At 37.4% G+C, this 144,179-nt stretch overlaps 1 protein-coding gene and 1 pseudogene across 6 annotated transcripts; both read right to left on the bottom strand.

Annotated features, from left to right (window-relative positions):
* Positions 1-9,374: 9,374 nt before the first annotated feature.
* Positions 9,375-19,254, bottom strand: LOC142834946 (serine/threonine-protein kinase DCLK2-like; annotated as a pseudogene).
* Positions 19,255-23,517: 4,263 nt separating this feature from the next.
* Positions 23,518-121,340, bottom strand: Tmem196 (transmembrane protein 196). Of its 6 annotated transcripts, XM_075947834.1 has the most exons (6): positions 120,507-121,338; positions 33,358-33,414; positions 29,975-30,229; positions 28,766-28,839; positions 26,488-26,564; positions 23,518-25,987 (listed from the first exon to the last, which is right to left on the bottom strand). In XM_075947834.1, the coding sequence occupies exons 1-5, from the start codon at positions 120,669-120,671 to the stop codon at positions 26,522-26,524; spliced, it is 594 nt and encodes a 197-aa protein (XP_075803949.1). In that variant the 5' UTR covers positions 120,672-121,338; the 3' UTR covers positions 23,518-25,987; positions 26,488-26,521. The 6 variants fall into 6 exon arrangements, with proteins under 6 accessions (XP_075803949.1, XP_075803948.1, XP_075803950.1 ...); XM_075947833.1 differs by having other exon boundaries at positions 23,518-26,564; positions 120,507-121,337; XM_075947835.1 differs by having other exon boundaries at positions 23,518-26,564; positions 120,525-121,332.
* Positions 121,341-144,179: the final 22,839 nt, after the last annotated feature.

Here is a 144,179-nt window from a genome sequence, read left to right on the forward strand (position 1 = left end):
CATTGTCCTCTCTTATGCCCCTCTTACCAAATACTTTTTCTCATCTTTTTATTTAATTACTTATTTAATGTATATAAGTATTTTGTTTATGTTTACGTCTGTGTGTCACATGCTTGCCACATTCTTGCAGAGGCCAGAAGAAGGTGTCAGATCCCCTGGGACTTCAGTTAGACAGTTGTTAGCCACCATTTGGGTACTGGGAATAGATCCCAGATTCTCTGGAAGAGCTACCAGTGCTCTTAACTGCCGGGCTATCTCTCTAGTCCTCATGTCTTTTTCATGTGTGCATACTTTATCACATTTAATTAGAGTCTCTTACATGAACATAGGTAGGGATCTATTACTTGAACTAGGTCAGCTTACCAGCACTACAGAGCTATGGAATATGACTTCCCTCCTCTATCAGCCATTAGCTGCCTATAACTCCTCAGGGTGGTGTGGGGTTTCATGAGCCTCTCTCCTCCTTTCATCAAGGAATGTTAATAGGCCCAGTCTTCTGCAGGTTTTGTTCAAGTAACCCCCACTGCTGTGATTTCCTAAGTGCGGCAGCCTGGTGATGTACAGAAAAGAGAATTTCCCAGCATTCCTTACCATTCTCTGGCTCTTAGATTCTATCTCTGCAATGTTTCTGCCTTTAGAGAAAGGAAATCTAGTCTCTCTTAAAGCTGCAGCATATTAAAATGCTGGCCCCATGATCCAGTACCAGATCCCATCACCAACCCACATAAAAAGGACAATGTACATGAAATCTCCATACCCTTTATCACTGGAGTCCACCATATCCACACACCTGAGAAACTTTGGTAGCTCCTTTTGTCCCCTAGAACTAAATATCACTGAATCATACCATTGTGGCTGGAGAGAGCAGAAAGTTAGAACCATTCTCATCATGTATTGCAAAAGATAATCAACATCACCATAGTTCTACTACCTTTTAGACTATTTGAAACATTTACAAGACAAACTTGAAAGTAAAATACAATATTCAGAAATTCTAGAAACCACAACATCGGGTTTCGAATCTGAAATCCCACTGCACACCAAAATAAAGCCCGTATGGGTACACTAGACAATGATATTACAAGCATAATATCCTACAATACAAGAGCTGAAGAATCTCCCTCTTCCCAGGAAATCCATACACTGGGAGGCTCAGAGTACAAGGAACGCTGACCAGGTCTCTACACAGACCAACAGAACCATAGACTAGCTCATGGTTCAACGACCCCAGAAGAAATGGCAGCTCAACAGACCTTGTCTAAACACCCTGCACTCACCATAGCATAGTTTGTGGTCTTCCTTACAAGTCAATACAAGGGAAGCAGTAAAGATTCATGAAAAGAACAACCTATCCTATAAGTTAGCCCACACTATTATTCCTGCTTGCTAAGCCTTCCCAGAGTCCCTCACTGGCTAACACCACCCTGCTGGGCCTCAAAATTAATTTCCTAGTTCCACACTACTAATCTCAGCAACTGTTGAAGTATGAAAGTTCTCAACCACTGTCCTGTCTCTCCCTTTCTGTACTGTGCATCTACCAGCTTGAAGCTTTGTCTATGCACTCAATTCCTGCACAGATCCCTCTTTATCTACAATCAAACACGAAAAGTCAGAGAGACTGGAAGTCACTCTAGCTGGTTTATTTTTCCTTCTCATAGACCAGTCAAAGCCGAGTCCTAAAGGCTACCCAGCACTGGGCAGCAGACGCAGGATTAGGTGTTTAAAGAAATACTCAATTAGATAGCATGAGGAAACAATATTACAAGCTCACAGACTCCCATGCCAGAATAGCAGAGCCTTCCCCACACTCAACAAAGATCAGAGGCCAATGGCCAATACCCAGGTCACCACAAAGAACAACAGAACCTGTCTGGCTCATGGTTCATCCTTGTCCAAGCAGATCTGAAAGCTCAGCCAACCTGCTCTTCCTGTTCTGGGGGCAGTGGCTCCTACATTCACCATAGCATTGCTTGTGGTCATCCTTATATCTCCTTAGAGTGAAACAAGAGAATCCTGAAATGTTGCATTAACTCTTTTAAATCCTGAATTAATCTCCACTTTCCCGATTTCTTTTTAATAACAAAAATTGGAGAGTTCCATGGAGAATTAGATGGTGAAATATGTCCATTATCCAGCTGTTCCTGCACTAACCATTGGGCAGCTTGCAATTTTTCTTGTGTTAGAGGCCATTGACTCACCTATACAGGGTCATCATTTTTCCATATTATCGGGTCTGCATGGAGTGCAGGTATTTCAGTGACCTCTCCTAAAAATATCCTAATCCTGCTTTAGAAGGTCTACTGTCTCACATGACAGGATCAATCTTTCCCTTATTATCTTTTCCTAGACTTTGATTAGGTAATAATCCTTGTTGAAACATCTGATTAGTAACAGCCGTGCTGAGAGACTATATACTCCCATTCTGGACATGATATCTCTGCCCCATAAGTTCACAGGTAAATGGGGAATAATATATGGCTTAAAGGTTCCTTCATGTCCTTCCTCATCTTCCCGATGCAGTTCATTGCTACTTTGTTCAGGATTTCTAGTCTGACCAATTCCTTGTAACTGTGTAATAGTCTGTTTTTGGCCACTTAGAAGGCCACTGACTGGCAGTCATGATGGAAGTATTGCGCCAGTATCCAGGAGGCCAGAAAATCTTTTTCCATTTATAAACAAAGTGAGTTCTGGTCTCTGAGGACCTATGGTCTGTACCCAAAATGCATCAGATGAACCAAATTCATCTTCTCCTCTCTTTTCTTTTTAAGATCTCAACAGAAAACCAACAATATTTAACCTCATAAAAGAAAAATTTTTAGAATTAACATTTAAATACATTGGCACAATTCTAACATAATCTCAGTGGCATACACATTGAGATAAACAATAAGATCTCTTGAACTGAGAAGCTTCTGTATAGCAACGGACATAATCAACAAGATATAATAGCCTATAACAGAAAAATATCCTCACCAATCACTAATCCATTTCAAAAATATACAAAGAACTCTGGAAAATAGTCACCAAAAGAACAATTAATCCATTAAAAATATGCAACAGACCTAAGCTGAAAACTCTCAATAGATGAACTTAAAATGACTGAAAACATTCAAAAATTGCTCAAATATAATATCCTTAACCATTGGAGAAATGCAAATCAAAACAACTCTGAGACTCCATCTTATCTATGTAATATGACCAAGATCAAAAACTCACAACTTATGTTTAAGAGAAACTCCTCCACTGCTGTTGAATTCTCAGAAAATTAGGCAACAAACTATTTTAAAACTCAGCTATCTCTTCTGGGCATATATACAAAAGATGCTCAACTATACAAGGACACATGCTTAACCATGTTTATAGCAGAATTACTTTATCATACACAGAATCTGAAAACAACTCAAATGTATCTCCTCTATATATATAATAAACTAGATAGTCATAAGTATCATAAATATTTTTGAGTAACTCTAATCACACAAATTGAAAAACTTGTATAACAAGAACTTTAAATCTCTGAAGGAAGAAATTTAAGCCATCAGAAAATTGAAAAATTTCCTATTCTCTTGTAAAGATAGCACCAATCATAGCAAAATTGACAATGTTATTGAAAGCAATCTACAGATCTAATGCAAATGCCCATTAAACTTGTAACAAAATTCTTCACAGACTTTGAAAAAACAATCCTTAACCTTGTGAGAAAAGACAAAAACTCAGGCTAGCCTGAACCATCTTAAAATCCTGTACAATCAAGGAACTTCTGAATGCATCACAATCTCTGACTTTAAACTTTACTAGAGGCACAGTACTGAAATCAATCCACCTTGGATACGAATTCACTTGCCTACAAACAGCAGACTTTTGACAAAAAGGCAAAATTGTGAAATGAAAAAGCATTTTAACCTGCTTATCTCAGAGGCTACTTTAATTTAAATCTGGCTTTTTTCTTTCAGTTGAAGCTGCCCTGCACAGCAGGGGGTAGAACACGGGCTCTCTTTGTCTGTTAGACTGCCTTCCTGAGCTCTGGCAGGCAGATTTTTAACTATTTTTTTTATTTTAACTTGTAAATCATAAAATTAGGAGAATTTCTGAATCCTCTCCTCTGTTTTATAGACTGTGTGAGGTTAATTTTGCTCTCTAAACTTACTTTTGCTTCTCCTTGCCTTTTACTTACAGGTGGGTTAGATTAACTGGCTACACTAAGCACGTGGCACCTCAATCTCTGCAGCAACTTGGTGATTCTTAGGCCAAAAGTCATTTTTCCTTCACCTTTTCTACCCATTTAGCAAGCAATAAAAGTTACAATTCTGGGTCTATCATGCTTGCAGATTCTCAATAACTCTGCCATTGTTCTGCTCCACTTTAACTTAGTTACCAAAATATATAACTGAATAATTTTTCCTTATCCCACATCTAACTTATTTACAAATTTTTACTCCCGATTTAAATTTTGTCCCGCTTTTCTACATTTCTTTCTCTATTTTACATCTCTAGTTCTGAGCACACACTACTCACACATTCACCGATTTCTTCTCTCGTGAGTTTCTCAAGTCTGGTCACATCTTCCTTGCTTTTTGGGGAGCGCCGATTAGCCTCATGTTCTCCTCCATCCATTCTCCGGTTTCTCTTGGGGTTCAGCAGACAACATTTACCGTCTCTCTCATGTTGTCTCTTCTCTGGGGTCATGGAGTTCGGCGTTCAGCACCGTATTCCTTTTTCTTACTTCTTCCTCCGGCATTCGTCTCAGGGTTCAGTGGTCAGCTCCAGTTGTCTTTAATATTGGGGTTCAGTGTTCAGCCCCATGTTGTTGGGCGCCAATTATGTCAGGGCCTGAGAGGATCCAACATAAATTCTCTGATTCCCTAACCCGGCTGGAATGAAGTCGTGAGGAAAAGAACCGACACAGCTTACACCATCATCACGAAAAAGGCCAGATATCCCCCGTTTATTGTCCAAACATTTTATATACCCACACCAAATTGAGCAGGGAGGGGGGAAAACACATTATGCCATCACCTAGGCAACCAGGTGCCTGGGGTCAAGTCACAGCCGTCAGGTAGGCCCTGAATTAGCATCTCTATAAGACACCTTCCAAATTACAAAAGAAAGGAAGCACCAAACATCTGAACTCTTAAGTCATCAGCTTCAGTCAAACATTTCTTCTCAGGTAATCCACATTTTAACAAAAGAAGCTAGGAGCAGGCATCCTGGCTTTTGTTTAGGGCAGAGACAGGTGTTCACAGAGCTACGTGATCAGCTCCGACCGGGCTAATGGCTTTTGTGCCATATAGTAATATGGGCCCACACTGAAAGAAGCTGTAAACTTCCTACTACTGGGGCTCATTATTGCCACCCAGAGTCCATCAATAGCTAGGACCACCTAGCTGGGATTCAAGACAATAGCAGTTACCACAATTCCATAATGGTAGTTAGTGTTACCTCTTCAGAGGAAGGTGGGATAAGAACTGGAGGTAGAAATCAACTATACAATTTCGGGAAGAAGAAAAACAACTCTCATGGCTCTTTATTGGCTCCCTATTTGCTCACAATCTACTTCCCACTGGTGTTCTTGATTGTTAGGCTTGCCCAGAATCCCTCAATAGCTAGAATTGCCCAGCTGAGCCTCAAGACAGTAGCAGTTCCCCAACTAGATGAGCAGAAATCAAATGACTAAGCCAGCACAGCCCTTCCCAGCTCTGCCATTCCACCCTAGGGGAACACAGGGTTCTAGTCTGGAATATTGGCATTTTAGTAGAAAATCTTCCAGCCTCTCAGAGCACTTCCTGTTCTTTTCCAAAATATGGTGTTACTTATATGTCTTCCATTACAGAGTCACTGACCAGTGTAATAAACCCTTTCCCTTATAGCTCAGATATTCTGAAGCCAAACCTAGGTCACATGCAAACAGCAAACCTTGATAAAGCAAAATTCATGATTTTTCTCATTTCTGGAAAGTTTAGAGGCAAGAAAGTGGTGACATAAATGATGTAATTAAAATCCACAAAAATTAATCTAAATAGGTGAAACAGGTTTATGGTCATGTGCTTCAAAGTATAGTGATTTATATTAGAGGACATCAAGGATTAGTAGCACATTTTATCTCTGGCTGTACATCTTAAATATGTAAAATAACAGTTCTTTTAGGCAGGGAAACAACATTTCATCCAGTTCTATTTTTGTAATAAGAATAGTGCAACTACTGAAATTTGGTTTTATAAATTTGGTTCTTTATTCTGATTCTTGATTCCTTAATCTGTGGATGCAAGAAATGGTCAGTCAGAACATTTAGCAATCATCTAAAATTGAGTGACTCACTACCTATTTCTTATGTGAGCTATGGTCTAAGAGGGAAAGCTTTCATGCTCCTTCTTGCCAAGACCTTTCTGTGCTGGGACTATACATGATTTACAGTTTGTAAGGGAATACAATTCTTACATGAGTCCCTCTGGAGATAAGGTGGCCAAATAACTCTGATTTGATTTTATTTATTTATTTATTTATTTATTTATTTATTTATTTATTTATTGTGCATACAATATTCTGTCTGTGTGTATGCCTACAGGCCAGAAGAGGGCACCAGACCCCATTACAGATGGTTGTGAGCCACCATTTGGTTGCTGAAAATTGAACTCAAGACCTTTAGAAGAGCAGGCAATGCTCTTAACCGCTGAACCATCTCTTCAGCCCCATAACTCTGATTTTCTACAAGATCCTACTCTATACACTGAGTTGCAAGACAGCCAGAGATTCATAATTAGACTATTACTTAAGATAAAAAAATAGAAAAGAAAAAAGAACAAATTATTAAGAAAAGTAATAAACATGATTATTTTTGGTGACACTAATTTGGAACGGTGATGAAAATATAAGGTGATTAATTTATCCTTGGGGTCCTAACAAGTTTAGATAGATGACAAGGGATATACAAAACTAAGTTAATATAACTAAGTCATATAATGAAAGCATTTCGATGTCTGAAACCCTCCTGTCTCTCCTGTAAGGTGGTCAGATAAGGAGTAAATGTTTAAGTAAACATGGTCTCACCTGAAGGATTCAGTCTTTTTCCACAGTGAAATTCCCAGGGAAACTCAAATTACATAGTGTCTATTAGTTCAGTAGTTGTTAGCCAAAGGGAGAAATTTAAATGTATCTTAGAATATCCTTATTCTTGCCAGGCAGACAAGTACTGGGGATTGATGGGATGGAGACTAAAGAGCTTTACATTCCTGTGGAGACTGCAAAAGGGGGGCTGTAGGATACTGTCACTGATAGTTACACGAGGAGCCAAAAAAGTAAATAACGGAAGACCTGGAGGAGGCTGAACCACCATAGTAGAATGGATACAGGGCACAGATGGTGCCAACCCACTTAAATGCACCCTATGCACTGCTCTTTGGCATTTGATCCTAGGGCTTTGCAAACAATTCTTTCAACCACAGCTCCATGTAAGTATCTGATTAACTTAGCCTTACAGTTACTTCAGTTCAAGTCTCAGGATCTCCACACAACCTGGATGTCATCTGGTCACCATCATTCAAAACTCCTAAATAGGGATTTTGTAGTCATCAGGGAAGCACAATATGATTCCATTCAGATAAAGTCAGACTACATGCCTGCAAGTTCCTTTTCTCTCCTTCAGAGGAAGTAAAACCTCAACCTGGGGTCCATCTGACATGCGAGCTTATGGGTTCCAATAGATGTCTATTAACCATATTGGAGACAAACTCATTATTTTGACTTTGGTTAAATGGTCAACCATCTTTTAAAGTATTTTATTGTCAGTTTCCATCCTGATTATTTTTGTACTTTACCCCCATTTTATGGAGTTTTTGTGCCCCTAACCATAACCTCCAAAAGTAGCTTGCTGTCATAAACAGAGAACCAAGAGGTGAGTGACCAGCCACCAGTTAAGAAACACACTTTCGAGGCCTTTCATTGTGAGGCAAAAACCTGGACCTTTAACCTGACTGCTTCAATTTCTCTAGCCAGTCAAAAGGAGAGATTCCATTTAAGGTTTGCAGCTAAAGCTGAGTCAGGAAGCTTCTCTTTTTTTTTCAAATATTTATTTATTTATTATGTATACAATATTCTGTCTGTGTATATGCCTGCAGGCCAGAAGAGGGCACCAGACCCCATTACAGATGGTAGTGAGCCACCATGTGGTTGCTAGCAATTGAACTCAGGACCTTTGGAAGAGCAGGCAATGCTCTTAACCTCTGAGCCATCTGTCCAGCCCCAGGAAGCCTCTCTTAAATGAGAGCACTTGCGTCTAGCAAGCAGAGCCTACCTGAGAAAGTGCTGCTATCAGCTGTGCTTAACTCTATTCTTCTCTATCTAGAATAACTTCCCAAGCTCTCTAAGGCTTTAAAGTGGATTTGGTCAGCCCCACATTGGCACATCATTCTGTTGACTGAGGTTTGTGTCCTACCAGGTCCCACATCTACTTAGTTCTAAGTAAACACATACAGACCTACATTAATTATAAACTGATTGGCCTAGTAGTTCAGGATTCTTATTAACTCTTATAACTTATATTAGCCCATAAGACTTGTCTGTGTTAGCCATGTGGCTTGGTACCTTTCTTGACAAGGCAATCACATCTTGCTTGCTGTGTCTGGCTTTCTCTGTGTCTAGATGAAGACTGCAGACTGAAACTTCCCTCTTCTCAGAATTCTTGTTGTTTCACCTCTACTTCCTGCCTGGTTGCCCCGCCTATACTTCCTGCCTGGTTACTGGTCAAACAGCATTTATTTAAAATACAAGTGACAGGGTACAGACCATTGTCCCATGGCACAAACCACTAAACACTAATTGATAATTATTTCTGGATAACTTCCTGTTTAGCACATGATACCACTCAATTTATCCTTTTCCTTGGAAATTGACATCTTTCCTTCTAAAAAATGAGGAGTACAAGGATTCTAAGATGCTGGAAAAATGGGAGGCCCTTACATCTTTCTTGCTAAGGGCTAATTCACACATATAGTCCTCGTGTAAATCTTCAAGGACCAATTCCAGGAGACCACAACATTCTGTTGCTGATATAACTGCAGCAGCACGAGAAGCTGGACATGCTCTACACCTCTAATCCTGCACACAAGGAGCTGGACATGCTGCATGCCCCTAATCCTGCACATAAAGAGCTGGACATGCTACATGCCCCTAATCCTGCACATAAAGAGCTGGACATGCTGCATGCCTCTAATCCTAGCACTTGGGAAGACAGTGGAGCCCAAGCTCAAGCTTGGCCTGTTCTATACGGCAAGTTCCAGATCGTATAGGACATCAGCAAACACCAGCAAAGATAGTCAACATGTAAACTCAAAGAAGGCAAGATGGTGAGCTGTGGGAAGCACCACCTACCTGCTTTCCATTCAGGGTACACAGCCTCTTGACCACGCCTGAATCAAGTTTAATGGCTTATTGAGAAGGATCCGCATGGCCTTCCTCGGCTTCACTCCACTTTGACTCACAGTCACTAACTTGGGTTTGATGAAGACCTTGCTTTCTTTCACTTTGCTCTTCACAGAGGCTATGACCAAGGCTCAGGTTGTACCTCCCTGGGTGTGCACAGACCAGTTTGGATTAACATTTTTGGTGTAATCAACTTTACGAAATGGTTCATTGGAGGCGCACATGTAACTCTCTCCTAAAAAGCAAATAACAATTTTATTAGAACAATATCAGATCTCTGAGCATTGGCCATAGTAAGCCTGGATGCATTATGTCTAAACAATGGCTTCTGGAAACCTGTAACTCCTAAACTTGTGGTCACAGAAAGGGAGTGCAGTATAATACCCCTTTCCTTTAACATCCCCCCACCTCCCTTTCTTCCAAAGTACCTAGGTTGGTTTTCAGAAAATTACACGTATAATGTGAAAAGCACTAGGCCCAGAAATGAAGAGTGAGACCTGGGTTTTATTTTACCCAAATGTCTCGCCTTTGATAAGTCATTACTCCACACTTTGATTCTCAGGATCATTAGCTGCAGAATTAAATAAATCAAGTAACTAAATTACAAAGTACTTCATGATTCCAAATGCAAACTAATTTATTCTTCATAAAAGCTCATCCTAGCAAGCCATGGTGATATGGTAGAATCCTGTAATCCTAGCTACTCTGAAGGCTAAAGTGGAAAGATCTGAGTTCAAGGCCAGCTTGAACTCAGCCTGAACTGTTACTACAAAGGGAGAGGGATTGTACTGGGTATGGTAGCTCAAGCTTGCAGTTCTAGGAGCAGAGGTTAAGGTAGAAAGATTGGCACCAAGTTTAAGGATACTCTAGGCTATGCAAGGAGTTTAAGGCCCATCTAGGCTACACAGTGAGACCCTGTCTCAGAAATAAACATAAATAGTTCATTCTTGTTGAAATAATTGAAAAAATATATTCATAAAAATTAAAATCCTTCTAATTTTATTCAAACAGCAATCACTACATCCTTACATGGTGGACTTATCATATTCAGTTGTAGTATCATCCATTCAACTACTGAAGCACTGTGAAGTGAAAGGCTTGGCTCCTCAAGGCAGCATACTGCTGGCACTGTTTTCTCTAGAGGAATATAAATTAAAAATAAAACTAAAACTTCAAGTGGACAACTTTTTCTATATCTTCTTAAATGGGAGCAGATATTAAGCTAAAATGATACAGTCATTTCTCACAATGCTTAATCAGGCTTTTGTTTAATTAAGAAGGGCACAGAGGCTATACTGCTTGCCTATCATTTATCGATATCTACATTTTTTACATTCCAAAATTTCTAAAATTCCTACTGAAAAGATGGTACTTTTCCAAGAAATATATAACTTAATCAATTATTTTGGTACTGACTTTTTGACACAGAAGGTTACATGCTAAGGTTTTCTCTGAGATATAATCACAAAGAACACATTATTTCATATACTTAGTACAAATAGATTCACTCTTGATATAGTAATTATATCAGATGAGTCATAAATGTTTTAACCAAAATAATGAAAAAGAAAGCCTGAGGATAAGCTAATAATGTCAATATTGACTATTATCAAAATGTTCTCCAGGACCTGATTAGTAGAGAACCTCAGAGATGCCCAAAGGCTCCTGCACAAGTGACAGATCAGGGATGTGGAAAGGAATTCTGAGGACATGCCATGTCTTCTGTGTAGACAAATTGTTAGGGTTCTGCCTGGGAGATGCAGGGAACCAATCCTAAACTATAATACCACTTCTACAGCAGCACCCTGAAGTCTTCCCCAACCATCACCACCCAATTTGTCATCCCCATAGAACCATTTGATAGTATGGTCATAAGAAAATTGTACAGAATTTCAAAAAGTTATAAAATTAATAAAATAAAATAAAATTAATAAAGCCATGCAATGCACATGTATGTATTAGTGAGAAAAATATGATGCTGCTATCATTGAATTTTACAGAAAAAATACAAGTCATATCAAAAAAATTCTTGCCATTTTTATTTTTAATGAAAACTTAATGAATGTTCTGACTCAAAATGTGTAATAGAAGACTATATAAAAATAACCTTAGCAAGAGAAGATAGTAGTTTCTTAGGACAGGGATACATTAAGTCAGTGGTAAAGTCTTCTTAAAGCTAAAAAAAAAAGGTAAAAAGAAAGTGAGCAGATTTTCTATGTCCATCTCCTTTGATCAACCAGACCTTGCACAGCTGACAAACCACCCAGGACACACGCTTTTCAAATCACATTTTAATTTCCTTCTCTGCATGGGCTTGGAAGAACAGAAACAAGCAGAAGAGTAAGCCCTTCCTGTGATTGTGCAGTTAGAGGTGGTTAACTCCATCCCTGTCTCCCCTTTCCCTTCATAATGTTCCTACTAGAAACATGTAGACCACTTCTATAATTTGGAAAGTTCTGAGTCAAGGTGTCCACAGAATAGAGCTTCACACTTCCATGGTGTGCATGTGCACATACAGTTTTCTGCACACTGAGCTTACAAGCTATTGGTTTCTCATCGTTCTCTAGTTAGTTAAGAAGTTATATATATAAATATATATATATATATATAAATTAGGTGATCTTGTTCCTTCAGCAGATCCAAGCCTCACCCTGGTCCAGCTGAAACAGTCACTGGTAGACAGGTTATGAAAGCATACGTAAGGTTTTTACTTTCCCTAGTTGCTTTGAAAACAAACCCTGGTTATAATCTAAGACAAAGCCCAACTTTCCTAATGCTGTGACCCTTTAATATAGTTCCTCATGCTGTGTTGACTCCCAACCATAAAATTATTTTCATTGCTACTTCATAACTGATTTTGCTAGTGTTATGAGTCATAGGTAAATTATTGTGTTTTCCAGTGGTCTTAGACACTTAGACAACCCCTGCAAAAGAGTTGTCCAACTTCCAAAGGAATCACAACCCACTAGTTGAGAACTGCTGACCTAGACACTTCTTCCAACACCTTTGCCTTTCTAAAAATCTGTTCTTCCTGGGGCCCTCAGTTGCTTATGGGGTGAGTGTGAATATCTCCTCCTCCTCCTAAAATAGAAGCTTTGAAGTTTTCCAATATTGAGAGTGATGCTAGCTGTGGGAGAGCTACATATGATTTACCAAGTAGGAAATTCATACACCAGCAGTATTAGACTACTTGTGTGTAAGTCAATATCATTCTCACATTTGATATAATTTAATTACTTAGGTCACTAACTAATTTATAAATAATCCTGACATTCAAGTCAAATTCTGTGACATGAAATCTGAAGCCCATGGTTTTACTTCATTCTTGTAGAAGGAGCAAGCAGACAACCTTATGAGGAAAACAAAACCTAATCAGCCTGAAACACAGGCTCTTCACTTCTGGAGAAAATGACGGACATATTGATAGACATGCATTCATCACACTTAAACAAGGGAATGCAGAAGAAAACATGGAAAGGCACTTAATGCTTAATACTGGTAAATCTTAGGAATTTCAATGCTTTCCTAATTTACAAATCTAAGGAAAATTTTCTAAAAAAGAATGCAACCGAGGAAAACTACATTCAGTTATATGTGCTCTTAGTGAAGCCTAACGTGGGTGAGTTTCTGAGTGCATTGTAGTCAAAAGTGCTCATTTCCATCAGAAGATGAGTACCCCACATAGCTGCAAAAAAAATACAGAGTAGGAAAAAGTAAGACTGTTTTATTAGTGTACTATGTCAAACGATTTAATTGGGTTTTCTAACCAAACTGTGCACTGGCTGAAGTAAAAATTATGGGAATCATCAAGGTAACACAAAATCCCCTGCTCCAGCTGGGGTACTATGTACACTGTACCCCTGTGTCAGGCCCAAGGAGCTTCCCTGTCACTTCCATCTGCGGTGGACACAAAATAAGGTGGGTGACCTCTATGACCACATTTTCAACACATCTGAAAGCTAAGCACAGTTCTCTCCTGAAGATACATCCAACTGTTGAGTTTATGATGCTTTCCACCAGGAAAAGTGCAGAGAAGCTACTGTGGACGCAGATATGAAGAAAGGAATGTCTATATATTTAGGTTTCCACATATAGATATAGGAGTGGGAGCATGATTAATAAAAACTCAGAGACAGGTATTAGGGTTCAACCTGAAGACCAGAAAAGCAAAGCAGTCAGTCACTGGCTCTGACCTTAACCCCAGTCCGAAAATGGTGATTCTGCCTCCAGGAAGTCTCAGAATGAGACTGTGACTGAGAGCTGTCTCCTCCCATTTTATAATCATCTCTAATTCTGGGATTAAGGGCATGCACCACTACTGTTTGGTTTCTATGGTAAACTAGTGTGGCTACTGGGATTAAAGGTGTATGCCATTGTAACTACTGGGATTTAAGGTGTATGTCATTGTAACTACTGGGATTAAAGTATGTGTAATTTGCTGCATAGTCAGTAAGACTGGTCAGTGTGGCTGTTTTACTTTTCCAAGCTTCAAGCAAGCTTTATTTTTAAAAATACAAAGAAAATGACACTACAGAAGTTTGTCTTAAGACCTAAGAAATTAGCTAAATGTGAAAACAGAAATTCTACTAATGAGACCAAAAATAGTTCTCATGCACTAGTGTAAACTAACAGATCTATGGCCTGCCTTCTGTTCCCCACATCTGGTCAAGGGTAAGATATCCTTAGAGTTCACAATAGGAATTTTAATTTTGTGTTGGTTTTTATGATAAAATGTATGCATCACCCCATTGTGAAATACATCTAAATAACTACTTTTAAATGAAGCACAGCCACACAAACTCCTGCCCAAAGCTCTAACTCTTTAGGTGCAAGGTATGTAACTTGGACAGGAATTAGTTGGGAAAATAAGATAATACCTAATTTAAAGATATGCTCCCAGCAAGTTATGGGCAGAGAATATACACTTAGGAATAGAAGTCAGTTAGCTATATAGCTGCCTCAGTGCATGGCATTCTGAAGGGCATTGCATCAGTTCTGCACACCAACATAGCATTAAGCACTGAAGGGAACCGTGAATAGCAGTTAAGTTAGCACAAACAGTACCTGCAGCTTTATCCTGCTAACTTACATTTTCTCAGGTCGTGAAGGTTGGCCAGTTCTTTCACAACCATGTGCTTGGATGGCATTGCAGTATGGAACCTTTGCATATCATCTTTATATTTATAAATATCTTTAAATTGCAATGCAGTTAGCAATCTCTATCATTTGTATGCTAGATTTTTATGTAGATTGTTTTACCACTATTGGTGGTGGTGCACTAGAGCAGTGGATCTCCACCTTCTTAAAGCTGTGATGCTTTAATGTAGTTCCTCACGCTGTGGTGACCCCAAACCATATTTCACTGTGTACTGTTATTTTGTTTGTGTTTTAACAAACAAAGCTTGTCTGAAGATCATAGTGCAAAGCTAAACCACTTGAACCCAGGGAGTGGGGGCTCACACCTTTAATCCCAGCACTAGGGAGGTAGATAGGACTAGACAGGACTATAAAGAGGGAGGAGTCAAGAGCACTGCAGTCTGAAGATTTAGTGGAGACAGATACAGTCTGGAGATGCAGTCTGAGGACAAGATTGCCCCTCGGTTTGTGCACTGGTAGAAGTAAAAACTCTCTAGTGGCTGGCACTCTGCTTCTCTGATCTTCAGCATTAACACCCAGTATCTGACTCTCACTTTTTATTATTAATAAGAATTAGAATTCATGCTACATCATTGCTACTTCATAACTGCAATTTTGCTACTGTTATGAATTGTAAAGAAAATATCTGATATGTGTGATATTTGATATGTGTCCCCTGTGAAAGGGTCATTCAGCCCCAGGAGGTAATGACCCATGGGCTTAGAACCACGAGCTGGAATCTTGTAAAGCAGCCCTCTACCACTGAGCTACACCCACCTGCTGCACTTATTCTTATTTTCTTTCTTTCTTTCTTTTTTTTTTTTTTTTTTTTGCCTGTCCTGGAATTTGCTCTGTAGACCATGTTGGCCTCAAACTCACAGAGATCCACCTGCCTCTGCCTCCCAAGTGCTTGGATTAAAGGCATGCACTACCACTACCAGGCTTCTATTCTTATTTCCAGGGGCACAAACATTCAGGTTTTGTAATCTCAGGGGATTATGAGGAACAACTTCTACTGTTCCACACAGTAGTATAATGACTACAGTTAACAAAAATTTAGTGAAATGTTTCCAAGTCAGTAGCAGAGAGGATTTTGAAAGTTCCTAGCACAAACAAAAAAAAAATTGAGGTGATAGATACACCAGTTACCGTGACATGATCATTAACACTGTGTACATGCATTGAGATAGCTCACAATACCCCATAGCTATAACTCCTATGTAGCAAATAAAATCAAATATAGCCAAGAGTGGTCATATACATCTCAAACCCAGCATTTGGGAGGCAGAAGAAGGTGTATCTTAGCTCCAGGTCAGCCAGAACTACAACAATGAGACTCTTGTCCAAATAAATAAACTGCAACTCTAAGGCTAGTGGAAGGGTTTCAAACTGAAAGACGGTTGACATCTGCAAACAAACTGGGGCACAATGAGTGTAGCATCACATTAACAGGCTCATCCAAGCAGTGGTTCCCCAGCCTCTGGGGTCCTTCAATTCTCCTCTCCTGCATCCTTAATCTTCCATGGATCTAACAGCACAGTTTAGCCCTAAGTTTAGGCAAGCAACACCGACTGTGACTTAGATTCAGCACTCACACAAGTAACAAAAGTTCAGAAAACAAGTGTTCGTCCAAAAATGAAAGACAGACAGACAGGCCTTCCAAGAATGAGAAGACTTGAGGGAAATGGGTCATACCTGAAGGACAGATAAACAATAAGCAGGGAAGGCCTGAGATGTAACTCTGATGTCAAAGTGCCTGGGCACCTGGAAGAGGAGAAGGGAGTTAGGGGCTGGGGGAAGGAAGAGGAGGAAAGGGGGAAGAAGGAGAAAGAGGAGGAGGAGGAAGACATAGCCTTATGAATCTCCACATGGTCTATTCAGAGTCAAAAAAAATAAAGTAGGCAAGGCATGGTGGTGTATGCCATTAATCCCAGCACTTGGAGGTAGCGGTGGGTGTCAGACATAATTTTGCTGGAAGATTCTTAAGACCACGACTCAAGTATTTCTAGGAGCCAGGCTACTAAGTATTTAAATGCACTATAAGATTCATGTGTAACTTCCCAGCTACTGACTTTGATCACTAAACTAAGGAGACACATATCCACTGGGCCACTTTTCAGGTTCTTTCACTCACGCGGGCTTAATGAACATGCATAGAGCCAGCAATACATTTTGGTGACTTTCTTCAGGTGAGGCAAAATACTGTCAAGAGCTGAAGATGATGAGCAAGGAAATGAGGGAGGAGACTATCGCTGACTGAGAAACAATTTTATCATTATTTCAAAATTAATCTTAAATTTGTAAAAGATATTCTAAGAAAGAGCTCAATGAACTAAATTGCTCTAAATGTATATTCTGATATGCATATTCCAATAGCAGACCATGGAGACAGCTCCTTCAGTCAAGTGGCTTTAGCACAAGCATTAGGATGTGCTGGCTGGTCTTACATCAAAGTTGACACACAAACTAGAAAAGATGGAACCTCCACAATATTCAGCTTTAGGACATTTTCTCAATTAACTATTGATGGGGGAGGATCCAGTCCATTGTGAGTGGTGCCATCCCTGAGTTGCTGGTCCTGGGTTCTATAAGAAAGCAGGCTGAGCAAGCCATGATGAGCAAGCTATTAAGCAGCACCCTTCATGGCCCCTGCATTGGCTTTTGCCTCCAGGTTCCTTAGTGTGTTTGCTTAAAATGTTAATAAGTGTTACCCTGTAAGCAAAAGCACGTAAACTGATCTTACCAAACCAGTATCTTCCCATTCCTTTTTCAAAATGGTATACACACTTACAGAACAAATGTAATTTTAAACACAAAAGAAATTTCTTCATGATTTACTTTCAGTAAATGCTATGTCATTTTATATACCTATAAACAGGTGATATAACTTATGTTAGGCAAAAGGGGATGACAAGTGGGAAAAAGTGCTAAAAGCCCTCATCTGGACATTCCGAATGGACCTTCAGAGATAATCCAAGCTCAGCGGACACAACCCGATTTTCCCACACTTACTGTTGGGAGAGAGAGTCCTACAAGAGTTTCCAAGAATAAACGGATTTACAGGAACCCACACAGCCCACTCGGCAATACTAATCCAGAAAGCTGAATAAACCAGTTAGCTGGTTTAGGAACCACACTGAAGGAAAACTGTCCTACACTAGACCAGTTTGATTCTCCAGAGACTTTCAAGGTCAAGGGTAGGAGAAAAAAACTGGGCTATGCACATTTCTTTTGTCATCTGAGCTCAAGGGGACAGGCTAGGAAGGAGCATTGAATCAAAATCTCTAGTCTTAATTGAAGACAATTTTAGTTTTGTTTTAATCACCTCCTAAAGTATGTTTGCTAGCATGGAAGAGGCAAAGAAAATGAAACATTGTTTAACAGCTGACTCCCATGAAGTAGAGTGGTTTGACAGCATGGCCAACACTGTACTCACTGAGGTAAGTTACATCAGAAAGCACCCTGGTTCAGTGAGATAAACCTGAACATTTGAGCACATGATTTTAAATGAAACCTGAAACTTTATATGTGTCTTCGCATGTTTGCATATGTGCAGGCACACATGTGGGGATATGCATGTACATGACTGTGTGCATGCACGTGGTAGGCTGGGGTTGATGCTGGGACTTGTCCTCAATCACTCTTTCACCTTAAGTAAGGTAGGGGTGTCTCTCCATTAACCCCAGAGCTTACGCCCAAGTCACACCCCAACCATGCACATCATAATATCTAAGGGGTGGGTGGGCCAGCCACCTATACTTTTAAAAGTGGCCAGTATGGTCCAAGATGAAGCCAAGGTTGATACCTGCTATGCTGGATCGCCCCTCTTGATTTTGAGTGACTACTGCCGTAAGTGAAATCAGAAAAGCCAACCTGGAGCAAGTCAGAACCACAGCCATGCACAGAAGGTACAGTGGGATCCCAAACACAGGGACAGCACAGGTGCTGCACTGAGCTCCACCAAGGGTTACCCTGCGCCTCACTGAAGGACCATGCTTTCAAACAGCTTGCCCTTCCAGCAAAAATAAGTTGGTTAATTTTAAAGGTACCATTGTCTGTATTTGTCTCTACTCATTAGAATTTTCTTAAAAAAAAAAAAAGGCAAATCTCTTGAGAAGGACAGAGAATGTGTGCACCCGGGCCCAACACAAACTACAGAGGAGCTCTAATCCCCCTGGCTGCCTAGAAAGCACCTGCTCCACGCTAGGCAGGGAAGTGCCCAGCCCACAGTCACTGCACTGCCTAGCCTTGCCTGCAACTGCAGAGCCTTGCCCACCCCCTCCTACCTTCCAGCAGCTCGTCCAAGCTGGTGATCCTCCAACTGCCGTCTAAGGTGTAGATTGTGCGGACGCCCTAAGGCAGGTTCACATTGTCAGACAACAAGCGGGTCAGCTCTATGAGGAACACATCAAAGGAATGGAAGCTGTCGTTGGAGATGGCAAAGACCAGGCCTTTGAAGTAGCGGTCCCCATTCCGGTAGAAGCATGCCTTCTTGGCCTTTTTCTAGCTTAAGGCCTGCAGGGTACGCGTGAGGTAGAAGCTGCAATGAGCACTGTGCTCCGGGCTGGGGCTGAGCCCATTACCCTTGGGGCCAGAGATGCTGCTGCCCCCTGAGGAGCTGGGAGCCTCTCCCCAAGACCCCGGCCGCGGCCTTTTGTCAAGTTCTTCAAAATGGTCCAGCTCAATGCTCCTGGTGCTGGCCATCGCAGCTGCTCAGAGATAGCTCTCCACAAATAAATAAATTGCCGGGCAGTGGTGGCGCACGCCTTTAATCCCAGCACTCAGGAGGCAGAGGCAGGTGGATCTCTGTGAGTTCGAGGCCAGCCTGGTCTACAAAGGGAGTTCCAGGACAGGCTCCAAAGCTACCGAGAAACCTTGTCTCGAAAAACAAACAAACAACAAAAAAAAAGATTACCTCACAAATAAATAAATTAACGAAGGAACGTCCCCACCGCCCCAGTCGCAGCGCGCCGTGATCTGGGCGCTCCGGCCTTAAAGCATTGGGACACCTGGCTCGAGCACGCGGGCCGTGGTTGCAGGTGGGCCCGCTAAGGCAGCTAAAGGCGGCAGCGGCTTGTAGATGCCCATCTCATTGTCCCGCGCACCCTCTCCGTCACCGCCGCCAGCTGGGAAACCCCACGCCCCCTAAGAGCCTCCTTCGCCAGGCCACGCCTCACATATAGCGCCCGAGGCCTGCCCTGGTTCGCCTCCAGCCTGAGCTCGCTCTCCGGCGAGCTGAGGAAGGAAGCGGAGGGGGTGGGGTGGAGGGCGAGTGTGGGAGAGGCGCCTCGGGGCTGTGTCACGGCCTGGGGTCCCGGGTTCCTCAAGCAGTGCTGGGCCCCAGAGGGAAGATCGCAGCCGCCTCCCACGGGCACAGGCTATTCGCTCTCGCGGTTGCCTGGCAGGACACCTTCTGTCCCTCTTGGGATACCACAAACCACAGGGAGAGGGAGGTGGTGAGGAAGAGGGCAGCTCACGAGGAGCGGCTCCAGCGTTCTTGGAGGCCCCGCAGGCCAGGCTGCAGGAGCTGCAGGAGCTGCGCGCTCCCGGGCGTGGCCGCGTGCTCCGCAGCTGCGGGGACTAGCGTAACCAGACTACCCAAAAAACTACAAAGGAAGGAGGCTCAAGGGCAGCAAGCACCATCCTTAACCCGCCTCTCTGAGGGGAACCGAGGCCAACCTAGGGCAGAAATACAAAATCATAGCACTAGGTTTAGACGTGATGTTTATTTTTTTATAAACGACCCATGCATTGTTTTATTTAGAGATCCTTTGGGGGGGGGATCATTCACACTTTCTATAAAGATTCGCTAACGCGCTAGTTCCAGTAACTTTGAATGAATAAACGACTAGAAGTTATTGGTTTGGGGAAGGTCGATTTAATCAACTATTTGTTGAAAGCTTGCCATTTGACAGGCATTAATCAGTCCCATCATTGGGGATGTTCACGCAGAGAATAGAACCCCTGGGCTCTTCCCCATGTGTTCAATCTGAACTCACAGAAATGGACTGACAAACATCTACCATGCAGAAATCTTTTCTTTAGCGGTGTGTGGTTCACAATAAAAGTGTATTTAGTTATTTCACTTTGGCGTTGAAGCTCAAAGACATTTGGCACTAATCTGACATATGAAATTAATGATTCAGCACCTGGTTCTTCAGTGGTGATGGGGAAACTGTCCTTTAAGGTAGGATGTCAAAAGAGCTGGAGTCCTGGAACCACGTGAAACAGGAATGGGTGGGAACACAATCTTCAGTACCATCGAAGCAAATCACTTTTCATAAGGGATTTAATGAATATAATACAGATCAAGACCTCGCTGGCCACAACTTGAGAGCTCATGGAGGTAGAAGGAAAAATTGTTCCAGGGCATCCAAGATGACTCAGTAGGTAAGGGTACTTGCTGCCAAGTCTGATCGCCTGGGTACGATGGCCAGAACCCACATGGTGGAAGGAAAGCATATATTCCTGCAAATTATCCTCTGCCCTCTGCATGCATGCCATGGCATACAGTGCAGTAAATAAATGTAAAAACTTTTGAGAGAAAAATTGTTCCTGCATTCCAGTTCTAACGCAAACAAACTGGGGGCAGGTAGGCTTTAAAAGAGGCAACGACTAATTAATCTGGATTGCTTTATGACTTAAAATTTATAGAACCATAACAGATTTTCCTCTTTCACAAAATTGTAGAATTTCTACAGTAAGATGTTTAAAACTAGCATTTCCCTTGTTGGGATTTTCCCCTTCTCAGAAACACAGTCTGACGTGCTAATTGTTCACCTGCTGTAGACAGTCTGGCAATTAGGTCACTTTCTGAAAGCTGTCACATTGACCTTATCTCGCTCTTGGTTGTGAATTTTCTCTATACTGCTTTGTAACTCCCCTGAGTCTAGCATTTACTTGAATAAAAAAATTGAGGGAAATATTTCAAATACATTTCCGTTTCTCAGTTACAGGTAATTCAAGAAATTAAATCTCAAAATATTCCCTCTCTCACATTAGATATGACTCCTTTCTGTTCTTAGTACATAATTTATAATCACAGACTATCTAGTGAGTACAAAAATTTCACTGACAATATGCAACAAGAATTTTCTAGAAACTTGTAGAAATATCTTGGCACAAAGCAAAGAACTATCATTTGTTCTCCACACTTCCCTTTTGGGCCACCCAGGCTAACAATGTAATTTAGAACAGTCTTTGGCACCCTACTCATTCTTATTCTCCTCAAGGCCACATTGCCCAGGAAAGAGTAATGCAAATGTTCATGTGGTATAATCTGTTACCATAACCTCGAGATAGTTTTAATCATTTCAACAACCCATTGGAAAACAAATTTCTAGCAGAGATATATACATATTAAATGTGTAGCACTTTCATGGCAAAGAGGAGTGGAAAATTACCTCTATAAATGTTTTTTAGTCATCCAGTCTGATTGGTTTCCTCTGTGTAACTGACAACTTTCAATTTATGGATTTGGACTAATTGATTTTTTTGGCTGTCATGTACTTTGAGTCACAAATATTACACATGTTTCCGGAAAGATTACTTAGAGAATTATAGAGTGGAACAATGTTAAGTTCTGAAATTTTATTTGGAAACAGCATTATAACCAAATGGAGCTTAACATATTTTCCCTAAGTTTTTGAAACATATTTGCTACATAATCTTTGGAATATACGGTTTAAACTCTCTCATTTTTTGGTTAAGTTGAAGACTCAAGTGGAAAGCAGAGTAGTATTATTTTCACTTGCCCAAGCACAAAAAATGCAGTACTAATCAGTGGCTCATGCCACTATAGCCACAAACTTCTCCAGGAAGAGGAACTTCATGACAGCTCATTTTTGCATGACAAACATTAAATATTATGGAGTTAGCATAATATTTTTGCAAGCCAATATTTAAAAATAAAAAAAAAGAACCAAAAATTCTCTAAATCAAGTTCTGAGCTTTACTGTGGGCAGGTCCACCACATTCATTTGATTTTACTACTTTTTCGATATAAGAATTATTTTAATGCAATATTTTCTTAATTATACATAGTTATTCTTATTACCACTCTCTCCCCTCCTCCTGGACTACCTTCCCCCCATCTACTCCTCAGAAAGTGTAAGACTTCCCATGGGAAGTCAATGAAGTCAGGCACATAACTTTGAGGCAGGATTAAGATTCTCCCAGCTTTCACTAGTTCTGATCAGTCTATGGATGTATTTGATTCATATAGATTTTTTTATTGACTGTGAAATAACCTACAGAAGGACAGGAAGACATTCAAGTTCTAAGCCTTAATACTTTAGAATGGTGAGTTTGTAACTTAACCAAGTCAGTTCTGCATTTGTGGACACCATTAAAATTGGTGGCACCAAATCATGTTCAAGGGTTTTCTACCTGGTTCTAAACTGGGTAATATTACCACAACTAGAAAAACATAAATACTTGTTAGGAGACTCTTTTTTATTAGAATAATTGATTAAATTTTTATGGCATTTAGAGCACATGAAATGAAGAATAACTGACTTGAAATATATAGAAAAATGTTTGGGAAATGGGTCATTGCCACTGCAACCACTGATAAAAACTGATTTGAGAAATTTAAGTAGGACATCAGAATTCTCTTAAATATCACTTAATTTGTGAAATATGTAATCTCATCTTGCCTACATATCTTTATGCCCCTACTGATTTACACTTTATTTTCCCCTGGATCTCAGGGATATTACTTTATTATAATCATTTTCTTCTTTTTATATCTTCAATCTATTCAACCTGTGTGCATTAGGACATTTTCTCATTTTTTTCTATGTCAAATAATCACCTTCTTGAATTCCATTATTGTCTGGTTCTGACCCCCTTCTTCCTCATTCTCAGGAGCCTTTCTCTCCACCAGTGTCAGAATAGTAGTTTCTTTACATATTTGTTGAAATAGACCATCTTGAACTATAAAAAGAACAATGCTCATAGGCTCTGTAGTTTCAAAGCATATAGCTTTATTATGTAAACATCAGGAGTCATCATACAACATTCCACTTCAAAACACTTGTGTGTATATTGCACACATATAAACATATGAATATTTTTTAATTTTTAATAAATGACAACTTTTTCTTTTTGTATGTAAAGCATACTCCAAATCAGTTTTACATATATTTTTAATTTAGTATAACATTATGTTTCCTCAAGGGTATGTACTAAAACTATTATGTAGGCATTAATGTTTTTGATTCCTTGTTAGTTTTTGGTCAAAATTAAAACTTTAATTACTTACATAATGTGTTAATGCCCCCTACTTATCTCAAGAATCACCTCATATCCCAAGTAAATAATCCCAATGGGACTCAAGAAACACTGACTTGAAATAATTACAGTTTAAAATTGGTTAAAAACACACACACTGAACTATTTAGATAGCTGAAGTGTTTGCATCTCTTCTTAACTGTGTTTCAAAGCATGGATACCACATTTTGATCTTTTAATATGTGCTTTTAAAAATAAATTCAAATGACATTAAATGTGTTGATGTATTTTGATTCTGAATTTTATAAAATGTCTACAGAGAAATGCTACCAAAGTTAGAGCCAGTTGTTTCACACTTAAAGATGAAGCTATCTCCTGCCTCAATTTGTTAAAATACATGAGATCTTCACATTTTACAGTTTAGATAGTTAGTGAGAAATAGGTCTATATGTGGCATGAAATGAACAGATATGATACTTATTCATTATTTAAGATTGAATCTATGGACACTATTTGCAATATACCAGAAGATGAAGTATCCAAACAATTGTGGGAAGAGTCAAAACTATACCAAAACACAAGTAGAGGGCAGCTATTTCTGTTCAGTCATAATTTTCTGAGGAGTTAAACTCAACAGCCTTGTCAAAGGCTCATAGACCAAATTATTGCTGTTTTGTTAGCACAATAAAAGCTCCTGTCTTTCTTGTGATTATAATCTTTTCTTATACTGAGCAATAAAGGTATGAATTTTCCTGCAATTGAATAACTCATAAAAATGAGTTGAAATTTGTTTAGTTTTGGCAAGTAATAAAAATATATAGTGAAGTGTTACTTATTTTAAAATATTACTTTGGAGGTTGGCAGAAATTAATTTTCAGAAACATCTTGAAGTCCATGCTATTTCTTCATTTATACATATTGTGTTTTTATTTTATTGTTCCATTGTGGAAGAGAAGATTTGAGTCTAGCTATATGAATGTGTTTATCTTTCAATTTTTTTATACTGAGAATACCATCAGATGCTTTCAATATACACCTGCCCAAATATGACCAGTCTGTATTATTTTATATTAATCATCAAAGGACACAAGACACTTAAATTACTTTTGTTTATAAATATAGAGATATAAGATTAAAGTTATATTTATAAATAAATATTGAAAATTAATTTTATATAACACCATGATCACAGTAATATGCCCAATAACTATGTAATTTATGATTCAGTATTCAAGTCACTCAGCTCTATAAATGTAAGCCACAATTCTATCTACATACAATATACTTAACAAAAAGAAGAAAATGGACAGAAAGAGTAGAAACTAAGTCTGTGACCTTATAGTCTTGTAAATCTTTGATTAATGTTCTTCCTATAACTGATAGACTACCTTCATACCCACACAACTTATTTACTATTTTCTATTTACATTCATGTAGCTATAAGTATATGCTGCATGTATTTTCTATATTTACAATATATTACATCTATGTATAACACATATTTTGTTTTTAAATTATCTCATGAACATGCAGATGAATCTGCACAGTATGGTGAAAACATACTTATTTGTCTTGAACAATATTTTAATTTGTGCAAAAGTGCAAAAATATCATACAGATTAATATTCTTTCACTAAAATTTCACCTTTTATGCTGCACCTTTTGTAGTTTACAAATAAACTATGAAATGTAGTTCATTCACAAATTGAAATTAATTACAATGTTACAACAAGGCATTACTGAGGCTTTAATTCTTAATATAATTGAAGTCAGTAGTCTTTCAAAACAAAGACATCAATATGTTATTGTTAGTTCTTTATGTGTTTACTTTTGAATTATTCATAAAAGCTCATGCTAGTCAAATGCTGTTTGTGTATAGTAGTAATCATAGCTGTTTCATTTAGTTTTCTGGAAGAGTCTTTTTCAGAACAACTTCTGAAGAGACTAAAATCTACAATGTTTCTGGAAAGTTTTTACCCTATAGAAAAGGCTGATGGTATATGAGGCAAAATTGAGAAGGAATAATTTTAGTGGATGCTCAGGAGAAATAACTGTAAATGCAACAAATGTTTTAACTGCAGCTCCCAAGACCTCTCCTACTTCATGAACAACCTGAAAATTTTTCACTTCTTTAAAACAGTGATTGTACTCTTCCATTAAATATCAGCTGTGGTCCTCCATTGCTCATGTTCTCTGTCATTTCCTGTTAGCAAAATAATATGAATGAATTAAAACTCACTTTAGAGTAAGACATTGATAGGCTTAGTAGTAAAGCAGAGATTACAAGTCATTGAAGAGCATTTTGCGGGGAAGGACAATGATTGATACTGTTGTTGTGATTTAGGAAATAAAATTTATTGGAGTCTTAAATCACATGAAAATTTTGAACTGACAGCCCAGGATTATATACACAAGGTATACACTATCTTTTCACATGCCCATATTTCCCCTCTTTACTTCAACTCACTTTTGGAATTAACTAACCCAGAAAGAAGATGCCTAGTTGACCAGGTTTTGCCAAAAACACAACTGCTCTGCCAATCACATCAACAAAATGTCAAAATATTCTATAGGTGTTTATAGAAAAATTAAAAACTGTGGAGCCTTTTGTTTATAAACTGAAAGACATTCACAGTGAGACAGATATTTGTTTTGAAAAGGGTTTAGAAATGTGGCCCAAACTGATGTAAAACTTGAGTGTACCTCAGAGTTGTTTCAAACTTGCAATCCTTCTGCCTCAGTTCTCTGAATGTTGATATTCTAGGTGTAAATCATCATGCCTAGACAGGAAATTGTTTTTAATGACATCATTTACACAGAAAAATCAATGGGGGCAATGAAAACGTGGGGGCATGTTTTAATGTTCTTGTTACTAAGAAATAACAATAATGTGCTTGTGAAGATGTAAATACACAGACATGAAAAAGTAATATAGAGAGTTTCATTTGCAATTATAGAAAATATTTAAATTTTAGGTTATTTAAATTCATATAACTTATTCACTGTTTTTGTTTGTTTGTTAAGTTGGTTGGTTGGTTGATTTTTAGACAAGGTCTGATATAGCCAATACTTGGAAGAAATTACTATGTATCTGGGGAATGGCCTTAAATTTATAATCCTCATGCACATATTTGGAGTGGGAGTAACCCAGGCATGTGTCATTTGCCTGTCGGTAAGATGACTTGAGCTGCTAGGTAACCACTCTACCAACTATGCCACATTGCCAGCCCCTATTCTTTTTTTTTTTTTTTTTTTGATTTTTCGAGACAGGGTTTCTCCGTAGCTTTTGGTTCCTATCCTGGAACTAGCTCTTGTAGACCAGGCTGGCCTCGAACTCACAGAGATCCGCCTGCCTCTGCTTCCTGAGTGCTGGGATTAAAGTCGTGCGCCACCATCGCCCGGCTGCCAGCCCCTATTCATTAGCTATTAGGTCCCTCATTATATGAAAAGAAGTCTTGCGATCAGAGTCCCTTTAACATTTATAATAGTGTTATAGATAATATGTTATCTGTATATAATTAGCAATATATATATATATATATATATATATATATATATATATTAGCAAAATTGTCCTTCATTCAAGATTGAAAATTCTATACTTCAAGTTGACTTTCTGAAGGACAGCAAAAACATTTCAAGTGAAAACTCCTTGTTTCATATTCTTCTGCTTGATACTCATTTCTATTTTGTTTCTGTTGGGAAGGTTTCTAAGGAAGGCACAATGAAAGCAGATATAGAAATGTAAGGGTTATTGGGCTGGTGTTAGGCTTATAATGATAAAAAACTGATTAATAGAAAGATTAACCAAACTCAATTCCCAAACTTATAAAGTTTAATGAAGCACATTTTCTTCTTTATTCTGCTAGGAGAGAAAGCAAAGTTCTGGGTTTTTTTGTTTGTTTGTTTGCTTTTTGAGACAAGGTTTCTTTGTAGCTTTGGTGCCTGTCCTGGAGCTAGCTCTTGTAGACCAGGCTAGCCTTGAACTCACAGAGATCTGCCTGCCCCTGCCTCCCAAGTGCTGGGATTAAAGACGTGCACCACCACTGCATGGCCGAAAAAGCAAACTTCATAGTAAGGACATAGAAATAAGAATTTCATCTGTCATTTCCATTCTCTAAGAAGAGTTCAAATGAAAAACAGAAAAGAAAAAAAATGCCTAATTTCCATAAAACTATATTTATCCTTCTTTTAGTGTAAGGTTTTTTGAAAAATGCTTTCTAAAATCTTACAAATTCAAGAGTTTTCTTAACTAAAATCACTCAGACTCATATACAGTAAAATTACTGAGAGAAACTATAGGGAAGTTAGTTTTAAATCGATGAGTCTCATCATTTCATTTGCAAATTGGCTTTTCCAATTTAATAAGATCATACTTCTAATTTAGCTGAGAAGACTAGAATATCTATAAAAAATACTTCCTTCAAATGGCCTGAAAATGTAACTTTCTGTATTTCCAGTTAGGATCTTTGATCAATCCAAGAGCCTTGACTGTTGTTAACAACTAGAAATGTAATAGATCACCTAATTTTACCAATAGAAACTTTATATACAAACATTTTACTATATTAATTTTAAACTTTGATTATCTGTTCATTCAATATTATTATGACAGAAATACACAGTGTACCTTTATCCGTACTCATTTATTATTAAAAGGAAAAGTTTCATATGTGAATGATGAAACTGAGTCAGAATTGTGATGCAGCAGAGAATAAAGTGAATTATGATTGATCCAAGCAGAGATGTGTTTGAATGTTTAGAGGCAGAGTGAATAATTGAAATTCTCCATGAACTTAGATGTTGTAAGATTCTGCCATGTAGGTTATATCTGCTCCTCAGAATAGCTCTTCTGAAAGGGATACTTTGAGGAACATACAGCATCAGTCCAGATTGATCTACTGGCATCATGGCTTTCTAATAAAGGCAGTGCTTTCTGTAGCACTATTCCAACATAGTAACTCCCTAGAAGTCAGCGTACCTTGTAGGTAGCTCTGGTGTTAGGGGCACCATCGGACAGCTGGGCAAGTCGGTTATTTCAATAGCTCTCAATCTCTAATGTAAATATAACAATTATACAATAAATATCAAACAAACATATAAAAAGAAGAGTTAACATAAAATTAGCATAACATTAGCATAAAAATAGAGCATAAAGGAGCATCTATTACAGTATGTACTTATCTTCTATTTTAATTACCTATATGAAGACATCAATTTTTCTAATATAATGTCAAATCTTTTATTTTAAATGTACAAATATGTCCACAATTACTTCCTTGGGAAAGCAAATGAGAATCGCTTTTCCTAATGTATAGATAAGATATGAAAGGAAGCCAGATAAACTACAAAATAAATATTTATTAACTTTAAAATAAAATTATAAAGAAATATGCATAACTATTACTACTATTTCTTTTATGCTATTACTGTAGATTTTTATTTTTAAGAAATAAATCAAAATATAACTTTCCCATTGATTTAGTTAATTAATTTTTACAGATGTTTATCTCTTCCTCAATAGATGAAGTAACAGGAACTGAGTTTGGAAATGTATACCAAATGCAATTGGAACACACAGCTCTTTCTATACTAATTGCCTTTTAATGCAACTAATATTACTTTCTGTTTGAATTGGCTTCATAATACAATTATGCAAACAGCCTTGTGTAAAATACAGAAAAAGCTATCCAAATATGCATGAAGTTTAGATGAGAGCTCAATGAAGCTTTATAAGTATTTTAATATCTGCACTCATAGACAAGGCTTATGTCACCTTATTAAAGAGCTTTTTTCTGCTTGAGGATCCAATTTACATAATCAAACACATCAACTTATAAGCACAAAGGATGTACTGGATAAGAGAATTCATGTGATTTCTAAAGATGGCATTATTAAGCAGAGGCTGTATTTAGTGTATGCTTTTCCTCAGTAAGGTGCTTAACATTTTGTGAAATGCTATTTCAGGAGCTATGGTTTTGAATAGATGGAAGCTACAAAATTGTGCTAAATAGGGCTGCGCTTATGAATTTCAGAAAGAAATTAATTTTAAAACAACATTTTCTTAATCTAACAGGGTCAAACTTACAAAATGTGATCCCCAAATTTCCATCTAAGCATGTAAATTGATTCTCCTAGATTACTGTGTACATTGCATGGCAGCAGTGTGAGGTAAAATGACAAAACTCACTTTCTCAGCCATCTCATGAGAATGATGCAGGGAATGTTCCCTTTCTGAGAACATTCTCCTTTGCTCATAGCTGGCTAGACGACAAGTGAGCCAGGAAGACAGAGTACATCCCCCAATGCCAATACATGCCAAAGACATGGATGCGAGGTGCAGTGGGTACAATGATGAAGTCTTCTTTGTGACTGCCCGAAGAAACTGAAAATTCAGGATGCCACCAATGAGCCCACAGATACAACAAGCTGAAAAGAGGATCATCTGAGAAGAAGAAGAAAGAGGATGTTAAAGTTGATAAAGTTGAGATGTCCAGAACATAGAGCCTTGTGGTGCTGCAGGCCAAGGATTGTAAACCTATAATGAAAAGGATGTGTTCTATTTGATTATAAAGAGGTGACAGGTGCCAGTCAGTGAAGACTTCACTCAGTCTGATTCACTACAGAGAAAGTACATCATAGAACTTCTAAAATGAAACCAATGGTATATAATTTATGAAACTCTGAAGTAAACTAAATTTATCTTTTGCCTAGATCCAGATGAAATAATGCCAGTCTCTAATATGCATGCCTTTGAGGAAGAGTCATCACCTGGTGATCCCTCCCAGAGGTCTTCTGAAAGAAACACTAATATAATTTGGAGAAATGAATGGTGATGAGTTCAGATTCTCTGACTTAAATTCTATTTAATTCTGAAATCTTCTCAAGTTTCCAAGTATCGACAACTTCTACTTAGGTGAAATTGGGGAAATTAGTTAAATCATCTTTGTGTATTTCCACAAATGAGCATTTTTGGAATTTTCCATAGTTTGACTCAAAATCAGTGAAATCTATTTTTGCCCTGAGACACCACAGCAAATATTACACAGCTTCTGTTTCAAAAGTGTTGTTTGATTGTTTTTAAAAAACATAGAACATGGCTTTTATTCTTAATCTTACTACTGGTTCAATATGGGTCTCATATTCATAGAGTTAAAATACTTAATCAATCTATGGAGGACCTTTGGCAGCAGTAAGTAATATGCTTTCTATGCAGGAAACATCCTGTGAATACTAATAAATTTAGTTGATTCTCTAAAGAACCTCATAATAACTGTATTTGCTTTAGGAACCTGGTCTAAATTACCCTATAGGATATAATGGATCTTTAGAGGATGATACTTACTTATTATCCATTCATATTTCCTTTTCTGGAGCACAGTAGTCAATTACTCTTTTCTTCCTAGTTCTTAGGGTCAAACAGAACCTCTCATATGCTAGGCAAGTACTCTGCAATTGTACTATACTCCCAGCAAATCTTTCTTACCCTTGGACACACCACACACATTTCATAAAAAGTACATTTATAGTTTCCTGAAAATAATTTTGCTTTGTCCTTGGACAGCTAGGAGAAAAAAGTCATAACTTTTTCAGAAGACCTTCCTGGATATTATTGATATTATTTGTTGTGTTAATTCTTTAGGACAAAGAGTTTTATAACATATTTTCGAATGTATTTTTTACATTATAAGATATTGTTTGCTTTCAACAGTTAGTTGAGCTCTACAAGTAATATTTGAGTACTGGCCCTAAGTGAGGCTGCCTTTCTCATTAGAAGGATTTGCACAATTCCTTCTAATTATGCAATTCTTACACACTTTACTGCATTGAGATTTAAAATATTAAGTATGGCATGGTCAATATCAGAGAGAGGAAGGAGAGTACATTGATTTAGGAGTAGAGAAAATTATCAAAATAGTGTCGCAATCTATATCCTTCAGTGAAGTACTAGGAGAGGACCAGCCCATGAATGTTTGAAACAGCACTAAGAAAATTTTGACAGGCAAAGATTTCTATTTGTCCAGTCATTTGCTTCATTTTTCCAAGTTAATGCTACCTTACTTGTGCTTATCAGGATTGAAAACCCAATGGTGAAACAATAAAATCTTTGTATATCTTATTGAATATATTGTTGAAAATTGATTACTAATTTACAAAATTGTTCTATTTAGTTATAATGTGTATTTTAAAACAAGTAAAATTAACCATTTATATACTAATTTAAATGATACTCACTTGCCTTACAGTTTCTTGAGTACATATTTTGGTGTTTACTCACATACAATATTAAATGATCTCTCATCCTTTCCATTCATTTTTACTTTCTTTTATTTTTTCTAAACAAACTGTTCCAATAGAAATATAACTGGTATTGATAGTTTAAAAGTGCATAAAGAATAAAGGCCATACTTAAAGAGTAATAGAAGAATTATAGCTGCCAACTAAAAATATAAACATACTTCCACTAACAGTCCCATTTCCTTCAAATGTATAACAATTAGTTTACACATGGATGCCACAGGGAATGTTTTATCTGCCTTTCCATAGTAGATATCATCACAAAGAAAGATGGAAGATAAGGATGATTGGGAAGCCCCACACACACTTACTATTCTGACCCCACACCTGACTTGCTATTGGAAAACTTTTTTGAGCTCAAAGAACATTCTCCAGGTCCCTTGTGTAACTAAATTTGCCAATTAATGAAAGCTTATGGTATTTTATATGGTACCAGTAGAATAAACCATGCCTTTTCCTTCTTTTCAACTCTGATAAAATGTCATAAGTACTGAGTCCTCACTTCAGCATGTAGGGCTCCCTCACAGACAATATCAGAATTAACAAGGAGTATGTTGCCTATTCCAGAATGCTTTGATACTACAATAAAACATCCAAAAATGATTATATATGTATTCACAGTAGTAAAAATTTATTAAATATCTTTTAAAAGAATCAACTGCAACCAAATACCACCTCTTTCTAGGTGCTCTGCAAAATTAGCCTCACAGAAAAAAAAATGTAAGTAATCCTCAGTCCCAGATCTATATTTAGTCAGGTCAATTTTCCATAGAATAGGTTTCATGTTTATTGCTCCATGAAGGACCCAGGTAATTTCTTGAGTGTCTCTACAGGAAAAAATATAAAGACTCTCATGTAGAGCAAATATTAAAGATTAAATATTCAAGTATTTAAAGTATATCTAAGATGTTTTTCAAGAACTTTGGTGGTTTTTTTGTTTCCTTTTTTGTTTAAGACACGGTTTCTCTGCAAATTTGGAGCCTGTCCTGAAACCAGCTCTTGTAGACCAGGCTGGCCTTGAGCTCACAGAAATTTGCCTGCCTCTGCCTCCTAAATCCTAGGATTAAAAGCACACACCACCACTGTCCAGCCTGGTGTTTTACTTATCTCTAATATTTTGATACTATTCTTTGAAACAATGAACTCAAAATTTGCTTCTTAGTTTCTCTTTAATCCTGAATTAGCAACATTAAGTAGACAAAAGTACTCTAGTTATAATTTCTGTTTTGAATTTCAAACCCTTCAATATAGGATAGAAACAAGGCAAAAACTTACAACAAGTCCTGATTTTTTTTTGGCGCACAATATTCCACATATGCCACAAAGAAGAAACTGCAAAAGAAAAGAAGAATTATTGTATTTATATAGATAGGAGAAGCTTATATGTTTAACTCATTATAATCCATTCATGACACTTTCTCCAAGCAATCTTGCACGTTTCAGACCCCCATCAAGACAAAATAAAAACCTTGTTGTAGAATGTCAAAGGCTAAATTTTATGTATTTTTTGTAAAAGCTAACTGTGAGACTTAATACTTAAATCTGTTTGTTACCAGTAAAAAAATGTGAAGTATAGAAACTAGAATTTTGTTCCTCTTGATTCATTTCATTGTCATTTTCTTTTCTACTTTCTCAGAGACAAATACATTATAAGACATTCATTCACATTAACCACTTAGACCTCAATAGGTTGTTACATGGATAAGGAAAATACCACAGATAAAATTATAAGACATCAAAAAAGAAGATCATTCTCTATAGAGACATTAATTGCTTCATATTTTGAGACAATGTTTACATCATTCTGACAGAAATATTGTCTCTGTGGACATGTCCAAAGAACCCAAACAGACAAAGCAATGGATGCCATACAATTTCATATTAATGAGAAACTGATTACAAAGCATTTTGCAAAAAAGTACACTAAATAATCTACCCATGATAAAGTAGTCAAGAGTTTAATTTGTATAAAAATATTTAAGGCTGTTGGAATAAAAATTTGTTCATAATTGAGTTGGCCTAACAATTTAGTTAAAATAAATAATTTATAAGAAGTAATAAGAAAATTCCTGATTCAAATTTGCTAAGAAACGTGTTTCTATTTGATTTTTAATTTTTTAATTTTTTTAAATTTCATAGTGAGTAATGTTCTTGCCACCAAACCTGACAGCCTGAGTTCATATCCTTTTGACTCACAAAGTGAAAAGAACCAATTTTTACAATTTGTTTGTAGATGTCCGTATTTATGTCCACATGTATAAACACAAACACACACACAATTATATAAATAAATATAATAAAAATTTAAAATGTCTCAAGTAATAGCTAATAATATAACTAGTTTCAGTGAAATATTTTGTATCTGGATATATTTTTCAAAATGCATCCAAAAATGTTCCAATACTTCCCTGAAATAATATGTATGTGAGGAACATATTGAAAAACAGTGGGGCTGTCTGTGACGTCCTTGGAGCCCAGCAAGAGGCTCTGCTCCTGTGCTGAGAGGATCCAGAGAGGGGAGTGGGTGGCCAGAAAATCTTTGGGAATTAGAGGGTGCCTGGATGGTCCCGGGGATCTGAGTCCAGGCACCCTCTAATTCCCAAAGATTTTTCTGGCCATACAGAGGGGTGTCTTCCTGAATCCTGGCTGTCTTTACCACATTTCCTCCTGCTCCCAAGCACTCCTTTTCATATCTGAAGTCCTTGAATATTCCAAATCAGCCTGCTTCAGGGAAGAGAGGTCTGAGGAGTCAGCAGGGAGTGTTTGTGCCATTGGGGCTTCTTCGTACCACCCCACCCTGCCTCTCAAGCGTGCCTTTCTGTTTGCAAGGTACTTTCTGTCCGCAAGGAGTCCTGCTAATTTGCTGAGTGGATCCAGAGAGGTGATCCAGAGTGCCCGAGCAGTTGGATGGTCCCAAGGAACTGAGTCCAGGCCTTATCCAATTCCCTAAAATTTTTCTGGCCATCCAGCTGAGTGTGTTCCCAGCTGCTGGCCTTCTTTACCCCATTCTACCATGCCCCCAGGCACTCCTTTTCATCTGCAGGTTCCTTGGAACCGCCAGCACAACCTGCTACATGGAAGATGGGTTTTGAAAGCCTGCTCCAGTGCTGAGGGAACCCAAGAGAGGGCAGACCAAGAAAACCTCCCAAGTACACAGTCAGCCACAGAAAAGATTGGACCAAGATGCCCAGACTCTCCTGGCCTCAATTGAAGGAAGAGATTGGCAGGCACCAATGCAAGAATTTCCCAACATCCTGAAAACCAAACATGACAACACCAGAATCCAGCAAACACACAACAAGACTTGAACACCATAACCCAGAAGAAGTAGAAGAAATTGACTTTAAACTTAACCTTATGAAAATGATGGAGACCCTTAAACAGGAAGTGAAAAACTCCTTTAAAGAAATGGAAGATAAGACAAACAAAAAGTTAGAAGAAATTAATAAATCAGTCAAAGATACCCACAAAAATAAAAAAGCTATCAAACAGGTAAAGGAAACAGTTCAAGACTAAAGACCAAAATGGACGTAATAAAGGGATGGCTAGATATGGAAAATCTGGGTAAAAGAACAGAAAGTACAGCGACAAGTATAACCAACAGAATGTAAGAGATAGAAGAATCTCAGGCGCTGAGGATACAATAGAGGGAATAGATGAACTGATCAAAGAAAAGAGCAAATCCAACATATTCTTAACACAAAACATCCAGGAAATCTGGGACCCCATGAAAAGACCAAACCTAAGAATAATAGGGGTAGAAGAAGAAGAATTACAGTTCAAAGCTCAGAAATTATATTCAACAAAATTATAGAAGAAAACTATCCCAACCTAAAAAGGAATATTCCTATGAAGGTACAAAAAGCATACAGAACATGAAATACACTGGAACAAAAAGAAAAAACCCATCACTCACCATATAATAACCAAACACAAAACATACAGAATAAAGAAAGAATATTAAGAGCTTCAAAGGAAAAAGGTCAAGTAATGTATAAAGGCAAACCTATCAGAATATCACCTGACTTCTCAATAAAAACCATGAAAGCCAGAAGGTCCTGGATAGATGTGCTGTAGACACTAAGAGACCATGGATGCAAGGCCAGACCACTATACCCAGAATAGCTTTCTTTCACCATCAATGGAGAAAACAAGATATTACATGACAAAAACAGATTTAAACAACACATATCCACAAACCCACCGTTACAGAAAATACTAGAAGAAAAACCACAACACAAGGAAGCCAACAACACCCACAATAGCACAGATACCTGACAACCCTCCACCAACACAACTCAAAGAAAGGAAACACGCAAAAACTACCACCAAAAATATAACTGGAGTTAACAATCACTGGTCATTAACATAGATTAATATCAATGGACTCAATTCAGCTTTAAAAAGACACACGTTAAGAAAAATGATAGAGCTGTGTTCTACTCATCCCGCCCTGCCCCCCAAGTTCTCCCTTTTGTCCGTGGGTCATTGGATTAGAAGGCGTCCATGTTTAGGTGCTGAGGAGTTCCATCTGGACGGGTGAGTGTGTGCTATCCAGGGGCAGATTGTCCCGGAAGAGAGCACAAACCCCCCTCCCCCAGCTCCTTCTGCAGGGTTGTCTTTCTTATGTACAACCCAGCCCCCCAGCACCCCCCCAACCCTGCCCTGCTGTATGCTATGACCAGTGCTCAAGAACAGTTTTAAGCTCCTACACTAAGGCTACCCACCCAGAGTGGTGAGTGCCTGCCTACCGGGCAGGCCTCAAGGTTGCCTGTAAGGGAGCCCGGGCACCTTCAGCTTGTGGTCCAGGGGTGCCTGTGCTCTCCTGGATCTTGCCCTGCCTGCCCTGTTTTTCCTTTTGTCCCCATATCATTGGGCTACCAGGCGGCCCTGTTTAGGGGCTGAGGAGTTTCATCTGGATGGGTGAGTGTGTGCTATCCAGGGGCGGATTGTCCCAGAGGAGGGCACAAACACCCCTCCCCCAGCTCCTTCTGCAGGGCTGTCTTAATTACACATGACCCCCCACCCCCAAGCCTGCGATTTCTGCTAGGTCCTTTGCTCAGGAACAGTTTTCTACTCCTACACTAAGGCTACCACCAGGAGCGGTGAGTGCCTGCCTACTGGGCAGGCCTCAAGGACCCCCGAAAGGGAGCATGCGCACCTTCAGCTTTTAGGGCAGGGTGTCCTGTGTTCTACTCATCGCCACCCTGCCCCCCAAGTTCTCCCTTTTGTCGCGGGTCATTGGACTACCAGGAGTCCATGTTTAGGTGCTGAGGAGTTCCATCTGGACTGGATGGTTCCTGCTTCTACAATGAAGAGATACACCCAGAGAGTCAGTCACAGCAAAGACTGGACCAAGACACCAGGCCTCTGCTGGCTCCATTTGAAGGAAGAGATGGGAAGGCGCCAATGCAAGAATTTCTCCAAAAACCTGAAAGGCAACATGACATCACCAGAATCCAGAGATCTCGAAATAAGAAGAATTGCACACCCTACTCTAGAAGAATTAGAAGAAATTGACTCAAAAGTGAATTATATGAAAATAATAGAAGACCTTAAACAGGAGGTGAAAAACTGCCATAAACAATTAGAGATTACAAACAAAAAGGTAGAGGAAATGAATAAATCACTCAAAGATACCCAAGCAAACCAAGAGAAACAAGAAAATGCAATCAACCAGGTAAGGGAAGTGGTACAAAACTTGAAGAATGAAATGGAAGTAATGAAGAAAACACAAACCGAGAGAAGGATGGAGATGGAAAATCTGGGTAAACGAACAGAAACTACAGAGACAAGTACTACCAACAGATTACAAGAGATAGAAGAATTTCAGACACTTAAGATACCATAGAGAAAATAAACACACTGATCAATAAAACAGCAAAACCAACAAATTCTCATTACAAAACATTCAGGATATCTGGGAAACAATAAAAAGACCAAACCTAAGAATAATTCGGATAGAAGAAGGAGAAGAAGTACAGCTCAATGGTCCAGAAAATATATTTAATAAAATTATAGAACTTTCCCAACCTAAAGAAAGATATTGCTTTGAAGGTTCAAGAAGCATACAGAACACCGAATAGACTGGACCAAAAAAAAAAAATTTCCTCACCATATAATAATCAAAACACAAAACATACAGAATAAAGAAAGAATATTAAGAGCTGCAAAGGAAAAAGGCCAAGTTACTTATAAAGGTAAACCTATCAGACTTACACCTGATTTCTCTATGGAAAAAATGAAAGTCAGAAGGTCCTGGATAGATGTACTGCAGAAACTATGAGACCATGGATGCAAGCCCAGACTACTATACCCAGCCAAGCTTTTGTTCACTATAAATGGAGAAAACAAAATTTTCCAGAATAAAAACAAATTTAAACAATATGTAGCCACAAATCGAGCCTTACAGAAAGTAATAGAAGGAAAATCACAAACCAAGAAGTCCAACAATGACCACAATAACTCAAACATCTAGAGACCCTTCACCAGCACAACTCAAAGAAGGGAAACACACAAACTCTACTACTAAAAAAGTAAACTGAGTTAACAACAACTGGTCATTAATATCACTTAATGTCAATGGACGCAACTCACCTATAAAAAGGCACAGGCTAAGACATTGGATACGAAAACAGGATCCAACATTCTGCTGCTTACAAGAAACACACCTTAACCACAAAGACAGGCACCTACTCAGAGTAAAGGGATGGGAAAATGTTTATCAAGCAAATGGACCTAAGAAACAAGCTTGTGTGGCCATACTAATTTCTAACAAAGTTGACTTCAAACTAAAATCAATCAGAAGAGATGGAGATGGACATTTTATACTCATAACAGGAACAATTCATCAGGATGAAGTCTCAATCCTGAATATCTATGTCCCTAATATAAAAGCACCCACTTATGTAAAAAGAACATCACTAAAATTCAAGGCAGTCATCAAACCGCACACACTAATAGTAGGAGACTTCAACACTGCTCTCTCACCAATGGACAGGTCAATCAGACAGAAACCTAACAGAGAAATAAGAGAATTAATGGAGGTAATGAAGCAAATGGACTTAATAGACATCTATAGAACATTCCACCCAAATAGGAAAGAATATACCTTCTTCTCTGCAGCTCATGGAACCTTCTCGAAAATTGACCACATACTTAGTAACAAAGCAAACTTCCACAATTACAAAAAAATATTCGTAAGCTCCTTTGTCTTATCAGATCACCATGGATTAAAGTTAGAATTCAACAACAATTCTAACCCCAGAAAGCCTACAAACTCATGGAAACTGAACAGTCAACTACTGAGCCACACCTGGATCAAGGAAGAAATAAAGGAAGAAATTAAAGTCTTCCTTGAATTCAATGAAAATAAAGAAACAACCTACTCAAACTTATGGGACACTATGAAAGCAATCCTAAGAGGAAAGTTCATAGCACTAAGTGCCCACTTAAAGAAAACAGAAAAAGCACACATTGGAGACTTAACAGCCCACCTGAAACCTCTAGAAAAAAAAGAAACAGACTCACTTAGGAGGAGTAGAAAACTGGAAATAATCAAACTGAGGGCGGAAATCAACAAAATAAAAACACAGAAAACAATCCAAAGAATCAATGAAACAAAAAGCTGGTTCTTGCAGAAAAATCAACAAGACTGATAAACCCCTATCCAAACTAATTAAATGGCAGAGAGAGAATACACAAATTAATAGGATGAGAAATGAAAAGGGGGACATAACCACAGACACAGAGGAAATTCAGAGAATCCTAAGATCTTACTACAAAAGCCTGTATGCCACAAAACTGGAAAATGTAAAAGAAATGGACACTTTTTTAGATAAATACCATATACCAAAGTTAAACCAGCACCAGGTGAATAATCTAAATAGACCTGTTAGTCGCGAAGAATTAGAAGCTGTTATCCAAAACCTCCCTACCAAAAAAGCCCAGGACCAGATGGTTTCAATGGGGAATTCTACCAGAACTTCCAAGAAGACCTAATGCCTATACTTCTTAATGTATTTCACAATATAGAAACAGAAGAGTCATTGCCAAATTCCTTTTAAGAAGCTATAGTCACTTTGATACCAACACCACACAAAGACTCAACCAAGAAAGAGAATTATAAGCCAATCTCGCTCATGAATATCGACGCAAAAATCCTCAACAAAACACTGGCAAACTGTATCCAAGAACACATTAGAAAAATTATCCATTATGATCAAGTAGGCTTCATCCCAGAGATGCAGGGCTGGTTCAACATACGAAAATCTATCAATGTAATCCATCATATAAATCAACTGAAAGAAAAAACCATACGATCATTTCATTACATGCTGAAAAAGCATTTGACAAAATTCATCATCCCTTCATGATAAAAGTATTGGAGAGATTAGGGATACATGGGTCATACCTAAATATAATAAAAGCTATATACAGCAAGCCGACAGCTAACATCAAATTAAACGGAGAGAAACTCAAAGCCATCCCACTAAACTCAGGAACACGACAAGGCTGTCCACTCTCGCCATACCTCTTCAATATAGTGCTTGAAGTTCTAGCAACAGCAATGAGACAGCATAATGGAATCAAGGGGATTCGAATTGAAAAGGAAGAAGTTAAACTTTTGTTATTTGCAGATGATATGATAGTATACATAAGCGACCCCTAAAACTCCATGAAATAACTTTTACAGCTGATAAACACCTTTAGTAATGTGGCAGGATACAAGATCAACTCCAAAAAATCAGTTGCCCTCTTATACACAAAGGATATGGAAGCAGAGAGAAAAATCAGAGAAGCTTCACCTTTCACGATAGCCACAAACAGCATAAAATATCTTGGGGTAACTCTAACAAGGAAGTGAAAGATCTATTTGACAAGAACTTTAAGGCATTGAAGAAAGAAATTGAAGAGGATACCAGAAAATGGAAGGACCTCCCTTGCACTTGGATTGGGATGATCAACATAGTAAAAATGGCAATTCTACCAAAGGCAATTTATAGATTCAATGCAATCCCCATCAACGTCCCATCAAAATTCTTCACAGACCTTAAGAGGACAGTAATCAACTTTATATGGAAAAACAAAAAACCCAGGATAGCCAAAACAATCCTATACAATAAAGCAACATATGGAGGCATTACCATCCCTGACTTCAAACTCTATTACAGAACTACAGTAATGAAAACAGTGTGGTACTGCCATAAAAACAGAGAAGTCAATCAATGGAATCGTATAGAAGACCCAGAGTTTAACCCACAAACCTATGAACACCTCATTTTTGATAAACGAGCTAAAAGTATACAATGGAAGAAAGAAAGCATCTTCAACAAATTGTGCTGGCAAAACTGGATGTCAATCTGTAGAAGAATGAAAATAGATCCATATCTATCACTATGCACAAAACTCGAGTCCAAATGAATTAAAGACCTCAATATAAATATGAACACAGTAAACATGATAGAAGAGAAAATGGGAAGTAGTCTGCAATTCAATAAGAGCAACAATGAATAAATGGGACTTCCTAAAGCTGAGAAACTTCTGTAAAGCAAAGGACACAGTCACTAAATAAAAAATATAACCTACTGAATGAGAGAAGATCTTCACAAACCCCACATCAGACAAAGGTCTGATCTCCAAATATATAAAGAACTCAAGAAACTATACATTAAATCTCTAAATGACCCAATGAAAACGAAACAGAATCTTCAACAGAAGAATTCCAAATGGTCAAAAGATACCTAAGGACATGTTCAACTTCCTTAGGTATCAGGGAAATGCAAATCAAAACAACTTTGAGATACCATCTTACACCTGTCAGAATGGATAAAATAAAAAACACCAATGATAGCCTATCCTGGAGAGGGTGTGGAATAAGGGGAACACTCATTCATTACTGGTGGGAATGAAAACTTGTGCAACCACTTTGGAAATCAATGTGGCAGTTTCTCAGAAAATTGGGAGTCAACCCACCTTAGGATCTAGCAATACCACTCTTGGGACTATACACAAGAGATTCCCAATCATACTATAAAATCATTTGTTCAACTATGTTCAAAACATAGCCCTTATAATAGCCACAACCTGTAAACAACCTAGATGCCACCCAATAGATGAATGGATAATGAAAGTGTGGTACATCTGCATATTATAGTACTACTCAGTGGTAAAAATCAATGACATCCTGAATTTTGCATGCAAATGGATAGAAATAGAGAACACTATCCTGAGTGAGGTAACACAGACACAAAAGTATGAATATGGTATGTACCTACTCATTAGTGTATTCTAGTCATAAACAATGGACATTGAGTCTATAGTTCGCGATCCTAGAGAAGCTAAATAATAAGGTAAACCCAAAGAAATACTTATATAGATTCTTCTAAAAATAGGAAGCAGAGAAGATTGCTGGGCAAAAGTTGGGAGCATCAGGTTGGGGTTGGTGTGGGAGTTAGGGAGAGGGGAGAGAGAAGGGAGAAGGGGAGGGTTCAGGAGAGCTTGGGGGAGTGGGATGGTTTATATAGAGGAAGGATGGATATGGGAAAAGGGAAGAGGATATCTTAATTAAGGGAGTCATTTTGGGGTTGGCAAGAGGCTTGGCTCTAGAGGGATTTCACGGTGTCCGCAGTGATGACCCCAGCTAGGACCCTGGGCAGTGGAGGAAAGGGTGCCTGAACTGGTCTTGTCCCTTAGTCACCCTAATGACTATCTTGACTATCACAATAGAACCTTCATCCGGAGACAGATAGAAATAGAAACAGATACCCACATCAGATCACAGGACTGAGCTCCCAAGGTCCAGGTGAAAAGCAGAAGGATGGAGAATATGATCAAGGAAGTCAGTACCACGAGGGGTTTGTCCATCAGCTGAGACAGTGTTCCTGAGCTAATGGGAGCTCACCAAATTCAGCTGGTTTGTGACTGAATGAGCATGTGACCAAACTGGACCCTCTGAATGTGGCTGCCAATTGGGGCAGACTGAGAAGCCAATGATAATGGCACTGGGATTTGTCTCTTCTGCATGTACTGGCTTTTTGAGATCCTATTCTATTTGGATGCATACCTTCCTAAGCCTGGATGAAGTGAGGAGGGCCTTGAACTCCCACAGTGAAGGGTACCCTGGTCTCTCTTAGGACTGGATGCGGAGAGGGGACAGGGGAAAGGTGGAGTGAAAGGGGAGTGTGAGAAGGGGAAGAAGTGGAAAATGTGAATAGTATTATTTATAAAGTAATAAAAATAAATAAAAATAAAAATAAAAAACCAGTGGGTAAGGGAAGTTTTTTTGAATGGACTTTCCCATAAGAGAACAAGGCAGTTATAAACCAGGCAGTATGTATCAAGAGGTGTTAGCGAGCAAAGGTTACATAAAAATTGGAAAGATCTTAAACAACATTCAAACTATCAAGTAATGTATAAGAATCATTTATTTCATCAAAGAAGTTAGGTAATCTTTCCAAATATCATACAGAAAATTTAACATGGAGTACTTTGAGTGTTCTATGTACAATTATTTGCAAATCCCATAAGAGAAAACAGCTTAGATTATTTATTAATTCAGAGGACTAATAAATATATTCTGAATATAAAACAAATGCCATGGGCCAAAATATTACTTAGCCTTTTTAGAGTCTTTTGTACTCTTTCTATTGCACATGCTTCAAGACTGTGCTCAATAAATTCCAATTTGGACAAATTATAATACTTTTAGCTCCTCAAGCTCTAGATAAAAACCTCAGCATATGCTTCTCTTCAAATTTAACTAACTAGTCTGTTATTTAATCTTTTGAAGTCAACTCACCCAAATTCATTCTTCAAATAATTTGGTAGTACAGTTTTTTGGTTTTGGTCTGTCTTGAAATAGATATATAGCTTCATTTTTATTTACAGAAAACCCAAAAGGCTAGAACAGCATAATCATAATTTTTCATTCCAGTCACTTCCTTGGAATATCTGAAGAAATTTCCTATTTCTATTTGCCACTTCAGTTGGACAGAGGTAAGGACTTATGGAGTGAGAGAGTAAGAGAGAAGGTAGGTGACATTCTCAATTATCCTTAGTCAAGTATTTTTTTTTCCTTTTTTTTTATTGATAAAAGGAGAATAAAGAAAAGAAAAAAAAAACAGATTTCCACCTCCTCCCAGCCTCCCATTTCCCTCCCCCTCCTCCCACTCTTCTCCCCCTCCTCCCACTCTTCTCCCCCTCCTCCCACCCCTCTCCCCTTCCCCCCACTCCTCTCCCCCTCCCTCTCCAGTCCAAAGAGCAGTCAGGGTTCCCTGCCCTGTGGTAAGTCCTAGGTCCTCCCCCCTCCGTCCATATCTAGGAAGGTGAACATCCAAACTGGCTAGGCTCCCACCAAGCCAGCACATTGCCTAGGATCAAAACCGCGTGCCATTGTCCTTGGCGTCTTATCAGCCCTCATTGTTCGCCATGTTCAGAGAGTCCAGTTTTATCCCATGCTTTTTTGGTAACAGTCCAGCTGGCCTTGGTGAGCTGAAGGGACCCACTTTAGGGTGGGCAGGAGACTTGACCCTAGAGGGGCTCCCAGGTGCCCAAGCTGAGGTCCCCAGTTAGTTCCTTGGGCAGCTGAGGATAGGGAACCTGAAATGACCCTATCCTAGAGCAATACTGACGAATATCTTGCATATCATTCTATTCTATCGTCTATCTTTATTTACAACAAGCCTTAGCACTGATAAAGTACTTCACAGATGGTCTAATCTAGTCTTGGTACTTTACAGATAGGGGTCTGGAGAACCACAAGCCTGGACAAGTTTATCAACTTACTAAGATCACACAGGGAAATTATCCATCACACATGCAATCAAAGCTCTTATTAAGTGTCTGTAAATTTGTTTATAATTATTTACTGGAAATGATTTTCAAAATGAGTTTTTAGTTTGTGCATACTATGCAATTCACTAATAAAACACCTGCTTATGGAAAAGGACACCCTTTGACCTTATAGATATTAACAATTTTTGTAACAAAATGAATGGGAAGTTAATAATTATAACTATACCATAGCCTAAAGTTCGTTATTCATCACTTTACAGGAATATTTGCTAATTTAAATTATTTTTGTAAGTACTTTTTCCAAATTGCAAAACATTTACCCTCATCATAAAAATTCTTAAGTAAAAAGTTGATCATAGTCATGTATGTGTGTGTGTGTCTATATGTGTATGTATGTATGTATTATGGTGATTTTTTGTATACTCATGTGCATGAAGCTTGAATAATATACATGGTTTTACATTAGAAATATTAAGTGAAGGGAGGAGTTTTGTTTGATATTTGCTATGAAACTTAAGTGATATAGTAACCCAATGATAAGTCATCAAGTGCTATAGTATTAAGTGAATTAGAGTCATCTAAGGTCATCAAACAGAGTAAAGAAATTGTTAAATTAGCATTCTATATTTTAAGTGAGTCAACGTTTAATAAAAGGACCATAGAAATTTTATATTTTGTTTATAGTATAGAAATAAGTAATGATTTTTTTCACTTTAATATATAGTGATATTATACATATGTTTTAGTAAAGAAAGCAGACTTATAGTTCAGAAGGTTAAACTAAGCCACTAGAGATCAAGCAGTGTTGTTACACATCTCTAATCCCAGGATTTGAGAGACAGAGACAGACAAAACTCTGTGAGTTAAAGGCCACTCACTTCTACACAAGATCAGTGCAGAAACAGGTCCAAGTATGGTGGCTAATATTTTTAATTCCAGTACTATGGAGTCACATGCCTTTAATATCAGGGCAAAATGGGAATACAAACACTAAGAAACAGAGACTCTGGCCTCTGTCTGAAGTTTCCCAGTCTTGGTAGAGGTAAGAATTCTCTAGTGGCTTGGCTGTTTTGCCTTTCTGATCATCAGCTTGAACCCCAATATCTGTCGCTGGGTTTTTATTGTTTGTACTACATTTGGCATCTAATATTTCATGTAAAAATGAATGAAAGAGCCACATTAACAGGCCAGAGCTGAATGTGAGGCTCCCGCTGGAGCTACACATGGTGCACCTGACCCATCTGACTAGGCTTTATTTTCTTTTTTCCACAAGCCTTTGAGTGAGTTTGGAATATTTCTATTGTAGCTTTGAAACAGCCCCCCCAAAACACATGCTTTTTTCAAACATCCCCCTATGTGTATTCAATCAGTTGTTCTCTATTTCCACTGTGAGCTGTAGGGTCTCCCTGAACCCCCTCCTGGGCTGCTACCTTGAAATCCAGTAAGGCTTTTGCTGTTCTACACAGAAGCAATAAGCCTCAAATCTTCATTAACTTTGTTGGTCAATTTGCTAAGACAATTGGGAATTTATTAAGTGATGAGTTAGTTTAAAAAGAGAGTTTTTCCCACATTAGAAAAGGAGAAAAACCACTACATTTGAGGAATTTGGGTCTCTATATGATATGCTAGAAAATTTGAAAATGGAATGATGAGGGAGATCCATCCGGAGTGGTGAGTGAGTGGCCACCCAGCTGGACAGTCTCGGGGACTGGAGTCCAGGCCCCCTCCAATTCCCTGGCTACTTGTTTTCTTTATTCACCTCCATCCTATCTTGCCCCCAAGTACTTTTTTCTATCTGTGGCATCCTAGGATCCTGCAACTCAGCATTCTTCGGGGCTGGGGGGCTGGGGAGCCAGTGGTGAGTAATTCTGCTGCTGGGCTTCTTTGGACCACATCACCCTGTCCCCCAAGCTTGTCCTTTTTTCTGCAAGGCCATTAGAGCCCACCAAGAGGTCCTGCTCCTATACTGAAGAGATTCATTCAGAGTTGTAATTGAGTGGCCCCCAAGCACTCATTTTCAACTGTGGTGTCCTTAGATGCACCAGCACAGCCAGCTTTAGGGTGTGTGTGGGTGGGGGGTAAATCTGAGAACAAGCTCCAGTACTAAGGGGACCTAAGAGTGGGCAGACCAAGAAAAACTCCCAAGTGAACAGTTAGCCACAGAAAAGATTGGACCAAGACACCAAGACTCTCCTGGCCTCACTTGAAGGAAGAGATGGGCAGGCACCAATGTAAGAATTCCCCCAACATCCTGAAAAGCAAAGTGATAGCATGAGATAATCCAGCAAACATGCATCAGGAAGACTTGAACACCCTAACCCAGAAAAAGTAGAAGAAATCAACTTTAAATGTAATCTTATGAAAATGATGGAGACCTTTAAACAGGAAATAAAAACTCCTTTAAAGGATCTACTGCATGTACTGGCTTTTTGGGAACACAGTCTGTTTGGATGCATACCTTCCTAGACCTAGATGGAGGGGGAAGAGCCTTGGACTTCCCACAAAGCAGGGTACTCTGACTTCTCTTAGGACAGGAGAGAGAGGGGAAGGGGGACTGGGGGGAAGGGAAGGGATATGGGAGGAGGTGGAAATTTTTAATAAATGAATAAATTTAAAAAAGAAATGGAAGAGAAGACAAAAAGTTAGAAGAAATTAATCACTCAAAGATACCAAAAAAAAATCCCAAAGAAGCAAGCAAACAAGTAAAGGAAATAGTTCAAGACTTGAAGATTGAAATGGAGGTGATAAAGAAAAGACAAACCAAGGGATGGCTGGATATTGAAAATCTGGGTAAAAGAACAGGAAGTACAGAAACAAGTATAACCAACAGAATACAAGAGATAGAAGGAAGAATCTCAAGCACTGAAGATATTATATAGGAAATAGATGCATTGATCAAAGAAAACATCAAATCCAAAAAATTCTTAAAACAAAACATCCAGGAAATCTGGGACACAATGAAAAGACCAAACATAAGAATAATAGGTGCAGAAGAAGGAGAAGAATTACAGCTGTAAGACCCTGAAAATATATTCAACAAAGTTATAGAAAAAAATTTTCCAAACCTAAAGAAGTATACTCCTATGAAAGTACAAGAAGCATACAAAACACCAAATAAACTGGATCAAAAAAAATCCCATCCCCTCACCATATATTAATCAAAACACAAAACATACAGAATGAAGAAAGAATATTAAGAGCTGCAAGGGGGAAAGGTCAAGTAACATATGTTACTTGAAAAACCTATCAGAATTACACCTGACTTCTCAATAGAAACCATGAAAGCCAGAAGGTCTTGAATAGTTGTGCTGCAGACACTAAGAGACCATGGATGCAAGGCCGGACTACTATACCCAGCAAATGATTTCTTTCACCATCAATGGAGAAAACAAGATATTCCATAACAAAAACAGATTTAAAAAACACATATCCACAAACCCAGCCTTACAGAAAGTACTAGAAGGAAAACAACCCAAGGAATCCACCAAGACCCACAATAGTACAGACATCTGACAACCCTCCACCAGCCCAACTCAAAGAAGGGAAACACACAAACACTAGCACCAAAATATAATAAATGTAGCTAACAACCCCTGGTCATTAATATCACAATTCAATGAACTCAATTCACTTATAAAAAGGCACAGGATAAGAAAATGGATATGAATACAGGATCCAACATTCTGCTATTTACTAGAAACACACCTCAACCTAAAAGACAGGCACTATCTCAGAATAAAGGGTTGGGAAGAGGTTTTCCAATCAAACGGACCTAAGAAACAAGCAAGTGTGGCTATCCTAATATCTAACAAAATTGATTTCAAACTAAAATCATTCAGAAAAGATGGAAAAGGACACTTTCTACTCATAACAGGAACAATTCATCAAAATGAGGTCTCAATCCTGAATATCTATACCTTTAAAATAAAAGCACACACATATGTAAAAGAAGCATTACTAGAATTCAAAGCACACATCAAATCCCACACACTAATAGGAGGAGATTTTAACACTCCTCTCTCACTAATGGACAGGTCAACCAGACAGAAACTTAACTGATAAACAAGAGAACTAACAGATGTAATGAGTCAGATGGACTTAACAGACATCTATAGAACATTCACCCAAAACAGGAAAGAATACAACTTCTTCTCAGCATCTCATGCAACTTTCTTGAAAATTTATGACATACTTGGTAATAAAGCAAGCATTCACAGATACAAAAGAAGAGTAGTAACCACCTGTGTCTTATTGGATCACCATGGAATAAAGTTAGAATTTAACAAAAATTCCACCCCCGGAAAGCCTAAAAACTCATGGAAACTAAACAGTCACCTACTGAACCACCTCTGGATCAAGGAAGAAATAAATTAAAGTCTTCCTTGAAATCAATGAAAATAAAGACACAACATATCCAAAAATAAGGGACACTATGAAAGCAGTGCTAAAAGGAAAGTTCATAGCATTAAGTGCCCACATAAAGAAAACGGAGAAAGTACACATTAGAAAATTAACAGCACACCTAAAACCGAAGAAGAAGAAGAAGAAGAAGAAGAAGAAGAAGAAGAAGAAGAAGAAGAAGAAGAAGAAGAAGAAGAAGAAGAAGACTCATCCACTCATCCAGGTGGAATAGAAGACTGGAAATAATCAAACTGAGGGCTGAAATCGACAAAGTGGAAACAGAAAACGATCCAAAGAATTAATGAAACAATGAGCTGGATCTTTGAAAAAAAAAATCAACAAGACTGACAAACCCCTATCTAAACAAATCAAACAGTGGAGAGAGAACACTCAAATTAACCAGATCAGAAATAAAGAGGGGGACATAACTAAAGACACTGGGGAAATTCAGAGAATCATTGAGTCTTAATACAAAAGCCTGTATACCACAAAATTGAAAAATATAAAAGAAATAAACATTTTTTGGATATGTAACATATACCCAAATTAAATTAAGACCAGGGAACTGTTTAAATAGATCTAAAAGTTGTGAGGAAATAGAAGCTTTCATGAAAAACCTCCCAACCAAGAAAAGCCCAGGACCAGATGGTTTTAATGCAGAATTCTACCACAACTTCCAAGAGAAGCTAATACCTATACTCCTTAATGTGTTTCACCCAAAAGAAACAGAAGAATCATTGCCAAACTACTTTTATGAAGCTACAGTTACAAAACAACACAAATACTCAACCAAGAAAGAGAATTACAGACCAATCTCACTAATAAAAATTGATGCAAAAATTCTCAATAAAATACTGGCAAACCAAATCTAAGAACATATCAAAAATCATCCATTATTATCAAGTATGTTTTATCCAAAAGATGTAGGGTTAGTTCAACATAAGAAAATCTATCAATGTTATCCATCATATAAATAAACTGAAAGAAAAAAAACCATATGATCATTTCATTAGATGCTGAAAAAGCATTTGACAAAATTTAACACCCCTTTATGATAAAGGTCTTGGAGAGATTAGGGATACAAGGATCATGTCTAAATATAATAAAAGCAATATACAGCAATACAACAGCTAATATCAAATTAAATGGAGAGGAAAATCAATGTCATTCTACTATAATCAGGAACAAGACAAGGCTGTCCACTCTCACCATACCTCTTCAATATAGTGGTTGAAGTTCTAGTAACAGCAATAAGACAACATAAGGAGATCAAGGGATTCGAATTGGAAAGGAATAAGTGAAACTTTCATTATTTGCAGATGATATGATAGTGTACATAAGTGGCCCTAAACACTCTATCAAAGAACCCATACAGCTGATAAATATCTTCAGTGGTGTGACAGGATATAAGATCAACTCAAAAAAATCAGTAGGCCTCTTATACACAAAGTATAAAGAAGCAGAGAGGGAAATCAGAGAAACTTCACCTTTTATGATAGCCACAATAGCATAAAGTATCTTGGGGTAACACTAACCAAGGAAGTAAAAGACCTATTTAACAAGAACTTCATGCCTTGATGAAAGAAATTCAAGAGGATACCAGAAAATGGAAAGATCTCCCATGCTCTTGGATTAACTTAGTAAAAATGGCAATCCTTCCAAAGACAATCTATAGATTCAATGCAACCCCATCAAAATATCAAAATGCTTCATATACCTTGAGAGAACAATAATCAAATTTATATGGAAAAACAAAAAACCTAGGATAGCCAAAACAATCCTATACAATAAAGGAACTTCCGGAGGCATTGCCTTCACTGACTTCAAACACTATTACAGAGCTACAGTAATGAAAACAGCTTGGTATTGGCATAAAATAGACGTTGACCAATGGAATCAAATTGAAGATATGAATATTAATCCACAATCCTATGAACACCAGATTTTTTAGAAAGGATCTAAAATTATACAATGGAAGAAAGAGAGCATCTTTAACAAATGGTGCTATCATAACTGGATGTCAACCTGTAGAAGAATGAAAATAGATCCATATCTATCACCATGTACAAAACTCAAGTCCAAATTGATTAATGACCTCAATATAATTCTGACAACACTGAATCTGATAGGAGCAAAAGTGGAAAGTAGCTTGCAATACATGGGTACAGGAGACCACTTCCTATGTATAACCCCAGTAGCAGAGATAATAAGAACAACAATTAATAAATGGAACCTCCTGAAACTGAGAAGCTTCTGTAAGCTCCAGAATGGGAGAAAATCTTTACTAACCCCACATCAGACAAAGGTCTGATCTCCAAAATATATAAAGAACTCAAGAAACTAGATATTAACATCCTAAGTAACCCAATTTAAATATTTGGTACTGAACAAAGAATTTTCAACATAAGTTCAAATGGCCAAAAGATACTTAAGGACATGTTCAACTTCCTTAGGTATCAGGGAAATGCAAATCAAAACAACTTTGAAATACCATCTTATACCTGTCAGAATGGCTAAAATAAAAAAACACCAATGATAGCCTATCCTGGAGAGGATGTGGAATAAGAACATTCATCCATTGCTGGTGGGAAGGCAAACTTGTGCAACCACTTTGGAAATGAGTGTGGCAAATTATCAGAAAATTGGGAGTCAACCTACCTCAGGATCTAGTGGGAATATACCCCCGAGATGCCCAATCAAACCTCAAAAGCATTTGATCAACTATGTTCATAGTAACATTATTTGTAATAGCCAGAACCTGGAAACAACCTAGATAACCCTCAATGGAAGCATGGATAAAGAAAGTACACATTAGAGTACTACTCAGCAGTAAAAAGTAAAGACATATTGAATTTTGTATGCAAATTGATCAAAATAGAAAACACTATCCTGAGTGAGATAACACAGACTCAAAAATATGAATATGATATATCCTCACTCATTAAAAGTTCTAGCCATTGACTGAGAAGCCAAGGACAATGGCACTGGGTTTTGATCCTACTGAATATACTGGCTTTGTGGGAGCCTAGTCTGTTTGGATGCTCACCTTCCTAGACCTGGATGGAGTGGGAGGACCTTGGAGTTCCCACAGGGCAGAGAACCCTGACTGCTCTTTGAACTGAAGGAGGGGGGTGGGGGAGGGGGAGGGAAATGGGAGGAGGGGAGCATGTGGAAATTTTTAAGTAAAAATTAAAAAATGCAAAAAAATGATTCTAGCCATAAACAAAGGATATTGAGCCTATAGTTCGTGATCTTAGAGAAGCCAAATAATAAGGTGAACCCAGGAAAAACACATATAGATCCTCCTGGAAACTGAAAGCAGACAAGATTGCCAGGAAAAAAGTTGTGTGCATAAGGGTGAGTGTGGGGTGAGGGGAAGGGGAGAGGGGGACAGAAAAAGCAGAAGGGAAGGATTGTAAAGAGCTTGATTGAGATGGAGGAAGGGCAGATATGGGAGCAGGGAAGAAGATTTTTTAATTAGGGGAACCATTTTGGGGTTGGCAAGAGGCCTGGCTCTAGAGGGGTTTCCAGGTGTCCATGGGGATGTCCCCAGCTAGGATGCTGGGCTGTAGAGGAGAGGGTGCCTGAACTGGTCTTGTCCCATAATCAGACTGATGACTATCTTGAATATCATCATAGAACCTTTCTTCATTGACAGATGGAGATAGAGTTAGAGACCCACATTGAAGCACTGGACTGAACTCCCAAGGTCCAGTTGAAAAGCAGAAGGATGGCTGTGACTTAACGAGCATGTATGTGATCAAACTGGACTCTCTAAATGTGGCTTACAATTGTGGCTGACTGAGAAGCCAATGATAATGGCACTAGGATTTTTCTCAACTGTGTGTACTGGCTTTTTGGAATCCTATTCTATTTGGATGCACTCTTTCCTAAGCCTGGATGGAGGGTGGAAGCCCTTGGACTTCCCAAAAGGCAGGGTACCTTGTCCTCTTTTAGGACCGGAGGGGGCACGGGGAGGGTGAGTGGGAGAGCAGGAGGGAAATGGGAGGTGGGGAGGAAGTGGAAATATTGAATGGTATTATTTATAAACAAATAAGAATTAAGAAAAATAAAGGTGTGCACCGCTACTGCCAGGTGGGGTGAGATATTATCTTAAAAGAAAACACTCCTAAGGAAAAAATTCATAGAACAAATTCATAAAGTACCAGTGTAGGCATTTCTTCTGTATGTGTGTTGATTTTATTGGATAATGAATAAAAAAACTGCCTTGACCAAGTTGATAGGACAGAAATTAGGTAGGTAGAGTAGACAGAACTGAATGCTGGGAAGAAAGGCAGAGTGGCAGACACCATAGATCTCCTGCCTGAGATGAATCCTGGTTAAAATCCTGCCAGTAATCCACAATCACGTGGCAATACACAGATTAATAGATAATTGGTTAAGATGTAAGAATTATTGAATAAGAAGTTGGAACTAATAGGCCAGTGTTTAAATGGAAAAAAATGTAATGATGAACTGAAAGAATATATATTTTAGATGTGATTAATATATTGTCAATTGTAAACATTATCAGTTTTATTATTTTTGTATTATCACTAAAAAATGTTGGTTAATCTGAGTCTTGAGATACATTCCTTAGAAAAACCAAATAAAACTCATCACAGAGGTACTCAAATCCAGACAGAAGATTTTAATGGAGACCTAATTACAGTATTACATTCTAAGAATAGAGAGGGACATACTGCAACTGCACAGAGCAGACCAAGCCATGAATGATCAACTGCCCAGCTGCATATGACAGTCTCTGAGTCCTTGATACTAAAGCAAAACCCCAGAAGCCTCCCATCTGCCTTATCTTCACTAGTCAGCAAGCTGGCAAGCATTCTGCTAGTAGGCTGCTCCAACATCCCCCATCTATTGGACCTTGTAAACTATTAAACCTATTTTGTTCCTAACCTACCCATCTCCCAAAACCTCAGAGGCTCCCTGATACACAGGCTGTGACTTCACACAGAGGAACAAGCAATGAATGATTAGCTCTTCAGTTGCATAGCCCAGTCTCTAGGCCTTAGGAACTTTTAAAAAATTGCAGTCCCCTCTCCAACCTATATCATCTTTACAAGCAGGACAACAGGCAAGTCACCTGCAGAGAGGTTGCTTTAATACCCCCATTGGCCCAACCTTATAACCTACATGTCCTACTCCAACCCACCACCCATACATCCCCAGAGACCTCAGCAGCTCCCTGAGATACAAACACTGCCTACAAGCATTGGACAAAGAGACAAACACACTGCTAACAGCCATTGGAAAAGAGGTGGGTAGGCACGAATGGAAAAATTTATTCAACAACCTAAAAAGCAACATGGTAACACAAGAACTCAGTGGTCATACAATAGGAATATCTGATGACCCTAACCCAGGAGAAGCAGAAGATAATGACCTTAAATATGGCTTTATTAAGCTAATAAAGATCCTCAAAGAGGAAACGAAATTTTTTTTAAAGAAATGGAGGAAAAGACAAACATAAAATGGAAGAGGTCTAATTGCATTCTAAGAATAGAGAGGTACAGATTGCAAAAACTCTCTTAAAATAAACAAGAAAAATCAATCAAACAGGCAAAGCAAATCATTTAAGACTTGATAAGTGAAATAGAAAAAAGAAAGAAAACACTAACTGAGGGAACTCTAGAAATGGAAAGTCTCAGAAAATGAATGCAAGCATAGCCAAAAGAATACAAGTGATGGGAGAGAGAATCTCAGTCATTGAATGTATGATAGAGAAAATAGATTCATTGGTTAAAGAAAATGTTAAAATCCAATAAATTCTCAACATAAACTACCCAAAAAATTTTGGACTGCATGCAAATATTAAATATAATAGGGAAAAAGAACTCTAGCTCAAAGTCACAGAAAATATATTCACCAAAATTATAGAAGAAAAGTTTCCCAACCTAAAGAAGGATCTACATATGAAGGTACAAAAAGCTTACCAAAAAGAAGAAAAAAGAAAAAAAAGAAAAATGGCTGGGCCAAAATAATCCACCTCACCATATAATAATCAAAGTACTATACATACAAAATAAGGAATATTAAGAGCTGCAAAGGAAAAAGGCTAAGTAACATATAAAAGCAGACCTATAATAAATACATCTAACTTCTCAATGGAAACAATGAAATCCAGAAGGTCCTGGACAGATATGCTGCAGACACTAAAAGAACATGAATGCAAGCCCAGACTCCTATGCCCAGAAATGCTTTCAATCATCATTGATGGAGAAAATAAGACATTCCACAACAAAAGATTTAAACAATACCTTTACACAACCCAGCATCAAAGAAAGAAATAGAAGAAAAATGCCATCAAGTTAGTTAACTCCAACCACAAAACACCAGCAATTGATAACTTAACACCAACACACCCAAAAGAAGGGAAACACAAAGCAATAACACCAAAAATAAAAGAAATTAACAATCACAGGTCATTAATATATATTAATATCAATGAATTCAATTCACTTATAAAAAGTGGATACAAATACATTATCCATCCTACTACTGAATAAAAAAAATCTCAATCTCAAAGACAGATATTACCTCAAAATAAATGGTTGGGAAAAGGTTTTCCAACCAAATGGACCTAAGAGACAAGTAGATTTCAAACAAAAATCAACCAAAAGATATGGAGGACACCTGATACTCATTACAGAAAAATTCGATAAGATGAAGACTCAATCCTAAGCATCTAAGACCCAAGTGCAAGAGCACCCACATATGTAAAAGAAACATTGCTAAACCTTAAATTGCACATCAAACCAGTAATAGACTTCAATACCCCAGTCTCCCCAATGGAGAGATCTACAAGACAGAAAATTAAAGAAGAAATAAGAGAGCAAACTAAGATGTCATGACTCCAGTGGGCTTAACAAACATCTTTAGGGCATTTCACCCAAACAGTAAAGAATATACCTTCTTCTCAGCACCTAATGTAACCTTCTCTAAAATTGACCACATAATTAATAACAAAGGAAACCTCAACAGATACAGAAAAAATTGTAATAACACCCTGTATCTTATGGGATTACCATGGCTTAAAGTTTGAAATCAACAGCAACACTAGTTGGAGAAAGCCTACAAACTCATTGAAATTGAACAGTGCTTGATATGGGATTCTTCTCTGTATGTTGTGAATATGATTGGTTAATAAATAAATAAACTGCTTTGAGTCTATAGCAGAGCAGGGCAGAACAGAGCTAAACTGAATGCTGTGAGAAAGAAGGTGGAGTCAGTGAGAAACCATGTAGCCCTACCGGAGACAGATGCTGGAACATTACCCTGTAAGCTACAAGCATATGGCAATACACAGATTAATGAAAATGTGTTAAACTGAGATGTAAGAGTAAGCCAATAAGAAGCTAGAGATAATGGTCCAAGCAGTGATTTAATTAATATAGTTTCTATGTAGTTATTTCAGGGCTGAGCAGTCAGAAACCAACAAGCAGCCTCCCACAAGTGTTTAATTGAATTACTACTGGGTCAAGGAAGAATTAAAGAAAGAAAGTAAAAACTTCCTAGAATTCTACAAGAATGAATTCACAACATACCCAAATCTATAGGACACTTTGAAACAATGATAAAAAAAAATATCAGCACTAATTGACTACATGAAGAAAGTAAATAAATCTCACATTAATGCCGTAACAGCACACCTCAAATTTCTAGAATGCAAAGATGCAAACTCCCCCAGGAGGAGAAGACAATAGGAAATAACCAAATAGAGAACAAAAATTGAAAAAAATAGAAACAAGGAAAACAATATGACAAATAAATAAAACAAAGAGAAAATCAAAAAGATAGAAAAAACATCATCCAAACAAATTAAAAATCAGAGAGAGTACATCCAAATTGATAAAATCAGAAATAAAAAGGAGGATATACCAATAGACATGGAGGAAATTGTATAACTTTTTGCTGTCTCCATTAAAGACTCCAGAAGGATATAAGAGGCAAAGGCAGGCAGATCTCTGTGAGTTTGAGGCCAGCCTCAACTATAAGAGCTAGTTCCAGGACAAGCTCTAAAACTACAGCAAAACCCTGTCTCAAAAAACAAAAACAAAAACAAACAAAACAAAAACAAAAAAGAACTAGAATTTTTGCCAGGCACTGGTGGAGCACACCTTTAATCCCAGCACTTGGGAGGCAGAGGCAGGCAGATCTCTGTGAGTTTGAGACCAGCCTGGTCTACAAGAGCTAGTTCCAGGACTGGCTCCAAAGCTACAGGGAAACCCTGTCTCAAAAAAAAAAAAGTAAAAGGATTTTTTTAATGGATAGGTACCACATACCAAAGTTAAATCAAAACCAGACCAAGAATTTACAGAGACCTATATCCTGTAAGGAAATTGAAGCAGTCATCAAAAGCCTCCCAGCCAAAAATAAAATAAAATAAAATAAAAAATAAAAAAAAAAAACAGTACCTGATGGTTTCCATGCAGAATTCTACCAGAATGTCGAAGAAGAGCTATTACCTATACTCCTCAAATTCTTCCACACAACTGAAACATAATAACATTGATAAACTCTTTATGAGTCCATAGGCATGCTTATACACAAAACACAAAAAGACTCAACTACAGACTCTCCTCCGTGTGAAATCTGTCTTTCATCCAATCAACGCAAACAAGTAATGCACTGCAAGGTGTATTATATTGCATCTACTTCCGAATAAAGTCAGTGGTGTCCAATCAGGCTTCTATTGTCAGCAGAGAATCTGAAATTGATACAATCATCAAATTGATCCAAAGTTGTCAATCACTATGCATTTTTTTCTTCCTGTCTTCTCTTCCCTCAGGATTTAAGAATGCCAATGGAGTGTGTCATATTGATTTGAGAATTTAAAGAGTAATTGTTGAAATGGGAGGGTGTTTTCTAATTGTTCACAAATGAAAAAAATTTAAATTGCTTCAATATTTCCTCTATTCAAAAATAATGCCTTTTGAATTAAAATCATGTACTTCTTCTGAAAACTTTTTTAAAATTTGATTGGCTATATTTTATGCATCATTCTTTATAGTGCTAGGTAGAAATTACACTATATTATATATTTTTGAGACTATTAAGGATCTCCGAAGCCCATCACTGTTGCAATTACACGGAACGCTAGTGGGCAAGGGCCCTGTTGCTCCTGCGAGCTGATCAGAATGGGAACCGTTTTCCCCAAGCTGCTGCCTTCCAGAACTTCATCCGATTTCTTTTCAAAAAAATTGTATTCTTTTATTCTTAAGCATCCATAATAGTAAATTAAGTAATGGACTCTCCAAAGCCATGTTTGCTTTTAAATAGACTTCTTTTCTCTTTCACTGTGGTGGCATCCGATAGGTTGGTCCTTGAATCACACCAATTGAGAATTATTTTACTTCTTTCTTCTATTTTAAGTGATGACATATATTTTAAAAGCCTGTTGATAAAGCAAACCATTAACATTTCCTTTTGTAAGCAAATTGAAAACATTGCGATTGTTGAGATTTGGAGACCGTATCTTTTCAGTAATGAATTTATAACATTTATACTCCAGTATTTCATGACCAGGGTCCTTCATAAGGTTTTTATTGAATTGGGTTACTAGAAAATGTAACATAAACACTTTGTAAACAAATAAATATATTTTGCAATTTGGTGCCATCAAAAAAAAAAAAGACTCAACTAAAAACAGAATTACAGACCAATCTCCCTCATGAACATTAATTCTAAAACATTCAATAAAATACCAGGAAGCCAAATCCAAGAGCACATCAAAAAATCATCCACCATGATCAAGTTGGCTTCATCAAAAAGATGCAGAGATGGTACAATATACAAAAGTCTATCTATGTAATCCACCATGTAAATAAACTGAAAGAAAAAAGTCTTATGATTTTCTCAATAGATTCTGAAAAGGCATTTGACAAAATACAACATCCTTTCATGATAAAGGACTTGGAGAGATCAGGGATACAAGGAAAGCATCTAATCATAATAACAGCAATATGCAGCAAGCCAACAGTGAACATCAAATTAAATGCAGAGAAACTCAAAGCAATTCTACTAAAATCAAGAACAAGACAAGGCTGTTTACTCTGTCCTTATGTATTCTACAAAGTACTCAAAGTTTTAGCTAGAGTAATACAGCAACAAAAAAGAGATCAAGGGGATACAAATTGTAAAGTAAAAAGTCAAACTTTTGCTATTTGAAGATTATATTTTAGTATACATAAGTGACACCAAAAATTTGATGAAGGAATTCCTAAACTGATAAATACCTCCAGTAATGTAGCAGGATACAAGATCAACTCAACAAAACAAAGTAGCCCACCTCTATATGGAGGAAAGCGGCCTAAAAGAGAAATCAGAGGAATATCACCCTTCACTATAGTCCCAAATATCTTGAAAAGTGAAAGACCAGTATGACAAAAACTTTAAGTCTTAGAAGAATTAAGTTGAAGAAGATGCCAGAAAATGGAAAGATATCCTGCCCCCCCCATGCTCTTGACTAGGTAGCATCAACATAATAAAAATGACAATCCTACCAAAATTAATCTACATATTCAATGCAAACCCCATCAAAATCCTATCACAATTCTTCACAAACCTCAAAAGAACAATACTGAAAATCATATAGAAAAACAAAACATCCAGGATAGCCAAAACAATCCTGTACAAAAAAGGAACTTCTGGAATAATCACAATTCTTGACATCAAGTTCTATTATAGAACTACAATAATGAAAACAGCTTGATACTAGCATAATAACAGATTGGTGCACCATTGGAATTAAATCAAAGACCCGGATATTAATTCACACATCTATGAACACTTAATTTTGACCAAAAATCTAAAATTGTACAATGTAAAGAAAGACAATATTAAGTTCACCGTTTTGTCTGTGGGGTCCTTGGACTACCAGGAGTCTCTGTTCTTGTGCTGAGGAGATCCATAGAGACTGGTGAGTGTGTGCCATCCTGGGGTGGACAGTCTGGGAAAGGAACACAGGGCCCCTCCAGCTCCTGCTGCATTGGCTTCTTTGTTCCACACAACCCTGCCTCCCCCAAGCCTGCCCTATTGTCTATGAGGTGTTTGGCCCAGGAACAGTTATTGCTCCTGCACTGAGGCTATCCACCCAGGGGGGTGAGTGTCTGCCTGCCCAGGTGGAAGGTCCATGGAAGGGAGTGCAGGGCACCTCCAGCTCCTGCTGCAGGGGCTTCTTTGTTCCACATGACCTTGCCCTCCCGCCAAGTTCACCCTTTTTGTCTGCAGGATCCTTGGACTACCAGGAGTTCCTGCTCTTGTGTTGAGGACTCGGGAGTGTGTGCCATCCTGGGGCAGACGGTCTGGGAAAGGAGCACAGGGCTCATCCAACTCCTGCTGCAGGGGCTATTTGTTCCACATGACCCTGCCTCCCCCAACCTGCCCTATTTTCTTTGAAGTCCTTGGCCCAGGAATAGTTCCTGCTCCTTCACTGAGGCTATCAACCCAGAACCTAGAAACAACCTAAATGTCCCTCAATGGAAAAATGGATAAAGAAAGTGCGAAATATATACACATTAGAGTAATACTCAGTGGTAAAAAAATAATGGCATCTTGAATTTTGCATGGAAATGGATGGAAATAGAAAACACTATCCTGAGTGAGATAACCCAGACCAAAAAGATGAATATGGTATGTACTCACTCATCAATGGATTCTAGCCATAAACAAAGAACATTAAGCATATATTTTGCAAGCCTAGAGAAGCCAAATAATAAGGTGAACACAAAGAAAAACATATAGATCCTTCTGGAAATTGGAAGCAAACAAGATGGCTGAGCAAAAATTGGGAGTATGGGGGTGGGGGTAGGGGTCGGGATTTAATTGGGGGGAGGGGAGAGGGAGAGATAGAAGGGAGAAAGGAAAGACTGGAGAGAGCTAGTGGGAGTGGGACGGTGGAGATGGAGGAAGGGTGGATATAGGAGCAGGGAAAAAGATATCTACATTAAGGGAGCCATTTAAGGGTTGACAAGAAACTTGGATCTAAATGGGAGCCCAGGTGTCCATGGGGATGTCCCCAGCTAGATGCTTGGGTAATGGAGCAGAGGGTGCCTGAACTGGCCTGGTGCCACTATCACACTGATGATTATCTCGAATATCACCATAGAATCCTCATCTGGCGATGGATGGAGATAAAGACAGAGACCCTCATCAGAGCAACGAACTGAGCTTGCAAGGTCCAGTTGATGAGAAGGAGGGAGAAGATGAGCAAGGAAGTCTGGACCACGAGGGGTTGGTAGACCCACTGAGGCAGTGCGCATGTTCTAATGGGAGCTCACTAAAGCAAGCTGGACCAGGACTGAATGAGGATGCAATCAAACCAGATTCTCTGAATGTGGCTGACAAGGGGGGCCGGACTGAGAAGCCATTGATAAAGGCATTGGGATTTGTTTCTTATGCATGCATTGGCGGACCCTAGGCTATTCCCACAGGTCATGGTTCCTTGCCCTATCTTAAGGAGGGAGGGGGAGAGAGGAGGAAAAATGGAGGAGAAGGAGGGGAATGGGAGGAGGGGAGGAAATATAGATTTTTAATGGAAAAATAAATAAGTAAATAAGTAAAAAGAAAACAATAGAGGACCTTAAACAGAATGTGAAAAGCTGCTTTAAAGAAACAGATAAGACAAACAAAAATGTAGAAGAAATGAATAAATCTTTCAAAGATACTAAAAAAAAAACCACAAAAAAGCAATCAAAGCCTGGTGGTGGTGGCACACGCCTTTAATCCCAGCACTCGGGAGGCAAAGGCAGGCAGATCTCTGTGAGTTCGAGGCCAGCCTGGACTACAAGAGCTAGTTCCAGGACAGGAACCAAAAGCTACAGAAAAACCCTGTCTCAAAAATAAAAAAAAAAACAATAAAAAAATTAAAGCAACCAAAAAGGTAATGGAAACAGTTCAAGACGTGAAAAATAAAATCAAGAAAAACCAAACCGAGAGAAGGCTGGAAGTCATTGTTTTTTTTTACCGCAGCGTAGTACTCTAATGTGTATATATTCCACACTTTCTTCATCCACTCTTCCATTGAAGGGCATCTAAGTTGTTTCCAGGTTCTGGCTATTACAAATAACACTGCTATGAACATACTTGAACAAATGCTCTTGTCATATGATAGGGCATCTCTTGGGTATATTCCCAGGAGTGGTATTGCTGGGTCCAGGGGTAGGTTGATTCCGAATTTCCTGAGAAACTGAAACACTGATTTCCAAAGTGGTTGCACAAGTTTGCATTCCCACCAGCAATGGATGAGGGTACCCCTTCCTCCACAGCCACTCCAGCAAAGGCTATCATTGGAGGTTTTTATTTTAGCCATTCTGACAGGTGTAAGATGATATCTCAAAGTTGTTTTGATTTGCATTTCCCTGATCGCTAAGGAGGTTGAGCATGACCTTAAGTGTCTTTTGGCCATTTGAACTTCTTCTGATGAAAATTCTCTGTTCAGTTCAGTGCCCCATTTTTTAATTGGGTTATCTGGGTAAATGAACAGGAGCTACAGAGACAAGTATAACCAACAGAATACAAGGGATAGAAAAAAGAATCTCAGACACTGAAGATACTATAGAGGAAATAAACTCATTGATTAAAGAAAATGACAAATCCAACAAATTCTTAAAACAAAACATCCAGGAAATCTGGGACACCATGAAAAGACCAAACCTAAGAATAATAGGGGTAAAAAAAGAAGAATTACACACTCTCCCCCCATCACTCAGTGGTGCAGAAAATATATTCAACAAAATGATAGAAGAAATCTTTTGCAAGAAAAAAGGATCTTCCAATGAAGATACAAGAAACATACAGAACACCAAATGGATGGGATCAAAACAAAAAAAAAAGTCCACTCGCCATATAATAATCAAAACACAAAATATACAGAATGAAGAAAGAATATTAAGAGCTGCAAGGGAAAAAGGTCAAGTAACATATAAAGGAAAACCTATCAGAATTGCACTTGACTTTTCAATGAAAACCATGAAAGCCAGAAAGTCTTGGATAGATGTGCGCAGACACTAAGAGACCATGGATGCAAGCCTAGACTACTATACTCAGCAAAGCTTGCATTCAACCTAGAGGGAAAAAACAAGATATTGAGAAAACAAGAAAAGATTTAAACAATACATAGCCACAAACCCAGCTTTACAGAAAAGACTAGAAGGAAAACAACAAACCAAGGAAGCCAATAACACCCATAATAACACAAGCATCTGACAACCATCCACCAGCCAAGCTCAAAGAAGGGAAACACACAAACACTACCACCAGAAAAAATAACCGGAGTTAACGACCACTGGTCAATAATATCACTTAATATCAATGGTCTCAATTCACTTATAAAAAGGCACAGGTTAAGAGAATGGATATGAAATCAGGACCCAACATTCTGCTGTTTACAAGAAACACACCTCAAACTCAAGGACAGACTCTAACTCAGGGTAAAGGGTTGGAAAAAGGTTTTCCAATCAAATGGACCAAAGAACCAAGCAGGTGTGGCTATATTAATATCTAACAAAATTGATTTCAAAGTAAACTCAATCAGAAGAGATGGAGATGGACACTTTATACTCATAACAGTAACAATTTATCAGGAAGAAGTCTCAATCCTGAATATCTCTTCCCTTAATATAAAAGCACCCACATGTGTAAAAAAAAATTATTAGAACTCAAAGCATACATCCAGCACCACACTCTAATAGTGGATGATTTCAACACTACTCTCACCAATGGACAGGTCAACAAGACAGAAACTTAACAGAGAAATAAGAGAACTAGCAGATGTAATGAACCAAATGGACTTAACAGACATTTATAGAACATTCCAACAAAACAGAAAAGAATATACCTTCTTCTTGGCATCCAAAACAATCCTATACAATAAAAGTACTTCTGAAGGCATTACCGTCTCTGACTTCAAACTCTATTACAGAGCTACAGTAAGGAAAACATCTTGCTATTGGCACAAAAACAGAGATGTTGACAAATGGAATCGAATTGAAGACCCGGATATTAATCCACAAACCTATGAATACCTGGTTTTTGACAAAGGATCTAAAATTATACAATGGAAGAAAGAAAGCATCTTTAACAAATGGTTCTAGGATAAGTGAATGTCCACTTGTAGAAGAATGAAAATAGATCCAAATCTTTCACCATGCACAAAACTCAAGACCAAATGGATTAAAGACCTCAATATTAATCTGACCACACTGACCCTGATAGAAGAGAAAGTAGGAAGTAGTCTACATGAGACCACTTTTTACATATAACCTCAGTAGCACAGACAATAAGAGCAACAATGAATAAATGGGACCTTCTGAAACTGAGAAGCTTCTATAAAACCAAGGACACTGTCATTAAGACAAAAAGGCAACCTACTGATTGGGAGAAGATCTTCACCAACCCTGCATCAGACCAAGGTCTGATTCACAAAACATATAAAGAACTCAAGAAACTATAGATTAAAACTCTAATTAACCCAATTAAAAAATGGGGTACTGAACTGAACAGAGAATTCTCAACAGAAGAAGTTCAAATGGCCAAAAGACACTTAAGTTCATGCTCAACCTCCTTAGCAATCAGGGAAGTGCAAATCAAAACAACTTTGAGATACCATCTTACACATGTCAGAATAGCTCAAATCTAAAACACCAATGATAGCATATGCTGGAGAGGATGTGGAGTAAGAGAACACTCATCCATTGCTGGTGGGAATGCAAACTTGTGCAACCACTTTGGAAGTCAGTGTGGTGGTTTCTCAGGAAACTGAGAGTCAACCTACCTCAGGATCCAGCAATTTCACTTTTGGGAATATACCCAAGAGATGCCCAATCATATTACAAAAGCATTTGTTCAACTATTTTTATGGCAGCACTATTTGTAATAGCCAGAACCTGGGAACAACCTAGGTGCCCCTCAATAGAAGAATCATGAAGAAGGTGTGGCACATATGCACTTTAGAGTTTTACTCAGCGGTAAAAGTCAATGACATCTTGAATTTTGCATGCAAATGGTGAAAAATAGAAAACACTATCCTGAGTGAGGTAACCCAGACCCAAAAAGATGCATATGGTATGTACTCACACATGATTGCCTTCTAGCTATTAATAAAAAACATTGTGCCTACAATTTGTGATCCTAGAGAAGGTAAATAACAAGGTTAACCCAAAGAAAAACATATAGTTATCCTCCTGGATATTGGAATTGGAAAAGATCTCCAGGCAAAAGTTGGGAGCATGGGGGTAGGGCTTGGGTGGGGGTAGGTGGATATGGAGATAGAGATGGGAGAAGCGGAAAATGGGGAGAACTTTGGGGAATTGGATGGTTGAGAAGGAGGAAGAGTGGATATGGGAGCAGGGAAGAATATATCTGAATTAAGGGAGCCATTTTAGGGTTGACAAGAGACTTGACTCTAGAGTGGCTCCCAGGTGACCAAGGAGATGTCCCCAGTTTGTTCCTTGGGCAGCAGAGGAGAGAGTAACAGAACTGGCCTTATCCTATAGCCACAATGATGGATGTCTTGTATATCACCATAGAATCTTCATCTGGTGATCAATGGAGATAGAGACAGAGACCTACATTGTAGCATTGGACTGAGCTCCCAATGTCCAAATGAGGAGCAAAAGGAGAGATAACATGAGCAAAGAAGTCAGGACCGTGAGGGGTGTGTCCACCTACTGAGATGGTGGGACTGATCTAATGGTAGCTCACCAAGACCAGCTAGACTTGGACTGAGGGAGCATGTGATCAAACCGGACTCTCTGAATGTGGCTGACAATGAGGGCTGACTAAGAAGCCAAGGACAATGGCACTGGGTTTGGATTCTACTGCATGGACGGGTTTTGTGGGTGCCTACTCTGTTTTGATGCTCACCTTCCTAGACCTGGATGGAGGGGGGAGGACCTTGGATTTCTCACAGGGCAGGAAACCCTGACTTCTCTTAGGATTGGAGAGGGAGGGGGATTGGGGAGAGAGGGAAGGAAATGGGAGGAGGGGAAGACATGGAAATTTTTAATAAAAAATGTGTATGCGTTAGGCAAACACCTTTAACTGTAGAGATACTGCAGGCTTTAGAACAGCTGGTACAAGAGAAACTAGATGCTCACCATATTGAAGAATCAACCAGCACTTGGGATTCTCCTGTTATTTGTTGTTAAATATTCATTAAACAAATCTCATTTTGGTTGATAAAGAGAAATCTGTAAAATGGAGAATGGTGACAGATCTAAGTGCTGTTCAAAAGGTGATTCAGTCAACAGTCTCTCTACAGTCTGGCATTCCTTTGACTTTTCAGTTGCCTAAAGTATGGCTTTTTATACTTATTGATTTACAAGATTGTTTCTTTATAAGAAAAAGACAGTGAAAATGCCTTTGCAATGCCTACTTACAATAATCTTTAGCCTTCTAAAAATATTAATAGAAGATTCTCCAACAGGGAATGTAGCATAGCCCCATAATGTGCCAATATTTTGTACCTTAGTCATTGGAAATGATACATAAGCAATTTTCTGAGTCTATCATTTACTAGGCATGGATGACATTTTACAAACTGATTCAAATGTAGATACATTAGAAATAATGCTTGAAGAAGTTAAAAAAAGTTTTCCCTTTTTGAGGACTACAAATTTTTCCTGAAAAAAATACAAAGAGGAGATTCTATTAATTATTTAGGCTACAAAATAATTTATAAAAATTAGGCCTCACAGAAAGCAAATTAGGAGAGATCAATTGCAGACTCTTAAAGACTTCTAAAGAATGTTAGGAAACATATTCCATCTACAGATCATATTGGGATATATTTCAATGACATGATTAATTTAAACATAATATTAGATGGTGACAAGGACTTAATTAGTCTCAGGGAATTACCTGCTGAAACTTAGAGAAAATTGACTTTGACTGAAGAAAAATTACAGAAGGCACTTGTGGATGATGTGGATCTAAATCTTAACTGCATTTTGGTTATATTACCCTCCAAACATTCCCTTACAAAAAGTTTAATGCATATGGAAGATATTATCTTAGTGTGGATATTTTTATAATATAAATTTAGTAAAACAATTTTTTAATTAAGTGGGAAACTTCTCTGAAATAATTATAAAAGGAAAATTGACACTTCATCAAGTAACATGAATAGACCCAGCAGAAATTATAGTACCTTTTAATAATGATGAAGTTGACAAAATTTAGGAACAGTGTGTGACCTATTAAAAAGCTTGTGGTTGCATTTTGGGAGATATTAACAACTATGCCAAAAGACAGATAGTTCAACTGATAAAGAGAACTAGCTGGATTCTTCCTCACATTCTACATGATACAGCAATAACTGGAACTCTTACATTCTATACTGATGCAAATAAATCAGAAATGGCAGGTGACAATTCAGAAAATTTAAGGTAAGTCGATCAAACCCCTTATGATTCTTTCCAAAACTCATAATTATGTGTTATTCTCATGGTAAGGGATTTTATTATTTTTATTTCTTAATTTAATTTTATTATGCATCCCAATCCAAGTTCCCACTCCCTCCCCTCTTTCCATTCCTTCCACATACTCTCCCAAACCATCTCATCCAATCCTCAGAGAGGGTAAGGCATATTGCTTTGTGGAAGGTCCAAGGCCTTCCCTACTATATCTAGGCTGAGCAAGTATTCATCCAAAGAGAACAGGTTCCCAAAAAGCCAGTATATGCAGTAGGGATAAATCCTGGTGCCACTGCTGGTGGCACCACAGTCTGTCCCAGACATGCAACTGTCACCCATATTCAGATGGATTAGTTAGGTTCTATGCTTGTTCCTTCCCAGTCTGGCTAGTGTTGGTGAGTGCCCCTTAATTCAGGTAGACTGTTTCAGTGGGTGAACTTATCATGGTCTTGACCTCTTTGCTCATATTCTCATTTCTCCCACTCTTCAACTGGACTTTGGGAGCTCAGTTCAGTGCTCTGATGTGGGTCTCTGCCTCTCTTTCCATCAGTTTCTGGATGAAAGTTCAATGTTGACATTTACGCTATTGATCAGTCTGACTACAGGGAAAGTCAAGATCAGGCCCCCTATTCTCTATTTCTTACGATCTTAGATGAGGTCATCCTTGTGGATTCCTGGGAATTTTTCTAGAGCCAGTTTCTGCTAACTCTATAATGGCTCCCTCAATCACAATATCTCTTTCCTTGTTCTCATGTCTGTCTTTTCTCCATCTTGACTATCCCACTTTCTCAAGTTCTCCTCACCCCTACCCTTCTCACCTCCACTTCCACCCTCTCTTTTCCCCCTCTTCCACCCTCTCTTCTCCCCCACTCCCATGTTCCCAATTTTGTCAGACAATCTTTTCTATTTTCAATTTCCAGTTTGGTCTATATATGTTTTTCTTTGGGTTCACCTTATTACTTAGCTTCTCTAGGATCATGAACTATAGGCTAAATGTCCTTTGTTTATAGCTAGTATCCACTTATGAGTGAGTACATACTATATTCATCTTTGTAGGTCTGGGTTATCTCATTCAGAATAGTGTTTTCTAATTCTATCCATTTGCATGCGAAATTCAAGACATCATTTTTTTTAACACTGAGTAGTACTCTAATGTGTAAATGTGCCACATTTTTACCCATTCTTTGGATGAGGGGCATCTAGGTTGTTTCCATGTGCAGGCTGTTACAAAAAAAGTGTTGCTACAAACATAGATTAACAAATGCCTTTGTAGTAGGATTAAGCATCTTTTGCTTATATGCCCGAGTGTTATTGCTGGATCCTGAGGTAAATTAATTCCCAATTTTCTGAAAAACTGCCATGTTGGTTTCCAAATTGTTTGTACAAGTTTACATTCCCACCAGCAATGGATGAGTGTTCTACTTTCTCCGCATCCTTTCCAGCATAAGCTATTATTGGTGTTTTTTATCTTAGTCATTCTGACAAGTGTAAGATTGTATTTCAGAGTTGTTTTGATTTGCATTTACCTGATGTCTAAGGATGTTAAACATCTTCTTAAGTATATTTTGCCCATATGAGATTCTTCTGTTGAGATTTCTCTGTTTAGTTCTGTACCCCATTTTTAATTGGGTTATTTTTATTGAGTTCTTTATGTCTTGGAGATCAGTCATTTGTCTGATGTAGGGTTGGTGAAGATCTTTTCCCATTCAGTAGGCTGCTTTTTTGTCTTATTGATAGTGTCCTTTGTTTTACAGAAGCTTCTCAGTTTCAGGAGGTCCCATTCATTTATTGTTTCTCTTAATGTCTTTGTTACTTTGCATTATATTTAGGAAGTAATCTCCATGTTCCCATGCATTAAAGACTACTATCTGCTTCCTCTTCTATCACATTCAGTGTTTTTGGATTTACATTGAGGTCTTTAATCCATTTAGACTTGAGTTTTGTGCATGGGGATAGATATAGATCTAGTTTCATTCTTCTATATATTAATATCCAGTTTTGCCAGCACCATTTCTTGAAGATAATTTCTTTGTTCCATTACAAAATTTTAGCTTCTTTGTCAAAAAAAATCAGGTGTTCATAGGTGTTTGAATAATATCCGTATTTTCTATTCAATTCTATTGGCTAACCTCTCTGTTTTTATCTCAGTACCAAGCTGTTTTCATTACTGTAGCTCTGAATGTTCCTTTATTGTACAGGATTGTTTTGACTATCCTGGGTTTTTTGTTTTTCCATATGAAGCTGATTATTGTTCTTTCATGGTCTGTGAAAAATTGCATTGGAATTTTGATGGGGATTGCATTGAATGTATCAATTGCTTTTGGTAAGATTGGCATTTTTACTATGTTGATCTTACCTTTCCAAGAGCATTGGAGATCTTTCCATTTTCTGGTACCTTTTTCATTTTCTTCCTTTAAAGACTTAAAGTTCTTGTCAAATAGGTCCTCCACTTCTTTGGTTATTGTTACCCCAAGATATTTTATGTTATTTGTGACTCTTGTAAAAGGTGATGTTTCTCTGATTTCCTTCTCAGCTTCTTTACCATTTGTATATAGGAGAGTAATGATTTTTTGAGTTGCAATATTACTAAAGGTGTTTATCAGCTGTAGGAGTTCTCTGCTAGAATTTTTGGAGTCACTTATATATACTATCATATCATCTCCAAGTAATAAAAGTTTGACTTCTTTCTTTCTAATTTGAATCCTTTGATCTTTTGTTGTCTTCTTGCTATAGTCAAATCTTTAAGAACTGTGTTGAAAATGTTTAGACAGTGGGCAGTCTTAGCTTGCTCTTAATTTAAGTGAAATTTCTCTCCTTTTAATTTGATGTTGGCTGACAGCTTGCTGTATATTTTTTATTATATTTTGATATGTTCTTTATATCCTTGATCTCTCCAAGACCATTATTATAAAGGGGTATTGGATTTTGTTGAATGCTTTTTCAGCATCCAATGAAATGCTCATATGTTTTTCTCTTTCAGTTTATTTATATGATGGATTACATTGATACTAAGGGATTCTAAAAAAAACCTCCTGCATAAGTAATGATTTGCAATATGCATAGTTGTTTTGCCTAATGAAACTGCTAAATTTATGCCAGATCATATAGAATTGACTTCATTATTTATTCAGTTATAGGATGTAATCATGAATAGACAGTAATCCACGTACACAACACACATCTGAGCCCATAGAAGTCTGACAGGTTCTCAAGTACAATATCATACAGAACAAGATCAATTGTTAATTTGAAAAGTGCTGAATGTCTCAGAATTTCATAGAAAACATTATGTCAATAGCAAAGGTGTAAAAATGACTTCTCCATCAACAAAGTGAGGAAATTATAAAAAATGTCCTACTTGTTCTTTACATAAGCAAACACCACTACCTGTAGGAAATAACTCATAGGGTACTCAAAGGAATGAAATATAGCAGATGAATATGTTAAAATTTGTAGAATTTGGATAGCTAAAATATGTACACTACACCTATTTAGGTTTTCAATGGGCAATTGCTTTGAGTTTGGAAAAGTTTAATTTAGTAAACATGCATTTGCTAGGAGTTATAGCCATTATGGTTATTGCTGTACAAATAAAGACAGATAGTGTTCCAGCATATGCCTCTAAAAAATGAAACTTTTTTTTTGCTTACTGTAAACTAAAGCACATTAAAGGTATTTCACAGAATCTTACAGGGCAGGCAGTTATAAAAAGTTCAAACTGAATTGTAAATGATATATTAAATAAACAGAAAAGGATGATAAATACCCCCAGAAATATATTGCATAATATTTTATTAACTTTGAATTTTCTAACTGCTGAAAAAAATGATAGAAGAAAAATCAGCTGATATATTTTAAAGATATACTGGCCTCAGAATGGAAACCAGGCCATGTGTTATGTTGGAGAAGCATTTTAGTTTTATTTTCACAGGAGAAGAAAAGCTACAGATATCTTGAAAATTGATAAAGATTCAATTTGAACAAGAGATTCCTCTTAATTAGAAGACACGGTAGTTCATTAAAAGCCATAGTCATTTAATCTAAACTAATCTATAAAGCTAACAAACATTTTTCATTTGATGAGATATAATTTGCCAAAAATAATCTTCCAAAAATTAGTGTCAGCGAAGGGTTTTTCAGGAGAATAGATGTATCCAGTTAAGAAATTCAAAGATCACTGAACAAATGTGACATCTGAAGAAAAAGAGTAAATCATCCAAAAAAGGTCTCAAGATAAAAAGTAAATTGGCCTATTAGTATATCATATTTCCAACAGGATAAAACTTTATAAATCAGCCAGGTAGTGGTGGCACAAGCCTTTAATAACAGCACTCAAGAGGCAAAGACAGATGGATCTCTGTGGGTTCAAGACCAACCTGGTCTACAAGAACCAGTTTCAGGACAGACAACAAAGCAACATAAAGAAATCCTGTCAAAAAAATTATAAATTTTTCCAAATATTTGCTTCTTCTATTGTCTACAGACATAAAATCCAGGTAGTCTTTTTTTTAAATCCCAGTCTGGTTAAAGGTTAAAGCTGGCTTTGGAGTTGGAGTGCAGTTTTCTCCTGTCCTATTCTCAAGCATACTTATTAAAGTAAAATTCCGAATCTGTCTCTTGTCAGAAGAGCCATTGGATATCGGACAGAAGGAAAGCAAACATTTAATGAATGCTTTATTGTCACTAATATCACAATCCTTTGGTTATATATTGACTCATTAACAGCTATTCTTAAGGTATAAGCTTTATAAGATTAGGTAGTGGTTTCCTGTCACAATACATTCAAGTGAACTTCCCACTTTCTCTTCAGTAAGGTTCAGTGTGGCTGGCTTTATTTTGAGGCGTTTGACCCATTTTGACTTGAGTTTTGAGCATTGTGATAGATATGGGTCTATTTTCATTGTTCTACATGTTGGTATCCAGTTATGCCAACATCATTTGTTAAATATATTTTCTTTTTTCCATTTGATATTTTTGCTTCTTTGTCAAAAATCAGATGTTCAAAGGTGTGTTGATTAATATCTAGGTCTTTGATTTGCTTTTATGTCAATATCCAGGCTGTTTTCAATACTGTAGTTCTGTAGTACAGTTTGAAGTCAGATATTGTGATGCCTCCAGAAGTTCTTTTATTGTACATGATTATTTGGATTATCCTGGTTTTTTTTTTTTTTTTTTTTTGCTTTTCCATACAAAGTTGAGTACTGTTCCTTCAAGGCCTATGAAGAATTTTGCTGAAATTTTGATGGACATTGCATTGAATCTGTAAATTGCTTTTGATAAGATTGCCATATTTACTATGTTATTTCTACCACCCAAGAGCATGGGAGATCTTTCCACTTTCTGGTGCCTCCTTCAATTACTTTTGTTAAAGATTTAAAGTTCTTGCCATACAAGACTTCCACTTGTTTGGTTAGAGTTACTTCAAGATATTTTATGCTATCTGTGACTTTCATAAAATGTGAAGCTTCTCTGATATCCTTCTTAGTCCATTTATCTCTGTATAAAGGTGGGCTGATTATTTTTGAGTTGATGTAATAAAGACTTAATAATAGCTTTTTAATCTTACATATTACCTAAATAACCAGCAACGTATGGCTTATAGATGATAGCTTGAGAGACATTTGGAGCACTAATCATTATTTCATATGTAAAGCACATGTATTCACTGTATACATACCACAAGAGTCCCATATTTGAAAATTTACTCAAAACTACAAGTAAGCAAGATATATGTGTTCTGATTTGTTTCAGAATTGCTATTGACACCGTAAGATGGGCAGTACTAAGTGCTATTTACCAGAGAAATAGTTAATTCACTGAAAGTCTCTGAATCTATGATGGGATATTAGAAAAATGACTATGTTGTGATTCAGAAAGTTCAATTATACTTATGTGAAAAAGGAAGATATAAAATCATATACATTTTATAGTACTTTGGGCACAAGAAGAAAAGAACTTAATAATAAAACTTACAGACAACTTTGAATACATTTGTAGACTAAATTTGGAAAGCCAAAAAAGAAGCAAATAGCTATTACTACTTGAGATAGAACTGTGGTTACAAAAAGATAAAGGGAAATATTTTTCTTCTTTTTGGTTGATAAGTTTTTGCATAATATGCAAGTATTGATTATTCAGAAAAGTTCAAAAACTGCCTCTTATTTCCACAAAGTAAAAATATTATGTAGGTAGCCCATTGTGATTCATCTGTGCTCATGAATCACTCAGTTTTGTGTTCTCTGTATTTTTTTTAAAAAAAAAAATTTAAACAAGTATTTCTTCAGGGAGGACCTTGGACTTCCTATAGTGTAGGAAACCCTGACTGCTCCTTGGACTGGAGAGGGAGGGAGAGTGGGAGGGAGGAGGGAAGGAGGTGGAAATTTTCAATAAAAAATAAATTAATTCAAAAAACAAGTATGTTCTGGTTTCTTTTCTGTTACTGTGATAAAACAAATTATCTAAAGTCATCATAGAAGAGTGTATTAGTTTGAATGTAATTGATCCTTACAAGTTCATAGGAAGTAACACTATTAGAAGGTCTATCTTTGTTTCAGTAGGTATAGCTTTTTGGGAGGAAGTGTGTCCCTGTGAAGGTAGTGTTTGAGGTCTTTTATATGCTCAAGCTACATCCAGTGTCTCAATTCACTTCCTTTATCCTGCAAGATGTAGAACTCTAAGTTCAAAAACCATATCTGCCTGACTGCTTGCATATTTCTATATGATGATAATGGACTGAACTTTTGGACTGTAAGTGAGCCGAAACAATTAAATGCCTTACTTTATATGAGTTGCTGTTGTCATGTCATCTCTTTACATCAGTAGAAACCCTAACAAAGAAAGGGAGCAAAAGATTTATTAGGCTTACGTTTTCTGGTCATAATCCATCATTGTTGGAATTCAGGGAAAGAACTTGAAGCAGAAACCAAGAAAAAACTGCTTGCTAGCTCACCTACTCTCAGGATACCCCTCTTTGAATAAGTTTTATTACCATTGGCTAATAAAGAAAGTGCTTTGGCCTAAGGCAGGGCAGAATATAGGTAGGCAGGACAACTAAAATAAATACAGAAAGAAAGAAGGCAGAGTCAGGCAGATGCCATGTAGCTGCCAAATGAAAAAGTTGCCAGAACTATACTGGAAAAGCCACAGTCATATGGCAATACATAGACTTCTCAAAATGGGTTAATTTAAGATGTAAGAGTTAGCTAGAAATATGCCTGAGCCATCACTGAACAGTCTTGTAATGAGTATAGTTTTCTGTGATTATTCTGCTCTGAGTGACTAGAAAATTAAAGTACAGCTTCTGCTTACAAATGGCCTTCAATGTGACAGTGTTATTTCAGCAAGAAACTGCTCTTGCCAGGATTGCTATATAAACTGAACATGCATGACACACAGAAAATTTACTGCTGACCTTGACAAAAGAAGGTGAGACAGTCCTTCAGGTTTCCTGCTTCATGAAAGAATCTGTTGTCACATTCTGCAGGACACAAAGAAAGTGACTGAGAAACTTCCATTATGGTCAAAAGAGTCTTTCAAATTTCCTGCTTCACTGAAATATTTGCCAGATATTTGGGGTCTATAGACTAAAGATGGATAGTTCAATGTTACAAAAGAATTTAGTTATCTGTCCAGGAAGTGAACTGTCTCTGTCATTTCTAGAACTTTGGAAATTTTTTCAAAACTACTTCCAGTTTACTTAGATCTAATATTATATTCTTCTGGAGTCTTTGATGGAGTTGAAGACTAGAGAGTTATAGAAAAAATGGCAGGCTGCATTCCCACCCGGCTCCTGCACGGCTAGCTTTATACCCAAAATAACAACACACAAATTGTATTCTTTTAAACACTGCCTGGCCCACTAGTTTCAGCCTCCTATTGGCCAATTCTCACATCTTGCTTTAACCCATATTTATTAATTTGTTAGCACCAAGAGGTAGTGGCTTACCAGAAAGGATCTTAATCTGCATCCATCTTGGAGAGAACTATAGTGTCTGTCTCGGAGAGGAAAGTCATGACTTCATTGCCTTCTTCTTCCCAGAATTCTGTTCTGTCTTCCCCACCTACCTATGTTCTTGACCTATCAGGCCAAGCAGTTTTCTTTATTAATTAACCAATAGACAGATGACTTTTCTCCATCAGAGAGTTACAATTACAGTTCCCTAGTTGTTTGTTTTAAAAGATAAATTAGATATAAAACTTTAAACTCACAAAGAATTATTGAAAGTATAATTCTTGTTTGATATATGTTATGTTACATGTAAATTTACTATATTAAAATTAAAACCTTCCATTTCATTTAGACAGAAAAGAGGAGATGATGGTGAATTCCCCTCTGCATGCTGTGAATATGTTTTACTGCCATTGACTTTTTTAAGAATCTGCTTTTGCCTGTGGCAGAAGAGAATATAGGGAGGGGGAAGCTAAACTGAATGTAAAGAGAAGAAAGGCATATTCTATGTAGCTGCCAAAGGAGAAAGAGACAAGAAGCTTACTGGTAAGTCACAGCCACATGGTAACACATAGACTAATAAAAATGGGTTAATTTAAGGTGCAAGAGCTAGCTAGAAATACACCAGATCTATCAGCCAGTGTCATAATTAATATAGTTTTGTGTAATTATCTTGGTCTAGGTGACCAGAAAATAAAAGTGTAGTCTCCACCTACACAGGGTCATGGTTAACTAGCATTCTTATGCAGCCCAGGATCACATGGCCAAAGAATGGTACTGCCCACAATGGGCTATATCTTACTACATCAGCTAATCAATACAATATGTCATAGACATACCCCATCCCTAAATTGAGATACCCTCTTCAGATGGCTCTGAATGAATGAAGTGTATACTCTGACAAAACTGAAGTATTCATGAGCATCCCATATATTTTGGTTCTGTTTAACTTGTCCACATTGAGATTCATGGTCTATGTTGATGAGGATGACTGACCATGTCTCTTCCTGAAGAGGGCAGAAAACCTCATTACATATGGTTATAAGACACCATGTTATTTCTGGGAATTGATCTCAGGACCTTTGGAAGAGCAGGCAGTGCTCTAAACCTCTGAGCCATCTCACCAGCCCCTAGATTGTGTTAATTTGACAAAGTTAACTGGGAAAGTTCTTAGAGAAGTCAACCCATATTTTGGCATTTAAAGTGTCTGTAATCACAACCCTAAGGAAGCTTACCCATAGAAAAAGGGCTTTGAATTTAGATCATATTAGGATTAGAATTTCCAGGCACAAATCAAAAGCACTGAAGAGTAGCTTTTAAGAATTGATGTCAGTCTTTCTTGAAGAAATGAAACATATCATGGAGCTGCATAATGCTCACCATGTGGTCTGCTTTATTTTCTGTTAAATATCTTGATTTATATATATATTGCTCCAGATTAAAGAGGGAGAAGTTACACCTTCAGTGACTGTCATTATTGATCTTCAGATTAGAAGTATTGTGTACCCTCAAATTTCATAATAATAGCAGAAATAATATTTGTCAATCTATTTTGACAGCTTTTAACAGTGTAGAAAAATGTTTTAGAAAAGAGATTTTGCCTCATGGTAGTCAAGTTAATATAAAAATGTCAGAATTCTGTATTGAATTTGATATAAACTCCATATATAAATGGAATTTAATGGACTGTTTTATATTCCACTGCTGCCATAGTTCAAGTGGCATAACTTTTGTTTTCTGCATTGCACTCTATCACAGCATCACTGGTGCTTGATTTTGGAATCAAATTTTTATATGATGTGCTATAATTTCAAAGTTAATGAATGAGAATAGGTCAAAGTTAATCCATTTCAACTAGTTCTAAAACACATATTTGGAATACAATTCATCTTCTTACAGAATAAAATTTAGTTAACTATCCTTTTGCCAAAAATGTTTATAATTGGTCAGATGCTGTGGGAGGACATTCTGCTTCTTCACTCAATAGACTTTAAGATACCAGCCCACTAGGGCATGGTTTCTTTTGCTTGCAAAAGCAGCAGTAGTCATGTGCTTGCTCTCTGGCTTCCAGCACCTGCTGCTAGACTCTATTTTTCTGGTTGTGCCAGGTTGTCTAGGACAGTAATCTGTATGTTTTTTCTCCATAAATAAATAACCCTTTTATTAATCGTAATCATAACTGGTGTGAGATTATTTTGTGACTTATGCCTACATCTGGTGCCCAACATTTGGTTTTAGAACTCCCAGGCTTGACTGCATGCTGCCAACTCAGAGTGTGCCTGGCTTGGCACAAGCCCTCCCTCAGCCAACTGCGGCTTGTTCATGGAGCCAGAAATTCAATATAGAATCTCCCACAGAGGCTTTTCTTGTTATGAATTAGCCACAATTCTTTATATTTTCTCTTTACATGCCTTGAACTGACTTCAAGTCCCCACAAACTCTCTCACTTGCCACCCACCAGGGTGTACCACAGGAATCTGGGTGAGACAGAATTTCCTGTTCTGAGCCTGTTTTTCTATGGATTTCTAATGATTTGTTTGTTTTGGCTATTCCACTGCACTAAAGACATTCGCAGAGCACACAGTCTGTGATTTATCTTTCAGCATTTCACTCTAAAATCAGATTTCAGACCAGCCATGTGAATTCACTTGCACCACTATGCCTCACTGGGTTAGTTTTATAGGTGGCCTATGACACAGACAGGCAGGTAATGGTTATTGCAGTTAATCCAGCTAATTAAAACACAGGTAAAATTTAGTATCCTAAATATAGATCATAATGTTGTTAATTTAAAATTTAATTTAATTTAATGTTGATAATTTTAATATTAGACAACCTAATCGTCCAAGGTTTCAATAGCCTCTTTACCTACAGCATGTGTGAGGTTTTACAAGACTTATATGATGTCCCTTCTGAATCACTATTTCTGATTCAGGGCATTAGTCTTGTCCTCAATATGTTTTTTTTGTAAAAATATGGTTTGATGGTAGGGCTAAAAAAGAGGCATTTTTAGAAATCGTACAATCTTTTTAGACTGAAACCACACTTCTCAGGGAAGAGTTTGGAAATCTGAAAGATATGACCAATTTAAAAAATGAAACTCAGTCAACTGAGATACTTTTGGAAATGGTACAGACTGATAATAATTTATTTAAAGAAAGATTTAGCAGTCTGGAGAAGGAAACAGCCAATTTGGCACATAAAACCCAATCAATGACCATGGATGTTGAAACATTATTTGAGAGAATTTGCACTGTTGAATGTATTAATCAGACTCTGTCAAAGGATTGTGACAGATTTATAGAATGTCTCTATAAGAAGGTAATATGCATGCTATAAAGATTATGTCCAAGAATGAGACATTATTTCTACTGGACAGAATTCATGACTTGGAATCCTCTATGAGGGCATTAGAACAGAACACTGGACAGGAGTCTGGCTATTATAAAAGGCAGTAGTAAACAGATTTTTAAAAATTGAGAAAATTACCGGATTTGAAGACAAGGAACAAAAGTACAAAGACAAAATTTAAGCTCCTCAGTACATAAAAATCTCTGGAATAGCTTCCCCAGAGTTCTGCCTTTCCAGTAATAACAGGAGAAAAAGTATCTGGCCCCAAATACCCTAAGGTTGTCAAAGAATATACATGGGAGTCCATACATATGACTGTTCTAAAGGAAATTAAACATGCAAATGTAGATTATGGATTACATTCATCCTTTGTTAGGGAAATGGTCAAAACCCAAGCTTTCCTTATCAAAGCAATGCCTCAAGATTGGGCTCAGTTAATCTCAGCAGTCCTAGAAAGTATACATCAATTACTTTGGAGGTGCATTTTTAAAGAGAAAGAGAGAATTTTAAAGCAACAAGATGTGCAATAGGACTTGAGATTTCCCCAGATCAAATTCTAGGTGAAGGACTTTACTCTGATCCTCAGGAACAAGCTCTTTATGATGACCACACCTTATCCCTATTTAGCACAGCAGCTTAAAAGTTTGGGACAAGATTCAGTAACTAGAAAATAAAGTTGAATCATATCTTGGGGTTAAACAGGGTCAGAGAGAACCTTTTAGTGACTTTTTGCCAAGAATAACTAGGGCTGTACAAATAGGGGTAACTGACCCAGCAGCTAGATGTATAATAATTGAATCTTTGGTTTATGAGAATGCCAACATTGAGTGCAAACAGATCCTTGGGCCTTAGAAGATCAGAGTAGCACCCATGAATGAATGGGTCTTGCATACAATGAATCTTGGAACACTTGACAATGGTACTGAAGCCTGGGTAGGAGAAGCATTTTCCAATGGTAAGAGAAGACATCAGAATACCAAATGTTTTTATTGTGTTAGAATGGGACATTTGAGAAGGGATTGTAGACAATGGATTCCTAGGGATAATGTCTCCTCTGGGAATGGCAGAGATAGGAAAACTCAGCCTTCAGGTTTATGTAGGAGGTGTGGCAAAGGTCGACATTGGACCAAAGAATAGAGGTCAAGTAAACATACTCAAGGCAACCTGATACCATTGGGAAACACCATAGGGGAGCCTCTTGTAGGCCCTCATGATGAATGTGGTCCAGTCATTCCCAGTTACTTTGGAGAATGTGTCTTACCAGGAAAATTTAAAAATCTAGTACTTGCTGTAAAAAGCAATACTGGTTTGAATGATGGGCTAAATGTGGAGGATGATTCAAAAACTCCAACAGGCCAGAGAAAATGTATAGTTTGGCAGACTTCCATAAACGATTAAAGACCAAAGCTAAGATTTTATATAAATGGCACTTTTATTGAAGGTTTACTAGACACATGTGTGGATGTATGCCAGAATCTTAGCAGTGGAATTGCCCTCTTCAAGAGGTAGATGTTGAGTTCCTGGGAATTGGAAGCCTATCTTGGGTAAAACAAAGCATATATATATATATATATATATATATATATATATATATATATATGCAAAGAGATAGGTTGGATGCTTAGGGCGAGAAGGTCAAACAGGAAGACTATGGCCATATATAACCAAATTGTAGAGATTTTGTGGGGTCATGACCAATTGCACCAATGGAATACCCACATTAACATTTCTACAGCCCCAAAACTTATGTTTCTGAGGAAAATATTAGAAGATATTATAGAAGATGGACACCAGCCATTCGGGCTGTACAAGAACAAAAAACAATTGATAAACCTTCAGAGGTACCAACAGTCCTACAATTATAATGGTTAACTGAGAAACCAATATGGGTTAAGCAGCTGAGGGAAAAGTTGCAGGCTTTAGAGCAACTAGATGTTCAACATATAGAAGAATCTACCAGCCCTTGAAATTCTCCTGTATTTCTTGTTAAAAAGAAATCTGGAAAATGGTGAATGGTGACAGATATAAGGGCTATCAACAAGGTTATTCAAGCTAAGGGTCCTCTAAAATCTGGAATTACTCTGCCTTCTCTGTTACCAAATAGATGGCCATTTATAGTTATGTATTTAAAGAATTTTTTTCTTCACTATATCATTATAAGAAAAGGATAGGGAAAATCTTGCCTTCACAGTGCCTACTTATAATAATTCTCATCCTACTAAAAGATATCACTGGACCATCCTCCCACAGGAAACTGTGCCAATACTTTGTCAGCCAGCCATTGGAGATAATCTGTAATCAATTTCCTAAATCTATAATCTGCCATTACATGGAGGACATTTTATTATCTGATTCAAATAAAAATGCTTTAGAAAGCATGTTTGAAGAAGTAAGAGGGAGGGGGACTTGATCGGGGGAGGGAAATGGGAGGTGGTGGCAGGGAGGAGGCAGAAATCTTTAATACATAAATTAATTAATTAAAAAAAGAGAAAGTCTTGCCTAAATGGAGATTTCAAATTGCTCCTGAAAAGATTCAAAGAGGAGATTCTGTTAATTACCTAAGTTACAGACTAGGTTTACAGGAAATTAAAACACAAAAGACATAAATTTGGAGAGACAGGTTGCAGACTTCTAATGAATTTCAAAGATTATTAGGAGACATTTTCAGTCTGCAACTAGCTGTTGGAATAACACCTGATGGAATAATTCATTTAAACAAATCCTTAGGTGGTGATAAAGACTTGAAGGGTCCCAGAGAATTAACAGCACAAGCAGAAAAGGAATTGATGATTATTGAGGAGAAATTACAGGAGGCACATGTGGATATGGTGAATCCACATCTGAATTGTATTCTAGCCATATTGCCTTCCAGAATTTCTCCTAAAGGAATTTTAATACAGAGGGACAATATTATCATAGAATTCATCTTTTTACCACATAAACCAAGTAAAAAATTAAAAATTTATATGAAAAAAGTCTCTCAATTAGTTATAAAACATAAATTGAGATTTCAGCTATTAGCAATCATAGACACAGCAGACATTATGGCGCCTTTTACTGCTGATGAAAAAAAGTTATGGGAAGACAATAAACCCTGGCAAAGGGCTTGTGCTATTTTTTTATTAAAATTTTTTTAAGTAAAAATTTCTGCCTCCTCCCCACCTCCACCTCCACCCACTCCACCCACTCCCCAAACCCCACTCCCCTCCCCCTTCCTCTCCAGTCCAAAGAGCAGTCAGGGTTCCCTGCCCTGTGGGAAGTCTAAGGTCCTCCACCCTCCATCCAGGTCTAGGAAGGTGAACATCCAAACAGGCTAGGCTCCAACAAAGCCATTACATGCAGTATAATCAAAACTCAGTACCATTGTCCTTGGCTTCTCAGCAGCCCTCATTGTCCATGATATTCAGAGAGTCCAGGTTTATCTCATGCATTTTCAGTCTCAGTCCAGCTGGCCTTGGTGATCTGCCAATAGATCAGTCCCACCGTCTCAGTGGGTGGGTGCCCCCAAAGGGGTCTTGACTTCCTTGCTTATGTTCTCCCTCTTCCTGGTCCTAATTTGGACTTGGAAGCTTAGTCCATTGCTCTAATGTGGGTCTCTGTCTCCATTGCCAGATGGAGGTTCAATGGTGATATGCAAGATATTCATTAGTATGCCTATAGGATCGGGCCATTTCAGACTCTCTCTCCTCAGCTGTCCAAGGACCTAGTTGGGTACATCTGTCTGGACCCCTGGGAACCCTTCTAGAGTCAAGGCTCTTTCCAACCCTAAAATGGCTCCCTTAATTAGGATACATACTTTCCTGCTCCCATATCTATCCTTCCATTATCCCAACCATCCCATTCCCCCCCAAGCTCTCCCCATCCTCCCCTTTTCACTTGTCTCTCCCCATCTCCCCTTTCTCCCATACCAACCCACCCCCCAGTTCCCAATTTTTGCCCAGCAATCTTGTCTACTTCCAATATCCAGAGGGATAACTGTATGTTTTTCTTTGAGTTCACCTTCTTATTTAGCCTCTCTAGGATCGTGAATTATAGGCCCAATGTCCTATATTTATGGCTAAAAACCAATTATGAGTGAGTACATTCCATGTTCATCTTTTTGGGTCTGGGTTACCTCACTCAGGATAGTGTTTTCTATTTCCATCCATTTGCATGCAAAATTCAAGAAGTCATTGTTTTTCACTGCTGAGTAGTACTCTAATATGTATATATCCCACACTTTCTTCATCCATTCTTCCATTGAAGGGCATCTAGGTTGTTTCCAGGTGTTGGCTATTACAAACAATGCTGCTATGAACATAGTTGAACAAATGCTTTTGTAGTATGATAGGGCATCTCTTGGGTATATTCCCAAGAGTGGTATTGGTGGGTCCTGAGGTAGGTTGATCCCGAATTTCCTGAGAAACCACCACACTGCTTTCCATAGTGGTTGCACAAGTTTGCATTCCCACAAGCAATGGATGAGTTTACCCCTTACTCCACATCCTCTCCAACAAAAGCTATCATTGGTGTTTTGATTTTAGCCATTTGACAGGTGTAAAATGGTATCACAAAGTTGTTTTGATTCGCATTTCCCTGATCGCTAAGGAGGTTGAGCAAGCCCTTAAGTGTCTTTTGGCCATTTGAATTTCTTCTGTTGAGAATTCTCTGTTCAGTTCAGTGCCCCATTTTTTAATTGGGTTAATTAGCATTTTAAAATCTAGCTTCTTGAGTTCTTTTTATATTTTGGAGATCAACCTTTGTCTGTTGCAGGGTTGGTGAAGATCTTCTCCCAGTCAGTGGGTTGCCTTTTTGTCTTAGTGACAGTGTCCTTTGCTTTACTGAAGCTTCTCAGTCTCAGGAGGTCCCATTTGTTCCATGTTGCCCTTAATGTCTGTACTGCTGGTATTATATGTAGGAAATTATCTCCTGTGCCCATATGTTGTAGAGTGCTTCCCACTTTTTCTTCTATCAGGTTCAGTGTGTTCAGACTGACATTGAGGTCTTTAATCCATTTGGACTTGAGTTTTGAACATGGTGATAGATATGGATTTATTTTCATTCTGCTGCAGGTTGACAACCAGTTCTGCCAGCACCATTTGTTGAATATGGTCTCTTTCTTCCATTGTATACTTTTACCTCCTTTATCAAAAATCAGGTATTCATAGGTTTGTGGGTTAAAATCCGGGTCTTCTACTCAATTCCATTGATCAACTTCTCTGTTTTTATGCCAATACCAAGCTGTTTTCAATACTGAAGCTCTGTAATATAGTTTGAAGTCAGGGATGGTAATGCCTCCAGACATTCCTTTATTGTATAAGATTGTTTTGGCTATCCTGGGTTTTTTGTTTTTCCACATAAATTTGATTATTGTCCTCTCAAGGTCTGTGAAGAAGTTTTATGGGATTTTGATGGGGATTGCATTGAATCTATAGATTGCTTTTGGGAGAATTGCCATTTTTACTATGTTGATAGGGGAGATCCTTCCATTTTATGGAATCCTCTTCAATTTATTTCTTCAAAGACTTAAAGTTCTTGTCAAATAGATCTTTCACTTCCGTGGTCAGAGTTACCCCAAGATACTTTATACTATTTGTGGCTATCATGAAAGGTGATGCTTCTCTGATTTCCCTCTCTGCATCCTTATCCTTAGTGTATAGGAGGGCAACTGATTTTTTGGAGTTGATCTTGTATTCTGCCACATCACTAAAGCTGTTTATCAGCTGTAGAAGTTCTTTGGTAGAGTTTTTGGTGTCGCTTATGTATACTATCATATCATCTGCAAATAACGAAAATTTAATTACTTCCTTTCCAAATTGAATCCCCTTGATCCCCTTATGTTGTCTTATTGCTATTACTAGAACTTCAAGCACTATATTCAAGAGGTATGGAGAGAGTGGACAGCCTTGTCTTGTTCCTGATTTTAGTGGGATGGCGTTGAGAATCTCTCCATATAATTTGATGTTAGCTGTCAGCTTGCCATAAATAGCTTTTATTATATTTAGATATTACCCTTGTATCTCCAAGACCTTTATCATAAAGGGATGTTAAATTTTGTCAAGTGCTTTTTCAGCATCTAATGAAATGATCATATGGGTTTTTTTTGTTTCAGTTTATTTATATGATAGATTACATTGATAGATTTGCATATGTTGAACCAGAACTGCATCTCTGGGATAAAGGTTACTTGATCATAATGGACAATTTTTCTAATGTTTTCTTGGATTCAGTTTGTCAGTATTTTATTGAGAATTTTTGTGTCAATGTTCATGAGAAATAGGCATGTAATTCTCTTTCTTGGTTGGGTCTTTGTGTTGTTTTGGTATCAGGGTAACTGTAGCTTCAAAAAGGAATTGGGCAATGCTTCTTCTGTTTCTATATTGTGAAATACGTTAAGGAGTATAGGTATTAGCTCTTCTTGGAAGTTCTGGTAGAATTCTGCATTGAAACCATCGGGTCCTGGGCATTCAAACAGGTAATGGAAACAGTTCAAGAATTGAAAACTGAAATGGAGACAAGGAAGAAAACAAAAACCGACGGCCAACTGGATATGGAAAATCTAGGACAACGAACAGAGACTACAGAAACAAGCATAACTACTAGAATACAAGAGATAGAAGAATGAATCTCAGACTCTGAAGACACCATTGAGAAAATAAATGCACTGATCAAAGAAAACAGCAAATCCAACAAGTTCTCATCACAAAACATTCAGGAAATATGGGACACAATAAAAATACCAAACCTAAGTCTAATACGGATAGAAGAAGGAGAAGCATTACAGCTCAAAGACCCAGAAAATTTATTTAATAAAATTAGGGAAGAAAACTTTCCCAAAATAAAGAATGACATTCCTATGAATATTCAAGAAGCATACAGAGCACCAAACAGACTGGATCAAAAAAAAAATCCCCTCACCATATAATAATCAAAACACAAAACATACAGATTAAAGAAAGAATATTAAGAGCTGCAAAGGAAAAAAATCAGACTTACACATGACTTCTCTATGGAAACCATGAAAGTCAGAAGGCCATGGAGAGTGGTACTGCAGAAACTAAGAGACCATGGATGCAAGCCTAGACTACTACACCCAGCCAAGCTATCGTTCACTATCAATGGAGAAAACAAAATATTCCAGGATAAGAACACATTTAAACAATACGTAGCCACAAACCCAGCTTTACAGAAAGTAATAGAAGGAAACTCACAACCCAAGGATCCAACATTGCCAACATTGCATATTGTAACTCAGACAACTAGTGAGCCTTCACCAACACAACTCAAAGAAGGGAAACACACAAATTACTAACAAAAAAATAATAACAACTGGAGTCAACAACCACTGGTCATTAATATCACTTAATATCAATGGACTCAATTCACCTATAAAAAGGCACAGGCTAAGAGATTGGATACGAAAACAGGATCCAAAAATCTGCTCTTTACAAGAAACACACCTCAAACACAAAGATAGACATCTACTCAGAGTAAAGGGTTGGGAAAAGTTTTTTCAAGCAATGGACCTAGGAAACAAGCTTGTGTGGCCATACTAATTTCTAACAAAGTTGACTTCAAACTAAAATCAATCAGAAGAGATAGAGATGTTCATTTTATACTCATAACAGGAACAATTCATCAAGATGAAGTCTCAATCCTGAATATCTATGACTCTAATATAAAAGCACACACTTATGTAAAAGAAACATTACTAGAATTCAAGGCAGACATCAAACCACACACACTAATATTAGGAGATTTAAACACACCTCTATCATCCATGGACAGGTCAATTGATGGAGGAAGGTCATTGGCTAAATAAAAAGAAACTGCTTGTTCCTCATTGGTTAGAAGATAGGCAGGGGGAGTAAACAGAACAAAACGCTGGGAGGAAGAGGAAGTGAGCTCAGACTCCACAGCTCTCCTCTCCAGAGCAGACGCCTCAGAGAGACGCCATGCCCCAGCTCCGACCCAGGATGGACTTAGGCTAGAATCTTCCCGGTAAGACTGGTGCTCACAGATTATTAGAGATGGGTTGATCGGGATATCAGAATTAGCCAATAAGGGCTAGAGCTAAAGGGCCAAGCGGTGATTAAAAGAATACAGTGTCCATGTAATTATTTCGGGGCATAAGCTAGCCGAGCAGGCGGCTGGGGTGATGGGGACGCAGCCCCGCCGCTGCCCTTATTACTACAAATGGCGCCCGACGTGATGGACTAAACCCACTTAAAAAACCTGAGAAGGCTTAAAAATAAGGGAGAGAGAGTTTAACACAGATTTTTGCTGTTTGTTGGTGGCGTGCTGTAGAGAGATTTCCTGATTTGGCAACAGCAGCAGAAAAAAAACAAGCTGCTTCATTTTAAAGTGCGGCTTCCTAGGACTGTGCCGCCAGTGCAAACTCTGGCTTTATGTTTGTGTTCCCCCTTGGGATCGGAAGGAGAGTGCTCTAAGACCATGCAATGACCTAGAGCTCCCCGCCTGCTCCTGGGCAGAAGGCAGAATCAGGCTTAGGCAGGCGGAAGAGCTGGATTCCTGCTGCCATACAGAGACGTGTTTTCAGACTGCACAGTGCTCTGTGTGTCAGATTTGGATGTAACTTGGATGAAAAGAATTTCTGTGCTGCACGCTCAGTCTCAGAATTAAAGTGCTGAGTGCTGCTCCTACCTGGTGGCCCCAGAGCTAGCACAAAATGGTACATCCTCCATTTTGAAATTTTCCCGACTCAGCAGCAAGAACAAACCTGTGTTGTTTTAAAATGCCGGCTTTCTGGGCCATCCTGCCAGGGCAAACTCTGACTGTTGGAGGCAGGAGGGCTGGTAACAGAGAGAGGACTTGAGTGTTGTCTGTTGCAGCTTGTTTGATGGCAAGGACATTGAAACACTGTAGATTTGTGGCACTGAACATGGCTACAGCCAGTACCTCAGCCGTGAGGCTGGAAAGCTAAGGACTGGGCTGGATCTAGCCTTCAAAGCCATGCCTTTAGTCCTACTGAGATTGCTTGGTAAATTAAAGACTCATGTGGTCAGAAAAAGAGAGATATACAGTAAAGAGAGATTCAAAGACAGAGAAAATTTCTAAATGGTTTAAAGTGTGTTAAAAATATATGCAGACTAAAAGTTGACGTTCTTAAAGCAAAAAACAAAAAAAGGAAGAGAGTTATTGTGTGTGGTAGTACACACCTTTAATCCCAACTCTTGGGAGGCAGAGGGAGATAGACCTCTTGTGACTTCAAGGTGTGGTAGCACATGCCTTTAATCCCAGTGCCTAAAAGGCAGAGAAAACAGATCTCTGTGAGTTCAAGGTATAGTAGCAAACACCTTTAATCCCAATGCCTGGGAGGCAGAGACAGGCGGATCTCTGAGAGATCAAAGACAGCCTGGTCTACAGAGTTATTCCAGGTCAAAGATATATGCTCAAAAAGCAAAAAGTTAACCTAGGAATGTCACAGCTTAGATTCTTAAGCGCCTAGTGATTTAAAGGTGCAAATCAAAAGTGCTCCTGGATAGTAAAAAATTGCAGATTCACAATAGGACAAATTCAGACCACTAAATGAGTCACACTGTTGGATGAATGTACGCAGGCTTGGGAGAGAGAAGAAAAATAATATAGAGAATAAAGTTAATGGTTTTAAAAAAAGGGTAAAGTCTTTAAAGAGTACAGATATTTAAGAGATTAAAAGAAATAAAGAAAAATAAGCCACGTAAAAATGGAAAATTCACAGAGAGTCTGGATTATGTACATTGTGTTTTCTTTAAAATTTTTGACTGTGAAGGAGCTAAGTACAGAGAGACATTTCATTATATGGGCTGCCAAGTGGAACCAGAACGGATATCATGAGGGTATGATTTCAGAATTTGGGTCTAAGAATATGATGCTTTGGAGAGGGTCTTCTTTTGTTTTCACAGAGGACCAGACCCTGTGGATTGCATATATTCCAATTTGGTATGATAGACCACGCCCTCCTGAAAGGTTGTTGTGAACATCTTTAAAAATTGCTTTGCTCAACTTCCAACTGAGATAAACCTGGCACACAGGTTACACCCTAAATGATCTGATTAACAGCGCCCCCATTCAGCAGGAAGCAGTTTGGAGAGAAAAAACTGTGCCCATGTTCCCAAAATATTGTTTATAAATGTTCTTTTACATTTAAAGGGGGATATGATATAGGTATGAATAATTTGCATTAGTATAGATTTTGCTTTATTGATAGAGATTTACGGTCAATTTTGTTATATGTATTTCTGATATTGATTAAGGTATTGTGATTGTGTAGTTCATTATTAAAATGTAATGTATAATTAGGAAATATAGGTTGTTTATGGATAATCATAAATAATAGTCAAGTTTGTAGTCATGTTAGTTAATATTTTCTAGATGTGCGTAGATATATTTTAGATAGACATTCTTCATGTTTTTCAAAGATTACAGAATAGGACATTTAATGTTTTAATAACTGAGGACTTTTCATGACAATGAGACACTCTGCTCCTGGCAGCACCAATGTACTTCAAGAGGAAGATGGGCATCGAAGAGGCTCGCTATGGAGTTTGATAGCCATTTGGGCAAGAAACTGCTCTTGCCTGGACTATTGCATAAACTGGACACAGAGAACCCACAGAGAGAGGACTACTGAATTTGCCTAAGGTGAGATGATCTTTCGGGGTTCCTGATTCATGAAAGAGTCTGCGAGACATTCTGCAAAACACAACAGATGGTGATTGAACTGACTTTGAATTTTCCTGCTTTATGGAAATGTCTGCTGGATACCATAGGCCTGAAGGCTGAAGATGGATGCCCCAACGGTAAGAGGAACTTTGGGTGACTGTCCAGGCAGCGAGATATCTCTGTCATTTCTAGAGTTTTAAAAGTTGCTTTTTTCTTGTTTGCTTAGGTAGTATTGTATCTTTCTGGAGTCTTTGATGGAGTTAAGAATAGTTAGTTATAGTTATAGTTTTCCTTAGTTATGATAAAGATTATTGTAACTTTTACTTGATAATTGTTTTGTTATATGTAATTTTGCTATGTTAAAGTTAAAGCCTTTTTTTTGTTGTTTGTTTAAACCAAAAAGGGGAAATGATGGAGGAAGGTCATTGGCTAAATAAAAAGAAACTGCTTGTTCCTCATTGGTTAGAAGATAGGTGGGAGGAGTAAACAGAACAAAACGCTGGGAGGAAGAGGAAGTAAGCTCAGACTCCACAGCTCTCCTCTCCAGAGCAGACGCCCCAGAGAGACGCCATGCCCCAGCTCCGACCCAGGATGGACTTAGGCTAGAATCTTCCCGGTAGATGGGTTGATCGGGATATCAGAATTAGCCAGTAGGGGCTAGAGCTAAAGGGCCAAACAGTGATTAAAAGAATATAGTGTCCATGTAATTATTTCAGGGCATAAGCTAGCCGAGCAGGCGGCTGGGGTGTTGGGGATGCAGCCCCGCTGCCGCCCTTATTACTACAGTAAATCAGATAGAAACCTAATAGAGAAATAAGGGTATTAATGGAGGTAATGAAACAAATGGACTTAACAGACATCTATAGGACATTCCACCCAAATAGGAAAGAATGTACCTTCTTCTCTGTAGCTCATGGAACCTTCTCGAAAATTGACCACATACTCAATAACAAAGCGAACCTCCACAGATACAAAAAAATTTTAGTGACCACCTGTGTTTTATCAGATCACCATGGATTAAAGTTTGAATTCAACAATGAGGCTACCCCCAGAAAGCCGACAAACTCATGGAAACTGAACAGTCAACTGCTTAACCATACCTGTATCAAGGAAGAAATAAAGAGAGAAATTAAAGTCTCTCTTGAATTGAATGAAAATAAAAAGACAACATACTCAGACCTATTTGACACTATGAAATCAGTGCTAAGAGGAAAGTTCATAGCACTAAGTGCCCACTTAAAAAAAAAAGGAGAAAGCACACATTGGAGAATTAACAGCATACCTGAAAGCTCTAGAAAAAAAGAAGCAGACTAACCCAGAAGGAGTGAGACTGGGAATAATCAAACTGATCCCTGAAATCAACAAAATAGAAACACAGAAAACAATCCAAAGAATCAATGAAATGACAAGTTGGTCTTGGAGAAAATCAACAAGATCGACAAACCCCTATTCAAACTGATCAACTGGCAGAGAGAGAACACACAAATTAATAAGATCAGAAATGAAAAGGGAACTACAGTCGCAGAGGAAATTCAGAGAATCATTAGATCTTACTACAAAAGCATGTATATCACAAAACTGGAAATGCAGAAGAAATGGACATTTTTTTTTAGATATGTACCATATACCAAAGTTTAACCAAGACCAGGTGAACAGTCTAAATAGACCTGTTAGTTGCGAAGAATTAGAAACTGCTATCAAAAACGTCCATTCCAATTATGATCAAGTAGCCTTCATCCCAGAGATGCAGGGCGTGAGGAGTTGGGGGAGGGGAGGGAAAAGGGAGGCGGAGAGAAGGCGGAAATTTTTAATAAAAAAATTTTAATAAAAAAAAAGACTGCATTTTTGGATACCAGCCACTGAAATTTTGCACCTTCTCATAATCTGGCCAGGCTTCCAAATGAGAACTTTGGAAAACAAAACAAAGCAAAAACCTATTGACTGCTCAGAAATTGTTTGCAACTATACTAGACAGTAATTTTGGAACCTAACCACCACTTAATTTTTTCAGGATCCTATTAAGAGAACAGTGCCCTTATGACAGCGGGAAGCAATTCTAGAAGATGATGCTCCCCATCCCAAAATAGTTTGTCCATAGGGTTGGGAACACTGTTTAGGGGTTTTTGATTATCACTTGTACTAGATAGAGGTTTGGGTGAATACTGTGTTTGTTAAAAAAAGGGGGGAGATATTAATAATGGATAATAGAGTAAATACTTGTGAGCTATTATTTATGGATAATTTACATTGGCATTGTTTTGTATACTGATATAAGTTCAAATTATATGTTATTTTTGTTTACATTTGTACACCTATGCAAAGTTATTTTGTCAGATTGTATATTTGTATGTTTCTACCTCAGTTTAGGACATTTTGTATGTTGATACAACTTTTAGGATATATTTTCATATTGCATTATATATTACCCCTACCTCTGATCAAGATTCTTATGCATTGTTTTATTTTGAGGTCATTGTCATTACTTGTTCCACATTTGTTTATAGATTATTTAATATTCTGACATGAAGTCTCAGTCTTTATGTTATACAAGTATTAATTATTATAGGTCACTAGTTGTTCATGTTTGTTATACATACAGTCATATCCTTAGGTTCTTTAGATACATAGAGATTATATTCTGTCTAGATAGGTAATCTTCAACTACTACAAGGATCTGTAGAACATGGCATTTAAATAACTTAGGGTTTTGTTGACATGAGACATTATTGCTTTTGACAGCACTAGTCTATTCCCAAGAGAATGTTGAGCACAAAAAGACACTCTCCTTGGAGCTTGTTTTCTTCTTGGCAGAACTGACTGGCCTTTGGTCAAGGAACTTACAATGCCTCAACAACTGACAAGTTACATAGTATCTGGAAATGGATAAGCAGGACTGTCAAATCTTGTCAAGACAGGGTAAGACAGTTATGAAAATTTTTCTGCCTCTAAAAATGGTCTGTAAGTTATGCTAGGCCTTACCCAAAGTTGGTTGCTTCAACATTGCAAAATGAGACTTTGGGTGATTGCTAAGGTAACTGGAAGCTACTTGGTTGTACTTCCTTCCTGGTCAAATAATATTATCTGCCTTCTCAGGCCTTTGATGGGGTTGAAGATTAAATAGTCATAGTTACTGTACTCTTATGATCTAGTCAAGCCCAGATACAAGACTTAGACTCTATAGGATAGAATGTTTATTAAAACATTTAGTATATATTTCTTGCTTAGTATTGTTTATGCTGGTTGTAATTCTACCTATACTTGATGTCTTTCCTAATGTATATAGTTTTGTATTTGGTTTCAAACTCTTTTATTTAAACAAAAGGGTGAGGTGCTGTGGGAGCACATTCTGTTTTTTTAGCCAATAACCTTTAAGATACCAGCCCACTAAGATATGGTCTCTTTTGCTTTAAAAAGCAGTGGTAGTCATGTGCTCACTCTCTTGCTTTCAGCTCCTGCTTCCAGCTGCTAGACTCTATTCCTGGTCATGCTGAGGGCTGTTGTCTAGGACAGTGATCTGCAAGTTTTTTTCCCCTTAAATAAATAACCCTTTTATTAATCATAATTCCAAACTGGTATGGGATTGTTTTGTGACTTAAGCCTACAGTCAGATGATTAATTCTGTCCTCAGTGAAACAAACTGGATAATATTGCCAGTGTAAGTGACAAAGTCTACCTTTCTTGATTTTTGTCAATTCTTTCTTATTCTTAAAATGCTTTTGGTGTGGTAACATATGTAGGGTAGGCTAGATCAAAGTCAGTGGAAAAAATTTTACCTTAGCCCTGAGTTGTATTTGGAACAAGACCCTTCTTTTGTAGGTAAATGATTTCTCAGTCTCAAAAGATAAGTAGGTTTCTTTCTTATGTGATACAGAAAACAAGCCAGGGAAATTACCTGTTAGCATATATTCATACTATAATTAATTAAATCTATCTCAGAAAGTGAGTTTTGGCTTAAGAATAGACACAATAATGTATGTGCTTTGGTAAAAGTAAAAAGGAGGGTGGCATCTTAATATTCTCATTTGAATGCAAATGCTTCTAACTTCCATACTTTTAGAAATGCCTATTGTTCATCATTTTTATCTCACTTTAAGACCTTGAAATCTACACTGTGATGACTCATCTTGTTTGTAAACTTAGAATATCTGGGAAGAGGATAACTCAATTGAAGGATTGCCTCTGTTGGATGGAAGTGGATATGTTTGTGGGGCATTTTCTTGATTAATAATTGAAATAAGAGGGCCCAGTTCTGTTGCGAGTACCATCCCTGGGTAGGCATGCCTGGATTATATGCAAGGTAGATAAGTATAGAACCGACCCAAGAAGTAGTCATGTTCCATGGTTTTTGCTTCAGTTCCTGCTTCCATGAACTTCCCCTAGCTTTCCTGGGTGATGGTCTACCTGTAAGCATAAATAAACACTTTGCTTCCAAAATTGATTTGTTTCGTGGTGTTTATGACAGTAACAGAAAGCAAACTAAAACACACACTGTCTTAAGTCACATTGCAACATTTACTTCTAGAGAAAATATAGACACTTTTCATTCAGTTTGGATAAAATAACTTTGAAACTACCAAAAGAGTAAAAACTGGTATAATAAGACATCTGACTAATTTAAACATGGATTCATCTGCTTTGCTACTTTGTAGGGTTTTATTCTTGTTGCTGCTTGGCTTATTTGCTGGTATTGATTTTTGGCTTGTTTTTTAAGCCATCATCTCTCATTCCTGGTAAGTAATGACAGTTTGTTTACAAACAAAGGGAGGTATAGTATAACACATTTTCTGATTGAGAGCAATGGCCTTCTTAGAAGGGGTATGACAATAACTTGGTTATTGCCATCTGTATTGCATTTTATTCTAGGAAAAGGCTAACTCATTACAAAGAATAAAAGGCTCCTAAAGATAAGTTCGCAAAGCCTTAGAGTTCTGTTACATTAATGAAAATCTTGACTTTATGTTCTCAGTTTGAAATATTTTAAGGTATTTCACTCAATTTTAGAAACTATAAATTTTAGAACTAATCTTTACATAATAATTCTATGTGAATAATTACTGATTCACTTCAGGACATGTAATAGCACTCCTGAGATACAGGTGGTACACACACTCAATGGCTGTTTACCAAAGGCAGTGTCTGAAGATCTTCTTCTGGCTATCTTGACAAATGGACCTCCTTTTGACCAAATGGCCCGAGTTGCAAAGCACTCAAAGAATGTTTTCTAAGAATATCTTTTGTAAGTCATTTCAATATCCAACAAAAATCCTGGATATATACATTAGACATACACTCTAGTTGCCCACTCTTAAATCAAATTTTGGTTGGCAAAATTTAAAAATTTGCACCTTGGATCATCATCAAGGTAATTTGAATGCTCCCTGAAGTTGAAGACCCTTAGCTGTAGACTCAGATCACTGATTTAGCTATCTGCTTTGTCTTTGATGGGTTCATCCTACTATGAATGATCCAGATTTGGAAACTGAGTCATTCTGTAGGGTAGCTAGGCAATAGTCATAAAGAGAACAGTGATTGTTGTTGAACATCAGATCATAAAGACAACCTAATGAATCATTGTCCTGTTTTCCGAAATGTCTCACTTCATAGAAACCATTTATCCCTTCATTCCTAGGTGTTAATTGGTTTTTCAAACAACTGTAGCAAGAGTCATGTTTTCTTATTCTTAATGTAGCCAAGTACAGTGGGGAGAAGTTAATGCTTCTCTCTCTAGGTGCTATTTTAAGCATTTTATACCTATGTTTTATATTTATTTTATCTTTTTATTATCTTATATTGGATATGAATTTAGCAAACATTTCTTATGTTAGCAGTAATTGTAGATCTGGTGAGAATTGTTTTTCTCTCCAGATGTACAAGAAGAACCATCAATAATATGGTAGAAATTATGGCCCTTTCCAAGGCCATGGCTCTTGGGACCTTGGAACCTGCTTGTGGATTTTATGCTTGTAAACTGATTTGGTGATCCATGGTGGGTAACAATTTCTTCAGATAGCTTTTTGGAATGAAGTAATGAGGATAACCTCAAAAAATTATATTTAGAATCTTCACCATCCCAGTTATATTCTACAACCCACCACACCTCACAGTGGCACCGAGTTCTCTCCTCTGCAATAGACTAAACACTGTAGTTTAGCTGGCTTGAAACAATCTTTAGGTTGTTGACAACATCAAAGACAGACTTACATCAGTTGTACACTTTGGGACTGGGAGTTAGTGGCTAGTGGGACACACATGGATTGTATATATAATACAACTTTTCTTTGTCTTCAACAGTAGCTTGAATGCTTTATCCTGCCAGGCAAGGTTGGGGCCCAGTGAAGTACAGAGAGCTGGCAGGACTGGTAGTAATGGACCCTCAAAGAAAACACATGTCATAGGACTGCTTCTTTCTCAATAGCTTTTTTCCCATGTGGTTTGTCTTTTACATGCTGATTTCCTCTGTCAAAGAACTGATGGCATTGTTAGTTTTTTAAGTTCTTTTAAACTTAATTTGCTGCTCAACTCCCCATGAAGTTGGATTATTTTTTGAGGTTCAGGACACTAATTCTGAAGGAAAAATGGCTCCTAATATTCTACTCAGAACTTCTGAGCAGATAAAGTATGGTTTTTTAAAGAGGAGAATTTTTTTTTAAGAGGAGAATTTTTTAACCCAATTCTTCTTTCTCTATCATTTCCTACTTCCCTCTTAAGTGTCATTGAAACAGATAATTGGAAGCATGTGAAATTATTACATGAAAGTTTCAAGTTCTGATCCTTGAGGTTGCTTCAATTTTATAATACATATTTTGCATGGGACATAAAATTGTAATTTTTCCTTTATATATTTATACAGAATTTTTCACCATAGAAAAATATACTAGGAAATATAAGGGACTGAAAAAATAAATAGTTTTGGAAAGAGACATTTTCAAATTCCATGGAATTACAGAGAGTTGCAGAGCATTGTTAATAATACTTCCTTGGAGTTTCTGCAAAGGAAAGTTTCTCTTCATTCTATATATCTATCCTCTTCATATCAGTTTATTTCAAAGGACAACAAAGTGTGATGAGGAGCATCTCAAAAGGAAGTATCTCAAAGGGGCAAAGGGACATTTCAAGTAGTACAATAAGGAATTACAAAATTGAAAAGTGAATAGTATTTCCTTTAAGAAATTATAATTTTCTCCTTGCTATAAAAATTCTAAAATAATATCTTACAAAAACATGATCCAAACTCTTCTAGTTAGCAGATTTGGGGAAATGAATCTATAGAGTGAGACTTTACAAACAGGGTTCTGGAGGGAAGTGATTTAACTGAAACACAGTAGAGGCAGAAGATTTATAAAGTTAAGGATGCAGCAAGGATGCTGAATTTCTGAGCTATTTCAGAATACCTATGAATGGTGGTTTCATTGATCTGTGTTATTAACGTGATTGCTTTTAACTTCCTCTGGATGAGGAACATTGCAAAATCTGAACCTTTTTTTCTAGGCTTTCACTGGGGCCTTTCTTCATGACTCAGCAATTTAATCATTCCAGTGAAGTTATGGAGAACTATACATTTGTCACTCTGCAGTATTATGAGGAGATAAAACAGGCGTTCAAAAATAGCTCACAGCTAAAACATGCTATATAATAGGTGTTGGCTCACATAACCCAAAAAGATTTAGTGTGAAAGGTTTCCTATTTCCTGGAGTTGAGTTGTGCAGTTAATAAAAAACCCACAAAAGTTACAGAAAGAAATATTAAAGTGGTAATCTATTTAAATGCGGTTATAAGTAAAGAATGTGACATGGCTTTGGAAAGAAAACCAAACACTTTTTTCTCCATCCTTTAGCCTTGTAGAAAGAAAATGTACAAGATATCTCAGATTATGGACTTTACCCTCATCATCTAGTTCTTTTATTAATAATTCCTGTTTAAAACATCCTAAAGGGTAATCATTTTGATTCTCTCTTTAAATGAATTCTCCAGTTTCCATAATTTGGGTTTTTAAGTTTGCAACACTGACTGAGTTCTCATCCCAACAACTATTGAAAACTACAAAAACATATTTTACTATTTTTATGCTGTGGGTAGAGAAATGAAGATGCCAAAAATCACATAGCAACTCAACTTCAAAAATTTAATGGGAGTTGAAGTTTGAAATTCCCACATTATCACCCACTGTTAACTTGTTCCATTTCACGTTACCTCTTAACAATCCAGAGGTAACATGCCAATGATCTTGTCAAAAGATTTTCCTTGATAGTACATTATGGTTGAAAGTTTGAATGGGTATTTCTCTTGTGACAAGGGCTGTCATATAAATATGCCTATCACCTTGGTGTTAACTACTTCCTGGAGAATGTTTCTCCTCTCCCCTCACATTCAATATCATATTTAGCTTCTAGCTTCTTGTCGTAACTCTTGGCTATATATAATGAATTGAACATTAAATAAATATCTTTCAATTGATTCCTTAATAAATTAATTTAAAAGAAATATTATTAGGAAAAAAGAGGAAACACAGGAAAAAAAATTAACAGAAGGAAATACCTATCTACTTCTTGATACACATTCATCTAGTATCCAGGCCCTGCTCCCATGCCACATCCTGCCAGAGGATCCAGTATGAAGCTTCAAACATGTTATCAAGTCTTAGGAGACAATAGGCCAGATGTCAGTAAAGTGCTTTTATTTTAACACAAGGATGGCTCTTTTGATCACTTCTGATGTTTATACAAATTTAATATTTCAGAGTCAAATGACTCAGAATATCTTAATTAAAATAAAGTCTAGAGAAATTAAATACGTATAAATAATAGTCTATGTCAAAATTATGCAATTTTGTGCTGTTAAGTGAACTGAGTTCTACCCAAAATCTATTAGTCAACTGATATAGGAAATAGAGGTGGTCCAGAATGTCACCTGTTGATTTTGTATCTCAATACTGTATCCAAAAGCAATGGAGAAGAGTTGCATATAGAGAGAGTTGAACTCATTTCTAATACATTCTAATGATTAAGATTTGACCATACTGTAGACTGGGCTCCCTTTTACAGTACATCAGTTTCATTCTACTGGAAATGTTTAAGGGAAGAATAAATGGTACCTGGTTAGGATATGGAAGATGAGACTGGAATAACTCTGACATGGAGTTGGAATCAAATCCTATGAGATATACTGACATTCTATTTGTTTGCAGTTTGCTCCATGGATGGATGTTCAAATTTCAAAAAATTAGAGTCAGAAATCTACATGTGATGCTGTATAATTTTTATCTGATAAAACAAATGGTATTTAAAGTCCCCAAACTGTCCTGGGACAGCTGTTGTTATGATATGTTGGTCAAGAATTTATCAATGTATAAATGTACTACTCAATTAAGACTTTTGGCTGTCTAATACCAGATTTAGCAAAACTGAGGACCGTAACATTATTTAAAATTAAATAATTAAATTAAAATTATTAATAAAGAATAATTGTTATAGTTCCTATTGTGTATGATTGCATCTACATATAAATTTCATATTTTAGATTACAGTCAACAAATATTAATTGATGTTCTTTATAATTTAGTTACAAAAACTAAATGTAGGCTCAATTGCCTTACTTGGAAGCTTATCAGAAATAAATCTTAGTAGACCAACATACACTTCAATCCTAAAATATTTCAGTTCTGTCTGCCCACCGTGCATTTTCTTGTGGGACTACAAAAATCATAAAAAAAATTCTTGTTGTTATGGTTTACATGAGAAATGTTACTCAAAATCTCAAATATTTAAACATTTGGTCTCTTGGGGCTGGAGAGATGGCTCAGAGGTTAAGAGCACTGGCTGCTCTTCCAGAAGTCCAGAGTTCAATTCCCAGCAACCATATGGTGGCTCACAACCATCTGTAATTTGATCTAGTTCCCTCTTCTGGCATTCAGGCAGAACACTGTATAAGTAATAAATAAATAAATTAAAAAAAAAAACATTTGGTCTCATGTTGGTGGTACTTTCTAGAAGAGATAATGGAGTACATTACTGAGCATGGGCTTTGAGGATTTATAACCTCACCCCTACATCCATTTCTCACTCCCTGCTTTCTGGGTGTGGTTGACATGTAGTTTTGCAGATTCCTCCTCTGGTTTCTTGTTGCTATTATGAACATTTAGCCCTCTGTGATTATAAGCCCAAATAGACTATTCCTTAAGTTGCTGTTTAAAGTTAATGTTGTCGTGGCATTTAATCACAACATAGGAAAAATCACTAATATCCTGTCCCGACTAACAGAGTTGTTTCCTTTATACCTTTTGAGTCTCTTTATGGGTTAGGTTGCTATATCTGGAATAATAGTAATGACAATAAGTTCTTCTTTCATTTAAAGAAATGGAAATATATTGAAATAGGCATCGAAATAATAAAAGATTAGGCTTACTTATTCTGAGTACCTAAGACTCTTGCTAACCCTTATACATGTGTTATTTAATTTCTTCTTTATAGTTTAACCTAGGAGTGTTAAGTCTCAAATAGTTTTCTGTTCACATTATCAAAGAAGTATGTGGCAGTGATATATGCACACCAGTCCTTTGAAACCTGAGGCTGAAATAATTTAGAATGTTATGGTTTTGTCTTAATCATGCCAGTATTTAATGCATTATACCCTTAACTTTTGTATTAGAGGACCCTCCTGGGAAAGAAATTGACAGTCTTAGGTCTCATTTATAGCAGAATTTTAAGGTGGTGTGGTTTTAGAAACTGAAAGCACTTTAGCATTTTATGAAAATCATATCTTGGATATTTATGACCCAATGGGATAGGAAGGAACCTTCAAATTTCCTCTAAAACCAATTGGGTTAATCTCTGAAGAAATATTTTGCTACCACTTGGTGGCAGTAGCTACCAACTAATTTATAACACTGAATCTCAATTTATAACTAATTTCCTCTCTAACTGGGAATGACTTTTCAAAAATAGATTAGTTTTTATCAATGATTAACCTTTTTCAAAAATTTAGGTTTTCATGGATATAGAGCATAATAATTATTTACAACCTATTGTCTATAGCTTCCATGTCCTTCTAGGAATCATCAATGTCTTACCCTTCTCAAGATACTTGCATTTGCCTTTATAATAAAAGCCTTACATGAAATTTCTTTCATTAACACTTTCATATTTAGAAATTTTCAACATGTGAGTAAAGAACAAAGCAAGGTAGTGATGTGGATTGGAAAGAATGAGGGCTTCAGAAACTAGAATTGGAAGGCAACTTGTAATCAAACATGAAATTGGTACTGTGAGTTTACATCAATCAAGGAAAAACAAGCAATGTCTCAACTCATGCAATTAGTCTACATTTTAGAGGAAAAAATAGGTACAGAAAAACTTAAGAAAGTTTGATCTAAAATAAGTTGGAAAATTTGTTTAGCATACATGGAAGAATCATGATTTGAATCAGGACTTTCTGGCTTAAACCATCTGTACTCTATATTATCTCATAATACCTGTATGGAAATGGTTATTGTTGTGCTTGAACAGTTATAAATCCAGGAAATAATTCTAATTTTCATGTTCAAATGGGCTAAATATGGTAATAGTGATTTAATGTATGATGTAGAAATAAAGAGAAATAATTGAATTGTAAAGAATATGTTTCCATTCCATTTACGTGGAATTGTAAAAATATGTTTAGCTTTTAAAACAAATGGATATTTGGAGTTGTCTAAAATCAGCTAAGACACATCTTTTTTTTAATTTTGAAATGAGATATAATGTTTATCTTGATTAGAACCATCTGAAGCAAACTAAAGAATGACCAAAATGAAATATTAATAATTACATTTTTCTAATGATATGTTCAGCACAGTCAAATGCTTATGAGACTATTTTCAAAGGCAGAAAAATTGGCAGGTGAGTGAGATTCCTTAGTGACTATCTCTTCATTGATTTATAAATTGTAACAGCTGTTCATGCAAGCCACCTTCACAAGAGATGAGAACCCAGATAGCAGTCTGCATCCAAGTTGTCTGACTTTAGCAGAATAGTTAGAAAAGTTGCATTGACAAAGGCAGAAAACAAAACATTGTCCCATCATTCTTCCCTTGCCAGAACAACCAATCAAAATGAAGAGAACTGCTTCCCACTTGGCAGAGACAAAATTCAATTCACAGTTTTAGATTTGAAACCCAGTATCAGGCCCACCATAAAAAAATTAAGAATTAAGAAGTAAGAACCAGAAGTAAGCAGAGCTCCAAATATCTTGCCAACAGGAAGATCCAAGCATCAACACATTTTAAGTGCATTAGTCTGGCAGATAAATAATAAACTCTACCAGGTCTCTCTCCCAACCTCAGGGAGCAGAAGAGGGAATGAGATTTTCCTTGCTGGGAACAGGTCACCAAAAGTAATATAGAATTTTGTCCTGAAGTTTGGTGTCAGGCCCAATGCACTAACACTCAGCAACAAGAAAAAGCAGTAAAGAAACAAAATGTTCCTATATACAGGCCTAGTCTCACAGGCAGAGTCATTGGACCATCTGTGGATACTTGCAACTGTCCCTGTAGGAGGGAGTCATGGTTTTGCATCTTTCGTCTCTAGTTCCACTGTGTTCAGTTCCTGACCGCACTGTGAGACTGCACTGGTTCTTAAAATTGCAGGTCTAAAATGTTGCCAAACTTAGTTTAGTTATCAGTGGGTAAGGAGCTTCCTTCTCCACAAAACCATCCTAGGACAGCACAATATATAGCAAGATATCATTTTTGGCGGGTGAGTGGTAAATGCAGGTGTTAAAGTGAAACTCACTGCTGGGTTACACTTAGCAATAGACAAATCCCAACAACTCTTGTTTCCACATCAGTGGCCATCAAGAGTCTCAAGTTCTGGAGGTATGCAGGCCCAAGAAATTGTACTTGTATTTTGTCAACCTCATTTGTGACTGACTTTAACAACTGTGGGCCTTAAGACACAAGGCCCTCAAAAGCAGGAAGCCCATGGCAGTGTGGGCCTTCAGGCCAAGTATATTATAAAGTATTTCAACATTGGTGTTACCAAGTGTGGTGTGGAACCTGTATGATGATTCATCCCATAGATAGGGAAATTCTATACCTTCCTATCAAAGAATGGTGTTGTGGCTGTGATCTTTGTGTTATCTCTAGTTCCAGGCACAAGGTTGTGGGTATAATATACTGTTTTATTTACTCCCCCAGAGAATGTTGAACAGCACATCAATGATAGATTTGGGTCAGAACTGAAAATGGTTCATAGCAATGAAGCAACCTTGTGGCAATAGTGCTATCTAGTGAGAAAGAAGTTATAGGCTGTTTGTAATCCCTGAGAAAGCAAATATAAAACTGTACTATGGCAACTGGGATATGGGTCTAGTGACAAATTATTTACCAGCAATGGGAAGAAGTTTTAGAAAGATGACATTACCTAACAGTCAAAATATCTTACCAGACACTGAACATAAAGTAACTAATATGAATAAATCTTAGATGAAGAATTTAAGAGTTTTTAATTAATTTTTTTAAGATTTATTTTAATTTATGTGTGTGAGTGTTCTGTTTGTGTGTGTGCATGTGCAACATGTGGAAACCTAGTGCCTACAGAGGTTGGAAGAGAGTACCTGATCCCCTGGGTCTGGAATAACTGTTGGTTGTGAATCAACACATGTTGGAAACCCAATTTGGGTCTCTTCTGCAAAAAAAAAAAAACCACCATGTGTTCTCAACAACTTAATCATTTCTCCATTCCCTTAGAACACTTGTTTTACGAAAACTCAATGTCCTTCAGGAAAATACAGAGAAATTATTAAATATGGTAGAAAACCTTAATGGATAGACAGTAGCTATTTAAAAGATAAAACAAAATTTTGATTGAAAAATACAGTAACTGAAATTGAAACATGATAGATGACATCAATAGAAGAACAAATCAAATAGAAGGGAACTTAGTGGGCTGGAAGACAGACTTTTGGAAAATACATATTTAGTAGATGTATTAGTATATTTCTTGTTGCCATGAAAAACATCCCTACAAAACAACCCTTGTCAAGAAGCAAAGTTTTATTTTGACTCAGAATTTAACAAGGGATGCAGTTCAGGATGATAGGCAGGTAAGTGACATAAGTGTAATAACAGGTACACTGTGGATGAGGTCTAGAAGCAGATAGAGATGAAACCTGGTGTTTATGTTTTCCCCTCCCCACTTTTGCTCATTCTGGGAAACAGTCCCTTGGATGATACTTTCCACACCCAGGGTGTGATTTACTAGCTTAGTTAAACCACTCTGGTAATAAGTTCACAAAACACACTGTGAGGCTTATCTAATAGGTGATTCTAAGTTCCATACATTGAGAACTAATGTTAAATACCACCAAGAAAAAAAAAAAAAACAAAGATTGAACAGAAATAAAGCAAGCTATGAATCCTTTCAGATTGCATTAAAAACAAAGGAAATATTGATGATGTTGAGGTCCACGGGTGTTGTGGGCGGTCACTTGCTTGTTGTTGACTGCTCAATCCCAAAATAACCACATAGAAACTGTATTAATTAAATTACTGCTTGGCTTATTATCTCTAGTTGGGCTAGCTCTTACATCTTAATTTAACTCATTTCTATTAATCTGTGCATTGCCACTTGGCTGTGGCCTACCAGTAAGGTTCCATTTGGCATCTGTCTTTGGTGGAGCTACCTGGCTTCTCCCAACTCCTCTTTCTTTCCCCCATCAGTCAGTTTAGTTTTCCCTACCTATCTCTATTCTTCCAAGTGTAGACCCAAAACAATAAAAGCAACCCATAAAAACAACACATATACAGAAGGACTTCCCACACAGCATGGGGGAACACTTGTGTATGCTAAATGGGTAGAAATTTCTTCAAATAGAACATAATAAACTTTACAAACCTAGAGAAGGATGCAAATATGTAGGCACTGTGAGGTCAAAGTCACCATTCAGAATTAACTCAACTCAATGTCTGTCTTTTCTTTATTCTCTTGGTGCCTCTCCTAGTCAGTGTTCTAGAACCAAGCTCTTCAGTTCCAGGAAAACAAATTTTACCTCAAGCCATCTTATTATCTAATTATCCAAGGAATAACAATAAAAAGAAGAATATTAATGTTGTAAGCAAAAATAAACAAATAATATGTAGAAGTGTTATAATTAATATTAAGCAAACATCTCAATAGAAACTTTAAAATCCAGTAGAAAATAGCATACAATTTCCATGAGTATCAAAGGAAACAAAACAAATAAGCAACAGCAAAATATTCTCTTAATCAAGAATATACTTAGCAAAGATTTCCTTTCAAAACAAAAGCAAGAAAAAGACATTCACAAATAGAAGCTAAGAGAATATCTTAATCCTGTCTGTCCTATAAGAAATCATACAGGGAGTCCTTCATCCATCACGAAGGAGACATAAATGAGTAGAAAATAATTGTAGAAAGTATTAAAACACAAAATTTAGACTAATTATACAAAAAAAAATCAGAATGCTCTAGTATTGTAAGTAGGGTGTGTAAGCCACTCACATCACTAAAATGAAAAAAAAATTGTAGCAATGATTGATATGTTGAGAGAGAGAGAGAGAGAGAGAGAGAGAGAGAGAGAGAAAGAGAGAGAGAGAGAGAGAGAGAGAAAGAGAGAAATCATTAAATATACAAAATGGAGCATCAGAGATTCAAAATGTGAGGAGAAGTAAAGTTCAAGTGATAATTTTGAAATTATTTATTAATATAGTTTCTCTTTTCATCCTCCTTTCTTCATTTTGTTTTTTAAAGACAATGTTCCATGTAGCTCAGGTTAGCCTTGAACTTAGTATGTAGCTAAAGATGACCTTGATCCCCTGGATCATCCTATTTCTATCACTTCCAGATTTTAGGATTGCATGCATGCACCATCCTATCTTGTTTTGGATTTTTTTTGTTATTTTGTTTCTTACCGTTATGACTTTAATAGTTTATAATTTATATTATAATTTTAATATTTTTATATTAAAAGAAAGTAAAGCTTTATGGCAATCAAAGAAAACTTCTATAGCAGAAAAAACAAAAAAATAATAACTAAAGAATGAAATATACCATTAAATGAAACCATTTTGCAGCTGACTGTCCCATCAGTCTCACTTTGCTTGATATATAGTCTCAGGAAATAAAATCAGTAGGTGAAAGAAACATCTGATTCCCAATGTTTATTGCAGTAGTTTTGACAGAATCAGGAATTTAAAAAAAAAATCTAAGTATCAACTAAGTGATGGTAAAAAAGGGTGTACTATATACAAACAATGGAATATGATTTAGCCATTGTAAGAGACTGAAATCTCATCATTTGCAAAAGCATGGATGGACCTAAATATGCTTGCATTAACTGAAATAGGCCAGGCACAGAAAGACAAGCCAGCATCACACTACCTCACTTTCATGTGTAACATAAAACAGTCATACAGAAGTTGAAAGTTTAGAATTATTAGAGACTGATCAGGAACTCTAAGTTACACTTAAATGTAAGAAATTGTGTTACTGGACAAAGGAGACTATACTAATGAATTATGTACAATATATCAAACATGTTTTTTATCAAGAAATAACAAATGTCAGGGAAGATATGTTTGCAATAATTTAAATATTATACAACACATATATGTGCCTAAATGTCACCTGGTAATCAATTATTATGCATATTTTTGCCATTTTATGTATCAGTTAAAATGCATTCAAAAGGACTAATTTTAACAAACTCACAAACTATCAGTAAGAATTTATGTGATTGTGCTCCTGCATTGCAAAGAATATTTTCATATTTACCAAACTAAAAAAAGCAAATATTGCACAGCCTCCAAAAAAAAATCATTTAAAATTTAACCTATAACTTGTGTGGAATTCACACACATTTGTGTGGAGAAAACTCCATTATCTTACTTTATATGCATATTAGCTGTGCTCAGTGTCCTGAGTTCTGTTGTATTATTCCTTTGCATAAAAATATATTGAATTGTGCAATTTTATATACACAAATGATATAATAGAATATGTAATGTCTTGATTACATTTTTATTAATGAGATAAAGTACCTTTACCAAGGGAACTTATACAGCATTTAATTTGAGGTGTATGGTTTCACTGGCTGATAGTCCGTGGCCATAGTAGATAGGAGCATGGCAGTAGTCAGTCAGGCACGGAACTAAAACAGGAACTGGAAGCTTTCATCTTGAGATAACCACAAGGCAAGAAGAGAGACCGAGAGTCTTTGGAAACCTCAAAGTCTGCACCCAGTGACACACCTCCTCCAAGAAGGTCACACCTCCAATTCTTTCGCAAACAGTTCCACTAATAGGAGATGAAGTATTCAAATATAAGGGCTTATGGGATTATTTAAATTGAAATCTCAATTTCTGTAAACAGTGAGTGATTACATTACTGTAATAAATTAAGATGTTACTCACTCCTTCCCATAGAAAGAAAGATTAAGGCTAGTTTTATGTTAATATCATTAACAACCACTCTATATTTTTATATTCCAACTTACCTCCTTTCTGTACTGTCCTCAAATTTTATTTTAAATAAGTGAAATTTGAATTAATAACTGTCAAAGAATTATGCTTACTTGAGCTGAGCTCAACCTGCTAGAGTGGGAACAAGGATGCTAACAAATTATGGAAACATTAGTAACTTAACATCACTATTATATTTGTAATGCTAAGTTACTAATGTCTTGCCTAATAAGATTATTTTTCCAGTTTAGGTTCAATCTCTTCCATTAGCAAGAATAGACATTTTTACCTTTTAGTAAATCTAATTGTCAATGTCCTTTATCTTGTGAAATCTGAAGCATTTATCTCTGTTGTGTCCATTTGTAGTATATAAGTTAAGACAAGCACACGAGTAATCTACATTTTTTTCTAGATAAAATGTGGTCTAGTTTCTCAACCAGTCTCATGACCATGCTCTCCTAAATGGACATTTTTTGTTCCCTCTCTCATTTCAAGAAGCTTTTCCTTAACTCATTTTAAGAAGTTTGGCAGTCTCACCCCTTTCCCCTGTAAAGTATAAAATTTCAAATATTTTCACCACAAAACATAAGTTTAATTTAGATTGATTTAATAGTGTTCCAAATGTAAATTTGTTTTAAAACATTGCATTGTATCCTATAAATACATAAAATATTATGTGTCCATGAAACATAAACATTTATAGAGTGTTAATAATGGAAATGCCTGGAAATTGTAGACTTTCTTATTTTAGTCAGGCAAGACTTTCTTTTCAGAAAATTTATAGACAATTGAGGTCACCAATAATCATTTTTTTCTGATCTACATACCTCTGATAGATATTTGTATCTTAGAATAACTTGTAAATTCATATGTTCTCATGTAGTAGAACATTGCTTTTCAGCTGTAGGTAGCTCAAATAGCTACTTTCTGGTATTCTCTGTTTATTCAAGACCATTTTCTACCATCAAACAATAAACAGATCACCATAAATTACTTTTACAGTGCTCATAAATCTGTAGGTATACACCATCATGTGTTAAATTTTGCAGTAAAATATTACAAAATAATTATCACTAACATCCCAGAAACAGAGATAAAGCAAAATATATAGCTTCAGAATCTCAGAAGGCAAAACAATCATTTGTAAGAAATATTTTATTTATCCTTGGCTTCTTTTTCTCATGTACAGAATCTTGTCTATGCCAAACCTAAGACTGCCTTTATTTATCTATTCTTTCATCCTCCATGGTGTTAGTTTTTCTAAGCTGAATCAGAACATCATTATATTCTTTAACCTATGACTTCAGTATTCTGAGCTGCAGTGAGCAAGACTTCAAGACTGAGTGGACTACCTTTAAGAAAATAATAAACTTTACAAATAAGTCTTTGAAGCATTGAAACTGTATAAATGTTAATAATTCCTACTTCTGAATATAAGTCTTCAAATCAAATGTCACATCTATATGTCTATGACTGATGAGAGTGGGGAATAACAGAGCATATTGGTCACTGTGTCAGCTTCATCAATTTTACTTCAGCCAAACAATCATTTTGCAGTTCATTATGTGCACAGTCAGATGTAAGGCAATCAATGAAAGAGATCCAGCAAGGATATTTACAGCTGTAAAATCTCTCAAAATGAGTCTCAGTTCTAGTCCTACACAATCCTTTTCTATGCTTATCATTCTAATGTTCTCTTTCAAAATTCAGAGACATTATTGACTTTTCCTCTTCTTCTCACATAATTTCCATTGAGTGTGTCATTCATTCAAAATATACAACAGTCCTGATTTTATTCAGCACCTTAGTGGTCATTACTAGGATTTTCTAGTAACCCACAAAAGGATTTCATTTCTTTTGTTTCTCAATAGCATTCTAATTTCATTTTAAGTGTAAATTTCAGCATCTGGATCTTTCACTCTTCCTTTTTTGCCATGGCTTTCTTGACATCCTTGACTGCCAGCAGAACTCAGCTGTATTCCCTCTCATTTTGGCAAAGGGTTCCCTGCAACCAACCTTCTATTGTCAGACTGAATTTATATAATTTTATGCACACTGGCATTTACCATCTTTGCTCATTTGTCTTCTGTACTTGCAAAATTTTATTCATATTCTTATTCTATTCTGATTGTTTTTTGTCAATGTGAGACAAACATAGACATATCTGGGAAGAGGGAATCTTAATTGAGAAAATTCCTCTATGGATAAGTCTTTGGAATATTTTCTTGGTTAATGATTGATGTGGGATGGCCCTGCCAATTGTGGGCAATGCTTGCCCTAAACAGGTGGTTCTGAAATGTAGAAGAAAGCAGGCTGAACAAATCTAAGGAGCCAGTCAGTAAGTAGTATCCCTCCATGGTTTATACTTCAATCCCTGTCCTGTCCAGACTTTTCTCAGTGGTGGAGAATGACCCGAGAATTGTAAGATGAAATAAACCTATTCCTCTCCAAGTTTCTTTGGGTCATGATAATTTATCACAGCAATAGAAATCCTAGCACATACATATTCTTCAGGGTGCACTTTAAATTTTCTCATCAGATTTGACACCATATAGTTTTTCTTTATTTTTCCAGTATCTCTTTGAGGGTAGTATTACATTTGCTCATTAGTTTAATATGAATAGAGATGGAGTTCTTTAAAGAAGAAAGAATTATTTATTCATCTTCACAATTGCCATCATCCCAATACTCCCATTTAGAATATTCTGCATGCAGTAGTTAAGAGAAGGCACTTGTTAAAATGATGTAATGGAAAGTCCTTGGTTATGTTTTTTGGCTATGCTTAGCTCCTTCGTGCTTATTTGTTAAGTGATAGTTTTAATTATCATATTTCACTAAAACTGTACTTTTAAATATTATTAATGACATGCTTACCTGCCCTACTCTGTTGATCTCCATTACTGGACTCTTTGCTCTTTATTTTAGATTTTATAATCTGAGAATTCTTCTTACTACATGATGTTGCAGCTTCAGTTATTATTTCTCTCCCAACAACCTTTCACATCTATGTATCAAGTACTGCCCTTCTTTGAATCCAGATAAAGAGTTCTAACTATGTCTTTCAATGCAAGACATATGCTTTAATTATACACTTTAAAAATCTTTGTTATATACTTTAATGGTGTCGCCTACTGTATATAGTGGCAGTAATCCTCTATTTTGTTTTGTTAAAAATTTACTCTTCAGCCTCTTGGTAATTATGCTTTATTTTTGTGCTGAAAAAGTCATGTAGCCCTTACCATTGATTGCATATTTCCCATTCCCCACAGTTCCATGAACTAGGGCTAAATTTATCAAGATAGTTTATCTCTGACCTTGGTAATTTCTTCAAATAGAGTCACACAACATAGTAACTTTGTTTCTTTAGTCAGTTTCTGTTGGCTCTTGGTATGACGGTGACAACAGTACATGTCTGTTAGTGGAAATGGCAAGGAAAGTAAGAAGACCAAAGGAGGTTTGCCTCACAAACCTCCCTTGTTCTTGAGGTGTCACAACCACATCATCTTCCTCCTGGAAACCTTTTCCCTCACTTCTGCAAATAGAATAGCAATCTATTCTGTTCTCATCCCAATGCCTAGAAGTCCTTTTTTTTTTTTTTTTTTTTTTGGTTTTCAGGACAGGTTTTCTCGCCTGTCCTGGAACTAGCTCTTGTAGACCAGGCTGGTCTCGAACTCACAGAGATCCGCCTGCCTCTGCCTCCTAAGTGCTGGGATTAAAGGCGTGCGCCACCACCGCTTGGCTTAGAAGTCCTCACCAATATCTTCTTTATCCTCTTATGTACTACATTCAGTGAAACTCATGTCAGAGCTTCTGTGATCTTCAGAAAACTCATAATTCCTATGATTTCCAGGAATTTTCCAAAACATTTGTGCATGTCTCCACTTCATTGTTTCAGTGTGAGTACTAGGCATCAGCATTTCTCATCAATGTTACAGTGAAGTTTTCAAGTTAATCTCTCATTGTTTTCTTTTAATCAATTTTCCTTTGAAAATTTTATTTCTTTTAAAAAATGTTTCAAAGATACCCTAAATATTTATGTAGACTATAGTGTATATCATGAGATACTTTTTCTCTAGTCTTATCCTTACAGACTTTTCCTGTAATTTTTTTTCAAACTTACTAAAATTTTCCTCCTACAATGACCTGACACACAATGTTTCATTTTCCTGAAATTTTATTTCTTGAAATCTTATTGTCCTTCTCTATTTGTATGATGCCCATTCATGACTCAGCTTTCCACTTGAATACTGGTTGCTGCTTCATGGCCATCCTCACTATTCTGCCCCTCTAAAATGGGAATGGGCCTTCAGTTTTCTTTTCAGCTCACCAATATCTACAACCCAGGCAGAATGTGAGTCTCAGTTTCCATACTCTTCCATCAGCACCATCCATAGCCTGATGCTCACTAAATTTTTTAAGACTCTGCCTCAAAGATTTCTCAAAGGTGTCATTTTTACTGCCATATTCACTGGCATTTACTCCATTCTGATCATTAATTATAATATTAAAGATGTAAATAACATCGTTGGTTCTAATTATTCATGCTTACTTGGTGGTTGCTCATAGAATAGATTAATGATGTCAATTTTATATATAATTCAAATATCATCATAAAGTTATCATTGTTAGAACAAGACTACTTTTGATTTTCTGTGCTTTCTATGACCTAGCACCAACATTCTCTTTGCTATTGTCAAATCTTTATGAGCCATCCTCCACCAAACTGACATGACATACCTTCCTCATTTTTCCTACAATTTCCTGTGCTTGCTGACAGAAGCACATCTTTTCCTTCTGGTGTTATTTCACATATCAGATTTGCATGCCCTTCATTCATCACCAAACTTTACTTATTTGTCTTTAGTAGGAAGCAATGTAATTTAGTGGTTAAAAGTGATTTTTTTGGAGTTATATTAGGAGGTTTGAAACATGTCCATGTAGTTAAATTGTTTTCTGTTTCCTCCTTAGCTAGGTGCATAAGTGCATAACTTGTATAATTAAAATATTAAATAAGAGTTTAGGTATCAGTCTCTTAGATGAGCCTCAGTGCCAAATGCTTAACATTTTTGTATATTTTTGCACCATCAATCTGGATGCAGAATCCAGCATGTTATCTATCCTCAAGTTCTCAACAACTTGAATACCTCCAGTTGTCACATTTATTTTTCTGGGGAATTATGATGCACTGCATGTATTAAAGCTTTATTTTTGTTTTTTGTTTGGGTTTGGTTTTCTCTATATAGCCTTGGCTGTCTTAGAACTACCTCTGTAGACCATGCTGGCCTCAAATTTGCAAAAATTGGACTGCCTCTACCTCCTGAGTACTGGAATTAAAGGTGTGTGCAATAAAAATTGAATGTAAGCCATAACAGAAACCTTATACATAAGTATATCTCCTGGCAAGGAGGATAAGAGAAATGTTAAATTATTTACAATAGTAGAGTTTCATTGACTTAATATATAAAAATACTGTTTTATACTATAAATTATTTTTTAATTTTGGAAAACAGAATGTATTTTGCATTAAAAGTCATATTTTTATCTTTAAGATAAAAGAATTCTTCTGGTTCAATTCCCATTTTGTAAATCTTGGTTGTGGGCCCTGTACAAGCCAGAGCTCTCTCAGTTGTCCTTCCTCAATAGTAGGAAAAATAAACTCTGACTTTTGTGTGTGTGTGTGTGTGTGCGCGCGCCTGTGTGTGCTCACAAGTGAATAGAGATAGTAGCTTGAGAAACAACTGACTCTTAAACAACTCCTACATTAGAGAAAAACATTCCAAACAGTCAGAAAACTACATATGACATTAGAGTTTGCAAAAGTAACAGAAGATACTGGTTAAATAATTATAATTCATACAATAAATTTTAAAGGGATAATCTACATCCCTTTCCATATTCAGTCTTTGGAACCTAGTGGTCATGATATACTTTCAATATATCTCAATACAGCTTATCCACCTTTAAAGAGCTTAACAATCATATGGGACAAGTGGCTATGATATTCAACTATATACTTCTATGCCATCTAATTGAAATAATGACCAAATTTCAAGATAAAATGAACAAACTTCCTTCCTAATTCCCTATCACCACAGTAGTATATTTCTAAATTCACTAATTTTAGGTGTTTGAGAAAGAGATACAAATGCGATTTGTTGTGTAGCTACCAAATTTCCTAATGACCAACTATATATTTTCCAAAATGCCTTTAAGACATAGGAATTACTCTCTTGTCTTGCTACAACTGATCTCTCTCTCTCTCTCTCTCTCTCTCTCTCTCTCTCTCTCTCTCTCTCTCTCTCTCTCTCTCTCCCTCCTGCATTCGCTCTCTTTTTCTTTTTCCGTGTGTGTGTATTTGTGTGTGTATCTGTGTTTGTGTTCACATTTGCATATCTGTGCATGTGGAAGTTAGAAGTTGATGTTGGTTGTCTTTATTTACTGTTCTTATTGCTTTGAAACAGAATCTCTCACTAAACCCCAGTTTGTCAATTACATTAGAATAATATTAAGGATCTGCTGTCTCTGCCTCTGTAGAATGATAAAAACACACACTTGACTGTGCTCTTCTTTCACATGCATGTTGAGGCATGGAGGAAAGGAGACAAATCCTCATGTTTGTGCAGCAAGTACCATAACCATTGAGTCATCATTCCCTCACTCCCCTTTTATCAATCCTACATGTCTTTCTTCTAGAACAGAAAGACTCTTCTAGAAATCTGTCATCAAAATCAACAGAGTTATACTCCTTTCTCCAAAGTAACTATTCCTTGAGAAATATTTCAATTGTAATTGGTAGAAAAAGGTGATGAATAAACCTCTTCTCTCATAAATATATTTTAATGTCTTACCTCCACAGTAGAAAATGAAGCCCACCCAGTCATTAAAAAGTACACAACTATTGCCATGATCAAAAATAAACTCTACCCATGTCTTAACACAGCACTTTTAAAAAGTATTTACCTTTTAAGATAATTTTCTAATTTTTAAGACCATAGGAAATAAAACACAGTATTTTCCTAAGCACCTAGCATAAATCATGTTGTAAACTTATTAATTTTCATTGCTTCATATTTGAATTAAAAAGAGAGTACACAGCAAATATTAATCTCAATAGAACCTTAACATTTCCAGTCCAATGTCTTTGAGTTTTCTCACCTTGACAAATCATCTTTTGCATCTGTCTTTAAAGCCTTTCTAAAAAGCTATTCATTTACTAACTAAACTGATCAGTAGTTCTAGTGGATTTCACAATAGTAGTTAACCACTAAAAATGAGTTTCTATTTTCTACTTGGTTTAGAATGACACTATTGACCGCATGCCAAAATTTCTGTAGAATGTTGTTTCTGTGGAACTTCCAAATATCTGAAAACCCCTAAAATCTGTTGAAATCTGTATTATATTACATCATAGCTTAGTTGTGCCAGCAATTTTGGATCATTTCCTTTTGGTATTGGGCAATACCCAGAATCTCAATTGTCACTTAGAGACTATTTAAGGATATTCTCTATATTGAGACAACTGCAGAAATAGTGTCAGACTATAAGAATTACATGATTTGGACTTGCTTAGACCAGTAGTTAGTCACTTTTGCTAATTTTCTGAACTTCAAGTTATTTATCTATAATATTATAGATTTTAAAATATTTTATTACTGATTTGGTCTCTATCCATGTTATAATGTGTAACTTAATAATAGTTATTATCCATCAGAAAATAAAGCAATTTAATATAGTCTGTGTAGCTCATTCTAGAATCCTATCCTTTGACTCCTTGGTAGTAACTGCTATCTTTGACAGGATTTAAAGTAACAGCTTTCATGATGGCATAGAAAGTATTTTCAAATTTCCCTTCAGAGCAGAAATCCAAGTGTTTTTATGTTAACTGTTCTTTCTCTCTTCATTGGCCTACTTCCTTTCCTAGTGGTGGATACTTACTATTTTTCCACTACATGGCTACTTCCTTTTTCCCTTCAGTTAACTTTAGTTTGCTTCTATTTTTGTTTTCCATCATGTACTTTTGATAAGTCAACACTGACCACCACATCTCAGTCCTCTTTTACAAAGAAAGCCTCTCCTCTGGACTTCTCTCATACCATGTTTTTGAGGTTATTATGCTTTCCTGATCACGTTTCGGTATTTCTGTTCTTACCCCTCATTATTATCAAGCTCTAATCATGAAGGGCTTTATTTTGGTCATCTCTACTAATCTTGTACCTTTGACATCTCACATTCACAGATTATTTCTATATTATCACAACTATCTCTTCTGATGTTTATAATTAATTAACAGCCTTCATGTTCTCCCATATTGAAATTTCACAAGCACCTCTACCAAACAAGTAGATTTTTCATCTCTCTTAATGCACACACACACGGGGGGGGGGGGATGGAGTGAGGGGGGGGATTTTCTAACAGTCTACATTTCAAAGACAACATGGTAAATCTTTGCAATTAAATATTGATCTCAAAGACTAGGGATCATCCTTTATGACTGCATTTATGAAATCTAATGCAGAATCGCAAAAATCCAGCTACTTTATATTTACATACCTGTGCTTTTTGTATTTTTCTTACTTACACAGTTAATCTCAGTATCCAGTACAGCATCTATACTGGGAGCCTTCTCGTTAGACTCCAGTGTTTCCTTAACTGCAGTGCAAATACAATTTTGCTCACTTTCCTCTTTAAAACATCTATTGTTCAACCGGGCGGTGGTGGCGCATGCCTGTAATCCCAGCACTTGGAAGGCAGAGACAGGTGGATCTCTGTGAGTTCGGCCAGCCTGGTCTACCAAGGGAGTTCCAGGACAGGCTCCAAAGCTACAGAGAAACCCTGTCTCGAAAAACCAAAAAAAAAAAAATCTATTGTTCTTTAAAAAATTAGAGCAAAATCAGATTAGGTATGATGATAAATGTCTGTGATTGCTTGAATGAGCATGGTCACCATAGGCTTATATGTTTGAATGTTTGGGAAATAGGAGGTATGGACTTGGAGTGGATTTGGCTATGTTGAGGGCGTGTGTCACTTGGGGTGGACTCTGAGGTTTTAAAAATCCACACCATGCTGAGTCTCTTGCTCTCTGCTTGCTACTGTCTGATCAGGATGTAAACTTTCAGCTACTATACCAGAATCATGGTTACCTGTTTTCTGCTATTAGATGCTTTCTCTTTATAAGACTTGCCTTGATTGTGGCGTCTCTTCATAGCAATAGTAACTACAAAAATAGTAACTAGGAAAAAAAAGTCAGTACCAGGGACTAAGTAAGGTTTCACTGTGGTGGCCTGTTCATGCTGTTTGGAAGACTTTGGGACTTTGAATTAGAAAAGTGGTTGAACTCTTTAAAGTGGGACTTAAAGGTCCAAGCAAGTAGGACCACAGAAGATAGTAGTACTGAAGACAACATGGACTATAGGACCTCAGCTCAAGTGATTTCAGAAAGGAAGAACATTATCTGGGCTAGAGAAAATTCCAGTAATATTTTGGCAAAGAATTGGAGGACTTTTGGCCCTGTACATAAACAGTCTGCTGGAGGTAAACTTGAAGAGTTTTGAACTAATGTCACTGGTGCAAGAGATTTTCAAGATAGCCCAGAATTAACTGGGCCAATGGTTGTTAGTGATCAGACTTATGAAGATCTACAAGGAAGTGAACTAGCCAATAAGAACAACCCTCCATGGCCTCTGTGTCAGTTTAGCCCTATCAGAGACTTTTATGTAGCTCACATTCTCATTTTCAAATGTGACTGGCTATTTACTGGTACTAGAAAATCTGAAAAGGTGGTTGTGTTTATCTTCTAGCGAATGTGATTATTACCCAAGGAACTACACCATGTATCAAGAGAAATATAAGTATATGTCACCTAGACATATGAGTATATTATCACTCAGAATATGTTCTAATTCTGAGTGATAATGAGATGATGAAATAAAATGGAGTACTAGCCATTATCTTATGAGATGTTCTTACATATAAATAGTGTTCATTGTTAAGTGGAATCTGTTGGAGTTTCCATCTAGTCTGTGACTGATTCAAAGGAGTAATTTGCCTTGAAATCTTTGTTTAGTAAAAATATTCACTTTTTAACATGACATGAACAAAATCAAATCTATTAGTTTGATGGTTTGACTAAAATTGTTGAGTTAATTTTTTTTTGAGCTGGTTTGCAATTTTCTTTTTTCCCCCTTTTTATTTATTTATTTACTTATTTATTTATTTATTTATTAAAGATTCCTGCCTCCTCACCGCCACCGCCTCGCATTCCTTCCCCCTCCCACGATCAAGTCCCCCTTCCTTGTCAGCCCAAAGAGCAATCAGGGTTCCCTGCCCTGTGGGAAGTCCAAGAACCACCCACCTCCATCCAGGTCTAGTAAGGTGAGCATCCAAACTGCCTAGGCTCCCACAAAGCCAGTACGAGCAGTAGGATCAAAAACCACTGTTCTTAAGTTCTCAGTAGTCTGTAATAATGATATTAATATTTTGAATTCAAACTTCATACACTAATCAAAACACAGACTTATTTAGGTTCTACATTCTGACAGGTTAATTATTGTGGGTTGCTTTCATATTTATAAAAATACAGACTTTTAATTTATAAATTCCCAGAGAAATTAATGATTTTTATATTGAGCTCCCCTCTATCTTTCTAGAGTCTCTTTGTGATATAAGAATTGCTATTATGATGATTATTATGAGAAACATGAGAAATCTATTGCTTCAGCCTGGCACACATCATGTCATGGTCTTGCCACTAATCAATTTTCCTATATTTATCTTCTTTTCACACACCTAAACCTTATAAAAAGCCAGTGAGTTTTTACATCATATTCCATCCTAGTTAATTGCCTCAATCCCAGGGGTTCCCAGTTCTTACACCTACCTTTGCAATCTGGGTATCCAGGAATAGTTGTTATATTTACTTCATGCTTATGATATGCACTTTTCTAAAAGGTTGCTCATTATTAATTGATTTATGTGCCAACCCTCTTTTTTTTTTTTTTTTTTTGGCTTGAGGAAACTTGTTAGTACCCAACTACATAATGGTAGTTCTGGGATTTGCATCCAGTTAGTTTGCCTTAAGACCTTACCTCATGAGTATGTCATACTTTGACATACTGAAATCAGATGATCTCCAGGAAACCTTAAATGTCATTAGTACTTCCATGAGTATTTCACTGTCCTTGCCAACTTTTCTCTTCCTTTTTTACCCCATCTGTCTTTAGGGTACCTTAGTTACTTCTTACTTCTGCCAGTGCTAGTGATATACCCATTTTATTTCCTTCGTCGGGTGATAGCTTTGGAAGACTGTATTCTCACTCATGTTTTTTTATCCTCCTGTAAATAATAAAGTGCTTTTCAAAAAAACTGAGCTCTCTATAATATTGGTTATATTGATTTACCAGAGAAGGAATGAAAAGATAGTCCAAAATATATCACAAAAGAATTTGAAACCATTTCAATAATATGCCTATCAAATTTATAACTTGAAAACCATGATAATTCCTACTGGAATGTGTAAAGATTCAAACCTGAGTAACTGAACATTTTAGTTTCAAAAATTCAGTTGATTTTTACTAAAAATTTATTTTTACTGAACCATATTATAGTATTCAAAATTTGTTCTTTCAGAATTTTTGGTGAATTGCGCTTACTGTAAAAAATTAAAGTATAATTAATTGTTCATAGTAATAACTCTATCAATATAAATGACTTGTTTTCTTTTCTCTGAGCCAATTATATTAGCTCATTCATATAATATCCTGTTTTGGAGAGAGTAAATGTTCACTATGTTTTTAAAATAACAAGCTAACAGTTACCTAAAAGATACTAAAGATAAAATAATTCTAATATATTATTTAAAGAAAGTTTACTTCAATTCACTCAATTTCTCATGTTTAAGGAATGGGAAGGCACTTGTATATATGAAACTTCTCTTTCCTGAGTCATCAGATCAAATTTCTCCCTCTTTCTTTACATGTTGGCATTGCACTTTATTTTGACAGTTGTCCAGTAAAAATTTTAATAATTACAACAAACACAACTCTCAAATATTTATAGCAATGCATTAGATGTGAAATTTAAGATGTGCCTCTTATTCTTTCAAACTCAAACTTATTATCTACATTAGCAACATCCCCACTATAAAGAACAAGGTAGTTAATGGCGGTTAATACAAATTTATGGAATTAAGGAAAAGGATTCTTTGAAGAATTCAATTCTAGAATTCATTTTTAAAATTTTTTAAGTTCTGTAATTTATAAACATGTATCTCTCCTGGGGGTGGAGTATAAAATCTAATTTTGCAGTACTCAGAGGGCCAGAGCATCTTTTATGAATGACTTTTGAATGGATTTTCTTAAATTCCTTAATGGTCTTTCTCTTAGTAATTCAGTGTTGAAATTATTATTGCTAAATACAGTATGGATTGTTGACAACAGAATTGCCTCCTAGTGAAATATGCAGAAAATACAATTGAGCTAGAGACATAGATGGGAATGGTAGATCTGAGGAGTGAGAAGGAGGAAAGGAAGGGGGATGGGACATACACACACACACTCACACACAGACACACATGACAGAGAAAGACAGACAGACAGAGGGGTCATGCACAGGCATGGACAAAGAGGTGGCTTTTTTCATGATCAGGTAGTTACTTTATTAATTATTGGTGGCAGCAAAGGATCTGCTTCCTTATAATTTATTCTATGAGACCAAAGAAGATGCTTTTACGTATGCCCTGACCTGAAGAAAATGACATTATTTTCTGAACAGGTAGGCACTTTTTAAAGTAATTTCTCTACAATTAGAATGGCATTACATTCCTTACCTTTGAATAACTGATGGCCTAGAACAACAGACTATTCAGAGGTGAATATCAGAAAGGTAACAAGGCAAATTCAAAGTAGAGCTTTCTGGAATGATGCTCACCCCTTCTCAGATCTTCTAAAGTCTCAACTGACTTTTTCCTTTGGTCATAACACTGATGCATCAGTGCACCTTGATTATACTACCCACAGGTAAACAGATAAGTACCCTGCTTGCTCTTGGTACAATAAAATGATGTAATATTTTCAGTAAAAGATATAAACGATAAGTGAGTTTGCCCTTAGCATGTGTGACCTTTTAATGATTAACACTGGTCAGTCTTTTTCAGAATGAACCAGTGGAGACTGACCTTCCACTCAGGTTTAAAACCAGCCCTTCAATTGGGTCTTAAGCCCGAGTAAGAGAAAATAAGCTTCCCCAATGAATATAAATGACTATATAAATCTGTCGAGCTTGTCAATGACAACCTACAGGCAGAAGAGAATTATAATTTTGATTCCCAAGGAGACAGTGACTAAGGCACCCACACTAACCATCCCAAAAAGAGGTAAAGAGAGAGTGAAATGGCTCAACGTACACACACCCCGCTCCATACCGGGGACGAGTCTCCAAGCTGCGGTGTCTGCTCTCGGAGGGCCAGGCTGAAGCTGACTGCCCCCACGGCAACGCTGGACACTCCCAGCCCTATCTCCAGCACAGAGAGCACTAAGAGGCTCCCAATGATCTGGCTGCTGGTGCACATCCTCCTTGGGTCATCATTCCTTCCAGCTCAGAGAAAGAAGCCAATCATCCAATTTCTTTCTTCCAAAGTCCTCCTTAGCCCCTTCGACCCCCTACCACAGTCCAAATCTTCAAACTTTTCTCTCTTCACCACCAAAATCACAAGGTCTGGATTTCCAGAGCCAGAAAACCGTTTTTGCGGCCAGGCCAGAAAGAGCTGCTCCAACCCCTGGTACGTTCAAACAGCAACCGCCGGCGATCGGTGGGAGTCCAGAAGCCGACACAGGGGAACTGGGTTCTGGGGAGCCGAATGTGAACCCAGGCAGCTCTCAAGGCCCTGTCCAGAGTTCTGCTGTGTTTAGGTTCTCGCCTCCCAGGAGCTCCCGGCACCTCTCAGGCTTCCTTCTGTTTCCCAGCGGAGGAAGCGAGCTTAGCTTCCTAAGCTCACAATCCCTCTCCGCCAGTCCTCTCGCCTCCTCTTCTTTGTTTTCCTGGCAGTGCAAAGTGCTTCTGTGAATTCCTAGGTCTCCAGGCAGAGCAGGTGGATGATACTCAGCACCACATTTCTAGCACTTGTTTGTGGCTAGAAAAAGCAACCGTGACTGATTGTCTCCCCCCCCCCCACCCGTCGTTGTCCTCTTTATTAATCTGATTCTCTCTCATCGCTATGACCTCATTGGGGCTTAGGCGACTGATGGAGGAAGAAAAATCCTAATGTATTTGTGGGTCTTGGAACAATACTCTTACTGACCTCTTGTTCGCTCCGCCCCTGAACCCAAACTCAGGGTCCCAAACTCTATACGTATGCATCTCCCCTACTCCGTTTCTCCTGGTCTTCTACCCAGCCTAATGCCTGCCTCAATGTGGGCTCATTCTATGCAAAACTTTCTTCCACGTGTATTTGCCTCTGCTTGGGTAACATATAGCAAAGGAAAGCTAAGTGTACCAGAATGGCAAGAAAACAGACTGCTGTTTACACAAAAATCCCAGGGGACCCTTATTTAAAAAATCCCATGTCCCAGTGAGCCCAGGCTGAATCTTGCTCATTAAAAGAGAGAATCCACTCTCTGCCATCACTTCCTGGCACCTTTCTGTACTAGGTGGGGAAGGAGCAGTCAGCTGGAGACACACTTCCCTTGATAGCCACGTGCCCACACATTCTGAGATGCATAGTCAGACACAGCGTGAGAGAGATCCTGTGTTCTTACTTTGAAAAGAAAAAAAAAAAACTGTAGATATAGAAAGGTAAGAACTGAAAAGATAAGACTGAAAAGTCGAGATACATATATTTAAGTAATACATGAAAACAAACATTACTTACAAACAAGAAAATGTTTTATCTAGTACATCTCTGGTTTTGACTATCTTCAATTTATCTGAATCATTATGGAAGAGGTTCAAGCATGGCTTGTGTAATTTTGTTGCTTTCTATGATTTAGTTTGGGAGTCTAGACATAAGGAAATTCTGTGAATTGACCAGTTTTACGCTCAATGATTTTGCCCAAGGAAAACATCTCAAGATGTTACATCAAAGAAATTCAGAATGGTGAGGGTTCTGAGGTATAAATCCATCAATTATCTTCCTCAGAAACTAGTTCTTCAGTTAGAGATAAATTGAAAGAAAATGTAAATAAAGGGGGTTCTTTTACAATCCGCAATTTGAGGGTATCTTCTGCCCAAGCATGCCACACATTCATTTTTTTTTTCAAACTGCAATGTCAAGTTAACAAAACCCCTAATTCTGCAGCAGAAGTGTCGGTTTCATCTTTAAATATTTAACTCACAACTTGCTTCATAGTTTTGCTTCTATAATCTCATTTACTGCTTTTTGATATATTTATTCCACAAGTTTTAAAACTTGAATCGTATGCCTCAAAATTAACATAAAATCAAAAAATGATTGCAAGTTATTAAACATTAATAAATCTTCATCTAATGTAATATTTAGAGCAAAACTTACATATTTATGTTGACTGATTGCTAGTGAAGTTATATGATTTTTCATTTCTCAAAACATTCCCCTCAAATGGCCAGTTATCTGAATTTCTCGAGAAGTAATTATGATATTTAAATACTGTATAATCAATCATAAGCAGAGATAATGAGACATCTGTGCTTTCTCACCTCTGCTTTGAATTTAATCACAGCTTTTGTATTTTCATTTTTTTTTCTTCTCATGGAAGAACTAAACAAGTTGAGATTATGAAAATATATTAGTGAAATTTTTGGGGAAAAGATAACACTGGAAGAGAATTTTAGTGAACACTGACAGGATGTTAACTATACAGGAGTTTCAAAGGTACAAAAAAAAACCAAACACATCTTGTATTGAGTTTGATTCTTCATTAAATATATTAAAATGATGAAATAACTTTAAAAATAAACAGAATTTACAAGAAATAATAAATGGCAGATCATATTTATATGTTTTGTGTAGAATACACACTTTAAATATAAACTTAACTATGTGAAAAGTGAATGGAAAAGAAACAATGATTATGTTATCAGTAGGTAAAATATAATTCAAAACCAAATCATTACTAAAGACAGACATAGATTAAAAAAAAGATAAAAGATTAGGTCATCAGGTAGTGGCTTTCTCTTGACCTATCCTTGCAATGATCTCTGCATCTCAGAATTAACATCTTTTGTAATGTCCTCCGAATTAGCATAAAAAAAGCCATTCTGAGGGACTTCAAACTAATAGAACAGGCCAAAGTAATGAGATTTTGTTTCCTATGGGTAAGTTGCTGACTTGTATTTTATTAAGGCTTCTCTGCTCTTCTCTGTTTGCATGGTTTGGATGCGTTTGTCTTGCAAAGGTCCACAAGACTAGGAATTGAGGGTGGTTTCAAACCATCAACCCCAGAAAAATTAGCACCCTCAGTCCAACAATTAGCAAAGGGCTGATCTTCCTAACAACCATTTGATTGATCTTCATGGGAACCCATGTTGTCAAGTCGAGACTTGCAATCCTTATGGACTTATCAAATATACTAATTACAAAGGAAGACTCACTTGTGCTACTTTCATATTCCTGATATTCATATTCCTAGATAACAAATATTGTTTAACAAGTCTTTCCCTTATGCCATAGTAGTTTATAGAACAGCAAACTAATTACAAAACATGAGCACTCACAAGTGAACCTCAATAGTCAGCTGTCTAAGGGGAATACTCCTAATAATAGAACTGCAAGCATGTGATGGAAAAATTATAGAATTAAAAAGAGAAACATTGGTCAGGAAGTGATAGTGCATGCCTTTAATCCCAACATTCAAGAGTCAGAGGCAGGTGAGTTTGAGGCTAACCTGGTCTATGAAGTGAGTTCTGGAGAGCCAGGACTGTTACACAAAGAAACCCTGTCTCAAACAAAACAAAACAAAGCAACAAAAAACAACCAAAGCAAAAACTGAAAACAGAAATGCAAAATTGTATAGTGGCATTTGGTGAATTTTAATAGTCAATAGATGAGGAAATGGGAAAAACAATAAAAATCATAGAAGATATGAACACACTACCAAGTAAATGCTGGTAGTCTGTTTAACAGTAGTTCATCAGAAGGTGTTTAGCAGTTTCTTTTCATTTATTTACTATTAAATGCATGATTTACAGTTATAATCAGAATTTTGGTCTCAAAAAAAAAGTCCATCTAGTTCTATTTCCACAAAAGTTTCTGTCCATGGCTCATCCGTGTGTCCAGAGACTGACATGCATACCTCAATCTGCTGCTGCTCCTTTCACTTTGTTTAATTTTAAGATGGCATAAAACTTTCTGAGCAGATACCTCATATACAAACATAAAAAGCAGATTGGAAAAATCCAGTGTCATTGCTTGCTGCCACTATAATAGCCAAGAAAATCAACTTAAAAATAGGAAAAGATATTTTCTCACAGTTTTAGGAGTTAGAAGCCCTGATCGCTAGGCATTGCTGCTTTGAGGCTTGTTATGAGGCAGCAGAGAAGGGCTGGGGGAACATGGAAAAGAAAGCCTACCGAATGATTGGTCAGAAAAGAGAGATGAATGTTTCATAAGCCACCGGCGTGGAGGGGGGCACATCCCACATAACCCACGACCTTCAATTGGGCTATGATTGTAAAAAGATTTCACTATTTATTGCTAAGTTGGGGACAATTGGGAATACCTTTTGGATCCAAAACTGTAGTAATTACAATAACATTTTTTCAAGCCATTATTCATTTGGACTTTATTCGTTGAATTTCATTACAGCAAATCCACATGATTATTCTCCTTGTTTTTAATGAATATTTTGAAGACATAAAGGAAAAGGAGGATTACAGTTTTAAAAATGAAGCATTTTTATATGTTTCTTGTTTTTACACTAGTATCTATTAAAATAAGAATGGAAACAATTTCTCAGAAAATATCACAGGTCATTTTTATACCTTAAAATAATAACAAATAGGCAGTAACAATAGTATCTTGCATGCATTTTCAGAAAGTTACAAAATCCGGTCAATCTGGCAAGGAGGCACCTTATGTTTGAGAGGGCTTGTGGCTGTGAAGATCCCCCATGTCTGAGAACTAACTTGCTGATTTGATCTGTATTATCATCTGGCTAGTTGAATTAAAAGGAATCTCTTCTGGGGACCTTCCTTTTGACTCCAGAAGGGTGCCCAAGCAAGAACTGATGTCTGTGAGCTATATTTTCTTTGTCTCATTGTAATTAAAAAGTCTCTCCTCTTGATTCTTCCAAATACATTTCATTGCTATTTATTGCATTTTTCTTTTTAAAAAAAAATTTCACTGATATTTTTTTCTAATAGCAATTCCTTTAAAATGTTGCTTCTTTTCTTACATCCTTCACTATAGTTGCATGAAAAAGGCTGGAGACAGGGAAGTCAATGGGATACTGAAAATATAAAAACACATTTTTATCAGTCTTATAGGATTAAAGCCCAAACCTGAAATTTATACACTTCAAAATCTCTGAGAAAAGATAGACACAGAGGACTCATGCTCATAACTCAAATTTAGTTTACCTGTAGTATGTTTATATATTGACTGATTTCTACAGGTTAAAGAGGCTATGAAAAACAGCTAGAAAGGGGAGGAAAAGTGTTGGGTATCTTATGGTGTTTGGAATGTCACAATTTATTTGTTTAAACAATTGTTTTTATTTTGTGTATGAGTGTTTCCCCTGAAGACATATGTTTGCTACATATATGTAGTTCCCATTGAGTCATGAAAAGGATAATGGATAATGGGATGCAGCAGTCACCAGAGGGATGCCTTGAGGTTATTGTCTCCCAAGACCTAGAAAATTCTTGTCACCGTGGGGACAAATGGACAGAATTCTCATAAGTCCATGATTTTGGGGCATTGTGCTCTTGCCCCTCGCTCAGTAGCCAGTGTCTTTCAGCACCGATTTTGATCATTAGGATCATGGTGCCTCCAGATTCCTGGCCATCTGGGAATTGGGATCCAGATAGTTTAGCCTTGACCAGCAGCCAGAGGAACTGGGCCCTCCCCTACTCCCTGGAACCTTCACTATCCAACCCCCTCCTGTGGAGCAACATTCTCCAAATTCCTCTCTTTACCCACCCTCACCTACTCTCCCCCCTCTGCCAAATGGGAAGTTCAAGGTCAAATTTTCCCCCTACCCACCTTCCACCCCTACACCCCCACCACATCTCCTACCCTTGGATTCCCTCTGGGTTAACTCCTCCCAATCTTTTCCCATCTCTTCCCAAACCAGATCCCACCATAACCCTTCTTTTCTCTACTCTCTTTGGGAAGTAGCAGGAGCTGATGGCTTTCTTAGTTTTCCCTTTTCTCTTCCAGATCTTTCTCAGAAAAGCAGCTGGGTTTCATATCTGCGAATCCTTCTGTTTATATTAAAGAGTTTAGCTATCTGTCCCAGGCACGTGATCTAATCTGACTTGACTTCTATGCCATCCAAGCTTTTACTCTCACTCCTGAGGAGCGAAGTAGAATTTCGGAAGCAGCTAGAAGATATGCAAAGCAGACTCATCTGATAGACAGTGCAGTCCCTGTGGGAGAAGTGGCTGTGCTAGCTACAGAACCACACTGGGACTACCAACCTGGACAAAGCAGCTGACAGAGGTGGGACATCATGGTTTATTACCCCTTTCAGGGTGTGGAAATATCTCAGAAAAAGTAGTTAATTTTGAAAAACTTCAAGAGATCACACAGCTAGCTCTTGAAAACCCAGCCATTTTTTAAAAATTGATTACAAGAGACCATGGTACAATATACCAGGCAGGATCCAGCCTCTCCAATGGGAGCCACAGAACTGATTAGCCATTTTATTTCTCAGTCAGCACCTGATATTAGAAAAAAAAATTAAAAAGGCTGAGGAAGATCCCTAAACTCCTATACAGGAATTTGTGAAAATGGCCTTTAAAGTTTTTAATGCCTGAGAAGAGACAGCTGATTCTTCCTGACAGACAAGGCTACAACAGTCAGCAATAATCCAGGCTCAAGTCTGAGCAGCTGCCCTAAGGCCACTGGGACTCCCAAAAGGGGGACAAGGGAAGTCAACCATGAGGTACCATCTCACCAGGGCTCCTATGAGGCCATGTCCTATCTACCAGCAACCTAGACACTTGAAATCACAATGCCCCTCTGGGGGCTCATCCTCTATGTCATGCCATGGAGGTCCAGACTCACCAACATCAGCAAGTGAGACTGTGCCAGCCTTCGAACTTCTCAACCTTGCAGAGGATTGATGTAGCCCAGACTTGGTGACTCCCATAATCTATCCCGAGTCTAGTGTAATGCTACAGGTAGAGGGTAAGTCTATTGCCTTTCTTTTGGACAAGGGAGATACCTACTCTGTTTTAACATCTCACTCAGGCCTTACATTATCCCCACCAATTTCAGTTATGGGGGTAGATGGAACCCATTTCTTCCCACTTAAACTTTGCCACTGCCCTGCATTCCTGCAGAACAACTTTTATCTCACTCTTTCCTTGTGATTCTTGCTCGCCCTGCACCTCTACTGGGTCAAGATATTCTCAGCTGCTTTGGAGCACACTCACTTTGGCCCCCACACATTCTCCTGCATCATACTTTCTTCCCACTTTAATGGCTTCAGAGGTTCCTACCCCAGACTGTTCTGTCCCTACTCTCCCTGTTCCAGTAGATCCTCAAGTATGGGACACTTCTACTCCTGTGATTGCTACTCACCACCAGCCAGTCCTACTTTGCCTTAAAGACCATTCATCCTTCCCTCCCATATGCCAGTTTTCTATTTCTGAAACCCACCACTGAGGCCTTAAACCTATTATCACTGTCTCCTATCTCAAAGACTTTTAATTTCTATTGACTCACGTTGCAATCATCCAATTCTTCCCATGAATAAGCCCTCTGGTGTTTACTGCTTTGTTCAAGACCTCCACCACATAAATGAGGCAGGTAGTTAGTCCAGTTCACCCCCTAGTTAACAACCCATATTATCTCCTGTCTAACATCCCTCCTACCATCTCCTACTCTACTGTTCTGGAACTAAAAGATGTTTTCTTTACTGTATATTTACATCCTGACTCATACTTCCACTTTGCCTTCACCTGGGAGGACCCGGTTTCATGGTCCTCCAGACATCTTACAAGAACTGTTCTCCCTCAGGGTTTTCAGGAAAGCCCTCAATTCTTGGGCCAGGCTCTGGCTCGAGATCTCTCAAATTTTGACAAGGTTCTAGCACACTCCTCTAGTAAGTAGATAACCCACTTCTCTGCTCTCTGATGGAGGAGTTACTTTCATTGGTTAATAAAGAAACTGCCTTGGCCCATTTGATAGGCCAGCCCTTAGGTGGGTGGAGTAGATAGAACAGAATGCTGGGAGAAAGTGAGGCAATCACCATGCCTCTCCTCTCTGGGTCAGGTGTGATGAAGCTCCACCCCAAGATGGACGTACACTAGAATCTTCCTGGTAAGACACCACCTCATGGTGCTACACAGATTATTAGATATGAGAATTAGCCAATAAGATGCTGGAACTAATGGGCCAGGCAGTGTTAAAAGAATACAGTTTCCATGTAATTATTTTGGGGCATAAGCTATCCAGGTGACCAGGAGCCGAGCGGCAGGAATGCAGCCCACTGCTCCTTCTATAGCTCTCCTACATTGTCTCTGTCCCAACAGGCCCCCTCTGCACTTTTGAACTTCCTCAGATCCCTTGGATAGAAAATCTCACCAACTAAGGCTCAGATGTGCTCTCCTACAGTGGTATATCTCAGTGTTCAATTTAGCCCAGGGTCTAAGACCTTTACTTCTGACAGGGTCCAGGATGTGTGGGATTTACAGCCTCTAACCACAGGGGCTCAAATTCTCTCATTTTTGGGACTGCTAATGTTATTTTGCCTAACTTAGATATTACAGTCAAACCTATGTATCAGGCAGCCAGAGAGACACTCATCGGTCCTCTCACCCACCTGGCCATCATCTGCCACCATTTCTCTCGACTGTAAGATGCCCTTCTAACATAAAAACCTTGCTTTTGCTCTTCCATACCTCATGAAGCCTTACCATCTCTATAGAGATGAAAGGACAGGAGTGGCCACGGGAGTTCTAACCCAATAGGTTGGGCCTATGAATAGGGCTGTCACCTTTTTATACAAATAGCTGGACTTCACCATCTGTGGATGGCAACCATGCCTAAGAGTCCTGGCAGCAGCAGCTGAACTCACTTGGGAGGCTCTTAAGATCACCTTGTCCAGGCCAATCATGGTATATTCCACCCACCACCTCTTAGACCTTTTGAAACACTCCTCTCTCTCTCTTTCTCTCTTTGGGCCTTCATGAGTCCAGGCTTTTCACTTATTGTTTTTAGAAAATCCCCAAGTTACTTTGGCTTCCATTCCTGCCCTAAATCCTGCAACTCTCCTTCCTCTTCCTCCCTCTCTGGTACCTTCTCTCACTCTTGCCCAGAGGCTGTAGAGGCTTTAACCTTACCTCATCCAGGTCTTCTAGACCAGTCACTTACAAATCCCCAACTCACCCTGTTTGTTGATGGAAGTTATGGAAGTTCACTTATAGATAAATCAGGAAACTGTTGGGCAGCGTATGCAGTGGTCACTTCCACTAACACAGTTGAAGCAACCTGCCTCAGGTTATTTAAACTGCTCCCCAGAAAATAAACAAGTGGTTTTCCCTTTTCCTCTCTGGTGGTGGCTTCCCAATTCCCTTGGGGCCCCCCGAAAATGCAGGTATCTAATTAATCCTGGATATCTTTTAATCTGGTCTGATTGGGCTTGATTGGGATTATTTTGCATTGGTGGAGTGGCTTGGTTAGGAAAATATTCCTAACATTTTAAAAATGAAGCTTCAGATGATTGTCATTCACCATGTGGATGCTGGGATCTTAACCTGGGTTCTTGGGAAGAGAACACAGTGATCATAAATGGTGATCCATCTTTCCAGCCCCATGTATCAATTTCTTAGACATACCATCTATACTGAAGTAGATATTACAAAAGGGTTGTAAACTAGTGCCTGGGGTTGTTTGTTTTATTTTATTTTGAGATGGAGTTTCATAGTCCAAGCTGGTTCAGAGCTTGCTAGGCCAAAGATGACTTCACATACACCCACACACGTATACACATTCATATGCATACACACTTGCACTAACACACATGAGCATATTTTCACATATGTACACACATTAAAAATAATACAAAAAATCAAATACTCTAAACCACGAAGCTGAGGGATACTTCAGTCCAAAAGACACCACACAAAATGAAAGTGGAAAAGTTTGGTTAGCACAATCTGTCCCATCTCTTAACTTATAAAGTCTTACAAACCTTACCCCCTTCCTGAGTTCTTTCCCTCTAGCTGGCATTAGTGGAAGATGCCATACTCAGTTTCCAATCTTGCCCACCCTTTAATATATCAAATCTCTTATTTCAACCTAATATTAATTATTTCCCATCTCATTCCTGCATAGAAACCTTAGAATATCTACTGCCCCACCACTCACATATACAGGAGGGCAAACTGTACCAGGCTATTTATACCTGGTACACAGATGGCAGCTCTTTTTTATGTGAGGGAACTCATAGAGCAGGCTATGCCATAGTGTCAGATACTGGGGTGGTGGAGGCACAGGCACTCCCTGCCCATACAACTAAACAGCCCACACCTGAGCCTTCCAGTTAGCACAGAGACAATTTTTTAAATGTTTACACAGACTCAAATTATGTCTTTCATATCCTCCTATCCCACACAGCTATCTGGAAGGAGTACAGGCTTCTTACTACAAAAGGAGGATCCATACATAACTCAGGTTATATTATGGACTTATTAAAGGCCTCCAATCTCTCTCAAAGTTTATAGGAATTATTTACTGTAGGTCTCATCAGACTGACAGTTCCATTAATTCGAAAGGAAATTACTGGGCTGACCAAGCAGCCAGGACAGCAGCATTCCAGACCCCAGATTCCTACCTCAATCACCTCTGGAAGTTCATACAGTACAACCCACATTCTCGCAGACACCCCCTGACACCCAGAAAATTCTGTACTACCTACATCATAATATTAAGGCTCTGTTTCACTTTGTCAAGGCTGACCTCCACCTACCCCTGAGGACTTAGAGTTCTTGGAATCTATCACTGCCTCTCATAAAAATCTGTCAAAAGTCAGATCCCAAGACCAAATATCATAGCTTCCCTTTTCCCACCCACCAGGTCAGGGGCTCCTTTCCAGGAACTGACTGGCAGGTGGATTTTACTCATATACCCACAGTCAGATGGGTTAAATATCTCCTGGTTTTGGTGGGCACCATGTCTGGGTGTATTAAAGTGTTCCCACTACTAAAAAGAGAGCCCAGAGGTTTCTGATGTTCTTCTCTGAACATCATCAGTCATCTTCAGTCAGATAACAGCCCAGAGTTTACCTCCAAGATCTCTCAAGCTTTATCTAAGCTTTTTAACATTCCCCGGCATTTTCATATCCCATACCATCCACAGTCATCAAGGAAGGTAGAACAAACTAACCATTCCTTTAAAAATGTTCTTGTTAAAATGTCACAGAAACTTCACCTTGACTAGGTAAAACTTTTGTTTCTGGCTCATCTCAGGTTCTGGTCTCTGCCAAAAAAAAAAAAAAAAAAAAAAAAAAAAAAAAAAAAACCTTTCCATCTCACCCTTTGAATTTATATAAGGGCTGCCAGTTTTAACTCCCAGCCTCTCACTTAAAACCTCACCCCTCCCTGATCACCTGATTACACTGCTGCTATATCATGTCCATCTGCTTCCTCTTATGGTAATTTACCGACTACTCACTACCTCAACCAAGTGCCAATTCATGCCCATATCCAATTAAAATTGAGGACCAGGTCCTTTTCTCCCCCTCAAGACCAACACTTCTCACCCCTTTCCCCTAAATGGCAGGGCCCCTTTAAAGTAATTCTTCTAACTCCCACAGCTGCCAAGCTTGAAGGTCTCCCTCATTGGATTCACCCGTTTCATCTCAAACCTTTTATCCTTCCAGCTCTGGACACCCCTTCTCATATACAGTAACTCAAACTGAGACTTGTTTCCTTAAGATCCAGAGGACACCAAGAAAATCTACTTTTTCTCCAGTTCAAGAAGAATAAAGTCTTACCACCTTATTCAACTCTTCTGTGCCACAAACTCTATATACTCTCCCTCTTCCTCTTTCTCTTATCTGCTTTATCAATTTCTCTGGATCTCCAATGTCATACTTAAATTTCCAGTTAACCATTGAGCTGTTGTAACAGGGACTATCATTAAACACAGAGATGGTGGTACAAAGACTGCCAGAAGCCCAGGTGGTAAAAAGCAATAACCTTCTGGAGATATTCCCAGCCCCAGACTCCAAAGGGAAACTCACAAAACAGACTTTAGCATAACAGGTTTATCACTGACTGCATCAGTGTCTCTTGGACATTAAGGTAACAGCATGGTGCTAAAGAAAACAAGTGCCTTAAGATTTGCTTCAGATAAAACAACTTCAGGTAAACCATTAAGAGGTCTAATAACTCCACTTTCTTCTCTTTCCTCCTCTATACAACTATCTTCCATTCCAACACTATACTGTCATAACCATAAGCTTTTAATATGTCTAAAATTTATCTCTTTTTATAAATTTAAACATTCTCATAAGCTCCAGGGAGCCAAATTGGACCTACACGTAAAAACAACTCACCCACGATAAGTATCATTTAATTCTTCCCTGGTCACCCAAGATAAGTATCATTCCTGGTCTCGGGACCCTTAGAAAATTCCCTTCTCTACCTCAGGAACCCAAGCAAAACTCCATCCATCTTTCATCTTGGGACTCTCCTCACTCAGGATATAATCTTTTTTTCTAAACATAATCTTCTGCCTTGCCAGCCTCTTGCCATGTCCAAGCTGCAAGCCAGCAAGTTCCGCAGAGTCCAGGAAACACAGAAATAACCAACTACCCCAGGTCAAGCACACCAACCCTCTGATGTCCACAAAGCCAGCAGGAAGTAGCTTTGAGATTCCCACCCATTGGAGACCCCTAGACCCACAAATTTTTATGGTAAACCAAAGGGTAAAATGTTATGGCCCCTATCACGCAGCGTTATGGCTGGCACTTCTGGGTTCCAGGGCCACACATGCCAACAAGAACTCAGGCAAAGTATACAGCCACCAAGAGCCCTATGTGACCATCATGCATCATGTTCACTTCGCTTACATATGACACAGCTACATAAGCCTTTGTGCTCATGTGTGAGCACCATCATCTACACATAACACAGCTATTTAAGTCCCTGGGCACATGTGGTAGACAGTCTTTAAAAGCTGGACACACCATCCCCACTCTCACTCCCTGCAGCAACTTTCTCAGGCCTGTGTGCATGTGTCTTTCTCTTTAATAAACTCTTAAAGTGGGTTTCCTTGTGTGTTTCATGATACGTTCTCATTTGCGCCCAGTAATTTCAGAGGCTTCAATGACACCACAAGAAAACCCACAGAATCAACTAACTTTGACTCATAGGACTTGCAGAGACTGAATCACCAACTAGGGAGCCTAAATGGAACTGACCTAGGCACTTGACATATCTGTTACAGTTGTGTAAGTTGGTCTTCTTGTGGGACTCCTACCAGCGGGACCAGGGGCTGTGTTTGACTCTTTTGCCAGCTTTTAGGACCCGATTTCTTTTACTGGGTTGCCTTGACAAGCCTTAATACAAAAGGAGGTCCTTGTCTTGATATCCATTGTTGGCTAATATCCATGGGAGGCCTGCCCTTTTCTGAACAGAAAAGGAAGGGGGAGTGGATACGGGTGAGTAAAGGGACTGGAGGAGAGGATGGGGAAGCTGTGGTTGGGATGTAAAAAAATACTACTAATACTACTAATAATAAAAATACAATAATAATAAAAAAATCATTAAAAAAATTCTCCTGCGAAGAGGGCTCTATGGTACCCTGATCCTGTAGGTCCACCTATTGAACCATTTCCTCAGCAGCCATTTCCCTGTGTTCAACCATGTGGGCACTGAGAAGCTAATGTGCCTACAATCCATATGTATCCAATTTGTTGCCTCAGCTGCTAGCAGCCCATAACACTGTCTACATGATACTAGTTTTTCAGGTATGGAGAATGAGAATTATGTGATCAAGAAGGTTTCCAATCCTATTTTAAGGGAGAGAATTGGAGAATAGGAAATATGTGGCAGAGTTGAAGCCAAGGCAGACAGTTTCTGTGAGCTAGGTGTGAAGCTTTGAGATGCATCCTAGGCTTCAGGGGATATTCCAAGAGGACAAAGACCTGGAAATGTGGAACAATGCCCAATACAAGGAGCTGAACCTGGAATAGTAAAGCAAAACAACACCATCCTCCCTCCCAGTTGTTTTGTGAGGGTGTTTTATCATAGCCTCACAAACAGAACTAAGATAGGCTTTAGGGCACAAAACAGAATTCTATGACTTGAACTTGAAATATCCCCCTTAAGTATATGCTTGATTCTCAGTGAGTGGTGTTTTGTGGAAGGTTGCAGAACCTTGGGAGGAAGTGAGTCATTGGGGCTATGACTTTGAAGATTCCTATTCTCCAGTTCTATATTCACCATTTTCCTAACTATCATGACTTGAAGATTTTTTCCCATTATTTTTTTTCTACACCAAGTTATTCTCAAAGATAATAGAGCTAAGAACTATGAACTGAAATCTCTGAAACTGTAATCTCAAATAAATTATTCCTGTCTATGCGGCTATCTCATGGATTTTTGTCATAGCGGTGCAAAAGTAACAAGAATAGCTTAAGGGCATTAGTCTTTATAATAAAGATTAAGAATATATGCTCTTAGAGGGTACATAAGAATGCCATTCTATGTAGTGAGATCATTATTTCCAACTACTCCTTGGATGACCTTTGCCATGTTTCAAGGAAATTTATCTTGAGACATATATTTACATTGTCTCTTTATTTCACTTTAGTACTCTGTTCAAACCAAAGACTAGTATATCTTCAAGAACACTCTTTAGTCCACTTACCTAGGGTTGAATGGAGGTAAGTGATTCTGAACTCCTAAGTTACCCAGGAACTCCTATCTTTGGGGGGTATCTTTTGATAGAAAGCACAATAAACTTCCCAGAGGATCCCTAAACAACATCTGTATTCACCAATTCACTCCAGTGAAATTCAAGATTAAGATTAATAAATAGAATTCCTAAGATATAACAGTAACATTCAATTTCCTCAGCATTATACTTAAGACTTGTTATAATTTGCATATAGTTGGAATGCTCCCCAAAGCTTTATTATTAAAATTGTAATTTATTGTGAGGAAGTAATTGTTATTCTAGTGAGTAATAAGACAGATTAGCTTTTACCACAGTAGAAATAGACTTCATTGTTCAAGAAAAATGAAAGAATGAAAAACAAAATCTCATAAAGCAGATGTTCATTATTGTATATTTACCCTTTCTTTTTTCACTAGACCACTACAGACTAAGATCTGTTTCCATGGGGTGATGAGGGTAAGCTCTCACTTAGTTAATTTATTGTCCCAAATTAATACATAACAAATTCAGAGGTTCTGCCTCAATAAAATAAATAAAATTCATAAAATAAACTAGGGCAACATGTGACCCAAAAGAGCAAAGCTGCACACTGACTTAAAGAAAAAGTTTATTATAAAACAATTCCTTTTATTACATATAAAAAAAGAAGACCTAAAAGTATGTTTTAAAAATTACTTGGATGAGCAAATCAACTCTTGCTGCCAAGCCCAAAAACATGAGTTTGACCCAGGGACCATGTAATGGAAGAAAAGAACTAGTATTCTTGTGCTCATGCACATACATGTAAATAAATGTATGTTATGTATACATGTAATTTATAATAAGAGATGCTTTGGTGCCTCAGCAGTTAAGAGCCTGAACTGCTTTTACAAAGGATCCAAGTTCAGTTTCTACTGCTCGTGTCTTTCAGCCCACAACTGCCTGTAACTCAAGCTCCAAGGGATCCAACACCCTCTTCTGACTGCCACAAGCACCACACTTACCATATTTAGACAAACACATACAGATAACTTAAAATTAATAACAACAATAAACATTATTTGTGGGAGCTAAGAAGATGAATCAGTGGGAAGTAGTGTTTGTTCTGCAAATAAAAGTACTTGAATTTGAATCCTTAGTACCCATGCAAATAGCAGAGTAAGGCTGCAAGTACCTGAAACCAAAGCACTGAAAGATAGAGGCTGGTGAGACAGGTGGCCAACCTATCCCAAACCTCCAGCTTGCATTTATAAGAAACTGTCTCAATGGTTGGAAAGGTGGTTCAATGGTTGAATGCTTACTGCTCTTGCAGAGGACTTGTGTTCAAATTCCAGCACCCACATAGTGACTCATAAGTTTTAGGGATCTGTCGATTGCCTTTTGGGGGGTTACTCAGTCTAGGGGTTGTAACCCACCCTGCAATCAGTTATTCCAGGGTCCCGGAGAGGCACTACCTGTAAGATATGTGCTATGAGACAGGAAGAAGGCCATGCGAAATTTGTCAGGGCCTCCGTTTATTAGAGATGGGATACAGCTTATATATGGTAAAGAGTTGGGGGATGGGCACAGGGGCCTGGGCTCTTGCCACGTGTTTCACGTTGGTCACATGGTTCTCGTTGGTCACGTAGCCAGGTTACCTTCGGTCAGGTCACTGTATGCCAAGAAGTCACAACTAGGAGGTGACACACCTAGTTCTCTAGATAGTTTGGAATGTGGGGTGGGTTCCGCTAACAGATAGCTCTCATTAACAGCCAATTTGGGTGTGGGGTAGGCTCTGTCAATAGAACCATTCCTAACACAATTAAGGGTGTGGGGTTCTCTGCAGACTCCCCAGGGTGATGGTTCCTGCAATGATTTTAGGAGGAAATTGGCTCCTGACAGGGATCTGTTCCCTTCTTTTGGCTTCCAGATTCCTGCACACACACACACACACACACACACACACACACACACACACACAAAATGCACATAAACTCAGGCAGGCACACACATACACATAAATGAAAAAACAATAATAAAGATGCCAACATCCTGCTTTGGCATTCACATGCTGGTATATACCTATGAACTCATGCATATACAGTACTCACATACACACACACACATGGAAGAGAGAAAGAAAAGGAGAGAGGGAGAGAGAAGGAGAAGAAGAGAGTGGGAGGAAAGAAAGGGAGGAAGAGAAAGATTACTGTGTTCTTTTAAATGCTGATACAAATAGGTGACAAAATGTTACTCTGACTTGTGTAATTCTGAACAAAACAGTTCCAGAATGACATTTTAGCATTCTCTCATATAAAAGCACCATTCTTTGATCCATTAATTGATAAACATAGAATCTAACTGTTAAACCAAATGTTAGTATACCTAATCTCAGCATCACCAAAGTTAAGGTTTCTGAAAGGAAAACAACACAATATTTCATTAAAACTGGGTGTATTGTGTTTCTAACTCACCTGTGCAGTAATTCATGAAGAAAGAAAAAAATTTAAGTTTTTCAAAATGGTGTTCTCACTAAATGTACCTCATGTCCCTTGACAATCAATTCATCCATTGTACTATATAGGTATGTTCAAAGTACCGCACTAGGCAGGAAGCATGGACCAGCCACATTTCAAGTCAGTTAAGATCTGTGTAGAGAAAATAGAAATGTTCTCTACCTAGAGTTGTGTGCGTGTGTGTGTGTGTGTGTGTGTGTGTGTGTGTGTTTTACTAAAAAGAATTATAAGTGGGGAATAGTGGAACATTGGGGCACCTGTGGTACAGCCCTTGCCTTGTCAGTATGATGCAAGCTTGTAAGTTGGGAATGTGAAAGGCAGAAGACAGTCATTTGGACAAAAAAAAAAATCAGGGATCTTTATACATATCTCAAAATCTAGTATTAAAACTGATTGGGTTCTAATTCATAAAACTTCCTTTTCCTTGAACTATTATAGTTAAATCCAGGAAGGAAAGATGAAGAGTCAAGTAACTAATGTCAAATCTATATTGAATCTCAGAGAACCTGATCCTAAAAATCACCAGACAGACCAGGAAACAATATACTAAATCCAAGCCTTTCCTTGCTCACTGTGAATGAATAATAGAAATAAATTGCTGTGGGATAATTCTTCTATGCTATAAATATCTATTCCTCTAATTGGGTAATAAAGAAGCTTCTTTGGCCTATAATAAGGCAGAAAAACCCTAGGCAGAAAAGTCAAATAAAGATACAAGGAGAAAGAAGGATAGATTTAAAGAAGAGATGAGCCAGCAAGCAAGATGCTAAAGAACAAGTAAAACCAAGAAGCCATATAGATTAATAGGAATGGGTTAATTTAAGTTGTAAGAGCTAGTTAGTAATAAAGCCTGAGCTATAGATCAAATATTCTGTATTAATATAAGCTTTTGTGTAATTATTTGGGACAGGGAAGCCTGGACAAAAAAGAAGCTCTACTTCCTCTTACAATAACTGTCCTCTTTTCCCTTTGGTTGATAGGAATAAATATAGAAATGATCCAATTTTATTTATTAACAAATCAAACTCTACTAATAGAAAAATTCTACTCAGCACTGTTTTCATTGTCTTGAAAATATGCCTAGGACCATATGGCTTTAATTAAAGTTCAGCTTTTCAGCTTGCTGTAAGTTTGGTAACTATTAAAATTATAATCAAAATACTTAAGACACCAATCCATATCCATTCCTTATAGTTCAAGGTATACATTTTAAAATACATTTTATAGTTACCTAACAAAGAAATCTGTATAGTGGTGTAGGAGTTCTTTCTGTTTGTGTGTTGCTTTCATTGGTTAATGAATAAAAAAACTGCCTTGGCCTAGTTGATAGGGCAGAACTTAGGTAGGCAGAGAAGACAGAACTGAATGCTGGGAGGAAGAAAGGCGGAGAAAGAGAGAGAATCCAACAATCCAAAAAAGCATCTGGGGAAGAAGGGCAGACACAGGCTCTGCATCAGCATATATAGTACAAGAGGCAATGTTTTAGTAGGCAGGCAACCACAAGCTGTAAGTCTTTCTACAGCAGTGATACCTAGCTCCTGAAACATGCCATTTTGTCTATAATATATTGGAACACTTTATATTTGCTTACGCATTTTGTCTTTGCATATGGTTTATATTTCATAATGGAAGAAGGAGAAGATATGTTTGGCTTCTTATATATCTTGAGGAAACACAACATTCCCAAATGGCTCAGGATGAAGAATCTATACCCTTGCTCTCAGCTAATCGTTTTATTTAATTTTTTTTGTTTGTTTTTTTGTTTTGTTTTTCGACGTCTTCATTCTCAGTCATCTCCTTAGTGGAGTAGAACTCCCCTGCTTCACTTGCCTGGTCTAGAACATTTAAGTAAATGAAAAAAAATGCTTCTTGAGGTAATGTTTACTATTTTGAATGATGGTCACCTTCCCTTTCATGATCATAACTATTTCCCAAGTCATTCCATTTGAATGTTGAGTCATTCTGTTGTTGGACTTTTATTAAGCCCAAATACAGGCATTGATTTATTGATTCCATTCTAACTTCTGAAACCAAGTAGTAACAGTTGAATTCCTGTCCGTATACAAACAAACTCTTGTGTTAACTAAGATGTATAAGACACATATTTTTATGTGTTTGTGTACATCTGCTTGTCTGTATATATACCACATATGTGCAGGTGACTAAGGAGTCTAGAAGAAGACATTGGATTTTTTTGGGATAATGTTACAGGTGGTTGTGATCTACCATGTGGATGATAAGAACTGAATCCAATTTTTCTGTAAGAGCTCCTAATCAACAAACCATTTCTCTAGCACCCTGCATATGTCATTTTTAATCAATGATGGGTCACATACATGAAGGATCTCAGAATTATAGTAAAGAATCACATTAGCTTGTGTAAATATATTGCATTAGGATATGTATCAAAATCATTAAAATACATGTTTTTTAAAACACAATCCTGATAAATGTTAGCATTTTTAGTTCATTAGTTTGACAATTTGATTTGATATATTAATTAAAATATGCAGATAAAATGTTTCTTTGTACAAACAGAAATGCCAATTCTCTTCTAGTTTTCCATTTAATTGTCTTTTTGACTCAAACTTTCCATTTGAAAAATAAAAATGTCAACTTTCAATTTTGGACTTCAAAGGCACATAAAAAGCAGGGCATTTATATTTTAAAAGACAATTTAGTTAATTAATTCCTTACCAAATGAATAAGTTACATAGTACGAAATCTTGGTCAATGAGAAAGAAAAGACAATATTCAAAAAATTAATGAGCGCATTTTTAAAATGCAGGAAAAAAAACTGTTCTTTATCTGGCTTAAATGACAGCTTCTTTGTGGAGTAAGCCTCCTCTCTCACCCAGCCTTGACTAACTCCCAGCAGCAATCATGCATGTCCCTTTGCTTTTCTAATAGCTGAATTTTACATTTGAACTCGATATGTACTATTTGACTTCTTACCTGAATAGTTGGTTATCAAAGGGCAAGAAATTTAGCCATTTCTATCACAAGCACATGGTGAAGAATCAATAGATACAAGTAGAACGTTGCATTAACATTTTTCAAAAAGAGGGTGAATAATTTCATCCAGTTTGTTCCAAGACACAGACAATGATGATTTAGAATAAAGCTGATTTAGCTTTTCTAGTTTCTTCTTGGTAGGATGCTTCTATACACACAATTCAAGGCATCTCTCAAATACATGGTTCTAAGAGAATCTCATAAGTTTTAGGATAAAAAGCATTCATAAATCTTTCATGTTACAGTTCATAATATTGAGCACACATCTTTCTGAGGTAATAGGATGTTTTTATCACAGTTTTTCTCTGATGGATTCCATAAATATCATACACTTTTATTTGAGTCTTTTGTTGTTGTTTCTGAATCTCTGGCACATCTTAACTAAATTCAAACAATTTTCAAAAATGTTGTATTATTTTAATTATTTAAATATTTTCAGGGATTGTTTGTAGTCCAAAAAAGAGAACAATCTAAACTTCTTAAACTAAAACAAGCTAATTCTATTGGAAAAGAATAGTTCAATGATAAACAAGAAAAAAATCTATTATTGCCTGAAAATGAAAGAAAAACAGATAAATGACAAAAAATAGGTATTAGAATATTGACGCCAACTCTAAAAAAATCTAAGTTTGAACTGTGCCCTGACATCTTGTCAGTAGGACAGAAATAGAGTTACATAACTAAAAACAGATTTTTTTTTAACCCTTCTAAAGATAATTGATACCTACTCACCTTACCCTATTCATAGTTATCAAAGAAGCAATCAACTCAGGAGTGAATGTCTATGGTCTCGGATTACTTCATTCCTACTTTCTTTCACTGTTCCTATTGATTTGGAGACTGAGCCCCAAAGACCCAGCTATTTTATAAGCATCCAGTATGTGAGAATTATGTGCCAAATTCTAAAGTTCGTGAAGTGTAGTCCATGTATAGCCTTGTAACTCTGCCTATATAACTGGTCTTTAACTTCTTCAGAGCTTCACTTTTTTTATCAGTGAAGGCAAAAGTGCAAGATTAGATATTTTGCCCAAGTCTACTAAATAGTTAACAGACTGAAATACACTTCTTATTCTTTGTTTTCCTATACATTATTTACCAAAATTTATCAGTGCTAGAAAATAGAGATGCAGAGCTGCCATTGAGGGCATTGAAATCACAATAATCATCATTGGGGTTTTGCAATATAGAAGAGTTCATATTGGAGCAGGAAATTTAGCATACTTGAGGATAGACTCTGACAGTCCTAAGGGAACAATTCATCTCTTATGCCTAAATTCTCACATAGCTTCATCTGCACATCATTTTTGTTTGAATCAGAAATAAGTCACCCACTCCCACCTCCCATTGGTGCATATTTGAATACTTGCTCACCAGTTGGTTCAGCATTTAGGAAAACTGGAATTTTTGAGGTGAAAAACATGACTGGCAGAGGTGGATAACTAGGGGTGTGCCTTTGAGGCTTGTCTCTTGGCCCCACTTCCTATCTAAATTTTCTGCTTCCTCTCTTGTCAGGAGCCAATTTCCTCCTAAAATCATTGCAGGAACCATCACCCTGGGGAGTCTGCAGAGAACCCCACACCCTTAATTGTGTTAAGAATGGTTCTATTGACAGAGCCTACCCCACACCCAAATTGGCTGTTTATGGAGAGCTGTCTGTTAGCGGAACCCACCCCGCATTCCAAACTATCTAAAGATCTAGGTGTGTCGACTCGTGACTTCTTGGCCTACAGTGACTTGACCGAAGATAACCTCCTGCCTACGTGACCAACTAGGACCATGTGACCAACGTGAACCATGCGGCAAGAGCCCAGGCCCTGTGCCCATCCCCCAACTCTTTACCCTATAAAAGTTGTATCCCGTCCCTAATAAACGGAGGCTTTGACAGGAACTCTCGCTTAGCCTCCTTCCTCTTTCTTAGCCCATTTATCTTACAGGTAGTGCCTCTCCGGGACCCTGGAATAACTGAACTGCTAGGTGGGTTACTAACCCTAGACTAAGTAACCCGCCAAGGCAATCGACACTCTCTAACCCAACTATGAGAAGACCAGCAGAATGTTCCCATCACAAACTCTACCATGTCTTTCCTACCATGTGAGGAAACCAAAACAAAACAGTTTTCTTCACTTCTATGTAGGGCCCAGGTCTGCCCTTGTTCCTGGGGTACATCTCGAGGACAGTTTCTGGTCAGCTGACAAAGCATTCTGTTTGTTCCTGTGCTTTCCCTGCCCCACCTGGTGATTAGCTTTAGGGCATTGACTCCATTGTTAATATGGTAATTTCCCACCTGCCTGGGCGGAGGTCCTCGTGCAGCAGTTAGGTAGGTAAGGACTTCCCCAAGTCTGAATAAATGGCGTTTGGCTGATCTCCTTTTGAATGATCCAGGTCTCTCTGTGTGTTCTTTCAATCTCCAGGCCCTTGCCTGACTTGCAGATGGTACAGTGGCACATGAACTGTACCGAGGGTGTAACATAAAATTGGGTGTTACACTTATATTATTTTGCCAGGCATTTGGTCATAACAATGAGCAAAGTGAATTATTAGAAAGATCTACCTATTTATTTACCTTTGTTTCTTAAGCAAACTACCTTCTTTTGCCATCTCTTTTAATACCAAAAAGTTAAGATTATGGTTACATCCTAAGAATTTATTAATGACAATGATGAAATTTTTAAGCTAATATTTGGCCCTTTTAACATATTTTACTCAATTTTCCAGATACATCATCTTTTGTTTTCATTCTCAGTCAACAGTGTTGTGTTGTGAAGAACTGTGACTTGTTTCCTGGCTTTCCTGCTGTATACAACAGAGGGCGCTAGAACTGTCTGAAGAGGCCTATAGAATATGACTAACTCCTTTTTCTGTATCCTATGTAAAAGATGAGCTATTATTGACATATTTGTGTTTTAGCTTATTGTCATCATTTAAAGATGAAGAAATAATATTTAAAAAGAGCTAAATAGAGCTCATTTCCACTGTTTAAGCTTTGATACTAATATTCCAACTAAGTTGAAACAAAAAAATAAGTTCCTTCCATTTATAGAGCATATGAAAGTGGTGTGGAAGGAATGTTGTTTGTGAGGTACCTGTAGCAGTAACAGATCAGATTTGGTCATGATACCCTGAACTGTAAATGCCAGCAGCAACCTATAGTTCAAATATTCTTGGAATGAAATACAAGAGCTTTTGCTATTCTCACCTGCTTCTTATTTTTGCACTGCTTGGCTATTGATGTTACATCTCACAGTCCTCTCTGTATTATAGCTGAAGACACAGCTTTGCCATATGATTTGTAGTTTTCATTACACAACTTAAAGCCCACTCTCATTCCTATTCATGTTGCTTAGACCATGTGAAAAACTCATCTCTACCTTTGTCCTTTTAAAAATCAGAAGAGTTATGTCTCCAAATACAAACCATGCAGAAAACTGATTATAGAATGGCACAGAATAATCCACAAATAAACCAAAATAAGTAGAAAGACTTAACATATTTCATTTGCCTTAATTTGAGAACTATTATTTGATTTCTGTTTATCATA

Source organism: Microtus pennsylvanicus, chromosome 14 (assembly GCF_037038515.1).
Source record: "Microtus pennsylvanicus isolate mMicPen1 chromosome 14, mMicPen1.hap1, whole genome shotgun sequence".
Taxonomy (NCBI): domain Eukaryota; kingdom Metazoa; phylum Chordata; class Mammalia; order Rodentia; family Cricetidae; genus Microtus; species Microtus pennsylvanicus.

What these genes read in the sequence shown, in the direction of transcription:
- Tmem196 (XM_075947834.1), bottom strand. Translation starts at nt 120,671, where the DNA reads ATGTGCACCAGCAGCCAGATCATTGGGAGCCTCTTAGTGCTCTCTGTG. An exon ending in CGGTATGGAGCGGGGTGTGT is followed by an intron (nt 33,415 to 120,506) that starts GTACGTTGAGCC and finishes TTTCTTTTGCAG; the next exon opens with TTTCTTCTTTGTGGCATATG. An exon ending in ACACCAGAGCTACCTACAAG is followed by an intron (nt 26,565 to 28,765) that starts GTACGCTGACTT and finishes TTTCCTGTCTAG; the next exon opens with GCATGATGATTTACACCTAG.